The sequence below is a fragment of the Phaseolus vulgaris genome, chromosome 3, assembly GCF_000499845.2.
Source record: "Phaseolus vulgaris cultivar G19833 chromosome 3, P. vulgaris v2.0, whole genome shotgun sequence".
NCBI lineage: Eukaryota > Viridiplantae > Streptophyta > Magnoliopsida > Fabales > Fabaceae > Phaseolus > Phaseolus vulgaris.
In genome coordinates this window covers 43,092,086-43,225,537 of record NC_023757.2, presented here as the reverse complement: position 1 = coordinate 43,225,537, position 133,452 = coordinate 43,092,086, and the positions used below count along the sequence as shown (strand labels likewise).

The 133,452-nt window shown below is 30.7% G+C and overlaps 15 protein-coding genes across 24 annotated transcripts in view; 9 read left to right on the top strand and 6 right to left on the bottom strand.

Moving 5' to 3' along the window:
• Positions 1 to 8,769: 8,769 nt before the first annotated feature.
• LOC137807927 (cytochrome P450 71A9-like) lies at positions 8,770 to 13,208 on the bottom strand. Its single transcript, XM_068608786.1, has 4 exons — positions 12,769 to 13,208; positions 11,649 to 12,641; positions 10,020 to 10,674; positions 8,770 to 9,658 (listed from the first exon to the last, which is right to left on the bottom strand). Exons 2-3 carry the CDS (start codon positions 12,519 to 12,521, stop codon positions 10,060 to 10,062), a joined length of 1,488 nt encoding a protein of 495 aa, XP_068464887.1. The 5' UTR covers positions 12,522 to 12,641; positions 12,769 to 13,208; the 3' UTR covers positions 8,770 to 9,658; positions 10,020 to 10,059.
• Positions 13,209 to 18,024: 4,816 nt separating this feature from the next.
• On the top strand, positions 18,025 to 21,752 carry LOC137807926 (serine/threonine-protein kinase AFC2-like). Of its 4 annotated transcripts, XM_068608782.1 has the most exons (11): positions 18,025 to 18,277; positions 18,805 to 18,997; positions 19,346 to 19,526; positions 19,629 to 19,677; positions 19,767 to 19,881; positions 20,071 to 20,162; positions 20,400 to 20,550; positions 20,697 to 20,761; positions 20,850 to 20,947; positions 21,033 to 21,135; positions 21,234 to 21,752. In XM_068608782.1, exons 1-11 carry the CDS (start codon positions 18,179 to 18,181, stop codon positions 21,378 to 21,380), a joined length of 1,293 nt encoding a protein of 430 aa, XP_068464883.1. In that variant the 5' UTR covers positions 18,025 to 18,178; the 3' UTR covers positions 21,381 to 21,752. The 4 variants fall into 4 exon arrangements, with proteins under 4 accessions (XP_068464883.1, XP_068464884.1, XP_068464885.1 ...); XM_068608783.1 differs by lacking the exon at positions 18,805 to 18,997; XM_068608784.1 differs by lacking the exons at positions 19,629 to 19,677; positions 19,767 to 19,881.
• A 2,662-nt stretch (positions 21,753 to 24,414) lies between these two features.
• Positions 24,415 to 28,349, top strand: LOC137807924 (serine/threonine-protein kinase AFC2). Of its 5 annotated transcripts, XM_068608778.1 has the most exons (11): positions 24,423 to 24,673; positions 25,533 to 25,725; positions 26,040 to 26,220; positions 26,324 to 26,372; positions 26,462 to 26,576; positions 26,798 to 26,889; positions 27,194 to 27,344; positions 27,449 to 27,513; positions 27,598 to 27,695; positions 27,780 to 27,882; positions 27,984 to 28,349. In XM_068608778.1, exons 1-11 carry the CDS (start codon positions 24,575 to 24,577, stop codon positions 28,128 to 28,130), a joined length of 1,293 nt encoding a protein of 430 aa, XP_068464879.1. In that variant the 5' UTR covers positions 24,423 to 24,574; the 3' UTR covers positions 28,131 to 28,349. The 5 variants fall into 5 exon arrangements, with proteins under 5 accessions (XP_068464880.1, XP_068464881.1, XP_068464879.1 ...); XM_068608779.1 differs by lacking the exon at positions 25,533 to 25,725 and having other exon boundaries at positions 24,415 to 24,673; XM_068608777.1 differs by having other exon boundaries at positions 24,473 to 24,673; positions 27,449 to 27,695.
• Positions 28,350 to 34,866: 6,517 nt separating this feature from the next.
• LOC137807923 (cytochrome P450 71A1-like) lies at positions 34,867 to 37,626 on the top strand. Its single transcript, XM_068608776.1, has 2 exons — positions 34,867 to 35,886; positions 36,917 to 37,626. The coding sequence occupies exons 1-2, from the start codon at positions 35,188 to 35,190 to the stop codon at positions 37,133 to 37,135; spliced, it is 918 nt and encodes a 305-aa protein (XP_068464877.1). The 5' UTR covers positions 34,867 to 35,187; the 3' UTR covers positions 37,136 to 37,626.
• A 15,401-nt stretch (positions 37,627 to 53,027) lies between these two features.
• LOC137807928 (manganese-dependent ADP-ribose/CDP-alcohol diphosphatase-like) lies at positions 53,028 to 55,668 on the top strand. The gene is made up of 2 exons (XM_068608787.1): positions 53,028 to 53,247; positions 54,261 to 55,668. Exon 2 carries the CDS (start codon positions 54,292 to 54,294, stop codon positions 55,267 to 55,269), a length of 978 nt encoding a protein of 325 aa, XP_068464888.1. The 5' UTR covers positions 53,028 to 53,247; positions 54,261 to 54,291; the 3' UTR covers positions 55,270 to 55,668.
• Positions 55,669 to 55,729: 61 nt separating this feature from the next.
• On the bottom strand, positions 55,730 to 57,006 carry LOC137807929 (high-affinity nitrate transporter 3.1). Its single transcript, XM_068608788.1, has 2 exons — positions 56,666 to 57,006; positions 55,730 to 56,494 (listed from the first exon to the last, which is right to left on the bottom strand). The coding sequence occupies exons 1-2, from the start codon at positions 56,793 to 56,795 to the stop codon at positions 56,001 to 56,003; spliced, it is 624 nt and encodes a 207-aa protein (XP_068464889.1). The 5' UTR covers positions 56,796 to 57,006; the 3' UTR covers positions 55,730 to 56,000.
• Positions 57,007 to 63,037: 6,031 nt separating this feature from the next.
• Positions 63,038 to 68,192, top strand: LOC137807921 (uncharacterized). The gene is made up of 9 exons (XM_068608774.1): positions 63,038 to 64,198; positions 64,325 to 64,896; positions 64,980 to 65,170; positions 65,735 to 65,815; positions 65,933 to 66,019; positions 66,163 to 66,295; positions 66,393 to 66,464; positions 67,593 to 67,721; positions 67,896 to 68,192. Exons 1-9 carry the CDS (start codon positions 63,780 to 63,782, stop codon positions 68,021 to 68,023), a joined length of 1,812 nt encoding a protein of 603 aa, XP_068464875.1. The 5' UTR covers positions 63,038 to 63,779; the 3' UTR covers positions 68,024 to 68,192.
• An 885-nt stretch (positions 68,193 to 69,077) lies between these two features.
• Positions 69,078 to 71,112, bottom strand: LOC137807922 (uncharacterized). Its single transcript, XM_068608775.1, has one exon. The coding sequence runs from the start codon at positions 70,670 to 70,672 to the stop codon at positions 69,698 to 69,700; it is 975 nt and encodes a 324-aa protein (XP_068464876.1). The 5' UTR covers positions 70,673 to 71,112; the 3' UTR covers positions 69,078 to 69,697.
• Positions 71,113 to 78,991: 7,879 nt separating this feature from the next.
• LOC137807920 (elongation factor Tu, chloroplastic) lies at positions 78,992 to 80,868 on the top strand. The gene has a single exon (XM_068608773.1). The coding sequence runs from the start codon at positions 79,198 to 79,200 to the stop codon at positions 80,635 to 80,637; it is 1,440 nt and encodes a 479-aa protein (XP_068464874.1). The 5' UTR covers positions 78,992 to 79,197; the 3' UTR covers positions 80,638 to 80,868.
• Positions 80,869 to 83,993: 3,125 nt separating this feature from the next.
• Positions 83,994 to 89,542, bottom strand: LOC137807919 (protein DEHYDRATION-INDUCED 19 homolog 6-like). Its single transcript, XM_068608772.1, has 5 exons — positions 89,070 to 89,542; positions 86,875 to 87,017; positions 86,458 to 86,535; positions 85,570 to 85,781; positions 83,994 to 84,327 (listed from the first exon to the last, which is right to left on the bottom strand). The coding sequence occupies exons 1-5, from the start codon at positions 89,143 to 89,145 to the stop codon at positions 84,222 to 84,224; spliced, it is 615 nt and encodes a 204-aa protein (XP_068464873.1). The 5' UTR covers positions 89,146 to 89,542; the 3' UTR covers positions 83,994 to 84,221.
• A 6,258-nt stretch (positions 89,543 to 95,800) lies between these two features.
• LOC137807918 (pentatricopeptide repeat-containing protein At3g48250, chloroplastic-like) lies at positions 95,801 to 99,130 on the top strand. Of its 2 annotated transcripts, none has more exons than XM_068608771.1 (2): positions 95,801 to 97,880; positions 98,865 to 99,130. In XM_068608771.1, the coding sequence occupies exon 1, from the start codon at positions 95,868 to 95,870 to the stop codon at positions 97,776 to 97,778; it is 1,911 nt and encodes a 636-aa protein (XP_068464872.1). In that variant the 5' UTR covers positions 95,801 to 95,867; the 3' UTR covers positions 97,779 to 97,880; positions 98,865 to 99,130. The 2 variants fall into 2 exon arrangements, with proteins under 2 accessions (XP_068464872.1, XP_068464871.1); XM_068608770.1 differs by having other exon boundaries at positions 95,814 to 98,534.
• Positions 99,131 to 101,654: 2,524 nt separating this feature from the next.
• On the top strand, positions 101,655 to 104,379 carry LOC137807917 (pentatricopeptide repeat-containing protein At3g48250, chloroplastic-like). The gene has a single exon (XM_068608769.1). It carries the CDS (start codon positions 101,730 to 101,732, stop codon positions 103,623 to 103,625), a length of 1,896 nt encoding a protein of 631 aa, XP_068464870.1. The 5' UTR covers positions 101,655 to 101,729; the 3' UTR covers positions 103,626 to 104,379.
• Positions 104,380 to 105,773: 1,394 nt separating this feature from the next.
• Positions 105,774 to 106,976, top strand: LOC137807916 (uncharacterized). The gene has a single exon (XM_068608768.1). It carries the CDS (start codon positions 105,912 to 105,914, stop codon positions 106,338 to 106,340), a length of 429 nt encoding a protein of 142 aa, XP_068464869.1. The 5' UTR covers positions 105,774 to 105,911; the 3' UTR covers positions 106,341 to 106,976.
• Positions 106,977 to 110,793: 3,817 nt separating this feature from the next.
• On the bottom strand, positions 110,794 to 115,510 carry LOC137807915 (protein JOKA2). Of its 2 annotated transcripts, none has more exons than XM_068608766.1 (7): positions 115,211 to 115,510; positions 112,787 to 114,333; positions 112,578 to 112,704; positions 112,256 to 112,495; positions 111,976 to 112,122; positions 111,289 to 111,873; positions 110,794 to 111,141 (listed from the first exon to the last, which is right to left on the bottom strand). In XM_068608766.1, exons 1-7 carry the CDS (start codon positions 115,232 to 115,234, stop codon positions 111,049 to 111,051), a joined length of 2,763 nt encoding a protein of 920 aa, XP_068464867.1. In that variant the 5' UTR covers positions 115,235 to 115,510; the 3' UTR covers positions 110,794 to 111,048. The 2 variants fall into 2 exon arrangements, with proteins under 2 accessions (XP_068464867.1, XP_068464868.1); XM_068608767.1 differs by having other exon boundaries at positions 112,602 to 112,704; positions 115,211 to 115,448.
• A 16,883-nt stretch (positions 115,511 to 132,393) lies between these two features.
• The window catches only part of LOC137807914 (plant intracellular Ras-group-related LRR protein 9-like), a 2,663-nt gene continuing 1,604 nt past the window's right edge, over positions 132,394 to 133,452 (bottom strand). Inside the window, exon 3 of the mRNA XM_068608765.1 lies at positions 132,394 to 133,380. Within this exon, the coding sequence (XP_068464866.1) occupies positions 132,747 to 133,380 (634 nt within the window). The 3' untranslated portion in view covers positions 132,394 to 132,746. The remainder of the gene's footprint in view (positions 133,381 to 133,452) is intronic.

Below are 133,452 nucleotides of genomic sequence, written 5' to 3'. Positions count from 1 at the left end.
TGATTGATTTATTTATAAATTTTTAATTAAAATATTATTTAAATATTTATAATTATAAAATACTTGATAAAAACTTATTTTTATATTAAACAACATTATTATTTTTATCTCTTTTGTAATTAATATAATTATTATATAAATTTATTTATTTATTATTAAAAATATTTTATTATTATTTATATATATAATTTAGTATATATATAATATGATTAATTATGTTATTTTATAATAAAAATATATTTTTTAATTATATTTTTTATATTTAAATTATAATTATTTTTTAAATAAAAATAATAACAATTTGAGTTTAAAATAAATGGGTTAAAAAGTAAATTAATATTAATTAATTAAATATATATATATATATATATATAACTTTCTTCGTACATCTGCAAAAGAAAGTTTTGAATGGAAAAAATTGTTGATTTTTGTATTTTTTAAAATATTTTCTTTGATTTTTCAACTTTCCTAGAACACAGTAAATATGCATTTTTCATTCTTAGAAACAAACTGAACCTTAAAGTTATTTTCATTGACAGATTGGGTGTAAATTGAAATAGATATAGTGCAGGAGAATTGCCTAATAATTATTACATTTCATTCCTTTAATTTTGGTCCTCCTAGTATTAGCAGGACTATCTATACTAGATATTTCTTCTTGCACTCCAACAAATTTTTTCATACACCCATATTTTTTTAAAAGATTGTTTTCCCTTTTAAAATGGTTTTTGGACTATCTTTTAAAATATTTTTGGAACATATTTGTTGAAACACATTTTATGAATTCTAAATTTATTATTCTGAAAATAAAAATGTGTTTCATAAAAATTATTTTGAAATATTTTTTTCTTCTGAAATTCCTATTTCAAAAACATTTTTTACTTAAAAACATATTCTATTTTAAAATCACCTAAAATTGTCAAGATAATTTAAGTATTTCAATTAATGTAGGGGTGAGGATGAAAATCCTTCTATACTATCAATACTATAGCTCAAGCTTTTAGCTGAAGTCATTTCCTGGTAATTTCTGATTGTTGATTAAGTTCTGCTGGTTCCATATGTTTCTAATAAAGTATTTGTTTTTTTTTCATAATATCCTTTATATAACAGAATTCAAGTTTTTTTTCAAAACCAAACCTTTAATAACCTCTTTATCTATGTCTCTTTGTCATAATAATGAAATTCTTTAAGAATTAAGATGCATTTATCATGTTTTGAACTTGGAATAGGATTAATTAAAAATAATTCAAATATATATATATATATATATATATATATATATATATATATATACATATATTAATTCATTATTGAAGTGGGCGTCAGAGCTGACAAGACCGTGAAGGGACCAACCTAAGCCACTCACTCACCGAAACGTAATTCTCGATCCTTTTTATTGCACATGCTAAATATTTTATTTTATTTTATTCTTTTACATATATTAAATGGAGTATTTGTTTTATTTAATAGTAGCGGGAACACAAAGTTATACCCTTCGTCGTCACTTTGGGGAAAATTATTAGGTATCAATATGTTAGATATTGTAACTGTGTATCCGCATTTTTTATTTATTTTTCAAAAATAATTTCTCTTAATAACATTAAAATGAGAAGTTAAAGATTATACAGTTAAATAGTATTTAAAACTACAAACTCAATCGAAAAAATAATTAAATAGAATTTGAGTTTCATTTTTCTTTTAATAATTTTTAATATTTTATTAATTATAGGAATTAAACCAATATTTTTCATTAGGTCTATAAACAACCAATAATATATGACAATCATTACAATACATATGACATCATTAAACAATAAACCAAAAATTCATCCTCAATTGTTTGAAAAATATTATATACAAAAGAAGAAAATGCAATGAAATCTGTTTCTCGTTTCTTCACCTTGGACCCTTAGACCTGTATAGAGACTCGTTTAAATTGTTCTCATCTTTCGCACCTAAATCTAATGTTCCTTCGTGTTAGAACCTTACGATTGGGGGAGTGAGCGCGACAATCCTTCTCTGATTCCTCTATTTTGCTATGAATATTAACTCTCTACAATTAACAAATAGAAAACAAAACAAAATATTAGTATAACATGTAAAACATAGATTTAAGAATACGATGACATACATTCTCTACATAATGTTTTCTCTACATAATGCTCTCCAGTGAGAGAACCTATTTTGAAGGTGGTATCTAAAATCATAACTTTATGAAAAGTTAAGATGATTTCAAAAATCAAAACCTAAAAGAAGAAAATATAGAGGAAGAGCAAAGATAAAGAAATGGTGATGACAAAAAACTTAAAAATCAAATTGGAAGTAACTTTTCCGTAAGGAAATGAGAATATAGTTTAGTTAATGCTCTGTATGATTTCATTTAAATCCATAAAATTGTTACCAAAAAGGGTCTTATGATGACTTTCATCATGTACCTCTTTCTCCTCTTGTTGAGTCATTCTTATCCCTCTAGTCTCATGTTTCAATCACAATCTCAGAAGACAAATTAGTGTATTATAAATTGAAATGCGCGCAACTTTTGAGTCTTTTCGTTCCCTCTAGTCACAAACTTCAATTACAATTTCATGAAACAAATGTCAAATTGGGGTTTCAGAAAGATTAATCAAAGAAATGAAAGTATGATTTTACATGGTGAAAAGGAAAGAGAAAAGAAAGTGAGAAGTATGGTAAAAAAAGAATGTGTTATGTGTAGTGGAGAGAGAAAGTGAGAAGTAGGTACCTATATTGGAGAGAGAAAGTGGGAAGTAGGATAAGTGGGTTATGTGTAGTAGAGAATCATAAAATATCAGTTTAATTCAGAAAAGTAACGTACCAAATATCCACTCTCCTGCTAAATAATAACAAATAAAATAAATTTTAAAATTAAAAAATTATTTTATTAATTTTTGAAATTATAAAATGTCAAAATAACCAAAATAAATTAATACAATAAATTATTAAGTAAAAAAATGAAAAAAAAAATTAAGAGCAATTAAGAGGAAAATAATAAATGACACAATGATCATAATACAATAATAAAATTAAATATTAATATAAAAATAAAATAAATAAAAAAAAGTTAAAAAGGGAATCCTATATATAGATATATATAGATAAAATCCCTATATAGATAGATATAGAAGATACGGATTATCTCTAAGATTTTGAAAAACATTTAGAAGAGAAGTCGAATTTGATTTTGGATTTTGAATCGAGTGTGAAATTATTACTTTACACAAGACAAACACACTCCGCATAATGCATGCACCGTCAGTCGTGCATATTCTTTGGGTCACAATCAAATGATTCTGTAGCATGCCAATCACACTATTATTCACTCACTTTCTAACCACTAAAATAATCAATCATCATTCCTTTTTTTACAATATTAATAATATATATGAATACACTATCAATTTTAGGATGTGTCTCAAAATAATGGGATAAATTCAGTAATCAACTTAAAATAATTGCTATCATTGATTTTATTCTTAAATTAGCTTTATATCTTTTACTATTTTAAATATATATAATGACTTTTAGGCATCAATGTATACCTTTCTTATTTATTTTGATACTTTTCTCAATTATTTTACTTATAATTTAATGCTATGAGGCGTTTTCGGTTCGTTGAGTATCAAAATTCTTCATCGTTTGAATAAAGTCAACGATACATGTAATTATAACTATATAAAAAAAGTGTAGACTAAGTAAAAATGACGTAAAATTAATAACGAATAATGAAATTGATTACAACTTCACACAGGAATAGGAACCACTGTGCTTTGTTTTCTTTTAAATTTTGTTTTGTAGGTAAGATGTTATGGATTCTAATGTTGTAAGATGTAAATTATTATGTTTATATCAATTTTATTTTTATTTTTTTTTATGTTTATTTTTCATTCTTTGAATTTATCACTTTTTTTTACCCTTTTTTAAATATTGTTCTCTTGTAATGATATATACTATATATACTATGATTTTTAAATACACTAGTATCCATACAATTAAAATAATTATTAGGTTTCATATTTGTATTAATAAATTTATAAATATATATTTATATACGTTGTGTTATGTTAGAGAACATAAAAATGGATCGGAGTTGAATCAATTACAAACACATAACAAATGAATATGTGAATGGAATACAACATTTTTTTTGAATTTAGAAAGGTGAATGTTTCGAATAATAATGGAAGATTCTATTGTCCCCGGGTGTGAATTGTTTGAATGAGTGAAGACATTGATGATCTCTCGAGTAATTTGTGGTCTTGGATAATTTTTATTTTAATGATATTGTTTAACACATATGTTTTAGCCTAATTGTATTGTTTATTTTCTTTCAATTACATTATTCGGTTGTTAAGTAAAATGTATACGTTATGATCAATCATCCACCACTTGACAATTGCACATGATATGATAAAAGTGGTGGTTGTAAATATTTGAGATGTTGTTGCTCGAATCCCTCTACCCACTGAAGAGGTTGAGACAGTGGAATAGGCCCCTGAGAATTTTATTCTTTGGGCAGTTAGATTATTGTTTGTATTGAGAGTAATTTTCTTTACTTGTTTTAATTATGCACATGTCTTTTATAGGTATTATAATTAATTAAATTGATATTTACAAATGTTATTTAATTTTTTTATATATGCATGGAATAATACTAAAAAAGAAAAAGAAGTTGTAGGCAAAAACTAAAAGCATACATTTTTTTTTGTGTTAAAGGGATGTCTTTGATATTCTGACCGATACTGATATGATATGTGTATTAGTAATATTTTGTATTACAAGAAGTTTAAGGAGAGTGAACATCATTTATATTAAGAATTTATTGTAAATGATTATGTTAAAACTAGTTAACAGTATAAATTTCAACATATTAACTCTTAGTAAAATTAATAATTATTTATGTAATAGATTGTTAAGATTTTATTTTAAAAATATTATTTGTTATGAATAGTTTCCCTGTAAGTATTATAAAAAGTAATATATATTATGACAGTAAAACATTGTCTATCATAAAAATAATATTTTCTTAACTTTTTAATGGGTTTAGTATAACGATTGTTTTATATTTAACATACAAAATATTTTTTTATAATAGTTATAAAATCGTCATAAAAAAATATATTTTATGTCATTTATATCTAAGACATTTTTAAAATAATATAAAAATATATATTCTAACTGTCATAAAAAATATTTATTAGATTGATGTAGAATTAATGTACATATTATTTCATTAAAAAAAAATATTCTTACCCAACGCACCAAGTTTATTTATACAGATTTTTCCTATAGACACCTATCACCAATCTATTATAGTGTTACCTATGAAAAAATAAGTACATATCACAAACTTACGTATAAAAATAAATCCATATCTAATATTCATATATAAATCGCATTTTATCTATGTGTGGAATCCGTAAATAAAGTTCAGCAAGTAACAAATTTCTTGTAGTAACCATTTTAATAAATTTTGAATACAAAATTATTTTTCACATTTACTTAAGTTTCTATTCCAAAAAATAACATTATTATTTTACTTTAAATCCATATTAGATTACAAAAGCACATTTTTATTGGTCACAATTTTAGTAAATTGACACCGAATGGATTTAAAATGTAAAACTTCTACAATTTTAAAATTCAATTGGTAAAATTGGCAACATCGAAAACTCAATGGTAAAATTTGAAAAACTAAAAGTTCAGTAAAATTGAAATATTGAACTTGTGAAATTTGTAAAATTGGAAGTTCAATGGTGAAATTTGTAAGATTATAAAAGTTCAATGATAAATGTTTAATTTAAAATATAATGAATATTTAACTTTATTTGGATATCACCTTACATTAGAAATATTATAAAATCATTAGTAATTTTATAATCAATTCAAGAAAATGTCAAATATATATAATTTTATATGGTAAAACTAACAAAATAAAAAATGTAATACATTTTATAAAAATATAAACATTTAGCAATAAAATATGTAATTAAGATATTTAATCTCAGATAAATAAAGTTAGCCCAATAGTAGGTAGGCAATAGTAGGTAGGGTAGGTAATTTGCTCCTTTCAATGTGTACTTTATCAATAGGCAAACCACCCACTATTTTTATTTTTTTTATGTGAATATCATTATTAATTTTACTTTCTTAAAAAATATAGAAGCACAAAGTGTCTTTTTCAATGTTCCATAATCATATTCTTATTGTTTCTAGGTAAGAGGAGTTGGGGAGAAAGGTGCATTTTTTCAGTTTGTTTTAGTGGTTTTGAGATTGAGAGAGAATGTGAGACTGTTCTTTTAATATTTACACAAATGAGAAACTTGTGTTGATTTTAGGTAGGATTATTACATTTTACTCAAAATAACGTTTCTACATGTATTTTATTATAATATATAAAATTAAATATTACATAAATTTATTTGATAATTTTAAAAATATTTAATTATACTATTAATAAAAATATATAATTATAAATAATAAAAATAATGAAATAAAATTATAACATCAACAACACATATATAGTTACATAAAATAATAAATATATATAATAATAATTTTTTTTTTAATTTTTAATATATTTAATAAATTTATTTCAATTTAACACAAAAATATTTTTTTTTATTTTTTATTAAAAAATACAATAAATTATGGATATTATATATTAAAAAAATTTAATTAATTCAAATTTTAAAAAATATATCATAATTCATTATTCAAATATTTTTTAATAAGAAAGATAAATTTGTAAATATACATTTTACATCTTTAAAATAATTTAAAGATTATCTCTCAAGTATTACATCAATCACAAATTTCAATAAAATATCTTCATAAATTTACTCTATCCACCCTCAATCAAAACAATCTCACATATTCTCACATATGTTCTTTAATCCTCACAAATCCACTATTTCTCTTCCCTACAAATCGTCTCCTCAATAGTAAAAATATTTTGGAAGCTAGTTTGAACAATTTAAGAGTGTTTGATACATACTTCAAAGTAGTTTTAGCTAACTTTAATGTATTTATACTATCTCCTATATTTTACATATTTTCATTATTTGGTTTTACTTTTATTACAAATTTTTTAATTTTGTAAAAACAATTAATTACTACAATATTTTTCATTGTATTTTTTGGATTACTTTTTAAATTTCATGCAGTTAAAATTAAAAGATTAACATTTTAAAATAAATAAATAAACATTTCATTATATAAAGTTGTTATGTGAAAATTAGACATAATAAAAATTATACAAAAATATACAACTCACTTAAATAAAACAACTTGTTATAAAAAATAATACACAGCTTTTAAAAATTAAATAGAAGTCTTAAATTTTTTAATAAAAATATAATTATTTTAAAAAAATTATAATATAGTAAGTTGATTCATTAACTTAAAATTTATAAACTAAAAGTCTAATAATTATCTACTAATTAATTTATAAACTAGCTTAAGCATGAAATCTCTTTTTCTTTTCTACCATACTCCCATAAATAAGTAAAAATAAAGAAATAGTTTAATACATATGATTCTCACATAACAAGTTGTCGGTTCTAAAGTGATTTATTCTTAAGATGAATTGAAGTGAGTTATTCTTACTGTTGTGGTTCCATTTGTGGATGTTAAGGGAAAACAACAAAAGCAGATGGCATAAAACCCTCTACCCTAAGAGAAAACGATTTATAGAATTATTTTTACAGATGATGTGTTTGCAGAAATAGGCATAGAAAATAGTAGCAGACATGAAAACAAAAAATCTTAAAGGATGGTCCTGGGTGATGGTTGAAGGGCATGAGGCATGTAAGGTTTCTTACCGCAATCGAAAGGAGCACGATTTCCTTGCATTAACAAGAAATTTCCTCCAAAGAGATCATTCACGTGACTCTGTCCATTCTTCAATCTCTTCAAGGCCTTGCGCCACGGCACCCTGAAATTAGAGAGAAATTTGATTCTTTTTCTAAGAAATCTTCTCAATGCTGCAACACGAATTCTTGGCCTTCTTCTACCCGCTAGAGCCCTAAACTTAAGCCACGCCCTTGCTTTTTTCACTTGGTCCAATTCTTCTTCATTTTTCAGTCTTCTGTAAGATTTTTTGCCTAATGAAGCCATTGCGAGCTGCCATGGATGAGAATGGTTTTATTGTTTGTTAATAATCACGGGAATATAAATGTTTCTTGGATAATTTTGGAAACTAAAAGCAATTGCATGTGCAAATTAGTTGGGTGCAATTAATTGGACTAATGGTGCTGGAATTTATTGGTAAAATCCATTTAATGGAATCATTGCAAACCGATATACTTTTTCAACAGGTTTTTTTTTTTTTTCAATATTTTTCTAATGGTGTGTTTGGATTGAGAAGATGATTTGAGAAAGTAGATTTAAATAAGTGATTTGATAGGAAAATGTGAAGAAAGTGAGACCATTTGAATTTGAGTATATTAGACTAAATTTATGAAATTTTATAATAGTTTATTAAAATTTTTAAGTAATGTGATAGTTGTGACCTAATTTTTCCTAGCATGTGCTCAATCAGACTAGCACGACTTTGGTCAAATTTAACTTGATTTTTTTGAGTAAAGTATAAAAAAAATTAGGCATTTTTTTTATTTTTTTTTAAATAATTTTTTTTTCTTTAAAAATTATTTGATGAGTTAGACCTAACCTATGAGACTTTTAAGTGAGTTTTTTTTATCTCGACCCATGTAAGTTACATGTAAGTTAGTATGAGAAACCATAGCCACGAGATCCCAAGAATATCCTCATCTGTGATAAATAAAGCTCTACTTCAACTCTATTTACACCTGTATCGGTACGGGGGAGAGATCGGGACCCACCCCGGCTGCCCGATGCCGTGTCAGCCTGACCGAGACCATGAGAACCTGGTACGACCGTCCGGGGGGCCGAAACCTTTGAAGATTTGGCCAACCGGCCGGGGCCGAAACCTTTGAAGACTTGGCCGAACGGCCGGGGCCGAAACCTTTGAAGACTTTGCCGAACGGCCGGAGCAGAAACCTTTGAAGACTTGTGCCGAGAGGCCGAAGCCTTTGAAGACTTGTGCCGAGAGGCCGAAGCCTTTGAGGACTTATGCTGAGAGGCCGAGGCCTTAGAAGGCTTGGCCGAAACCGCCAAAGACCACAGGAATTTGGCCGATGGCCGAACCCCATTACAATTAACGCTCAGACCGAGATCAGTGAAGCTAATCCATCATCAAGAATTAGGTAATGCAACCCTAAGCAGTATCCACCTCGATAAACGGGCCCAACAAGGTAGGCCCACTAGAATAATATAAATAGCACGCATTTCAAGGAGTAAGGTATGTCATTATTACTGTTCACCTACCTGAGAGCTAACCGCCCGCTTTACTGACTTGAGCGTCGGAGTGCCTTCGCAGGTACCCCCACCATCCGGTGTACACCCGACGACCGAGTCCCGAGTGCTGAAAGATAAGCAGAAGGAAGAGAAGGATCCCAGTTCATCACTCAGCCACCTGCCCGACTGAAGGAAGGAGAAGAAGACTTCAACAGTTCTCTAGGTCCCATCTCCCTAGCAGGAACAACACCTTTAGGCATAATCTATTCACTTTCCCCCACATCAACAACAAGAGCATTCTTGTATTTCAAAAATCATAAACAACCTACAAAACACTTGTAGGAGTAAGAGAGTATAACCTATCAAACAGTCCAACCAAAACTTGGTCAGATCACCACTCTTAACAATCCTCCGAATATTTAAGAGACAAGAAGGATGAAAATCATAATCAACCTCAATTAACCATATATATCTTTACTTGACAAGCTGTTTCAACAAACATACATGTTTACACCCATATATGATCAAGAGAGTCACATCTAAATGTTAACTTTTCCACATTACACTGTCTTCCACCTAAACTCTTCCATCCACTTTTCAACAAACTTACGCTAAAAAGTTTATCATACTTCTTAACGATAAATTCAAATTTATTAATTTCCTAAATTGTAACATAAACATCACACCTTTTTTAAAGCTGAACATCGAACGAAAAGAAGAAAAGCGCTACTCGTGAAAGGGAGTGGCGTTCAGCCAAAGATGTTCTTTCTTGTGTATGGTTATGCCAATAGCTTCATCCATATTCAAGTCTTCTATTTCAATTCCATGAGGCAGTTTCCAGTCAAAACGAAACAGAAGATTTGCAAGTGCTAACTCAACAAGAGGCATGGCAAAGTTGACTCCAGGGCAACCCCTTCGCCCTACTCCAAATGGCAACATCTCAAAGTGTTGTCCTTTATTATAATCTATTGAGCTATCCAAGAACCTCTCTGGTAAGAATTCATTTGGATTCTCCCAACAAGTTGGATCCATTGCTATTGATTTTGCATTAACAAGCACCCTCGTTTTGGCAGGGATTTCAAACCCTTTGATCATGCAGGACTCTGTAGTCTCTCTTGGCACAAGCAATGGCGCAGGTGGATGGAGTCTCATTGCCTCCTTCACAGCTGACTTGAGGTACACGAGCTTTGAGAGGTCAATCTCTTTTACCATTTCCTTTCCCTTCATAATCTCTCTTACTTCTTCTTGTGCTCTTTTCATTGCTTTCGGGTTCCTAATCAACTCAGACATTATCCATATCATTGTTGCGGCAGAAGTGTCAGTTCCTGCTACAAAGATGTCCTACACACATTTCCAATCAGAAAAATCATCATTTATATCATATCAATGAGTAATGAGTAATCTTCTTTCTCAATTCTAATTAGAGAAATGATATTTTGACAAATATTTAAAATTAACTTAAGTCAACTTGATTTGATGGCTAGAATGTGAAAACCGACTCAATTATTGAAACTGTTTTACAAAAAACAGCGCCCACTCTAGGAAAGGACAGACAAAATCACAAAAAGAGTGGAGTCAAATCTTTCCACAGCATTCCTTTGAAAGAGAAGGAGGCATAAATATCAACGCCGACACTTTCGTATTTTTCTTTTAGATGAGAGAAAAGGTTAGATGAAAATAAATTAGTAAAATAAAAATTGAGGTCAGCTGATGAGGTAAAAAAAATGAATAATACAATGATGCTATTATTTTTTTTTAAGTTATTTGCCTCTTACCTCTCTTCTATTGATCATATATTATTGATTCTTTCTCCACTTGTACTTTCAAATGGAGAAAATAAAGTTGATTTTGTACAATGAAAATAAGTAATTATTTTTTTAATATTTTACAGATATATTATATTCCTTTTTTATTGCAAGGAAAATATTTTATTTTTCATTATTCAATAATCTAAAATTTCTTTTATGTTTTTTTTTAAATCATATATCCCTTAATATTCCTAGTTTTGTTGCACCTACCAACAAATATCTATTTAATAATAACTCTGATAATGACAGGTGAACATCATCATTTTCACATGTAAAAAATAAGTACTTAATTCCTCTTTTAGAATTCCATCCTCTATATTTTAAAAAAGTTTATTGTTAGTAAAAGAAAATTAAACGTTCAACTTGATTTCAATTTTAAAAACTAACTCTTTTAAAACAATTAAATATGGAGATATCAGCTTTTTTTATAAAAAACTATTCAAATATAGGGCAATGGATTGAGATTGTTTCTTCCATTAGTTCTATAATAATAATTAAAAAACGCACCACTAGTACACCCTTGATTTGGCGGTCAGTGATGGCAATGGGTTGACTCGAATCCTTCTGAAGTTGAAGTAGCACATCCACAACATCTTCATGATCTGCTCTTGCTCTGTCAGAAGACTCATCTATATGCTCCTTAATCACTTGGTCATAAAAGCTATCCATGTCTCTGAAATTCTTCTCTAGTCTGCTTTGAAAGCCAGTGAACTTGTTGAGCCACCCCAACCGTGGAAAGAAGTCATCCACAAAGAACCCTCCCAACATCTGCTGCGTTTCTTTAAGCGTTTTGTAAACCTTTTTTGTACCCCTGTCCCTTTTTCCGAGAGCAACCCGACATACAACGTTGTTGGTCAACAAAAGCGTCAGTTCAGTAAGATTGACAGGACCAGGAGACAGAGCAACAGCCTCAAGCATGAGTTTTACCTCGTCAGATCTCACACCTTCAAACGATTCAACCCTTTTCGGACTCAGCAACCGTGACACCATGATTTTCCTCATTTCCCTCCAGTACTCACCGTACGGTGAAAAACTCACGCCTGAACCGTATCCTAAGCGGTTCGCAGCGTGCAGTAGAGGCCTCCCGGAGAAAACTGAGTCATAGTTTGTGAAGATCTCTTTAGCCATGTCAGCAGAAGAGACTACCAAGGTGGGTATGGAACCCAACTGCAACAACATGAGAGGTCCATGCTCACGTGAAAGTCGTTGAAGGGATTGATGGGGCAACGTTCCGAGCTGGTGGAGGTTGCCAATGAAGGGTAGTTTCCTTGGTCCTGGAGGTAGCCGCCGTCGCTTTTCTGCAGACGGCTTTCTCAAATGTTTGACAAATGAGAAGGTGAAGAGAAGGGTGAGGAACACAAACACTATGAAAAACATCATTGTTTTTGCTACTGCAAGTTGCCACCAACGCTTATATATATATATAGCGAAGCCAAGACTCGCTATAGAAATAATATTTATTAAGACGGAAAACCAATTTTTTATATAATGAAGTTTCAACTCTCAACACTATTATTTTAATATTTTTTTATATCTATTATTTTAATATTTTTTTATATCATTTAATTATAAATTTATTTTTTATTATATATTTATTTCTAAATCTATTATATAAATAGTTGTTTACAACTTTTAAGAGTTGTAAAATTATTATTTTCCTATTTATTAAAACAGATGACTATATGTAAACTTGAAGCAAAAGATTATTTTTTAAAACACAGTTCATAAATTATTTCTATCTTACAACTATTTTCTAATAAGATATTATATTATAATAAAGAATATCTTCTATAGTAATCTTACAACTTTTTTCTAATAAAATAATATCTTCTATCGATCGTTATCTTACAAATGCTTTTTCTAATTAAATATTATATTGTAATAAAATAATATCTTCTATATAGTTGGAAAGTGAATGTAAATTAGAAAAGGAAATCTGAAGATCCAGTAACCCTGTAAGAAAATATCACAGCAGCATAAAAGTAGGACCCGTTTATCTATTGTTTTAAATTATCATATGTACTTGGTCAGTTCTTGACATATAAATGTATTATTGTAAAGAAAACAGTATCATAGCGCCACAAAAGTACGACCCGTTTATCTATTTTTTTTTAAATTATGTACTTGTTCAGTTCTTGACATTAAAAATAAAAATAAAAATAATTAAAATATTAATTTATTTGTTTGTTAAAGGATATATTTCTACTGTTTACAGTGTCAAGGTATCTTAGCCCTGAATCATATGTACTTGTTCAGTTCTTGACACTATCAATGTATTATTTTAAAGGAAAATTATCCTTTAACAGTATCACAGCAGTACAGACCAGTTTATCTAATTTTGTACAGTTCTATGATGGATTTAAATATATATATATATATAATAAAGATAATAGTTATAATTAAATAATATGAAAAATATTAAAAATGGTGCCTTTGGATTAGGGATGTAATGCCCACCACAAATGTGAGAGTGCATTTACATCAACTGAGTATGAGGAAGAAGGGTGCGGAAAAAAATATTAATTTTTTGTGCTTTACATTATTAAAGAGAGACATTGAAAGAAGAAAAAGTCAAATAAACACTTACAAACTTTCGTTTTCACTACAATATATAATAAAATTAATTTAAATTACTTAATTTTATTCTTAATAAACTGTACATGTCCAAAAGTTATTTAATATATTGAAGAAATTATTATTTTTTCTAAAATATAATTGATTCGGAACAGTTGTAAAAATAATTAGTTGAGAAAGTATAGAATATAATAACTTAGACAAGTGAATATTTAAAAGTTAATTATTTAGAAATACATATATTTAGAGGAATTATATATTAGAAAATATGTAAATAAAAGGTTTTATGGAAAAAGAAGAAAGAAAGAATTGTAAAAAGTTAATCGAAAGTTTTTTTTATTTATTTGAAATTATTGAGTTCTGAATAATGGATATTATAAATAATATATTCATAAATTAAAAATGTATATTTTAAATAATTATGCAAACGAAAAAAAATAATTTATAGAAATAAATTTTTGAATTAACATTATTCTTATTTTTTATCACTTATTTTTACTATCATCATTGTATGAATAAGTAAATAAAAAATTAATTTATGTCTAACTAAAAAAAATCAATATTTAGTGAAGCATAATTGAAATTTTATTTTATGTTTAGAAAGTAAATACACCACATTGGATAATATAAACATTGATGAAATTAAATGGATAAACACTTAGTCAAATGTGGATCTTGTGATGACATACAAAGTAGAGTATGATGTAAATAGAAATGTAAGAGTATGATATAAATAGAAATGTAGGCAAAGAACATGTCTTCTCATTGGAGAGGAATTTACTCCAATGAAGTCATATCACTTGTCACTCTCTCAATAGAGAGGATTTACACCAATAAGGTGGTGACACTTGTCACACTTTCATTTGAGAGATTTTGAGAGACTTTCTCCTACAAATATAAAATGTTGTCCAATTCTTGAGACATTTTTATTTGTTTAAAGTTCTCTTTAGAGTTATCTTCTTAATAGATAAATTTATAGACTCTTCCAAGTAGTATTGACTCAACCTCACTTTAGAAACTAAATGTTGATCTAACTTCACTTAGATTCACCATCATAATTTTTACCTCTTTCAAAATATTTACAATTCTTTAAGCTTCGGCTATCAATCATCTTCTGTTGAAGAAATTCAAATAAAAAAAAATGAAAAGGGATATCTACAAATGAATATGCAAGCTAGGATTACATCGTTTGATATCAAGAGTTTTGATTTAACATCTAAGTACCTTCTTCTTCGATTTTTTTTTCTAATTTCCGTGTTATTCATATTTTTTCTTAATTGTCTCAAATGTTTATTGGTTGATTTTGTGGTTTTCTTTTTATTTTTTTTATTTTTTGTTTGATTCAAATTCATTATGTTTTCAGGTATTATTATGTTTATGTTCGTATGTTCTTTTCAATTTTTTTTGAGTTTTCTTCAAATTTATTTTGTGAAATTTTCTTATAATTTAATCATTTTAATTTTATAATCATAAGTATTTTATGTTTAGTAAAAAATTGTCATAAACTTCATTAGTTAATTATTTTTTATTTTTTCTCAAATTTTTTCATAGATGTGTTTTTGTTTTTCATTTTTTAGTTCATAAATTAATAATAGATCATTAGATTTTTTTAAAATCTGGTTTCCATTATTAATCTTCTTTCTAAATTCTTTTTCGAAAATTCTTGAAAATTTTCCTAAAAATTTCCGTGGAGCAGAAAAAAATTTCAGTGTGTGAACAGTAATCCGTATTTGTTTTTGAAATTTCATGAAATTTTTGTTGCGCCTTCATGAAAGAATTCTATGACGAAATCAATAACAGTTTCGGTGAAATTGGTGAATGGTGAAATTTTCACGTTGAATTCTGTTGAGTTTGTTGTGCGTTTTCATCTGTGTTCTTCATACTGTTCTTCATTCTTTTTGGAGTGATATTGAAAACGTGTGACCTGAGTTTGGTGCGAAACTGAAAACTGAAGATGAAAAACGAGTTTGATCGAAAAAGGTGACTGTGCGAATCGTGTAGTTACTTCAGAAATTTCTTTGTAATTTCAGAAAATGATGTGTACTGCTGTTATGTAAATTTGTTTTAAATAGTTGAAACAGCTCTTGCTGATTTGTCGAAGCAGCTACAGATTCAGTTTGGAAAGCAATTACTAGAGAATTTTTTTTTTCTTTTGGTGCAGAATTTTATTGGTTGGCATTGATTTTTCTTCTCTTATTGCAAGTCTTGGTGCAGATTTTATTTGAAGTCAATTAAAGTTGGTGTTTTACATTCATTTATTAACTGTGTCTTTGAGGTACTCTTTGTTTGAATTAGAGAAGAAAGTTACATGTCCAAAGTATCACATATGTTTCTAATAGGGAACTTGATGTATAGTATGTACTAAATCCACATAGCACATGCAAAATGAGACTTGTGAGCATGTTTCTATGGAATTATGTAGACAAACATTGTGAATGTGTAAAATGAATATTAAGATATCTGAATGACACTTCAAGGATGTGTTTGTCTTTTAAAAGAAGCAACATCACTTGATAAGGGTTTTATAATGTATATTTGGGAATAGATGTGGATAGTACAATGAACACAACATGTTACACTTTTTCATTGAGTAATATTGTTGTGAGTTGGAACTATATAAACTCCAAGGTAGAGTTTCCTCTTAACCACTAAAGTTTAATATGTATCTATCTCAAAACCATACCACTAAATTATATAATTGAAAAACTGTTCCAAAGAGTTATAGGAAAGAAACATTAGTTAGTGATAATCACAATGTTATGTGTCTTACAAAAATTCTAATATTTTATTCTAAATCCAAGCACATTAAATTAAAGTATCATTTATTATAAATTTCATAAGTGATAGAGATTTATTCTTATTGAAAATCTAACTAGTATATTGACCAAAATGGTCACAAATAATAAGTTGAAGTTTTGCATTACTCAATTAATTGATAAGAGTGAAAATCACAATTTAATTGGTCATTTAATATCTTTTACAAACAATTTCTATAAATATGATATTTCTATTCCAGAATTTTTTATTTTTAATATTAAGATAAAATAATATATATATATATTCCAAATTTTAAAATTACATTATTTTAATTATAAACTTTATTATTAATACTAATATTAATAATTATGTAATTTGTATTATTTAAAATATAAATATAAATTGAAAATATTAATTTAACTAAAAAATATGCATTCAATATTTGTAGTTATTTATTTTAATCTGTTGAACCGAGTCTGTATGATACTATTAGGGTATGTTTGCTTATGTGGATGTACGGTTCACAAGTAAAGAAGTGAGATGATATATAGTAAATATTATCTTCGATGTAGAGAGAAAATCACGTCTCTATTATTTTCAAATTTACCATCATTTATTCTAGTGTTATAGTATTTTTTTTTATTTTCCATTATTGAAGGTTTTTTAATATTAAAAAATATTATTTTTATTTATTTATATAAGATGTGATTTATTTTTCGATTTTACAATATATGTTTAATATTTTAAGAAATTGAAGTTATATTTTTATTTAATTTGTTGTTGTGTTTATACTAATATATTTTTATGTATAATTATTATGTTTATGAGTTATAATTTGTTATAAAATTATTTTATATTATTCATTATGTTATATTTTTATTATTGTAATATTTTTTATTTTTTATTGGGTTTTTAATATTAAAAAGTAATATTTTATTTATTTATATAAGATCTAATTTCTTTTCCAATTTTATAGTATATGTTTAATATTTTAATATATTACTTGAAGTTTTGTTATTATTTAATTTATTAAATACATATATTTTTTTAAATTATACCTATTTATATTTAGTATATATGTATTTTTTAATTTTAATTTTTAGATCTACTATGTAAAAATTGTTTATTTCTAAACAAAAATAACTCAATTTTATTATTAAATTTTTTAATAGACAAAGACAAATTTGTAAAGTAACATTTTACAAACTCACATAACTCACAAACTTTCATAAACTTTATTCATACATTCACTTTAAAATACCTTAATCCAAACATTCTTACTTTCCTCTCACATTCTTGTCTTAAATCATCATACATTCTCTTCCCAAATTAAAACACACCCTTAAAATTTTCTTATAAAAATAATTATTAATTATACTTTATTTAAGTTTTCTGCTATTTTGAGATAAAGTATTGAAGTAGTGAATTATTGGAAAAAAGAATCCACCTATCCATACTAAACCATGGTTAAAAGTCTGTCTCATATTTAACTGTAGTGTATAGTTGGCAACAGAACCCCCCTTTACCCAAATGCGTTGGACACGTGGAAGGTGAGATTTCATCCCAACCTCCTCCATGGACGTTATTTTTAGGCTATCATCAAGATTAGGGTTGCTGAAGATGAGGCTCTCTGTCTTCACAAAAACATTTATTTCTCCTTCATCTTAATTTTCAGCTTCTTTGAACTTTTCATAGTTCTCTGAATTATGGAGATGGAACGCGTCTTCGAATTTCCTCACACTCACATGGATCGACGCCCGAGAAAGAGAGCACGATTGGGCTGGGACATCCCTGAGGCTCCTAAGGTACCTTCTTCTTCGTAAAATCTCGGATCTGATAACGCTCTTTCTTTTTATCGTGCTTCAATCTCTCTGCCTGTTGATCTAGTGGAATATGTGCAGATTAGGTATGTTTGGGTCGGTAACGTTTTCATTTGTCTCATAGGATTTCTGTGAGGATTTGTTTTGTTTTGCCCCCTTTATTGTTTCCATTTGTTCTTGTTCTGTGACTTTTGTTGACGTGAATCATTTTTCGTATTTACACATGTATCTATAATTTGTCATCAATTTACATTTTTTTTATTTATATCATTGGATCGTTCGTTTTCTTAATAATTCATTAACTTTTTGATGTTATTATTTATAAAGAGGGAATCCTTTATGTAAGATCCAATCTTGTGAATTGCTCGTCTTATTTTGTTTCGATACTAAACTGATTGTATTTTTTGTAATATTCTAAGGTGGTTGTGAGAGCTTAGTTGAATTGATAACAACGGAATGAAGTTTTGTTTTTTTAAGTATTAAGTGGTGCATGAATGGATGACTGTGTGTAGGCTCAGGTAGAATTGTTTTGTGGACAAGATGTTGAGACTATTTCCAGCTATGCTCCTTCAAGTGGTCCCTCAGAACATACCACTAGTTCTCTAATTGTTAAGGCAGTTGCTCAAAATGGTTCTCCCTCTTGGCGAGACGATGACAAAGATGGACATTACATGTTTGCGCTTGGAGAAAATTTAACTTCTCGCTGTAATTACACTTTTACCATCATTAAGAAATTTACATTCATATATACCATGGTCAAATGATAGTTTATGTATTTCGTAGCTGTAATAATTTGCTTGAAAAACTTAGCATTCTAATATTCACATCTTTAACTTTTAAATGTGGATTTAATTTATTTTATATCTAATACCTTAACTAATCAAGTTTCTGTAAGATTTTTATATCTTGGTGGTCCAAGGTGGGGGAAAATATTTTGAAATTATATGTTCAAATTGATGAAGGAACATTTTATTTCATGGACATTTTGGAAGAAAAAAAACTACTTTATGTCCTAAGGCTTTCACTATTGATACTACTTTATTATGTTTGCAGATAGGATCCATAGCAAAATGGGTGAAGGAACTTTTGGGAAGGTCTTAGAATGTTGGGACAGAGAAAGGAAGGAAATGGTTGCAATAAAAATAATCCGAGGGATAAAGAAGTATCGAGAAGCTGCCATGATAGAAATTGAGGTGTTGCAACAGCTTGGTAAACATGACAAAGGAGGCAATCGGTAAGTATATTTCATCTAATCTGTCTTCTATGCTAGTCCAAGCAAACCAAATGTAAAGTCCTTGAATACATTGAGATGGTTAAATGCGTTTATTCCTTGCAGTTGTGTGCAAATACGGAACTGGTTTGACTATCGTAATCATATCTGTATTGTAAGTATTTAATTTGTGATGGAATGATTTCCCCAATTTACAAATAATTTGGGGGTTAAGACAATGGTGAATTTAAATGGTTTTAACAGGTGTTTGAGAAACTTGGACCAAGCTTATACGATTTTCTTCGGAAAAACAATTATCGCTCATTTCCCATTGATCTTGTCCGTGAGATTGGCAGACAACTATTGGAATGTATAGCATGTGTGTAGTATTTACTTGAACTAGCTTCGTTTTGAGCTTTTTCTTCCACATCTTTCACTTTGTACATACTATTACGTTATATCTTTTAACTTGTAATGGCAATACATACTGTAGATTTAGTATACTCGTGGAATGTAATGTTTGTGTCGCTTGAATAACTTTCTAATAGAATCATTTTATGAATTGCAGTCATGCATGACTTGCGGATGATTCATACTGACCTGAAGCCGGAAAACATACTACTAGTGTCGCCAGAGTATGTTAAAGTTCCCGACTACAAGGTATTTTCCTTTTCCATACATGTGATTCTTTTTTGTTTTAGACTTCCTGCACCTTTTGTTCCTGGAACTGTTTGCACTATAAGGGTGCATTTCATGCATGTCTGTGTACCTTGGAAATTTTGATTTTTACAAGATCGAATCTTTAATTTCGGTCTGGAACGAGTTGGACCTTGAGAACATAGTTTTTCTTGTTTAGATTGGTTGGCGAATCATTGACATCCATTGTTCTATTAACAGAGCTCATCTAGATCTCCGGGTTCCTATTTCAAGAAGGTTCCCAAATCAAGTGCTATAAAGGTTATTGATTTTGGCAGCACCACTTATGAGCGAGAAGATCAGAATTACATTGTATCAACTCGTCATTATAGAGCTCCTGAAGTTATCCTTGGTATAACACACACACACACAAATGCATATACATAGTGTAACGTTGTGGAAATAATGCTTTCCTAAATTGCGTGTTTGTATGTTGACCACAACTGTGATTATGGCTTTGTATCTGCTAAATAGTTGATTTTTGTAATTTTGATTTAGGACTTGGCTGGAGCTACCCATGTGATATTTGGAGTGCGGGATGTATATTGGTTGAGTTATGCACGGTATGTTTGTCTCTTTCAAAACCTTTACACTTGTTGCACCTATCCATCTCTATAGTTTCTATTTTTAAATTGTGACTTTCTTTTACAGGGCGAAGCTTTATTTCAGACTCATGAAAATTTAGAACATCTTGCAATGATGGAAAGGGTACTTGGTCCATTACCACTGCACATGTTGAAGAGAGTCGAGTAAGTGACTTACCATGTGAACTTTCAATTGGTTGATACTTAAATTTTGATTATTGAGTTTGTATTTTGTTTTCCACATGATTAGCCGACATGCTGAGAAGTATGTTAGAAGGGGTAGATTACACTGGCCTGATGGTGCGACTTCAAGGGAGAGTATCAAAGCTGTAATGAAGCTACCAAGGCTACAGGTTTGTTTAATTTTTAAGTTTTTGATTTAACTGTATAAAGCAGTTTGAATTATTTATATTGACGTTAATCAGCAATTTTTCTCTGCAAATATATGCAGAACCTTATAATGCATCATGTAGATCATTCAGCCGGCGATCTCATACATCTCTTGCAGGGGTTACTTAGATTTGACCCTTCTGAAAGACTTACAGCCAAGGAAGCTCTTAGACACTCCTTCTTTATGAGAGATCACTTTAGGAGATAATTCACTTTCTAACAGCATCATTCACCTTCTCAAGGATGTGCACAAAGGAACTCACATCTGTGTGATGGCTGGTTTTTCTACAGCCTTCCTCACTCCAAGGCTATGCTGAAAAATCCTAATTTAGGGAATTTGGAAAGAATCTGAATTCAATGTACAGAAGAAAAATATGCATATTATGGGGGATGAAGTTATATTATTCCTGACCTCTGCGCGACTTAAAAGTTTTCATACGAGGGGAAATAACTTGTTTCTTTCTTCCCGCGTCACCCTGGTTGTGAAGGTTTGCGGACTTTGAAACACCGAAAGCAGGCTGTGATTTTCGATTCTAATTAAGCTTTAATGGCAAGATCAGGATAAGACTTGAGTTGATTATATCGTAAACTGAGTTCGTGATGGTGTTTGTAGATATCATTATTGCTAATTGGGAATAATCAAAATTAAAAATTCAATGCAGTAATAAAATTACTAGCTGAATGATTTAATTAAAAATAAAAGTTCAAATATGAGGAAACCTTCTGGACGTGTTCAAGGTTACGGAGTATAACGTCTTGCTATTAAATATGAATTTGTGACCGTGACATTAATCTATCTGCTATTTTTTCTGTTATACTTGTTTAAAAACTGAATACATAATAAAAGTAATTATGTCTACAAGAGTACATAATTATGATTTCAAAAATTATAAGTATTTTTAAGGATAGATTTTATATAATAATAATAATAAAAATAAAAACAGAACTGGTAAACCTTTTCCTTGAATTTAACAATGACAAAGGAAAAAGTTCAGAATATCGTCATCTGCCAAACTAATTTCTAGTTTCCTAAAATTAAAGGCGGGAATGTTGCCCCTTTTAATGAGTAATATTTTTTGAAGATAAGTTTTTCGTGAAAAAGCTTGCTTAGATAAAAGAATTTAACTTTCACGAGTTGAATTTTTAAATGCTGAAAGTACTGATTACTCTTATTATTTAATGAGACAAATAATCAATTTTATGATAAATATATCCTGTTACCATTTTATTTTGCAAATAATTTTATATAAATATTTTTATGAATACTTTTTGTCAATCAAATTTGAGTCAAGCTTTATATATCTCAAATTTGTGATTTTTTATTCACAATAATTACTTGATAGATATGAAATAGTTTATGTGTTTCTCCTAAATTTAGAATCACATAATCATATCTCTAACTTTTTTTACAGGTCAATTTTGGATCGTATACCTTAATTCATAATGTAATTTATTTAAAGTTGGTTATAGTGCTCATTAATATTAATGAGAGATTTAATAAAGTTATATAAAATTTTAAGAAAAACAAATAAATATTTATTAGTGGTATTTAAAATTGGTTGAAGAAGATTTAAACTCTAACATTAGACAAATTTGTTAAGATTTAGAAAATATTAGATAATCAACACAAAATCTAATAATTAAATAATATTATTTAAAATTTAAAGAATATTAGATAACACACAAATTTTAAGAATTATATAATATTAATTAAGATTTAGATAATACTAGACAACTAAGTAGGACATGTACAAATTTTAAAAATTAAATAATATTAATTAAAATTTAGAACATACCAAACAACTAAGATATGTAAAATATATCTCATTATAATAAAGATGACTCAAAAATCCTTTTTTTATTAAAAATATCTTCATTTGTAGGTAGAATTTAACTTTAGAAGAAAAAAAAGTAATTGGAAAAATGCAACACTACTTCCTAACTATGGTAGACAAATCCCTTCATTTTATTTTTGGCAGCTCAATAATAATAACTTATTTCACCGTTGTAATATATATATATATATATATATATATATATATTTTTATCAGTTTATAGATATAAACGATATAAAAAATTCTATTTTTTATATTGATTAAACAACTATTTTTAAAAAAAGTCAATTTTCTATGTGAGTTCTAGAGACTTATTATAGAAAAGCCTTAAAAAGATGTCAAGTACACATTTTTCAAGTTTCTATGTGCATTAGGCTATTGACATAGAAGTTGTTTTTTTTTAAGAAAAAATTGGTTGATTTAATCACTTCACTACTCTTCCTTGCATATGACAAATAAAAATTTGAATTAGATATTTTCAAATAAAATCTTAATATTGTATACATATAATTCTATACTTTACTAAAAAGTTACTGTGTTTAATTACATAAAAATTCCTATTTATATAAAATTAGTAATCCTAATATAATCATCATTGTAATAAACACTTAAAAAGAATAGCATTCATTTTTTAAACTTTTTGCAACAATTCATCATCGGAAGAGAATATTTATACAAAGAAATATTTACTTGACCAATACAAAATAAAATTAATATTTATACATTTAATTTAATTATATATTACCTTCTTACAAGAGTCACCAATATTTATAAATACTATTACTTATTTGTCTTATCTCAAAATTCCCAATACAATTTAAATAAAATAATATATATAATAAAATTAATATAAAAGTATTTTTAAATTTAATAATATTAATTTTACTGATTTTTATTAATTTTAATACAACATTAAAATTGTTATTAATATTTTACACTTATTAATTGTATACTAACATAAATTTACATCAATAACAAAATAATTTAAGTCTTATTTCAATTATAATAAAGGATTTTAGTGCTAGTAAAATTAACATAATAAAAAAATAATTAATATATTTTAAATATATTTTTCGTAAAAAAAGATAAATGTGGTCAAAATTTAGTCCTTGAAAGTTCGAATTTTAACTAATTTCTAAAGAGGGTGTGCAAAAACAAAGTTGGATTTAGAACTCAAAACAAAAATAGTAATACTTTTGTAAATATTTCATCTTAAGCCCTAAACAAATTTTTGAGTTTTGTAAATTTTTTTATACCTAAATGTTTGCAATTATTTACATTTATTCCATTCCACAGGTCCACCAATCCTGACCAAATCATGGTTAAAAGGCTGACCCTAGTTCAACCATAGTTTACTTTGATAGCCCGATCCAACCCTTTAATCAAGATGCTCAATTGGGTGGACACGTGGACGGTAAGATTTCGTCTGAACCGCCTCCACGGTCGTTATTATTGGGCTAACATCGAGATTAGGGTTTCACAAGCCGAGGCTCTATCTTCACACAAGCATATTTTCTCTTTCATCTTAGTTTTTCTCTTCTTTGAAGTTTTCGTACTGCTTCGAATCATGGAGATGGAACGCGTCTTCGAATTTCCTCACTCTCACATGGATCGGCGACCGAGAAAGAGAGCGAGGTTGGGCTGGGACATTCCTGAGGTCCCTAAGGTAGCTTGTTCATCCTAAAATTTCGGATCTGATAATTCCTTTTCTTTTCTTGTTCTTTTATCTTTTCTGCTTGTAGATCTGGTGGAATATGTGTAGATTAGGTATGTTTGGACCAGGTGATGTTTCCTTTTGTCTCACAGGGTTGTGTGACGATTTTTTCTGTTTTATTTAATGGATCTATGAGGTTTTGCCCTTATTCTCAATATTACGTGACTCTGTATCGGTAAACAAGTTGATCTTTGTTATTTTAATCCTTTGACTTTATTTCCGTTTGATTAAGTAATGTTATGTGGTCTCTGTGGCAAATCGGTTTTATTTATGATTTATATGCGCATAGATCTGGTATTGATAAATAGAGATGTTCATTATCGCTTTTAAGAACGGAGGTTGATATCCTTTTTATAGTTTCTGTTCTTGCTGTATGACTTTTATTGACGCAATTATCTGTTTGTGTTCACATATTTCTCTAGATTTGATATATGTTGTGATTTACATCATCAGATCATTCGTTTTCGGGTAATGTAAAATAGTTTTGGAAATTATCTTTTGTAAATAGGGTTTCTGTCATTTAAGATCTTATATTTGAAACCTTACACCAGGGGATTTTGTATAATTAATTACTTGTCTATTTTGTTCTATAGTGAGTTATAGAAATGTTTTTCAGTACTTGTCTCTTCTTTTTTAATTGCCCTGGATAATTAATTTTGCGTGTACTGGTTCTCCATTGCTTATTTGAATAATGTCATATTTTTTTTGGTTATATTCAGTTGGTGGTGAGAGTGTAGGTTGCGTTGATTGCAGTGGGATGAACTTTTTTTTTTAACTATTGAGTGGTGCATGAATGGATGGCTGTGTGTAGGCTCAGGTAGGATTGTTTTGTGGACAAGATGTTGGGGCTATTTCAAGCTATGCTCCTTCAAGGGGTCCCTCAGAACATACCACTTGTTCCCTATTTGTTAAGGCTGTTGCTCAAAATGGTTCTCCCCCTTGGCGAGATGATGACAAAGATGGACATTACATGTTTGCGCTTGGAGAAAATTTAACTTCTCGCTGTAATTACACTTACCACCATTAAGAAATTTACATTCATATATATATGGGTCAAGTCTTAGTTAATATTTTCAGAGATGTGTTAATTTGATTGCGAAATTCAGCATTGCATATTACCTTTTAATTGTGGACATCTTTTATGTTTTTTTTAATACATTAACCAATTATTCCTGTTTCAACTTTAACTTTTTATCTTGTTAAGTTTTTATTTCCTAGGGTGGATAAACATTTGGGCGGTATATGTTCAAATGGATGTTACAGGTCACTGCATTGGCTAGGCTTGCATTGTTTATATTTTTATGTAATATGTTTGCAGATAAGATCCATAGCAAAATGGGCGAAGGAACTTTTGGGCAGGTCTTAGAATGCTGGGACCGAGAAAGGAAGGAAATGGTTGCAATTAAAATTGTTCGTGGGATAAAGAAGTATCGAGAAGCAGCCATGATAGAAATTGAGGTGTTGCAGCAGCTTGGTAAACATGACAAAGGGGGCAATCGGTAAGTAGATTTAATTTAATTTGTCATCTATGCTAGTACAAGCAAAATACAGTGTAAAATCCTTGATTCCAATGCTTTGGTTAAATGAGCTTATTCCTTGCAGTTGTGTGCAAATACGGAACTGGTTTGACTATCGTAATCATATCTGTATTGTAAGTATTTAATTTGTGATGGAATGATTTCCCCAATTTACAAATAATTTGGGGGTTAAGACAACGATGAATTTAAATGGTTTTAACAGGTGTTTGAGAAACTTGGACCAAGCTTATACGATTTTCTTCGGAAAAACAATTATCGCTCATTTCCCATTGATCTTGTCCGCGAGATTGGCAGACAACTATTGGAATGTATAGCATGTGTGTAGTTTACTTGAACTAGCTTCCTTTTGAGCTATTTTTTTCCCATGTTTCGCATTGCTTTCTTATTATTATTATATTTTTAACTTCTAATGATCTTTATTTTTTTATATATAATTAACTGCTAATGACAATATATTTTGTAATTTTGAATATTCGTAGACTGTGTTGTTTTTGTTGCCCTGTTAACTTTCTAATCATATAATTTTATGACTTTGCAGTCATGCATGATTTGCGTATGATTCATACTGATCTGAAGCCTGAAAACATATTACTAGTTTCACCAGAGTATGTCAAAGTGCCTGACTACAAGGTACTTTTCTTTTTCACGCACGTGGTTCTTAATTGTTTTCACTTACACAAATCTTGGACACGTAACCTTGCAATTGTTAATTTATATTGGATATTGGACTTAATCTTAATAATGACCTTCAAAGTGCACTGCGTAACATTACTTTAAAAGAGAAGCATCTGGTTGAAATGGGATTTAGTAGAAGTATTCGTGATAGTTGGTAATTTGTAATAACGATTGTTTGTTTTATGGTTAAGATATTGTAGTGCCGTATTTCCTTGCTTATATCGGTTGATCAGTCAATGGAATTCCATTTTTTTTACAGAGTTCATCTAGATCACCAAGTACCTATTTCAAGAGGGTTCCCAAATCTAGTGCCATAAAGGTTATTGATTTTGGCAGCACCACTTACGAGCGAGAAGATCAGACTTACATTGTATCAACTCGTCATTATAGAGCTCCTGAAGTTATCCTCGGTATGTTATATTGAAAGCTGTGGAAAGAATGCCTGCCTTACCTGTGTGTTTGGTATAACACTATTATGTCTTAAAAATAGTTAATTTTTTCATTGGTGTTTTAGGACTTGGCTGGAGCTATCCATGTGATATATGGAGTGTAGGATGTATATTGGTTGAATTATGCACGGTATGTTTGGACCTTTCAAAACCATTTATACGTAGATTGATTATCCTTTTATTTTATACTATAACTTGTAAATTTCTTTTACAGGGCGAAGCTTTATTTCAGACTCATGAAAATTTAGAACATCTTGCTATGATGGAAAGGGTACTTGGCCCTTTACCACAGCACATGTTGAAGAGAGTCGAGTAAGTGACTTACCATTGTAACTTTCAATTGATCCCCAATCTTAATTTAATTATTTATGTGTATTTTGTTGCGCAAATGTTTAGCCGAAATGCCGACAAGTATGTTAGGAGGGGTAGATTAGACTGGCCCGAGGGTGCAACCTCGAGGGAGAGTATCAAAGCTGTAATGAAGCTTCCTAGGCTTCAGGTTTGTTTAATTGTTCATTATCTCGTTCTACTATATAAAAAGCATTTTGAACAATTTATACTGATACTAGTCAACACTTTTTTGTCCACAAATATTTGCAGAACCTTGTAATGCAACATGTAGATCATTCAGCAGGCGATCTCATACATCTGTTGCAGGGATTACTTAGATTTGATCCCTCTGAAAGACTTACAGCCAAGGAAGCCCTTAGATATCCCTTCTTTATGAGAGATCACTTTAGGAGATAATACTTCTCCTAAGATATTGTTTCATTGACCTTCCTAAGGAATGTACATTTGTGTGATGTTTGGTTATTCTGCAGCTGTGATCTCCTTATTAAGGGATTTTTGAATCAATTTGAATTCAATGTACAGAAGAAAAAAATGTTCTAATATTATGGTGAAAAGTTGGAGATGTATTGGTACCTTGACCTGTGTTCGTGAATTTAACTTGTCCTTACATTATTAGATGTTACTGTCAAACTTCATCGGTCACCGATTTGTATTATAGTCAGGATGGTGTTTTTGGACATGAAGTTACTTGGATCTCCTGAAACTTAGGAAAGGCAGGAAGTTTAGGTAATGACAGGTGATTGGAGGCGAGGTTTTTTTTATATCGTGAACTGAGCACTTGATTATTATGGCTATGTATAACAGAAACAAAATTTAGACTTAGGATATTATTATCATTAATTTTAAAGAATTAATTTAAATTCCATCTTTTTTAGTTTTTTATGAATTAAATGTTTAAACTATTTTATATTGTGTTGTTTTATTATTTCGTGATGAATTAGGTATCAGTTTGCGGAAAATTTAGACTTACTAGAATTTATAAGAGTACGGTAAAATAGTTTTAAACATAAAATAAAGTAGAAAGAATAGAAAGTATATTTGATAGTTTGTTTTAAATTGATGTTTTATATATTCAATGCAACGCACAATAATAGAAGTGATTGTTTACAATGTAACAATGATACCTGTCTTTAAATATGTATAATTTTTTGCCGTTACGGTTTTATATTTCCAATAAATATTTTTTGAAATTCAATAAATAGTTATTTTTTGAGTTTACATTTTAATAATTTGAATTCAACACACGAATGTGTGATATTTATCAGTTGTAAATTTTTTAATAATAAACAAGTTATAAAAATTTAAGAAAATTTAATGTGCTTGAGATATTATTAATGAAAATAAATTAAGCCAATAAGGTAGTCTAAATTTTTAAAATCTATTTTGACTTTGCTCTTAAAAAAATTTGGTTGGATTAGATCCATTATGGTAAGTTTAGGTTTGAATTTTCATAACTTAACCGTGTATCATGTTATTATGTTGTTGACTTGTTTAATTTTGTCATTTCAAATTTATCGTATTACCTCTTTCATGTTCTAGAGATTATTAAATGGATTCTTGCTGCTGATTAAAATAAAAAAATGGTTCGTGCACCATTTTTTAAAAATATACGAAGTATTATTTTAAGAAAGAAAATTTTATCAGAAGGATTAATTATCATATTTCATTCTTTAATCAGAAGTACTTGTTATTTCACGCGTGTTTTTTTTCTTTACTTTCATTTTATATCTAACGAATTTAGAAGAAATATTTTTTTACGTTTATGTGTGATAAACTCGTTGTTTTGTTTGTATTTTTTCTCTTTAGGTCTGCTTATTTTCTGTTTTTTTTTCTTTGCTTAATTTTACAGGGATCTTCTATATTTCAAGATATATCGTATTGAACAATTTTTTCGACCTTTTTCTTTTTCAGTGTGGCTATGTTTCTTTCAGATATATCGTAATGCGGGCTGCACGTCCCACATTAGCCTGACCCACATTGGTCTACAAAAGGACGATTGGATTGGTTTGCTCTCCTTAAATAATACGAATAATACGAACTTAATGTATTGGTCAATGCTTCAATAAGGAATGGTTCGTGGTTCAATGAATCAACATGCATAGAAATTAAACTATTAAAAATGACATAATATTAATTTATGTAATATATATATATATATATATATATATAGAAAATAAAAGTTAAATAATATATTTTATTTTTATTTTTTAATAGGATATTTCTTTCTGCACTCCTTAAATAATTTATTTTTGCAACTCACTAATTTCTATAACATAAAAGTCAATTTTAAAAATAAAAATTAAAAGAAAAAAAATCAAAATGATTTTGGAGTGAAAAAAAATCTTTTTATTTTATATGGGTTTGTTGGCTGATCCAATTTCTCCTGTGTGGGTTGTAAGTTATATTGGACGAGCCTAAACAGGTCATTATACCAAAGAACCAACTTTGTGTTTTTAATAAGTGGTTACGAGTCAATTCACATGGTTCATTCCACATTGTCACCATTTCTTCTACACTATTCTTTTAGAGTTTTTAATTATAGATTGTTCTTCTCTTGCTATGGTTGTCTCTTTTACAAGCTTTCATTGTGGTGTCATCTCGATCTTGTTTTTGTTTGTCTATTGTAGTAGAAGAGCATTGAAATCATTATAACAACGTAGTAGTCTTGTGGTTGGTCACTTGGTCTTTGTCTTGATCCGACAAAGTATAATATATGGACAATGCTTTGGATATCTAGAAAATCTTAATACAAGATACTCACGAGTCAACTCGTGACCTTCAGTGGACTCTTAAACTCGTAAGGATTTACGAGTTAACCCTAGGATTTGAAAACCTTGATTGTATCGAATAATGATTTCAATAATAACTTTTTTTGTCTAACTTATCTATTTTAACATGTGGAATATAAGTAAAACAAAGACAACTAAACACTTTATGAAAATACATTTAATGCTTCTATCTATGTCATGTTTAATATTTTATCACCTTTGTAGGAAGTCTATTTTGTAAGAGTACAATTGTATTTTCTAACTTTGCTTAAAACTCTTATGACAAATTCTTTTCATATAACACATATGATCATCTCTATAATATATATATTCCTTCTTTCACTGATTTATTTTGTTTTGGCATATAAGGTAAATTGATGTCCAATTCAAGCCTCAACAAAAAATGAATTAAAATGGTGTGAGGTATGCTTCTTGTCATCACTAGACCTTAAAGTCTAAATTTTACACTAATTTCCATTTTCCGCCCTTGCTTTAAACTTCTAGAAAATGCTTCAAACTTCTTATTTGAAGTTTAGAAATTAAATCCAATACATTCAGATCAAATAATTTATAAGTAATATAATAATGACTACCTTTAAGAGAAAATTTGAGGTCCTTTTACAACATGTGAATTAACTACAACATCTTTTTGGCTTTTCAAGTGGTTGTTGGGAGTGAAAGTACATTTTGATTTCTATATTGACAAATAGGAAAATATACATAAATTACATCAAAATTTGGTAAATCTCTGATGATTTTATATTTATTCATTTAGAGAAACACTTGATAGTGATAATTCTTTTGTAATAACAAAAAGAAATTTTTTGAAAAAATTACTTGCTCTTCCTCCTCATGAGTTGGATTGAATGAAAATCTTTTTGTCCGCCAATTTCACCTTGAAAAAAAAAATATTGACATATTGATTAAGGAACAACTATTCCAAAAAACATCTCAAAGCCTTTTTCTAATACTTGATTGACACTAAAAAACTTTTGGTCTAGGTTGGGTACATTAGAAATTGATTTAGTACTCGCATGTGTTGTTATGTCGATGATTCCTATTTCTTTTAGTAATGTATAATTGCCATGACCAACCTTGACTTTTGAAATTTTTGAAAGCTTAAATTTCTTTATTACGAGTCATGTGGTTGGTGCATGCCCTATTAATTAGCTTGGATTCACTTGAAACATTGCTTAAAAAATAAGTTGCAATAAAAAAGTTGGTATTTTTTTTTTCATTTGCAATTCTAGCATTTTATTTTCTTCTTGTTGGGTTGGGTTTTGTAATGAAAACTTGATGCCTAAGTTTATTGCATTTAGTACACTTAACATCAGGCCTTCTCCATTGGATGACTCATCTTATTTCAATGCTTGCAAAGAGGATACCTTCCCTTAAAACTTCCAACTTTGTTTTTTTGTTTTTGAAGTTTTTATTTCCTTGTTGCTTATTCATGTTCTTTTTTAATATCTTTCACATTCTTCATGTTTGGTTGACAATGCTTCCTTAACAAAGATTTATTCTCTTAAGCCTTTCGTCGTTTTTGTGGATGCAAAGAATTCAACACCTGTACAAAGGTCATCTCGGATAGGTCCTTGGTGTTCCCAACGTGGTTATGGCAGTCTAAAATCTTTCATGTATAATAATCATTTATTTTCAATAATAAGAGCATTTAGTACCAAACAATCTTACTTTGTTTGTTATGCTTAAAAGTCTTTTAGAATACTTTTTGATCCTTTATCTCTTGTAATTAAAATCTCTAATAAGATTCAACACTTGCATGCCTTTAATTTGATATTTTTATCATATTTCTTTTTGAGAAATTCCTAGATAGTTTTTCAAAGACATGAAGAAAAGATAACACATGTGAATTTATAAAGGAACCTTGTAATAGTCAGTATCGCTTGAGTCACAACTTTTATCATGACCTCCCTTCGTGATGAGATAGGAACCTGCAAGAGTTAACAACCCCTAATTTTAATACAACTACATTACAACTCCTAATACTATTATTTTAATATTTTTCATATCATTTAATTACAAATTTATCATTTATTATATATATTTATTTCTAGATCCATCACATCAAGAGTTGTATATAATTTCTAAATGGCTAGAACAAACCACTTTTTGTCACCTTAGGAAAATGGACATTAGTTAGAATAGACTTTAAATGGTTCTGATATCATATCAAGAAATGAATTTTAAATTTAACTCAATCTCATAAAATCGACTTATAAAGTATGAAATGTCCTAATATCTAGTTTGAGATCTCTAACAAATAATTTTTTAATTTAAAAAATAATATCTAATTTAATTAATATATTAACTAATTATTTTTAATCTATAAAATTATTTTTTATTTAATGATTAAATGAGTTTGTTAACGAGTATATGTCGGCACATGTGATGTTTATCTGTGATTAGTTATATTCTATTTTTCTTATATATTTTTATAATCTGCCTGGAACTGTTTCGTTTTTTTTTTGTTTTGTTTAAGTTGAACATCTTGGTAAGTGAATGTAATTTTGGTGAACAAGAAAATATTATGGGTGAAGAAAACTTAAAGTATCCGTTTTTTATTCTATGAAATGTTCTGACCCTGAGACTCAATGATTATTTATTTCTTCATTTAAATTTTTTATTATATATTTATTATTGAGAATTTGTAAATATTATTTGAATCCTTAAATTTTTTTATTTTTGAGAGTTTTATATAAAGAAGTGGTATATGTTTTTTCAAAAAAGAAAACAATAAAGTAAAATTACACCGATCGACAAATTAAAATAAAGAAGAAGGATGCAGATGCTTTACGTGATAGAACACATTTAAGTAAATTGGAAATTTAAACTCAAGACGTATTCGTTTGACTGTAGGAAGTTGAGTCACTCAGAATCGACAGTTTTACGCACAGAAATATATTTAAAAATAAGTATTAGAGCTAAAATGTTGAAATTGAAACCAAGATATAACCAAATAGTTGAGACTCTAGAATCTTAATGAATGACGGAATGTACGCAACCATGTGATGATAAGATTAAAACAATAAAGAAGCATCTTAAAAACACATAATAGTCAATATTGTTTTGTTAAATAGACCTAAAGTAATATTAAATATATATATGTATGTAGTTTGCGAATTGAAAAGATCATCAATTATTGAAATACAATTCAAACTAACTTTTGAGTTGCGTCTTGACTCATGCTTACAAGGATTTATTTCAATGCTCTTAACTATGAAGAGGGAAATGATGAAAAAACGTTTTTAAAATTTAGTAAAGTAGATGAATAAATCCAAAATATAATCTCTTAAAAATCAATTTTCTAAGTTTAATTTATGAAAATATTTAAAATCCAAGGCAATCAATTATCATGTGTGAAAAGGGAAGAGGATGGAATGGGAGGATTTACAGTACATATGTCACATGGTCTCAATCTCATGTAGGTGATGGTGATAAAGATTTTTGTGTCAAATAGTCATTATGTAGGTGATGCCACAATTATGTGATGAAGAAATGGTCTCTATCTCATGTAGGTGATGCCACATTTATGTGATGAAGATTTTTTATCTCAAATGGCCTCTATCTCTATCTCAGGTAGGTAATGCCACATTTATTATGTGATGAAGATTTTTATGTCAAATGCCATATTGATCTACAGTAAACTTAAAAATGATCCATTCCTATAATGTTTTAATCAAATTTATACTTTAACTAAAAACCTTCAATTATTTTTTAATAAAATTAAATTATTATTAATTCATGTAAAAGTAAGAAAGATATTTAAGAAACATCTTCAATAAATTTGTTGCACCAATTTTTTATAAGAAAATATTTTAATATAAATCTTGTGAACATAATTTTTCTTTAAATTATTTATACAAATAATTGAATTGATTTTACAAAATTTATATTAAAATATTATTTTAATTAATGAAAAAAGTCAAAGTATATGTCTGTAAGAATAGTTTTAAAATAAATTATCTTTCTAGCTAATGTTTGGTCTAGAATATCTAGTGATCACTAACAAAATTCAAACATTGCACGTCCACCGGACAAAAACTCTACCCTCCAACCTTATCACTGAGCCTTGATTTTTATCAGAATATTTATTTAAGCCACTTATATAAATTTGGTTTATAAATTTTACATCCATTTATATATTAGAAAATACTTTATCTTTTAATGATTTATAGAGTTAAAAAAAAAAGTAATGGTTCAATCACATTATTTCTAATATTATTATTTTAATATATTTTTTTATATTATTTAAATTTAAATTTATCCTTTATTATTATACGTATTTATTACAAACCTATCACATCAATAATAATCGTATATAATTGTATAGCAATTCATTTCTTAGTTTGTGAAAGTATCATATCCCAGTGAAAATATGTTCCATGTATGCTATAAATGTAGCCTGACAAGAGCAGATATTGTGAGAAAAAGAGATGGGTCTCAAACAATGGCCTTTGGACAAAATGGAAGGATCCTTCTATCTTTCTCTTTCCTTTTTCATGAGTGTTCTGTTACTGTTTAAGCTCGCAAGAAGGTCGAAACCCAAAACCAATCTGAATCTGCCTCCATCTCCCCCAAAGCTCCCATTCATAGGCAATCTGCATCAGTTTGGCACACTGCCACACCGATCTCTTTGAGACCTCTCTCTCAAATATGGTGATATATTGATGTTGCAGTTGGGACAGATGCCAACTCCAACCCTTGTGGTTTCATCTGTAGACGTGGTCAGGGAAATAATCAAAAGCCATGACCTAGCCTTTTCGGACCGACCCCAAAACACTGCTTCAAATATCTTACTCTATGGATGCACAGATGTTGGCTTTTCACTCTATGGAGAAAACTGGAGACTGAAAAGAAAAATATTTGTGCATGAACTTCTGAGCACCAAAAGGGTACAATCATTTGGAGTCATCAGGGAGGAAGAAGTTGCGGAGTTGGTGAAGAAGCTACGTGATGCAAGCGGGAATGATGCTAGCTACGTGAATCTAAGTGAGATGATTATGTCAACATCAAATAATATCGTGTGTAAATGTGCTCTTGGAAGGAAGTTTGGCGGAGATGGTTACAGTAGAGTGAAAGAGTTAGCAAGGGAAACCATGATTTATATCGGAGCTTTCACTGTGCGAGATTACTTCCCTTGGTTGGGTTGGGTTGACGTGGTCACTGGAAAAATTAAGAAATACAAGGAGACTGCTAGAGCAATGGATGCTTTATTTGAAGAGGCAATTGAAGAACGTTTGAGGGCGAGAAAGGAGGGTGAACACTCCAACATGAAAGACTTCTTGGATATTCTACTCAAAATTACTGAGGATAACAACATGCTGGGCTTTCAGTTTACCAGAAATGACATCAAAGCGCTTATAACGGTATCTTATTTCACTGCTAACAAATTTGGAATAACTTTTTTGAATTTATTTTCTTATACTCTCTGCACACAGTTACATTTAGATATGGCACCATAATATATATAAAATAATACCTTAAATCTAATTTAAAACAAGAGTTAAAGTATCTTTACATCATTACATCTAATTAACAAAGTTAATTATACATTAAAATAATTTTTTCTCAATTAAAGAACTTTTAGATATTTATAATAAAAAAATTGTTGGAATAAATTGTTAATTTTTTTTATTTCATTAGTATGGATTAAAATGTTAAAATATTTTTTTTACATCTCATTATCGTGTAATATTATAATACAATTTATACTGAAAATTCATTTAAAAATAAATATATATATAATAACTTATTTCAATAGTAAAAATATTGAAAAATTTTATAGTTTGAATCAATAACAAAAATTAATTTTGTTATATAAAAAAGACGAAGAATATATTTAGTTCTATAATAATATATTATATTTAAAAGAAAATTGTCTACTCTAACATATATGTCTATAATTTGATAGGTTTATTGTGATCCAACAATATTTAATTTTCGTGGACTCACTTCTAGCATTTAATAAATATATATAGTTACAAAGCCAGTTGAAACTATATCAGTCCATTTTCTCTGTCATTTTCATTGTCACTTTCATTGTCTTTATCATATAGGCCTTCAACTTTTATATTAATCATGACATATTTTAGATCTTTGTTCATCAAGTGAATACTTTTCATTTTTCTTTTAATGAAAAGTTAATTATAATTTTAGTCTTTAAAATTTAAGATAATATGATTTATATAATTAAAAGATAGATTTTATTAGGATTAAAAACGGTTAAGCATTATTTTAAATTTAGTCATTGTAAGTGTTAAAAGATAAAAGTTATGGTAATTTTCAAGTTGATAAATAAAAAGAGGCTTTTAGTTTACAATTGAAAATATTTATTTCTTCCTTGACAGATAAATGGGTTGTTAAAAGTTAGATGAAAATTTGATTTGTTATTTTTAGGACATGTTTCTGGGAGGCACTGACACAACTTCATCGGCGTTAGAATGGGCTATGTGTGAGCTTGTGAGAAATCCAATGATAATGAAAAAAGCACAAGAAGAAGTGAGAACAGTTGTAGGCCATAAATCAAAGGTTGAAGAAAGTGATGTTAATAAAATGCAGTACTTAAAGTGCGTGATGAAAGAAACTCTAAGAATACACCCTCCAACTCCTCTTTAGGCTCCTCGAGTAACAAGGTCTGGTGTAAAAGTAAATGGGTACGATATTCCTGAGAAAACAAATGTATATATCAATGCATGGGCAATGCAAATGGATCCTAAATTATGGGAACGTCCTCAAGAGTTTCTGCCAGAGAGATTTGAAAATATTGAAGTTGATTTTAAAATCCAAGAAAACTTCCTGTTTATTCCATTTGGTTTTGGAAGAAGAGGGTGTCCTGGAACGAACTTTGCAATTACTTCAATTGAGTATGTGCTTGCTAATCTTCTTTATTGGTTCGATTGGAAGTTGCCTGGAACTGCTACCGACATTGATATGACCGAGATATTTGGACTTGTTGTCTCAAAGAAACTACCACTGCTCCTTAAACCGACAACCTTTTCATCTTAAGTCAACTTCTACTATATATGATTTTGTTTTCTTCAACTCATTATTGTAACCCATGATTGTTATTCTAGCTACGTATATACGTGTATGTATAATTTGTTATACTCAAGTCTTCATTAGAAACATAATGAAAATCAGTATCAAACAAAAAATAGAATGTTTTAGGAGTTTATACAAATAGTATCAAACAAATAAGAGAAACTAGCCACTAAAAAATAAATGTTGACAAAAAAAATCTAGAACAACATCAATAAATAAAAAAGAATATTAAATGACATATAACGACCTATTTTGCTACTTTTAACCAAAATTCTGGTAAATTCTTCCTATACATTGTTCCCGCACATCTATATTTTTTTTAATTCTTTAAAATTAACAAAATCTCTAATGTACATTAACTTATTTTTAATAAACATACATATAAATAAAAAGATATTAAAAACTCAAGATGAATCAGATAAAATTTTCTATAAAACAAAGTTAGTAAAATGTTACGTTTAAATCACTAAAAAACAAATTCGTATTATCTACAAATTTTTATCCACGGATCTGAGTCCGTAGGTAAATTCAGCATTACCTACGAACAACATTACCTACAGACATTACCCACAGATTCTGAATCCGTAGGTAAATTCAACATTACCTACCAACTATTACCGATAGATCTTATTACCTATCAACTTTTACCTACGAACTCTATTACCTACCAACTTTTACCTACGGATCTCTATTACCTACCAACTATTACCCACGAATCTCTATTACCTACGAACTATCATCTACGAATCTCATTTATCAACCACCTATTATCATAATAATTATATACATAATATTAAAAATATTAATATAATATGAAGAATTATAAAATCATAATTCATAATATTTAATAAAATTAATAATATTTAATAATATTAATAATATTTAATAATATTAATAATATTTAATAATATTAATAATATTTAATAATATTAATAATATTTAATAATAATTAATAATACTAAGAATATATTATAATTTTAAGAATAATAATTAAAATTTTAAAAATAAAATATATTAACATGACCTACGGACTTGGAGTCAGTGGGTATTACCTATGGACCACAATAGGTGGGTAACTACTGTTTTTCGTAGGTAAATTACTGACGCCCACATTACATACATATTTTTTTCCGTAGGTAATTCGTAGATAATGTTAATTTACTTACGGATTTTGGCTGTTATCTACGGATTTCTTCCGTAGATAAATTGAATATTTCTTGTAGTGAATTGATTTTTATTTTATTTTAAAAGATCTCTTTGATGTTGTTTATTTTTAAATGTTAAAAAAATTTAAATAAGAGTATTAATTTTTTTGAACTAATTTGTGTCACAAATATAAGTTAACAATTATTAAATTATTCATCTTTAAATAATGAAAAAGTTGTATAAAATAAAATATAAATATATTTAAAAAATATATTTATTTTTATTATTAGTTTGAGTGAAAATAACGTTTTTTTTTTAAAAACATTTAATCATTCTGGAAACCATAAAATCAAGAAAAAAAATCAGCGTAGTACAAAATTAAAAAAAATATCATGTCAACCCTCATGCACACTAAAATGATGCAATTATTCTCTTAAACTGTTCGAAAAAATAAAAGTTTTGTGACTAAGAAAAAAAGTATGAGAGTGAGAATACAACTGAAATTATTAAAAAAAGTGAAATTACATTCTTTTCTAAAATTATTTAAATTTTTAAAAAAAGTTAAAATTGACTTTCCATTATTAATATGGAGGAGCATGATAAGAAGAACTTACTTAGTTTTTGCTACATTCATATAATTATATTTAATTAAACACTGAACAGGTCACGTTTATGTTAGGTAATCGATTAACTTGGATGCTTAATTAAAAAATGAATTTGAATCCTTCGAATATGAAACTCTATAATTTTATAAATAAAGGTCACGTAATTAGTAAACTACTCTTATGGTGACAGCTCATAAAATGGATCCAGTTCGGCAAATTAGTTTGTGTGACTTTATGATTTAGGTCTGATTAAGTTAAAAATAGTGATTAAAATAAAAATATGTTTTTAGTCTGATCCATTCTATCGAATTTTCATATACATTAAGAGGTTTCTTCTTCCTGCACCCTCGTTTTTCTTCTTGTATCCTAACAATTTTGTAAATTCCAAAACTGGTCTTGACCTTTTATTTAAAAAAGGAACTGTGGTGAAGTTTGTTTGACACTGTTCATCTTCTTCATTCATCTTAGATACTAATAGAGGGTCATTTTAGCTGTACGGAACAAGGTGGAGGAGTAGGTCGTTGGCGAAGTGTTGCTTGGTTTCTAGAGGAAAGAATTAATTTTTTTTATGAGCACTGGTGGTTGTGGAGTTTTTATGGTTACTGAAAATTGGGATCCAGGAATGTATTACAGATTCATCAATCGGGAAGTGAATCATTTTGTTTTTTGGATGAGGGGGGTGTTCCGAAAACAATTTTTTCATAAATTGTTGATTTCTAGATTGCTGAATCTAGAAGCCTAGTTTCTGTTACGTATTGGTGGATCCATAATGATTTTTTTGAATTATGGATTGTTGGATCCATAATGAATTGTTTGACTTATGGATTCATGGATTTGAAATTTTTGTGGATTTCATAATCTGGGATTTTTGCGGATTTCATAATCTAGAATGCGAAAAAATAAATATGGATTCTTTATTCCATAAAACTATCAGATTGCATTGTTTGGAATAATACATATGAATTGTGGAAACAAAAATCTGAAGAAAAAGCGGAACTAGAGATTTGAAATTAAAAAATATTACTTACCTTCTTATCCAGGGAACTATAAAGAGAAACCATCATTCTCCCACCAAGTTGTCAAGACACCACCCTAAATCACCAACAAAAACGCGAAATGGAACGACGCTAGGGATGGCAAAGCGGGCCAGCCCGCCCCGCATAAGAGCTGGCCCGCAGGTTTGCGGGCCAGCTCGCGTTCTTTTTTTTAAAAATTAAATATTTATTTTTTTTACATTTTGTTATTAAAAAATTGTCAAATTAAACCTATATATTTATTATTATCAAACCTAATTTTTTTTCCTTCCTTTTCAAATATAGTCAAACATCAAAACATTAAGATAAATATCAAATATCACTATTCTTCCACTTCCAAAACATTAAAAATACCTAATTCCAAAACATTAAACATAAACATTAATTCAAAAACATTAAACATAAACATTATTGACATTCTTCCATTTCAATACCATTGGATGCCACCTTAGTAGAACCTTCATCCACTTATTCATAATTATAATCTTCCCCGTCATTTGCATATATTAAAACAATGACAATTAATTAATTAATTTTTCATAAAAATAATACAATAAAAATAAGATAACTTTTGGCTCAATTGATGGTTTGGTCATGGGTAACTTCTAAAATACCCTCTGCTTACTTCTCCTTCTCTAACTGGTGTCTTGCTCATTTATCGTGTTTGAAATTGATTTAATTGGCATGACCCAGTTTAGGTTGCCCTGCTGCTACTAAGTGTCAATATTTTTTTTGCGGGTTTGTGGGCCAGCCCGCCCCGCCCCGCAACTGGCCCGAGCGGGTTGCGGGCTAATGCGGGGCGGGCTAATGCGGGTTAGCAGGTTGAAAAGATCATTCCGCCCCGCGTTTTTTACCTGCGGACCGCAGACCGACCCGCACGGCCGGCCCCGCTTTGCCATCCCTAAACGATGCTGCCAAGAGAGGAATGAAGTCCGTGAAGTGTGGCTGTGCAATCTATGCGCAAAGAAAGAATAAAGAAAGAATAAAAGAATAGTGTAGGGCTTAAGTGTATTTAGAGTTTTTAAAAAATAGTAGGGACCGTTTTGTCTTTACAAAACATGATGGGGGTGCAGGAAAAAACATAGGGTGCAGGAAGAACTGCAACATTAAGATTGGGTTGGCCAATAAAATATTGAATTGACCCATTTATCTAAATTAAGATGTATATTGTTATATCATGCATCTAGTTATCAGATAATAAACTTAACATTTTTTTTAATAATGATATACTATAATATTTTTATAAAAATGCTGTAACTCTTCTTTTAATTTTCAATTAGATTAAAGATGGTTGATAGGTCTAATATAGAATCAAATTATGACAAAAAAAATATGATATCATCGCGTTTTATTATTTAATGTGTTTGTTCATGATATCATCACATTGAATTTGATTTTTACAACTTATATAATTAAAAATAGAGTAGCACTTTACAACTTCAGAATCAACTTAAACTTCACAATCTGAATATAGAGACAGTTCTATTAGAAGCAGATTTAACAACAACAACCACAAAAAAAATAACATCATTCACTAGTGCAGAAATGTAAAACAAATGCGGTTATTTTAAATTTACAAATGCGGTCATAGAACTGCATTTGATCAGCACGCATTCGTAAATCTGGCATTTACAAATGCGGTCATAGGACCGCATTCATAAATCACATTTACAAATGCGGTTATTTTAAGTAACCGCATTTGTATATTATTCTGAATGAGGGATGTGGGCTTGGAGTTTAGGATTTATGAATGCGGTCTTGGTAAAACCGCACCGCATTTGTAAATAGTGTTTTTTTTTAAGTGCAGTTTGTTTTGTGCAGAAACCATATATTTTAATAACCTGCATAATGATCAAACCCAGCCAGACAAATACAGAAATATAGTAATCAATTGAAATCATCAAAATGTACATTTACAAGTGATCAAATTACATATAATAAAACCACTATTGTTTACCTATGCTAGAGTTATAAAAATTAATGAAATATGTGGACCAAGAATCTCTAACATATGAAATGCCTTCCTCATTCATTGGTGTTTCTTCTGTGAATAACTGCATTGCAAAGTTGACATAAATTAGTTTTTAGATATATATATGTTCAAGAATTATAAAAATGATTTAACATATATAGTACCTCTTTCCAACCAGTTTTAACACCTAGTCTTATAATGGTAATCATCCATTGCATAATGTAGTAGCCACACTCATAGCTTCCTGGTTGTTTATTACACTATAATTCAATAAAAAGTAACATGTTAGTATATTGATAAACAATGATAATAGAGAAAGAAAAAAAATTACAAACCTTTACTCTTATGTAGTTCAAATTATTTGAATTGGATTGACCTTTTAGGATGTTATATCCACGCCATGAACTGGTTAATACAAAAAACCTCGTTAGTAGATGGTTAATTAGTAACATACAAAGTTAAGTTTATACTATACTTACGTATCAATGATATCCTTAAATTTTGTGGGAATCTTCTTGTGTAGGGAACAGAACCACACAGCAGTCTTATCAACCATTGATAAGACAAGTAACTGCCAATGATGCCTATATGATCAATGAAAAGAGTTAGTAAATATTTAAAACATGAAATAATAATAATTGATGACATATAATTAAACTTACTCATTGATATAAGGGCATAAATAAATTTGTTTTCCCTCTTTTTCCAGGGTGTTAGTGATGTGATGTATGCTTGAGTCTCAGTTGAGTTTGGTCCAACGGGATTAGTATATGCAGGATCTAAGAATCCATACATATTTTCCTTCCCCTCAGTGATACAGACTCTATGCAAAAACCTACAAGTTTTTAGTTAAAGCATAATCAATAATAATTTAACATAAAGTAAATTGAATAATAGGTAAAGATACTTACATCATAAAAAATTGAATTATACTTATATTGACCTCCTATTTCCCATATATAAATTCTGATAAATCTGTGTTGTAAATCATCAGTGACAGTTCAGTGTTTATTTGAAAAAATGTATTATCCCACGGAACTGGAAAAGGATCATTGCCAATCTGACTAGCAATGAGACGTAGGGAAGCTATAGGATCGTCAACTGGAACCTCACGCTTCTTTTCCGGACTTGGTGGCTGAAAAGGTTTCTACAAGATAAATGATGACTTTTTACGGCAAGTGCACCGTGTTTGTCAAAAGTAATAATTGTCCCTAAGGACGGATATCGATCCCACAAGGAACAGTGAATTATCGAGTACAATAATCGCTAAATATAAAAACAGAACAATTAAAAGAGTTTTGAATTAATTGTGTTGGCACTGATCAATAAGAAAACAAACAAAGAATTAGTTGTTTCAATTGGAAAAATAAGGATTAGTTTCATCTCTCTCACTCTCAAGTATTTTGATTAGCATGTTAATATTAAGTTCTTTGATTGAAATTGATGCCCGTATAAAAATCATTTATATCGATTCCTCGCATATAAAATCCTTAAGAATGTCCCCTAACTATCGATCCCTCGCATAATTATAAGAACAACTTAGAACGAAGCTCAGACGTTTAATAGCAATTAACATTTCAAGTCTATTCCTAGCACTAAAATATGTTAAGTATTGTTGTTTAGGTCCGAACCCTAAAAATACCTCCCGGTCATATTTAAGATTCTCAATTTGTCACGGAAAATTAAAAGTAAAACAACAATACCAATAATCAATCAAGAACTGAATATTAATATATAAAATATCACCTCAATACATAAGAGTTTGAGTAGATTACTCTCAATCCCAAAGGGTAGAATTAGCCACGCATACTTCTATCACCTTCCATTCTCCCAATTGGGTTACAACTCACTCTATGGTGTTTTCCTCTCAATCTGGCACACTAAGGTTGAGCCTCTAGCCCTCTATTTATCCTAGTTTTCTAGGGTTAGGTTGTTTATTGTGTTGCGCTAATGGGCTAAATGATAAAACATAAAAAAAAGGCCCAATCTTCCTTTGCATCTTTTTCCATTCTGGGACCTTCTATCTTTATCTTTTTAGCTCAAATCATTCATCTTTAATCCAAATCTCCAATCTTCCTTAGAAATCTGCAATTAACACCAAATTTGGGAATAAAATACTCTTATTCAAATAAAGATCATAAAAAATGTAAAAATGTATAAATTCATAAATTAGGGATTATTTTATATGTAAATTAGCAATAAATCCTCATAAGTGCCTATATTTTAATATGAAATATTACTGAAATTAGACACTTATCAATAAACAACATTTGTATTAAATTATATGTAATATATAAATATAAATAAAAAATAATATAATGAAACGAAATTATTACATGAGGTTCGGGCATAGATCGAATGAGCTCTCTGGGCCAGGCAACGAATGTCTGAAATGCATCGGCCACAGTGGTTACCTCATCTGAAGGTAGTGGAACACGAGCATCAGGAAATCGTACTATTTCAACTGTTACCTTCGCCACATCAGGGGAGAGAGGAACGTTATGTAAGGTGGTGACGTTTTTATAGACTTTTCCAAGTGCCACCACCCAAGGAAGTTTGCCGCCCACTACCAGTAGCTCACAATCCTCTGTCTGCCCATTGATATCATCCCCTGATGTTGGAGGAGCCGCACAACTCCCCTTTGTGCTCTTGGGAGTGGGACTAACAAGGGGTTCAATCGGCTCAGCACAAACTTGTTGCGATAGAAACTCTTGTCGCATTCGATCATTCTCCTTTTTCATCTCCAGCCACATCAAATTAGTCTCCTTTCTCATCTCCTCCATTATTTCTTCACGTAACTTAGTCTTCAGTTGAGTTTCGTTCTTGGAGGAGGAGGATGGCTGTCGTTTAATTCCGACCCCTTGTCCCGCTGCACGAACACGAACAGAGTGTTCAGGTCGTCCAATTGCTTCAACCAAGATATCGTGACGACCTTCAGCAACAAATTTACCGTCGGATTCCAAAGAATCCTGCAAGAGTACACAAAAATCATATTTTCAATCATTAATATAATTAATGCTTTAAAAAAATGAAAATAACAAAAATAACTTACAATTTTTTCGATTATAACCCCGGATTGCTCAGAACTTGGTGCACTCGACTTTTTAATTCAGGCCCTCTTCCATTTTACATGGCGAAAAGGTGGTGATGGAGGAGAAGTAACCCCTGTTTCCACATTCTCAGCGTCCCCTGTTGAGATTTCTCCTTTTCCACCATCAGTGTTTGCTCAAGTTTTCGATACCCCGAACGAGACATAACGTGCGGGGTAAGATTCTTCAAAGCTATCTCTTGAGCTTTCTTCTGACTATCCTGTCATAATTGAAATAAACAAACTGAAGTAAATAAGATAAACTTATTAATGTTATATAAACAAAAAAGTTACTTCACTTACCATCCAAGCCTCATTTTCACGGCTTTCTCTAAAAAGACGCCATGTCTCTTCATCAATATGTTGGTACTTTAAACATGGATTTTTGTCTTTAAGGTCGCCAAAAATGTATCTCGAAGTCAGTCTTGACTTAAAGGTATGAAATTTGAGTCCGATATTGGATATAATCTTTGATCGAAGCGGTTCCACATCAGGAATTTCAAAGTTTGCCTGCAAAATAACATCAGCAAATTAAAATTAATCAATGAATATTAAAAAGCATTATATCAAAATGTAAAGCTTACCAGAACATCCTCCCAGATCATGTTCCGGTCGACCTCTGACACCTCATCCCATGAATTAATCAGAATGGAGAGCCTCTCACGAGAAACAACTCCAAGATAGCTCATAAACTCATATGCCTTAGGACCAAAAGCCACTCCAGTGTTGACGTCAATGTCAACACGTGTCTTCTCACCAGCAGCACGTCTCAAAGCGAGACGCTTCAATCTAGTAGGTCCTCTGCTGCCTCGTCCGGATCGAGGTTTGATTGGGGTCTGATCGTCATCCATGTCTCTGTTAAAAAAATTAGGTAACAAACATTAGTTAATCTGCATCGAATTAAAATCTTATAAAAATAATACATAAAAATGTAAATAAAAAATGCTTATTTACAGGTTGCATGGAGGTTGAAAGTTCATATGTAAATTCCTTCACTGTGGTCTTTACGGGTTGCATGTACATCATCAACTACATCGTCATCTTTATTAATTATCTTTGGTGTGAATGAACAAGGGTCACCATTTTCAATATCATCTATGGTTTCCCCTTGTTTTTTGCCGTGTAAAACGACATACCAATGTTCTGACGTAGGATCTTTCACGTAGAAAACTTGAGATGCTTGTTGAACCATTATAAATGGCTCATCTCGATACCCTATCTTTCGAAAGTCCACTAGTGTGAATCCTGAATCATCAATTTTAACCCCACTTTTATTGTCAACCCATTTACACTTGAAAACTGGAACGAAAAACTTAGTGTAGTCAATCTCCCATATCTCTTCTATAAACCCATAGTATGCCATTGATCCAAGTACTGGATTTGTATCTTTCGAAGTCGAAAACTGCATTGACTCGACTTCAAGAGTAACACCATAATTTTGAACTGTACTCTTTTCATCCATGGACTTCGTGTAAAATATACAATTATTCACTTCGTACGCTGTACATGAGATGACATCAAACTTCAATCCAGCAGCCAACCAGGTCAAGGTCTTTGATGCCGTTGAATCCTTGAACACCTCGTCTTTAAACCAAGGCATGAAAGTTCTATTATGTTCCATCAAGACCCATTTATCTGCTTGTCTTGGGTTATTTGCCTTCACAATGGCTTTATGAGCTTCTATGTATGGTACAACTTTATCTGTGTTATTCAATATGTACAAATGTGCTTGCAAGACTTCTGATCGAGATTTGCTTACAATATTCACACCATGTAAACATTTACTTGTAGAACGCCTGTGGTGCCATGAATTAGCTGGAACACCTATTGGATTTGCTTTTGTCATGTACTCTGAACAAAATTCAATACTTTCTTCAGCTATGTACCTTTCAATCATTGAAGCCTCTGGACGATAATGATTTTTCACATAACCTTTCAAAATTTTCATATACCGCTCAACAGGATACATCCATCTTAAGTACACTGGTCCACGCAATCTAACCTCTCTTACTAGATGCACAACTAGATGAACCATGATGTCAAAAAAAGACGGAGGAAAAAACATCTCCAATTCACACAAGATAACAACAATTTCATTTTGAAGTTCATCTAGTTTTGAGGGATCAATGACTTTACAATAGATGGAAGAGAAGAATGAGCACAAACGGGTTATGGTATGTCTAACATTTTTTGGTAAGATCCCACGGATAGCTACCGGCAACAACTGTTGCATCAAGATGTGACAATCATGAGACTTCAACCCAATTAACTTCAAATCTTGCATTGGCACTAGGCTCTTCACATTTGAGGAATGTCCTTGTGGCACTTTCACACCTTTTAGACATTGACAAAAACTAATTTTTTCATCTTTTGACATTGTGTAACAGGCTGGGAGCAAATATGTACGCTTACCCATTTCTATGAGTGCCAACTCGTCGCGTATGTTCATCTCAATCAAATCTAAACGAGCATTTAGACCATCCTTCGTCTTCCCGTTAATGTTAAGAAGTGTACCAATTAAGCTATCACACACATTCTTCTCAACATGCATTACATCTATACAATGTCTGACTTCTAACCTCGACCAGTACGGAAGATCAAAGAAGATTGATTTCTTCTTCCAAATATTTGTCACAGATGACTTTTTTTTTTACTTACCGAAGGTGTGGTCTATGTTATTTACCTTTTCGTAAACCTAAACACCGGTTAATGGAGTTGGTGGACCACTACCCTATTGGTGTCCATTAAAGGCTTTTTTCAACATCCGGTAAGGATGATGACTTCTAAGAAACCTTCGATGCCGAAGATATATTGTTTTCCTTCCATGTTTCAATTGTTGAGAAGCAGTGTCTTCTTCGCATATTGGACACGCTTTGTGACCCTTAACACTATAACCTGATAAGTTACCATATGCCAGAAAGTCATTGATGGTGCAAAATAACATGGCATGAAGCTTGAAAGTTTCATTAGCAAATCCGTCTAATACTTCGACACCCTGGTCCCACATTAACTTCAAATCTTCAATTAGGGGACTTAGATAAACATCAATATCATTCCCTGGTTGTTTCGGACCGGATATCATCATAGACAACATCATGTATTTTCGCTTCAAGCACAATCCAGGAGGTAAGTTGTAAATAACTAGTAATACAGGCCATGAACTGTGATTTGTACTCATATTACCAAACGGATCCATTCCGTCGGTAGCTAAACCAAGTCGGATATTTCTTGATTCTTTACCAAATTCTGGAAAGTCATCATCAAATTTCTTCCATTGAATAGAATCAGCTGGATGTCGGTACATGCCATCGCATTTCCTCTCATCTGCATGCCATCTAAGATTCTTAGCATCGTTTGGGTTTGCAAACAAACGCTTCATCCTTGGAATGATGAGAAGATACCACATAACCTTCATTGGGGGTCCATGCTTTTCCATGTCATCAATAGAATCATCATCTTTTTGTTTCAACTTATAACGTGATAACCCACACCTCGGACAACTTTTCAACAATTCAAAATCTTTCCGGTATAATATACAATCATTAGGACATGCATGTATCTTTTTGTACTCCATACCCATTGGACAAAGAATCTTTTTGGCCTCCTAATTACGATTAGGTAGACTATTTCCCTCTGGAAGCATATCCTTCAACAACTGGAGCATTTCCGTGAAGTTTTTATCAATCCATCCGTTTATTGCCTTCAAATTCATCAATCTTAACACCGTCAACAACCGTGTGAAGTTAGTTGATCCAGGATACAAAGGAGTCTCTGCATCTTTTGACATACTTTCATATCCATGCGCTTTTGCAAAACACTCAGCTCCCACATCATGAATCATGTCCTCCAATCGATCATCATCTCCATCATCGTGTACTGCTTCATCCATGGTAGAACCCACATATTCTTCAGTTACGGAAACACGTGGTAAATTTAATAATTCACCATGCCATGTCCAAGTTGTATAAGATCGAAGAAACCCATCACATAGCAGGTGTTCCCTCATGATATTCACATCCAGTATCCTTCCATTCAAACAGTTAACGCACGGACACCTGATCTTTGCTCCATCATGACCACTAATAATCGCGTTACGCTGCGCAAATTGTATAAATTCCTCTACTCCCCTTTCGTACTCATCACTTATACGAACAACATTAATCCAACCTCGATCCATTATATATTCTGGAATAGTTAGGATTTTCTAATAATTAGTATTCTATTCTATCTCACACATTTGCCGAGGGTCGAACACCCCCGGACTCAATCCAAACACGATAATTCTATTCTAAAAGTAACAATAACTAACATAACATAAAAATTTTATTAAAATGTAATTAACAACTAACTAAATATATATAATATAAATTTAAGAAAATACAAATTATATAATACAAATTATATAATACAAATTATATAATACAAATTATATAATACAAATTTATATATAATAATATATAAATTAATTGTTTCCGTAACTAATTTATTAAATTATATATAAATTATAATAAACAAAAATTCAAAATACACAGAAATATATAAACTATTAGTTATTAGCTATAAATTCCAAGTTGTATTAGTTATTAATTAAATATATATTATAATACAAAAAATTCAAAATTCAAAATACTAAATAAAAATTCAAAATATTAAATATAAATTCAAAATATTAAATACAAAACCAACCTTTCCGTCGTCAAGAAGATTGATGGTGATCGGAGTGGAAGACAATGGCGAAGGCGGCGGCGGAAGCTGTGGCGGTGGCGGAGCAGGAAAACAGCACCGAAAACAGTAACTTAAGTGCCACAAACAAAGTAAGGAAACGAAAATGACAATGGCAACGAAGTGAATAATGAATGATGCGAAAACGAAAACGAATGAGTGATGAAACTTACAAAACGCAGAGAGAAGAAACTGAACTGAGCGGAAAACGTTGAAACGAAGAGCGGAGAAGAGGAAAGTGAAAGTGAAAGTGAAACTAGTGGCGCGCTTCAAATTTTTAGGGTAAAATTGTTTTACAAATGCGGTTGTAGGGTAAGACCGCATTTGTAAATCATTTGAATTGATTTACAAATGCGGTCTTACCCTACAACCGCATTTGTAAAACAATTTAATTTCAAAAATGTCACCGCGTTTTTTATAAATGCGTTTAAACACTAAGCCGCACTAAATAAAGGATCATTGTTTTACATTTCTGTACTAGTGACTTTAAATAAATTTTCACATAAATTTCACTCTAAATTCACATTGGATTTCATGCGTCTCCACTAAATTATTGTTGTTTTGCTTGCACTATTTTACACAACTGAATATTGTCATTATATGTCACTACACCATCATGCACTTTTCACAACACACACCATTCACCATTATTTTAAGGCTAATGTCTTATTTCTTAAAGCGATAATTTAGCATGTAAAATGTTGCATATCTCTTTAATATGTAATTATATATCTTTATGAGGTGACACTTTATTTGTCAGGTTATCATTTAACAATGAAATCTCAATACAAAAAATTAAATAGTAAATTTTACATTATAATAATAAAAAATTAGAAACTAAAATAATAAAATAAATATATTATAGTAATCGATAATGTAGTGCGTGTTTAGAAGTTGGAAGCACGTTGCAACGCAGGTTCCCTTTCTTTTAAGAGGTGTCTGTATTTGTCAGTATCTACAAACCAATATCTGCCAACAATCATGCTCTGCATGCACTACACTATTTACCATTGCAATTAATTAAAATTTCATCTCAATTAATTTAGATCAAGTCATAAATTTAAATTCAAATTAAGTTCTAATTTCATCCGGTGTAATCCCACAATATTGGATACATGTGGTCTGTAACATTTTTCTTGTTTACATTAACATCTTTGCCAGAGTTGAAAGATAAATTAATCTAATATTACTTGTTGTTTACCTGATGTTTGATTAGAGAGCAAATAAACCTAAAATTCTGTTATGAGTTAAAATTATATTAAAAAAAATCAATATAGAAAATTATTCTACCTTTTATATCCAAAACCTAAAAACTATAAAGCTTCATTTAATATGGTTTAAAGTGTAAGTTTTAAAAGATTGTAGTGCCTATAAATACTTTTAGTTTTCAAAAATATATTAAATACTAAAAAAAAATTATGAAATAGAAATCAATTTTTACTGATCAAAATAATTAGTTATAATAGAAATTAAAATAGAGACCATTTTAAAAAAAAAATTGATTTCTAAATTAATTTATATTATTTTGTATTATTATTAAATAGTTTCTAAATTGGTATCTAATTAGTAACTAAGGTTTAACTACCAATTATTTAGTTTCTAAATTTGGTAGCAAAAATCTTGGTTGTTAATTAGATACCAACTTAGAAACTATTTAATAATAATAGAAAATAACATAAACTAATTTAGAAACTAATTTTTTTTTTAGTTTCTAAAATGGTCTCTAATTTAGTTACTATTGCAACTAATTATTTTGGTTTCTACAAATTGATTTCTATTTCATGATTTTCTTGTAGTGAAAACATATTTTTGGGTAATTTTTAATTTTGAAAACTACATTTTTCTAATTTTTAGTTTTAAAATAAACCAATTTAAAATATTTATATCTTGTTAAGATTAGTTTAAGAGAATGTTTATGTGGTGACAATAATAGTAATAATAATATTAAGCTGTTGATAATAATAGAAGTGAAAACAATAGAGTGTAACAATGAGGAAAGAGGAAATATGAAATAGTAGTAGTACTAAAACTAATAATAAATCTGATAACAGGGATAACTATACAAATAATAGTGTTATGACTATGACAGTGTTTGTACAAATTAGATTAATAATAATAATAATAATAATAATAATAATAATAATAAGAAGAAGAAGAAGAAGAAGAAGAAGAAGAAGAAGAAGAAGAAGAAGAAGAAGAAGAAGAAGAATATAAATAATTACAACAATGGTAGTGTTGATATTATGGTAATGATAATGATATAAACAAAAATTGTGATGATAATGGTAGAAACATCCTTATCAAAGATAATGAAATTATAATTTTTAATTCAAAATGAAATTCAAAAATTTTCCTTTATTTTTAAAATAAATATAATTTAAAAAATAATTTATTTTCATTTTTATTGGATGTATCCTATTTTGAAAATTTTATTTGAAAAAATGATGGTGAAAAATTGGCAACTACCTTTTCAAGACACTCTAAGTAAATATAGGTAATTAATTAGAGGGATATACAGTATTATTTATTTACATGAATAAAATAAATAAACTAGGAAAATAGGTTGTTGTGAAATCCTGACGAGAAATTGTTTTATTAACACAACTATTATGTTTTTATTTAAAAAAATATAAATATGTCGAAGTTATAATTTATAAATGAAACACATTTTGTAGTTTTATAATTAAAAAAGAAATATTTAAAAATTGAGTTTTGAATGTGATAAACGTGATAATATATAATATGTGAGTTGAAGAATAGGTAACAATAGGTTTTAGGAACTATAATTAGAAATAAAATAATGTAAGTATTTGGTAATATTAGATTTTATAGTTAGGAGGAGAGGTGGCATGAATGGGTTGGGAGAGAAGAAGAGAGAGAGAGGTGGAAACGGTGGCAGTCCCGTGTTTGTGACAACTGCAAACGACAATTGTAGCCCTTATATTGCATTAACTTTCCGATTTCCAATAACGCGAGTTCTTGACTCTGTCTCTCTCTTTTCACACCCCAGAGAGTTAGGACTTCCGATCTTCTTCCTTCATTTCACTTCCAAACAATCTCTCCAACCTCCACATTCCATCCTACTACCTCTCTTTCACTTTTTCCCCTTCCTATCTCAAGTACGCTCCCTCTCTTCTCTTCTCTTCATTTCAAACCATTTCTTTCGCTCTTATTTTCTTCTTCTAATGCATATTTCTCATCTTCTTCACGTATCTTACCTGCAAAATGGGCTATTTATACAAAGTTAACATCAAAATATTTCGGGGGCTCCATTCCATTTTGGTCATTTCTTCTGTTACATTGCCTGTTGTATTCATATACATACAATTACAATTCTTTAGGTGACTATATGGAATCTGTAATGTGAGATCATAAAAACCGAGTGTGTTATCGGGTTAAACCAATTTCTCTGTTTGTTTTTTTTTTTTAGCTTCTACACTATGATCTGTTTAGACCATATCTCTTCTTCTTTTTCTATGGTTCTGAAACTTGTTGCCAGAGGGTGCATCTGTACTTATTATGCCTGAATTTGAGATTGCATTTGCTCTTGTCTCAAACCGGTGGGCTTGTATAGAGGGAATGATGAAAAATGATATTTTTTTCAGGCTCTTTAGACTGTATACACCTTGTGACAAAACAGAGAGAGAGAGAGAGAGAAAATAGGATGAAGGGTGATAGATTTTAAAATTCGAGTGTGAACATATAGAGTTGAGGAATCTTGTTTTTTCCTTTTAGGAAATTCCAGACCCTTTTAAGGCAGGTCATGTTAGCAAATCAAGATTTATGGTTGATTGTGTTTCTTTCTATAGTTTCACTCCATCATTGCGAATTTTCTGACACTGATATAATATCTAATACCAAGAAAATTTGAAACTTAAAGGGCTAATCATAGACCAGTTTACTAACAGGTTGAGATGATTGGTTTCTGTATCCCCTTTGACACTTGATTTGCAAATCCTATCAAAAGTAGTATCTTGTAAATGATTAAAGTTGTTAAATTAATATCATTTCAAAAAGGTTTTGCATATGAAATGAATTTTCTATTTGAGATTATGCATACTCATTACTTCATCGTATACTGTGGATCGAAAATCCTATTTTGATGAAATTATTTATGCTGTATCTTCGATAGGAGCCTGTGGTGGAGAGTATAAACATACACTATGGGTTCTACTAACGGACTGGTTGCCGCAAAGGGGAAACAGCCTCTATTTTCTTTTGGATTGATATCTGACGTGCAGTATGCTGACATTCCTGATGGTAGGTCATTTCTTGGTGTTCCACGTTACTATAGGCACAGCATTCTTGTGTTACAGAGAGCAGTAAAAGAATGGAATGCTAATAAGAAACACAAGTTTGTGATAAATTTGGGAGATATTGTTGATGGATACTGTCCAAAAGATCAATCTCTTAGCACTGTAAAGAAAATTGTGGATGAATTTGAGATGTTCAATGGACCGGTGTATCATTTGATTGGCAATCACTGCCTTTACAATCTGCCTCGGAGTAAGTTGCTTCCATTATTGAAGATCCAGAGTTTTGGAAGCCATGCTTACTATGACTTCTCGCCAGTTCCAGAATATAGATTTGTAGTCCTTGATGGCTATGACATAAGTGCAATTGGCTGGCCTCAAGATCATCCAAAAACGTTGGAGGCCTTGAAATTCCTGCGGCAAAAGAATCCGAACGATGACAAGAACAGTCCAACAGGTTTGGTGGGCCTTGAAAGAAGGTTTCTTATGTTCAATGGGGCTGTTGGAAAGGAACAAATGGAATGGTTGAGTAGTGTTCTTCAGGAAGCAACAAAATTGGAACAGAAGGTAGTGATATGTTGCCATATGCCTCTAGATCCTGTTGCATCATCCAATGAGGCATTGTTATGGAATTATGATGAAGTGATGAATTTGATACACAGATACACTTGTGTGAAGTTGTGTCTATCTGGACATGATCACAAAGGAGGATATTCCATCGATTCCCATGGAATTCACCATAGAGTTATTGAAGCTGCCCTGGAATGTCCAGCTGGAACGGACGCGTTTGGATATGCTGAAGTTTTTGACGACAGAATATCACTTTATGGTACGGGCAGAATGCTAAGTACAGACATTTATTTTCACTCTTCAGCAGATTTGAGATGACAAGATGTTGATGTTTGTGAGACACCTAATCATTTATTGATAGTGGAGAATACTGTGGTCCTCGCGCAAATCCAATTCAATCCACGTGGAATTAACTTTCTAAGTAACGGAAGTGGAATTACTTGGCTGAGTTAGCTAACCTCATAGAAAGTTCACCCATCAACCACGTTCTACTTGAGTGTTTCCCTCCCTTCTGGAACAGACAAAGATTCTAAAAGCATGAACAAACGCTGGAGCTTTCCTCATAAATGATTTATCTATGAAATTTTTTATTGCTTTTGTATAACTATTAGGATGTTTTTCTCGATGAAGTAAAGTGAAAATCCCTTTAACTTACTGTAATAGTTATACTTTTTTAGTACTTTTGTACAATGAAACTGCAAATTTGACTGCTTCCTATGTAACTTCTCACCCTACTTACTTCACATAATACTTAAAAAAAAAGAGTAAAGTCTAACTCTGGGGCCATGTAATTTGACTTTCATTATTTTTTTTACTTTGGTAGTATGCTACTAAAATGACCATATCCTAATCACATACATAAAATGATCATGCCCTCTTCTTCATATTACAAGCTTAGGGGGAATCACGCTCCTCATTGTGGTGAAACTTAGTTGCACTAAAGATAACTGACTATTGAGAGGGAAAAACAGGTCCCTCACGATTTATTAATGACCACGATGAAATATGTAAACCTGACACGTTTTTCTCGTGTGTGTGTGTTGACTCAATCACTTCCGGGAAGAAGCCTTTCCCTGTCGCTTCTCAATATAGAAGAACACAAAGAGAGACACGACGGAGAAAGCACTGAAGCAAATGGAGCAGATATCAAGGGACGCGTGGCGCCCGCTGATTGAGTTGATATCAAACAAGTTGCTGCTCTTCTTCGCGTCCGTCGTCTGCCCAAAAGCCACTTCCTCGTCGTTAGAGTTAAACGCGTAGGCGCGTACGAAGTACGTGGCTTTGGGTATGTCCTTCTCGATCACCCACTCGAACCTCTGCACGGTTTTGTTGGAAGCGTCGTAGGGTTTGGCCACGATCTTGTGCTGGCATGTCTTGTCCCTGGAGAGCTCCTCCTCGGTCTTTCTCCACGCGCGGTCCTTTTGGCTAATGGGCGCGTAGCACAGCTTCACCTTAATGGTTTTGTAGGCAGAGTCTGCTCCAGTTGATACGGTCTTGTTCAGAGCCCATGTCACGGTGATTTTGTCTGTTCCAGCCTCCAGAACTGTATAATGATTAACACCGTCAGATTGAGTTTAACATAAAGGAGAGTGAATTTCACAACCCAATTCGTAAAATCCATAAAGGAATGAAATTTAACAATTTGAAAGTTTTTCTTGATAAAAACATATAGTTTGATGGTGGGGGGTATCTGAGAAGGGATGATTTTACTGACCTTGTCCCTGCTTGGGGGAAGCTGTGACATCAAGGGTGTTTTTGAGGGAAGAAAAGTGAACCTTTCCATAGCAACTTCCAGCCAAACAGAAAATTAGAAGTGATGCTACCACAAGCCCATGTGCTGCCATTTTTTTCTGAGTTTCCACAAACAAGCTTTTCTGATAGTGTAGAGAGTTGGGACTTGAGAGAAGAGCTAAGAAATATTGGAGAGATATTCTTAGAATGTGTGGGGATGAACTGACTTGAAAGCCTTTATATAAAACCCAATTCCATAAAATAATGGGAAATCAAAACAAGTTGAATTTTGATAAATGGTGAGGACAAGTCAAACTATAGCATAAAAACAATAGGGGAAACAAGCAAGTGGTGAAGATATCATTTGAATTTTCAAAAAAAATAATATCCTTTGAACAGTTTGAAAGGCCATTGAGATGCTGCAGCAGGTGATCGTACTGATATAGTTGGTTAAGACGAGTGTATTTGGCCATTAGCAAAATTTAGTATGCCTTTTATTAGTTGACTTTGTCATTTATCTTTTATTTTTTCTTCTACTACCCAACTACTTGGAGTTTATGATGAACACACGGAAGTACATAATATAATGCATTTACATCTCAAAACTAGGAATATATTGTATAAAAGTTTTGCCCTATATTCCCAGCATGTTCAGTTCCAACTTCTTACAAAAACCAAATATCAGTGCCCACCACATTATCTGATATCACTTTTTCTTCTTGAAAAATCCTCTGTGAACTTCGAACTGCTCTTTATATTTAAATTTTTAAAAATATAAAAAATACCTAAATCTAGTATTATTTAAGAAAGAAAAACAACTAATTTGACTTATTATAATTCATGTTAGCGATGAATGAATATAAAATATTTTAATCTACATTAAAAATTTGTTTTAACACGTAAAAATTCTCACAAAGTCCATTTCAACCATTTTATTTATTACAAATATTAGAAAATCTAAAATTTAAATTAAAAATAAAAACAAATTTTACATTTAAATAAGACGAAAAATATATTTAAGAAGAAAAACTATTGCTCCTTTAGAATGAGAATAATGTTTAATATTTGTGTTTGTCCCCTAACGTGTGAGAAGGGGCATGCAAAAATAAGAAGTTGGTATTGAATATTGGGATTGCGAACTTAACGTAAGCAAAGTGAGAGCTATTCACCTATGGAAAAGCCAATAGAATACCCAGAATTAACAATTTGTACAATTATTTCTCCAACTCTCTCTCTTTTACTTATATCTGAGAAGGTTGACATTTCACTTTGATTCATAGCTTTACATGAATTGAGCGAATTGAAAAAATCCCAATCAGGCTACGTCCTATTCCCATCCTTTTAAATTCAAAATACATTCTTTTTTACTCAAATCTTTATATCTTTACAATAATACTTTAGTTTTTCAAATATAAATTAATACAATTTTTATTTTTTTTATATCTTATGTACCACATACATATATTGAGATACATAATTCTAAAAAGAAAAAAATTAAACAAGATATAAAAAAGAAAACTCATAAATTCATTAGGTTGAAATTAAAGTTTTCGATAGAAAGTGGTATTATGATATTTATATAAGTTGTAAATTGGAGAAGGGCGAGGAATGAGTTACATGGGTTGTTTTTTTATGGAAGGTGGTGCGAGGATAAGGTTGTAATCAAGGACAAAGTCAGGGATTACTTCGAAGACAGGTTCGTCAGGAACGAAGCTTGTACGGTTAGATTGGACAATGTAATGTTTAATTCTATTTCTGAAGCTGATAACGAGTTGTTGGTTGGTGACTTCACTGAAGAAGAAATAAGAGTTGCGGTGTGGAATTGTGACAGTTCAAAGAGTCCTGGTCCTGACGGATTCAATTTTGGTTTCTTAAAGTTCTGCTGGGAAATTTTAAAGTTGGATGTGGTGTCAGCAGTGAAGGATTTCGCCTCCAAAAGTCATTGGCCTAGGGGTTCAAACGCTTCTTTTCTCTGTCTTGTCCCGAAAGTAGAAAACCCTCAGCAACTCGGCGAATTCAGACCTATCTCGTTAGTGGGTTGTCTGTATAAAATTATCTCAAAAGCATTGTCTCTACGCTTGAAAAAGGTAATTAGTAAAGTTATCGATATGAGACAGTCGGCTTTCCTTGAAGGTAGGGGTTTGTTGGACAGTGTGTTAGTAGCTAATGAGGTGCTGGAGAAATATAAAAGAAAGAGGAAGAGTTGTGTGTTCTTCAAAGTCGACTATGAGAAGGCGTATGACTCGGTTAGTTGGGATTTTATTTATTATATGCTTGATTGGTTGGGTTTCTGTGCTAAATGGATTCGGTGGATAAAATGTTGCTTAGAATCTGCTTCAGTTTCTGTGTTGGTGAATGGTAGCCCAACTAGGGAATTTACTCCTAGGAAGGGACTTCGCCAGGGTGATCCGCTAGCTCCGTTTCTCTTCCTTTTAGTAGCAGAAGGGTTGGCTGGAGTCTCTAGGATGGCAGAGGAGAAGAGTTTGATTGATAGTTTGGAGGTCGGAAGAGCTAGAGTGAAGGTGAATATGTTGCAATATGCTGATGATACTTTATTCTTTTGTGAAGCTAACACCAAAAGTATCTTCAACATTAAGGCGATTTTGCTCTGTTTTGAGCTTGCTTCTGGGCTTAAGGTGAATTTCTTGAAAAGCAGATTGGGCTGATTGGGGTTGGATTCGAGCTCGCTACAACGTTTCGCGGCTATTCTTAATTGTAATGTGATGGTAACTCCCTTTGTTTACTTGGGTTTACTAGTAGGAGGGTGTCATAAGCGCGGCGCTTGTTGGAACGGGGTGGTTGAGAAAGTCCAGAGTAAACTAGCTAGGTGGTAAGGCAGGTGCTTGTCGATTGCAGGGAGAATTTGTTTGATCAAATTCTTTGGTGGTTGACAAGTTAGTTCAGATCCAAAGGAATTTCCTTTGGGGGTGGGGCTCTGATGGAAGGAAGATTGCTTGGGCTTCTTGGGATAAGGAGTGCGAGCCTCGGGATTTTGGAGGTCTTTGGAATCATTGCTCTTAGGATTTTTAACTTGGCGTTGTTAGGAAAGTGGATTTGGAGACTGGGGACGGATAATGGAGGTTTGTGGAAAGAGATCCTCGTTTCTAAGTACGGAGGTTGGAGAAGTCTGAGAGAAGATAGTAGGTCTAATAGGGGTTCTCTCTGGTGGAAAGATCTGAAGGAGGTGTGGAATTCAGAGGGTTGGGGCGGAAGTTTTGAAGATGGGGTTAAGTGGAAAGTGGGGGACGGTAAGGAGATATCTTTCTGGGAGGAAAATTGGTTGGGTTGCGGTAATTTGAAGGGAGTTTTTCCAAGACTTTTCTCTATAAGTTCAGCCAAAGACGCAAAAGTGGCTGAGCTTGGTTATTGGTATAATAGTGTTTGGGTGTGGAATCTGGAATGGTGCAGATCCTTTTTCGACCGGGAGAAGTCTTTGGTGGAACAACTAGTTCAGTTATTGCAAGAGGTGAAGTTGACTCTGGGGGAGGCAGACTGTTGGGTTAGGAAGGTTGGGGAAAGTCAAATTTTCTCAGTCAACTGTGCCTATGTTCAGGTAAGGCGGGGTAGAGGAGGGGAATTTTCTCCTAAGCACAGTAAGTTGTGGAGGTGTAAAGTCTTGTCTTCTGCTTTGTTCACTGCTTGGAGGGTGGTGGAGAATAAGATTACCTCAAGGGTTAATTTGGTAAGGCGTGGAGTGACGGTGGAAAATTCCTTGTGTTGTTTGTGCGGGGAGGAGGAGGAGTCGTCGTGTCACTTGTTCTTTGTTTGCAGGTTTGCTTGGCGTATCTGGTGTTTGTGCTTTGAGTGGCTTGGAGTGTCGTTTGTTTTTCACAAGGACCCTAAGTCAAATTTGGCACAATTCAGGATGAGTCAGACTTCTGTTTCGGTTAACGACGTTTGGGGTTCAATTTGGGTTGGCATTGTGAGCGAAATTTAGAATATTAGGAACTCGGTCATCTTTAAAAGTGGAGTGGCAGATGTGTCTGAGGTGTTCACTTCAGTGCAAGTTAAGGTATGGTCTTGGATTCATGCGAAATCTCGTTTTTCTTATTTCCCATATTCTAGTTGGGTTTTAAATCCTTTGGATTGTATGAGGTTGATTATGTAATGTTGGGTAGTGTTGGTCTGGTAGTCCATTTGACAAACTGGTAGACAGGCGTTCTAATAGGAGTTATTGTCAGGTATTTATGTATAAGGGTTGGACCACCCCTGAAGTGGTCCCTATTTATTTATTTATTTATTTTATTGCTGATAAAAAAAAAGTTTCTGAATATAATTTTATTATGTAAGGAGAGACAAATATTTAAATTCATCTCTTTTTTATTATTCTTTTTATTTTAGAAGTCCTTGTAGAAAAAACTTGTTCAAAAAATTTGATAAACATAATTAAAATATATATATATATCTATTCATTCTATTGCATACTTTAATGAAATGCTTTTTATTTACGTAATGAAAACGTATTTCCATTGCACATTCTGTGAAGATACATAACAGGGTGCTTCTTCCTGCACGTCCATACCTTCTTGTGTCACCCCCATAAGTTTTTCATATTCCAAAAATATCCTTCTCAATATTCTGGATTACATAATCTGGAAGTCTCCAAAATTAGCTTCCAGATTATGTAATCCGGAAGTCTTTTTGTGATTAGCTTCCAGATTACATAATCCGGAAGTCTTTTCTATACATAAGATTAGCTTCCGGATTATGTAATCCGAAAGCTTTTTTTTCAGATGTGTTATTAGCTTCTGGATTACATAATCCGGAAGTCTTTTCTAAATATGAAATTGACTTCCGGATTATGTAATCTAGAATATATCCGGATTACATAATCGATAGGCTTATTATTTCAAATCCAAGGGGTGGAAAAAAAAGGATAGAATGGTATTTTCACATTTAGTATGGGGGTGGCAGAAAAAGGTATGGAGGTGTAGGAAGAAAGAGTCTACATGGTAATATGTTTTTGTTGGGCTTGTGTCGATGCTATATTTTTCTGGTCCATTGGGTTCTTTTCATATAAGTATTGAAGGCCTCAAACATGTTTTTTTTCTGACAAATTAAAGGCTAATTCTTCCTGCACCCAACCCATCCACTTCTAAATTTTCAAAATTGTCTTGTGGAATTGAAAATCTTAAACACAAAAAGATACATTTTGGAAAAGAAAATTTGAAATAGATTTTTATATTTTGAAAATAAAATTCTAAAATAGAATTGGAAAAAAAAAATTCATTTTGAAAAAGCAATTATTGAATAAAAAATACATTTCGGAAAACAAAATGTGATATATTTGGAAAACGGATTCAAAAATTTAGAAAATTATTCCATAAATTCAAATCAAGGAACATATTATGAAAAAAAATATCATATAAGGGTATTTTTGTCAATTCATATAAGAATTGGGTGCATATTACAATTTATTGGGTGTAGAGAGTAATTGTCCAAATTAAATTAAGAAAAAATCCACTGAAAATATTCGGGCAAATGTTCCCTGTAACCAACCTTTTATTGAAAATGATAAAAATACCCTTAAAAAATAACATTAAAAAAAAGTGTAAATAAAAATTACTTTCAAAACCTTTTATTTAGATATCTAGAATACATTTTTGAATTCCAGAAATTTTTAACCAGAATGTATTTCAATTTTATATTTTGGATTTTTTTATCCATAATGTATTTTTTTTATTTTTTAATATCTGAAATTTTAAATCCGGAATAAGGATAATTTTGGAAATTTAGAAAAATGATAGGGTGTAGGTAAGAATTGATATGTTACAGTAAGAAATTGCCAAATATTTGCTTGGAGTTTGTAAGTGGGTTTTAAGAAAATAGGCCTATACTTAAACATGTAACATGTTTTTTAGCCAAGGTACCTCTTTCTTATCGAAAAATAAAAGGAATGACACCCATAGAAAAATACATAATTTTTATTTAGAGATCATTCCTCTCTGATTTCAATGCATAATTTTTAGAAGCATGACTTACAAATAAGTAAAAATTGGTCCTAACATCAGAAAAGAAAAGAAAAAACTAATGTCCTTTAATAATTAAATTCATACCGAAAATTCTTATTTTATTTGTTTTTCAATATTGATTTTAAACTGGGCAATATATACACAATTTTGTATACTTATACAACAAGTTAGAACTATAACTTTGCTAACCTATGACCTATACGGTTGGATAATGAATGAATTAATATAAAAAAAAAGGGAGTTATAATAAAAAAAATTGACAAATGCTTTTCATCATGATTATTTTATCAAACACTACTGAAGAACATATGTTAATGTTGCTCAAATAAAAAATTTAATCATATTTTGCTCATAAGATCGAGGTTATTGTATTTAACTTTTTTGTAGACAGTTTTCAAGCAATATTCTTTGTATGGTTTTGCTAAAAAAAACAAGGTGAAGGAAGCCTGTCAATAATGGACAAAACTAGGCAACAATGATCGGTTTACAGATGCGAAGAGCTGACTATTTCATAATCAAGAAGATGGATCTCTTCAATGTAACGATTGGCTTGAAGTCTAGGATTTGATGGAGAAACAAGAAAAGAAGGTGGGTGAGTGATGCACCTGGACTCACCATGAACAATAAATTTTACTCCAATCTCTTGATTCCTTTGACCTACTGATTAGCACTGTCTTTTCCTGAACTCTAATTTTCTAAAACTTCTGCTTTTTACTACATTAATTGTTCATGCAAATTCAGTTATCACTTATCCAATATAATTAACAATAATGATGCCGTCTACCTAGTTAAGCCGGTATCTGAGAGCTACACCATGAAACTTTACTCAAGCTTGGGTTGGACAAAATAGAAGCTGAAGTTGGAATTGAGCTCTTCTCCTTCTACTCTCTTTCTATCTCTTATCCATAAAATAAAATATAAATATATACAAGACAGCCCCAGCGCCGGCCAATTCTTTGCATCCACAGTCAAAACTGATGTTTTCTATGTTACCACTATGTTTCTGTCCATCTTTAAAACTCAACACCCCAAAATCCCCAAATCTGACAGAAAATTATAAGCAATTTTTTAGTCTTCTCATAGTTAATCTTAAGGCAGCACGTACTAGTGGGTGGCTCAGAATTAATGGATCGAAGGTTGGGCAGAGAAACCAAAGGGTCTCTAAGCCTACAAAAAAAGATGGCGGAGGCACGGCGTAGGGAGAACACGGCGCCGGACCTCAGCGACTTCATGAACGACATGTTTTTCGGGACAGTGGATCACGTGGACGACAAAGCCTACGACCTCACAGGTAATAAAGGAGTGAGCGTGGAGGAGGATGAGGAGGAGGACGAAGGGTTCGACGACAGCACTAGAAGCAACAGTGCAAGGTTGACGCAAGAGTGGCTACAAGAGGCACGACTAGTCATGGGTTCCTCTCCTAACCGCTGTGGCTCTCCGGGTCGTCTTTCAGGGTCCCCAAGGTTTGCAGCAGCACAACCACCCTCACCCCTTTCCTCGTTGGACCACAGAGACTCTCTCTCTAGAACTAGGTCTGCACGAAGGTAATCAGAATATTTAAGCAAAATCGTAAGACTCAGTTATAAATGTTTCACTGAAGAATAATATTTTAGATCAATGGCGCAAAATAATAATGGTAATAATGATAGATGATAATGTGAATGAAGCAGATACAGAACAGGGGTAGGGATCAGTGATGAGATACTGTCGAAAACAGCAAGACACACTCGTAACAAATCCGACACTTTCGCTCAACCTTCATCGGATGGATCCCCTGCAACGGCCGTCCACAACTGGTTCTCCAACATCCTCAAACCGACCAACAACAATAACACACAACCACCTCCTTCTCCTCCAGATTCTACCCTTTTAACATCTCTCCCTCCACGTCAGCATCATTCTCGAAAGTCACGCTTCCAAACCGAGCCCTCTGCTGCTCCTCACTCGCAGGGGATCCAACCTCCCAACTCCAGGCGAACCTTCAAGACTTCTGCGCCGGAGAATCCGAGGGAGGATTCCATTCCTCTTTCGCCGCCCAGGAACCTCGTCGAGTCCGCTCACCGGAGGACCATATTGTCTTCGACGTGCTCGCGGGAGAGGATGGCGTCGAGGCATGTTGTCACCAAGGGAGAGGAAGCATGCCTCAACGGCTTTCTCAAAGACCAGAGGACCTTGCTGCAGAAAATCTCCACGGGAGAGTGCCATGCAAACGCGCAAATCGTGCTTTCTGGGCCTTCCAACGGTTGGTGATGAGCGTGTTTTTTTTTTTTGTGACGTGGGAGCTTTGCTTTGGAGAGTGATTGACTTTGTCTTGGGGCGGTGCAGGCACGGCGTCGATGGTGGCTGCCATTTGCCACGCCTGGGTCTTGGATTACCGGCAGAGAGAGAAGGAAGGTGGCGTGGTGGTAGCGCCTGTCATGAATGTGAAGCGTGGCTCCATGTGGAAGCTGAAGCAGGCTGCGTGGCTATTTCACCATGCTGGTCTTGATGCCACCTCGTTGCTTTTCACTGATGAGGTTCCGTTCAAAATTGATTCAGATTTTATCCGTCTTTTCGTTAGTTTTGGCATGAAAAAGTTTATTCGACTTAAAATATATATGGTACAGAATATGCATAAAAGTAAAGGTTATTTTCCTTATCCTTATCTTAAGTTTGGGCTCTTACATGAAAAGATGTAAGTTTTAGTCCCATGTAGGCCTAAGTTTTCTGGGCTATGAAAATAGAGAGTAAAATTTCAAATAATATGAAAATATATCAAAGTTGTTTTTGCATGGACAAGACTTTGACAGTGTGTGATGAATTCATACATATGTTCCATACTTTTTAGCTTTTATTTGTCAGATGCATGTACGATTTATATTCCTCCACACAAAGTAACTGCAGCTCTTCTCTTTGTTTATTTGATATATTATTTGATAATTATTTAGATTAGACATCACTACTGAAATTATCTCAAACTTGATATATTATTTGATAATTAAAGATGTTTGGACTCTGGAGGACATTGTACGTATGATTAGTAGGTTCAAGCTTGATGTGTTTTTCTTAGTTTGGTGAACTGACACTGAATTTGTTTGCAGGTGGACATGGAAAGCCTTTTGATGACTGGCCAACTGAGCGTCCTCGTGGTTGGACAAGATGTCTTGAGCACTACTGGCGAGGTTGGATTATCAATTATTGATGAATCTAAAAATCAATTTTAAAATCAAGTTTGATCCCAAGGCAATGTGCCCAGATGAATTTTAGAATTAATTTTATCTGTTATTTTGATTTTCAAGGTTGGATCCCAATGCACGGTTGTTACTGATAATTACTGTGAGGATGCCTATGATTTACTTGAAAACCCTGTGCTGAAGAAACTATTGGTAAATTTATGGTGATCTTAGTTTCCAGCCAAATTTGTGGCACCACTGATTTACTTTATCAAAAGATGCTTCTGAAAATTATTAAAGACTGGTTTAGTTTGAAGTGGCTTTGGTGTTGAACATTGCTTGTATTTATTTTGCAGCTTGCCGGTATTCTGCTGGACACACAGAATCTAAAATCATCTGCGGCAATATCGATGACAAGAGATGCAGAGGCAGTCCAGTTGTTATTGGCTGGCTCAGCCCCAAATTACAGATATGCATTATTTGATCAATGTCAGTTCATGTTTCTCTTCTCTGTATTAAAATTGAGTTATTGTGATTTTATTGATTATTAAGTTCAATGAATAAAGTTGTTTTTGGTTCCTTGAAGTGATGCAAGACCAGAAAACGGCTTCTTTTGTCGAAGCTTTGAACCATAACTACGGCAAGTCTCCTGATGAAAGTAAGTATCTATTCTAACATTTTCATACACAGTATTGGCTGCTTTTCTAAATTCCAAAATGTATAAGCATGACCTTTTGGTCTTCCTGTTTTTGAAATTGCAAAATTCAAGAAACTGTGAAACTTCTTTATGACCTGAAATCTTCAGTAGTAAGTGCAATTGATGGACTACGCTATATTTTTTTGGTACAAGAATTATCTTGTCAAGTTGTTGGATAGAGACTGAGTATGATTTTGACAAGCCAATGGAATTAAGAATGTGACAATGTGATTTCAATTCTCAATAATGTCAATTCCACTCACAATGCTGCATAGATCTACATTAGGACTAAACGGGATTTTTATACTGATATATTTTTTTTAAATTGGTGATCGAAAGTGAAGAAGTAAAAAAAAATTATGAAGGTGATTTTAAAATAGAAAATAACGTTATTTGTACTAGTTGAAAAAAAGTAAAAAATAGTAAAAAAAAGTGATGATTTTTATCTATTATTAGTAGTTGTATTTATTATTTTTAATGTCATTTATTTATAATAGAAAAAATAAACACGTATAATCAGAGTTACATAATTAATTATTGACAAACCCAATAAAACACTTATTATCTTGTGCAATATAATCTATTATGTTTATTTTGTAAGCAAATTTTTACTCAACAATGTCGGAAAAAAACTTATCTGTGATACCTTCCCTTTTCTTTTCTTTACAAATTAGCTAATCTAAATCACAAAAATCCTATCTGATCTGTTCCTGGAACCTGAAGCTAAAAAAACATAAAAGATTTATGTGGAATGTCACAAGGAGGAAACCAGTGTTGTCCAGTTCTTTTGAGATGTTCATGCTAATTAATACTTTTCCATCTCCTACTTTTCGACTACAAAAGGATTAATTTGGACAAGGCTTTTAATACCATGGATATGGAACCTTGATTATTTTATAAACAGGGCTACAATATTATATATACACTAGTAATTACCCTGTTAATGAAGATAATAACAGCGGTTTTTCATAGTTTGAGCATTATAATATGTAGCTACAGAGCGATATATCTGGTTGAAATGCTACTGATATTTTGCAATCGATTCTCTCAACAGTTAAGAGTAGTTTTTTTATCCTTCGTAAATTATAGGTGAAGAAAACAGTGAAGGAAACATGAAGAATAAAGTTGGCGAGAGAAAGTCAAGCTCTATATCAAGTTCAAAAACAAATTCCTTCGACACAAGAAGTTCTAAAGCTTGCAAGGTTTCCCCAAATCCAGGTTACATTTCATTCTCTTTCCTTATATTCCCTTTATTCCCATTATGGCTTTTTAGTTATGTTTACATATTTTGAACTCCTGATTTCATCAATGAAGTTCCGCTACTTAATGAACACATACTCAGTAATTGGCCTTTTCCATCTATGAATATGATGACATAAACTATTCTTGCAGTCAAACTCGTTACGCCACCTTTGCTATCTCCTTCTCTGCCACCAACACCACAACATGCGGAAAAGGAGGTCCCACGTGGGAAAAACAAGTTCTTCTTGGCAAGGTGGTTTGGTTTTGGTTCAAAATGAATACATCTCATCATCCATGTATGCCATTGCCAACTTAATTTTTGCAAATTCTTCAAATACACAGTGCTTCTACTATGTCCTATTATCTTTTCAATTTTTATTAATCATTTTTTACTCTAATGGGCAATTGTGAAAGAACTTTAAATGACTACTATATCTTTTTCATCAACATACTTCACTTCATCCTAATTTGGCTTGGCATGAAAATAAATAAAGTTTGGTCAAAAATTAATTTCGACCATTTCCAAATAATACAACTTTGGATTCAGTGCTTTATCTACATGTGCTTCATCTCACGAATATATATTTTAATCATAAGAACCAAACTTTTACAGAAAAAATGGTTGAGTTACAGCAGAAGCCATATTAACATCTTTCAAAGTGGTTGAATTAGAACTTAGGAATCTCTCAATAACTGCCATAAATTTTTGCTTTATGTTTAATTATGGCGTTGTGGTCACTTTGCGGGTTAAACTATTACCTGTGTTAAACAGTAACATCTGGGCCTACCAATATTTTTCTTCTATAAATCAGCCTAGTCACTGGCCGCATACTTTTGAATCTTTCAGTGTGACCTCGTTATCATTGTTTGCGACGTTGACGTGAATTAATAATCTCCTTGGTCAAAAAAAACTTCAACTGCTTCCCAAAAAGGACGAACTTTGTAGTTCACTTCTCGTTTCTTTTGACCCCCAAAGAACAAATCTACTATTTTTTTTATCTTGCAACAAATGCTGCAATCATTTTAATACACTGTTTTTGCTACATGCATCGTTTTGTAAATTTCTAATAATATCCCTTCTCGTGGGTGTATAAGTATAATAAGCCCTGTGAGGTAGAAGAAATAAAATGAACATAAAAAGTCCTACCCTTGGACCAAAATCAGAATCATATATTTTAGGCCTTAACAAACGTTTTCTAAGGGTCGTTATTCATTTTCTGCAATGCTTCACCTACCTGGCTATTTGTACTATAATTTTTATACAGAGTTTCCGAATGAATAAGGAATTAATAGAGTAACGAACTTAGGCAGTAATGATGAGGATGATACTGATAATCGAACAACTGGAAAGAGAAGCATGTGTATTAATGTGCGTGAGGTGCACATAATCGGATTATTGTACTCTTGTTTCTACATCATCAGCAAACACCCATCCTCTCTTTGCGGGTTACCATTTTCCGTCACATGCATGAACATTATAATATATGGGCCAATACAAACATTCAGTTCATTAATCTTCTGTCTACATATATTTTTTTGTGATACAAAATTTAGGTAAGATGTACCTTTGGTTGATAGATTTTGGAGGAAACATACACATACCAAGATCGGATCAAGAAAGAGCATTTTCCAGTGTGGTAAAATGTAGGTGGAGACGTAGATGCCTCTGGATGGAGAATTATTGGGCATGTGTGTGATTGTGAATGTGATACAATCTGTCTTGTCCACAATTATGCGCATTTGCTCAACCCCAGCTGTAACTAACTCCCAAGCCACTGTTTGGCCCCACTTCCTTTCTCCATCTGAACCAAACCCATCTCCATCTTTCTCTCTCAACCCAATCTACACCTGCATCTTCACCTTTCCATTATGACTAGGAGACCAAGTCCATTTTCAGCCTTATTTTGCCGGTGTTGATGGGTCATATATGCCATTAAGTTGGCATGGCTCCTTCATTCAACCTTCCAAGCATAAAGAAACAAGCAAAACTCTGATGACCCACTCACACTAAATCCCTCTACTGATCCAGAACTCCTTGTCTGATCAGTAGATAACGGAGGTGAGGAGGAGGTTAATGAAGGTGAGGAAGATGACATAGAAGAAGCAGTAGTACTAGATGATAAAATTGGCTTAAAAATGAATAAAGCATGCTTTAAACCAGGACTAAATAGCCAATCATGAACATCCCAATATACCTCTACTCTCATTTTGCTGAGATGAATTGACTCGTTGCCCCTAAACTTCCACTGCAAGTGCTTCACATGAATCACCAAGTGCCCATCAATCCTTATCTCCATCTCTGGCTGAACCCCACTCAGAGAGTCCCCATTATTTCCCTTGTTCTTACACTCAATTGAAATCTCGTGCCACCTACCCTTCTCATGAAACTTGGCTCTAGTGGAGAACTTTTTCTTCCCAAAAATATGTTCTTTTTTTGAAACCAAAATGGGGTCAATAAGTGCTGGCCTGCACCCCGTCCTTCTGTATGCCTCTTTCTTTAGATCACCGAGGAGCAGAACAACCTCTTCATCACAAACCACTGCCACATAGTACTCCGAGGTTGGTTCCGTTTCACCGTTAAATTTCGCAGCCTTAAGGTCCCAGAAAATATCAACGGCTTTACCATCCACTATGAAGCGTTTGGAGCCTTGCTTCCTCCAAAAGTACCATGGCTTCACCTCCACCTTGCAGGTGTACTGTTCTTCTCCTTCAGGGCCTTCCACTGACACCGAAAGCCCATGAAGCAAGAGGTTTTTGCACCATGTGATGGTGATCAAACGGCAGTGGTCAGCAACCTTTGTTCTGTACACAGACATGTAGACGCTCTGGCCTGAACGGGTCACAGCTCCATGATCATCACCATGCTGCTTCTCTGCTGAAGAAGAAAAGCAAGCAGGAATATTGATCCCAATTGAGTCCTGCATCATTTTTTGACTGTGAGGTTTCAAGAGCAAAATCTGGTGGGGGTAGCAAGACCAGAAGAAACAAGAGGAAAATGGAAGGGAGGGGTTTTAATAAGAAATTTGAAAGGAGTGAAAGGCCTAATTAAAGAAGTTAGTGTCAGAAGCTCAATGAATGCTAGACGCTGCCAGAGGTGTTAATGGCAGCATTAAATGGATATGGGAAGAATATTTCCAAACTGGCATATGGACTGGCTGTGAGTGAGAGTGAGTGAGGAACAACCCTTTTTATATTCTGCACCTCTCTCACTTACTTGTCACCTCCTTTATAATTATTGTTGTTATTATTATTTTATTTCGGTTTGTGTTTACCTTTTAAAGCACAAAGTTGAGCCTACACAAACTTTTTCGAATCCAAAGTTGTTAAAATTTTACTATATTCAAAAGTGCTTACTTCCAGGCACAGTTAGATGCAGAGGACCCAGCTTGTATTTTTCATCAGATTTGGTGTATAGATTTTTACTAACTTGGGACTCATCTATATTCATAACACCACATGACATGGGACTATGATAGGTCAAAAGAACAACTGTAGTGGTGAGGGTTAGCTTTCCGATGTAAGACTCATCATATTTCTTCCTTGTTTGAAAGGATCTTCGTATGACTCTTGCATGTGACCTTTTAATTATAAGCTAGCAATTTTCCTTATTAAGCACGAATTTTTTTTTCATTAAAACGAAATGAAGATGTTTTTAATCAAATCGTGCTTACTTTTAATTTATCTAACATCACATTAAACCATTAAAACTAAAAGGTTCTTCCATTGCAAGGCTTGTGAACTGAGTTTCTAAAAAGTTTTTATCAGAACTTTTTACTTGAAAGAAGGGTTTGAGAGGGAATCTAAGGTCAGCAGGTAGGTGCAGAAAAAATCTGAGGAATCTACATTGAAGTTGCATATCTGGTCTTATGGGCAGAGATCAGCATATTTTTGCTTGTGGGTGGTTTTTGTAGTAAGGAAGCGTCTGAAAAATTGCAGGCTAAATTGATTTAGCTTTGTAATGCAGGGGTAAAAGTGAAAGATGAAATAGACAATAAGAGGTAGATTCTAGTAATTTCATTTTACCTGTGTAATGGTTTTAGGTAATTTAGCAAACTGAACTGTCCACATGCAATTGGATAAGGTCCCAACTGTCCTTATATTTTTTTTATTTTATTGTTTTTTCTTTTTGCGAGGGTCCAACACTTTCCAACTGCTTCAGACCTAACACCTTACACTCAAAAGAAAAAGATAGCTAGCTCCCCCAAAACAAAAACACAGCAACTACCTACACATAATAAATAATCTCCATCTAATCTTAATTTACATTATTGTGCACTATAATTAAGTTTTCCTAAATAACTTTACGCCTTTGTTTCTATTTCACATAATTAACATCCATTAGTTGATGGTTTTATAACTGTCAGGTAATGGATCAACTTTTGTTTAAGTACCTCATATTCCTTTTGTTGCATTTTATGTTTCCAGAAATGTGAGGTACTTAAATTAAAAAAATATATATATAACATAAAAATATGTTATGAAATGTAATATATATTTTTTGTTTTGCTCTGATGTAAAATTTTGAGCTTAAAAAAATTGATGGATCTAATAATTTGTTTTTTAAGAAATTAGATGTAAATAATTGAAAACGTGGTCCCTAAAGCAAGTTAGTATATAGATATGAGTAGTCTATGATTATGCTAAAAAATAGATTGGATTAGCAATGAAAAAAATGATGATCTATGGCCCTCATTTTATTAAGTATGCTTTAATAGTTTTACCATTATAACATTAACCACTGTTAACTTTTACAATCAAATTTAATTCACCATTATCAAAAAAGAGATCGTAACATCATTATACTCTGGTAAAGTTTTTTACTCTCGATGATATCATCTTTCTGATCATCATGTGAAGCTTTATTTATTATTTTTATTATCATGTCCGTCAATATTATGCTAAAACTTTATTTCTTCTTTCTCTTATCTGACCTTTTTTTTTTATCTCTTTTACATATAGTTTTAGTTCTGAGCAAACTTTTGAGGGTATTTTCATTTATGAAACATGCATATAAAAATAGGTAATTTTCTTACTGGGAGTTGCTATTTTTTTAGAGTGATACACTTAAAAAGAGAACGTATTTATTTTGTTCTACTAAACTAAAAGAATATTTGGTTATAAAAAACCTAGTCTTCAACTATAACCATTCTTGCACTCCTTTTCAAAAGATAAGGTACATCAAAAGTAGAAACTACATTTCATCACAAACACAAAGTAGTGAAACACTCGTAAACAAATGGATTAGACTAAACAGGATTTAAAGTTAATTTGTCGCTTTATGTTAGAAATATGAAACAACTTTTAGTAACTTTATATATATAACAAAAAGATATATTTCTAGTACAATAAATGTACATTTGATTTGGTATTTGAAGCTTGAAAATAAAAACTATTTAAAGCAGTTTCAATTTAGGTGTGGCATTTCAGTGCACTAGTTAGTTGATGAAAATAAATATACTTTCCATATGTGGATATGAAACTCAAGAACTTCAAACAAAATATATACTCGATCAAATGTGAAGCCAAAATATGCATTAAAATTGAATATGATTGGCCAAGTAGAAAAAGACAACATCTAAATGCTTGATAAATGACATGTTTAAATATTACCTTATCTTTTATGATGAATGTAAGGATTCATGTAGATGTGAGATGAGGGTTTTTTTCAACCTTACATCTCCATCCATAAAAATTAAAAATAAAAGAACAAAACAAATCATGCATGATTTGCTGTAGACAATGTAGTCACCCAAAATTTAAGAATGATAGTGATATTATCTATATAATATATATTTAAAACTACTTAGAAGAGTTAATATAAGTAGAGATACAATATAAATAAATATTAATTCAAAATTTAAATAATTTACTACATTTGAAAAAGATATTCAGTAATTAAAACAAAAATATATATTTAAATATTGTTTTTATTATTTTTATGAACGTTTCTAGTAGTAGTTTTTTAATAAGTTCGTTTATTTGAAGAAATAAAATCTTAAAAAAAATTGTCATGAAAGAGATATTGTGTTCAATATCTGGTTTTTCAACATAAACACCTTTTTTTTTTACAACAAATAGTTCCTTTAGAGAAAAAAATATATACAGTTTTTGAAGTAAAGTTAAATCACTTATTTAATGAAATGTTATTAAATAAAAATAAATACATATAAAAGTATGAAGTTCTTGAGTTTCTTAAAATGTTTTAGAACAAAATTGAGTATATATTTTTTTATAAATTATGTGACGTTATATGCTAAAAAAAAGGTAACACGGGAATCCTAAAATATTATTCAAAAAAAAGTCTTATAATTTTTTCATCTCAATTACTCAAAAGTATGCTTTTAAGTTGTATCACAAAATTGGAAACAATCACCATTTTAAACAACATTGATCCATATTTAAGGAAACGTTTGGAACATTAAAAGTTTATCAACATTTTGAAGCTGACAATATTATGTTTTCTATGTTTAATAAACTGGGAATGTTGAAAAACATTTTTCGTCAATATCTTTATTCACTACAAAAAAAAATAATTGAATATCAAATATAAAAATAATTATACATTATGTTAGATATTGTTTTACGAATTAAAAAATTATTAACATCTATTTTTTTTATTATTAGTAAAAACTTGTAAAATAATTTATAAACTGATATATAACATTAATTATAAAATTTTTAGTTATTGACTATTTTAAATTTTAAATTAATCACTAATTTAAATAAAGACTAATTAATTTAAAATTTAGATAATTAATTATTAAAACTTGATAGTTAATATTAAATGTCAGTTTATAAAATACTTTATAATTTTTTATTAATAATAAAAATTATTTTAAATATCAATAATTTTTTAATTTATAAAATAATATATAATTTAATTATTATAATTTTTTTTATATAAATTAATTGATATTTAATAATTGTCTTACAGTGATTATCTAAGTTTTTTACTTCCATATTTAACTTTGCCGACAAAAAATGCTCTATTACATATCATTCTTATTAAATTATTTAATGTATTAAATAAATAATTAAATTTTATTAATAAATTCCATTAATATAATAATTTAACTGCTTTCTTAAGTAATTATGAAAATTAAACTTTTATTTATCTAGCCCTGTGTATATTTGTTTTAAAAAAATTTAAAAACAAGAAAAAGACATACATTTTCTTGTACTTTAATAAAAAAAATATAGATAAATAAGAAAAATATAAATAATTATTTTATGTACATATTTTACTATAATCTTACCTTTCACATTTTAATAATTATTTTTTATTATAATAGTAGTCATATTAAAGTAATAATTGTATTCGCAAATACTCTACTGACATGTTGCTAACTTTGCAACTAGACTCTAGTTTTTCTATAAAAGTGAAAAGGAGTTAATTTATAAGATCATAAATATTATGTACATTATCAAGATTTTTTTAAAATGACTTTATATATATTTTCTTTAATACATACATATATAAATATATATATTCAAACATAATAATGTGTTTTATTTTTTATTAAATAAAAAAGGACTTAATAATAAGCTAAAAATATTATTGGACAATAATATAAAAAAATATACATTTTGTTTTTAATTAATCTCTCTAGTTTTCTTTGTAAATTCTTAGAAAACCGTAACCATTTGTTATCTGGGTTTTCCTTTTTCTTTTGGTGCAGTATTTATTACAATGTCTTAGTTTACTAAGTCTAGGTGTTCAATTATTTCTTTCGATTTCTGGGATTTACTTTAATGGCCCAATTGGAACAATTGGACAGTTCTTAGAAGGTCCCACCCAATGCCAAGGCCTGTGGACAAGGAAACCTAGAAAAAATTTGCCGAAACACAAATTAAGACAAATTTTAAACGTGGATAATTGTTTTCTGTACGCCCACTTTTTTCTAATTTGCACCTCCTTGTTTAGAAATGTCTCTCACTTATAGTTGTCAAAATAATTTTATAAACAGGTTGCTTCGTCTAACTCACTTAAAATGTAACTCGAAAGAAAGAAAGTATTAGTTCAGTTAACTATGTGTTGTTTGGTTAAAAGGGATTAGACCACTTCAATTTTTAAATAATTATTTTAAAAAAATCTACTTCTTTAGTTTTTACTTATATTAAACAACACATAATTTATGAAAAATAAAAGTCTATAATTGAGAATTATATATTTCATATTATTAATAGATAATAAATTATAGAATTAAAAATATCATGCAACCATACTCTTCAAGTCTCTTGAACTTCAAGTTTTACAAGTTTTTGCATTATTTTTTGTCCATCAATTTCAGTTTTAGAGTTAATTAAAAGAATAAATGTTAATTCAACGTTATCATACAATCACGTGATTTATTTATTTATTTGCATTTTAATTAGTTGATGGGTCAATCAAATCCAACACAAATTCAATACAGATAGATTCGATCTAATTTATTAACTTATTATAAAAATATTTTCATTTCTAACTCGTTAGCCAATTTGACCAATAAGTATGGATATGTTTCGATTGTTCTATTGTCACTTTTGTTTCTACATACATTATGAAACATTGCAATTTGACACGGGTTTAAAAAATATCCCTTTTCATAATATGGTTATATACTTCAATCACAATTTTTTTTCACAATATCCGCACCAATTTTACAAATATTATTTGCATGCACAATTTACATATACCTTTTTGTCCTTATTATTGCAAAAGAAATCAATTGTCTTGTCTTAGGTTACAAAATTCCAATTTAAATTTATTGCTTGAGTTAAAAATTAAAAAAGAAAAACTTAACATCATGTGAGATGATTTTCGTTTTTCACCAAAATCACCACCAAGCCACAAAATCAAGCCAAAACACCAAAATCATGGAACTTGGCTATGCACCAACCATGTCAAGATCAATTCCTTTTGATTCCAAACTTCTCCCACATCACTTTGGAAACATTTGTGAGGATTGAGTCCGGCCAGTTTTGGAAAACCAAGATTTTCGTTTTTCACCAAAATCACCACCAAGCCACAAAATCAAGCCAAAACACCCTCTCAAGTGAAAATGAAAATTCTTGTCATGATTAAAAATGTTGAGAAAATGTTGTTGAAAGAATACTTTAATGGTTTGATGGTGATTTAGATATTAATAACGATAGACACAATTTTATTCTAAATATCATTCACATACATCAAATGTTGTATGTTTTTAAGATTAAGATGATTATATATTAATGTGATTATGGATAGAAAAGGAGTGAAAGTTATAAAAATATTTCAATGTCGTTATGTAATGTGTCTACTTTGTTTTCTTATACATGTTTTACGTAACATTTAACTTTGTTTATCATAAAAAAAAATTATTTTAAAGTACAATTGGCATTAGATGGTTCATGCAAGAGACATGAAATATATTATTGTCAACCTTAAACATTTGACAAATATTTTCATATTCCACAATGAACAACACAAAATATAATAATAATTATATAGTGTTAAAAATATTTCACATGTTTCTTAAATCGACTCTCCTTTCAATTTCAATTGAAGTGTTATCCATAATTGTTTTACTTAATATAAGGGAAGTTGATTTTTTAAAAGTTTGATAGCTATAATACTCTTACTGCCTTATTTTCATTATAAACAATATTTATTGTATTATTTCATTTTCAATATGCAGAAAATCATCATGGTGCCTTTTTAAGAGTTGTCCATGTCTAACTTTTACATGATGAGGTCTATTAAATTGCTATTTACGTTGCCTTTTTAATTATTGGTGAAGAACAATTTGATTGTCCCAAGCTCCAATTGTTCAAATGGTGTAGCATATTATTACACTCATTTATGATCCTTCCTCATAAGATTGAAGGGTTATTGAAAACACTCTTACTTTATTATTTTGTTAATCGACTTGATGATTTCATTTATTATCATATCATTTTGTAACCACATTTGTTTCTTAGACGATATCCTACAACAACAAAAAAAAAAGTTAAGTGTTGTTTCCAAATACTTCTCAATCTACTTCATTCTCATTAAAAATATTATTCAATCTTAGTCTTAACACATAGACTAAACATTTGGCATTCCTATTACATACATTATTTTTCATTAAACACATTTCTCATTTTAAAATGTAATTCTGTGGAGAAAGAAATTCTTTGTCATGATCTATTAAATTTTATAAATTAGACGTGGATATTCACAACTATATTTATAAATAAAAATACATTCAAAATGAGATTTATTTAAAAATTGCAGTAAAAAAGAAATAAAAAATGTATTGATTAAATTATGCATGAAAATAAATGAAATTAATAAAATGTCCAAAATAAAATACTGTAATAAATCAATTATAAAAATTAGAAGAAAAAAAGAGAATACTTAAATATAATTAATTAAAATGTAGTATTTACGATAATTTACATATTTCAACTTATAAAATATAAATATAATATCTATAGAACACTAACCATAACTATCCACTATGTCTTAATAATTTTTTTAATCTTCATTTTTAATATATTCCCCTTTAATCTTCACACTCCATAATTTTAACATTTAATCTACACCGTATATTTATTATTTTAAAAATTACATTAAACATCTTAATTTCATTAATATAGTTAGGATTATCGTGTAAGAGATATTAATCACTTCATTGCTAAATGACTTTGTTTCAATTATTTAAAAACTGCCTTGGTTCCAATTTTTTATTTTTATAAATTACTCTTGATATTAATTCTAAAACAATGTGAAACTTTCTTGGTATTGAAATATGTTTATTAATTATGATTAAGGGAAAAGAGTAAATTAGGTCTCATTCTTAAATCCAAATGTTTTTTTTGTTATATAATACATATAAAGTAGTTTAATATGGTAATCTAATGTTCCCAAATAATTTTAAAAATTATATAAAAAATGTGACAGTTCGAGACTTAAATGAGGTGACAAATTAATAAACTGTTAATATCAACATTATATATAATTTGTTAATGAATAAATAAAAATTAAAAAAAATCTCACATAACAAAATTTGTAAAAAGTTTAGAAAACAAGAGAGCAATAAGCAAAATAGTTTATCAACGGGACTCCCTTAAAATTTCAACAAATTAACTTTTTAAAATAGAATTAATTGAATTGTGTGAAAATCATACATCAAAGAAAATATATGTTGTTATTAATTAGAAATAATTATATATTATAGAAATGAATTATTTTTGAAATTATAGCAATAATAATAGGTGAGAGAGTAAAAATGGTCCTGGAAAATAAGATGCAGAAAAGAAGAAAGAAGGGATAAAACTTAACATGAGGTCCTCTTTCGTCCATAGCAGATAGCATAACAATTTGCCAAACCCTTTCCCTATCCTCTTCTTCTTTCTTCTTCGTAATCACACTCACACTCACACTCTCACTCTCACTATTCTTCCTCAGACCCAAAACCTCATTCTCCACCTTCCACCACCACTCCCAATGGCAATTTCTTCGGCGGCGGCAGGAGCAACCTCAAAGCTCGCATACCCTCATGTCTACCCCTCTTCTTCACCCTCCTCCAATTCCCTCTTTCTCAAAACCCACGCACCCTCCACCACCCACCTTTCCTCCTCCTTCATCCACCCCTCCACGGTCCTCCACCTCGCCCCCACCCCCGCCGCCCTTCGCCGCCGCTCCTTCACCGTTCGCGCTGCCCGCGGCAAGTTCGAGCGCAAGAAGCCCCACGTCAACATCGGCACCATCGGTCACGTCGACCACGGCAAGACCACCCTCACCGCTGCCCTCACCATGGCCCTCGCCTCCCTCGGCAACAGCGCCCCCAAGAAATACGACGAAATCGATGCTGCCCCCGAGGAGCGTGCCCGAGGCATCACCATCAACACTGCCACCGTCGAGTACGAGACCGAGAACCGTCACTACGCTCACGTCGACTGCCCCGGCCACGCTGACTACGTCAAGAACATGATCACCGGCGCCGCCCAGATGGACGGAGCCATCCTCGTCGTGTCCGGCGCCGACGGCCCAATGCCGCAGACCAAAGAACACATCCTTTTGGCCAAACAAGTCGGTGTCCCCAACATTGTGGTCTTCCTCAACAAGCAGGACCAGGTTGATGACGAGGAGCTTCTGCAGTTGGTAGAATTGGAGGTTCGCGAGCTTCTTTCTTCGTACGAGTTCCCTGGTGACGATGTTCCCATTGTTTCTGGTTCTGCATTGTTGGCTTTGGAAGCTTTGATGGCCAACCCTTCCATCAAGCGCGGCGAAAACCAATGGGTTGATAAGATTTACGAGCTCATGGAAGCTGTGGATAACTACATTCCCATCCCTCAGCGCCAAACTGAACTTCCCTTTTTGTTGGCCATTGAGGATGTGTTTACTATCACTGGACGTGGAACCGTGGCTACTGGCCGTGTTGAGCGAGGTACCATTAAGGTTGGAGAGACGGTTGACATTGTTGGTGTGAGGGAAACTAGGAACACCACTGTGACTGGGGTGGAAATGTTTCAGAAGATTCTGGACGAGGCTTTGGCTGGGGACAATGTGGGGTTGTTGCTTAGGGGTATTCAGAAGATGGATATTCAGAGAGGGATGGTTTTGTCTAAGCCTGGAAGCATTACCCCTCACACCAAGTTTTCTGCAATTGTGTATGTCTTGAAGAAGGAAGAGGGTGGCAGGCACTCTCCCTTCTTCGCTGGTTACAGGCCTCAGTTCTACATGAGGACCACTGATGTTACTGGCAAAGTAACTTCCATTATGAATGACAAGGATGAGGAGTCCAAGATGGTGATGCCCGGTGACCGTGTTAAGATGATTGTTGAACTTATTGTTCCTGTGGCCTGTGAACAAGGAATGAGGTTTGCTATCAGAGAAGGAGGCAAAACTGTTGGAGCTGGTGTTATCCAATCTATCATTGAGTAAATTGTGAGATTGGCATCCCAACCACTTGACTCTTACATTTGTAGGCCAAGAAAGTATCTGTCGTCGACCATGGGCTTGTGCAATTGAGTTTTGTCATTTTACACAACTGCTGTTATATCCATTTTGTTATATTTTGTAGGTATCTAGATGATGTTTAGTCAAGTTGGACAATGAATTACCAATGGCTTGTTTGACTTCCATCTTTTTTTATTGTTATAATTCATATTTTAAGTGCTTGAGCAAGATTCCACAAATTTCTGCTTGCCTGAAATCATTAGATTTGTCTTACAAAAGTTTATCAGTGTTTCTCTTTAATACAGTCATGTTATGTATGGGTGGAGGGTGAATCCACTTCACTTGTTTGGATGTAAGAGGGGAACCCCTTAGCCCTTGAATAGGAGCTGCAGTTAAAGGGAATAAGAAGGTATTTTCTCTTATTTAGTTTAAACTATAATACACCCCTTCTCCCTTTTAGCCCCAATACAATGGGTAAGGGTTTTTTTTAAGGGGTTGAGGAGGCATCCCGCACTTAAATTCTTCCATAACAGTTATAGTAATCTACTGTAATGCAACAATTACAGTAATGTGGTTACCCATTTTTTTATCATTAGATATGTAGAAATAAAATAATTGGTCTTGCAATATTCCGAGATACTTGATACTCATGCGTGTTCATTTTGTGTGGTAGAAGTCTTACTGAAATTTTATTTTGGATGCATAGGTCTTTATTGAAAATAAATATGCAAAGCAAAGGACAAGTTAACTACTTATCTTGGCTTGGCTATATCAGATTATGCCATGTTTATGTTCAGAGTAGTTACCAATGTAATCTTAATCTTGATCACATTCATATCCAGAGTCAATAGAAGATGTTTCCTTGTCATATTTATGTAAGATATTGCATGACAAATTGTAAGAGATAAACTGTAAACGATCTCAGTTCTCTTGCACTTGTATGTGTGGATTTTAATATGTATTACGTTAATAGGTTCAGTTGACAAATCTCCCCCTTCCTCCCAACACACACAACAGGGGGGAATGAGGATTCGATTTTGTTTTTAAGAGAATACGTACTTGTACTGATATGATACAGGGGGATAGGAGGAGTTGGTTACAGTCAATTAGAAGTGAATTGAAACGGAGAGAACTGGGTGTCTTGAATACCAAGGTCAAGGAGAGGGAGAGAATTGAGGGAGAAATGTTCCAAATGAGATGGTGACTATAGAGGGGAAGGCTCTTGGTTGGTTTTGATGGTGGGAATGTCATTTGACTGACAGAGTCCTTCGTTGGAGGGTTCTGAATAACAGTGATGAGGCAATTTCAGCCTTACATGATCAGAAACACATTTGGAATTCCTTTTCAGTTTGAAGAAAACTATCACATGGAGTATTTCAGGGAGTAATGTAAGTTGTACGCTGACCTGCTGAAGTGCACTTAACAAAAAATGCCTAAAAGGAGTTTCTTGAATGGCTTTGACGAGTAGTTTTCAGCAGAACTCAAACTGTGCTTAGCAAAATACTTGTTGAATGATAGATGGATGAGAAGGGACAAACTTGTGGAATATAAGATTGGATAGTGATCAATCATGTGGTAACTGCCTATTAGTTTCCTTTTATGGCATGACGCCTCTGTCCTTTTTTTGTCGATTGGTTACTGAAACGATCTAATTAAAAATATGTCTCATACAATGAAACAGGGCCAGACAATTGATCCTATTGGCCTTCTGCACTTAGGAGACCTATTGTATTCTGCTCTTCAGCATCGAAGAGACTTAATAGTTGTTTTTTTTAGCAAAATCAGACAGGAAAAATAAGACAATGGGGACTACTATGATAGTGAAATTGAAAGGAAGAGAACTAGGTCTCAGAAATATTTGGATGATGCCGAGAGAATTCTTCTGTTGTACAAGTACAACTTCTGTTATTGATCTCCGATTATAAAATAGGTTCCTTCCTCCTCTTTTCATGCCAATTCAATTTCCCTGGGAATTAAATACAGAAGTGAAATGACACAGTTAGATTCTAAAAGGACACAATTATATTTTTTACATGTGAATCTCGCATCATGATTGATCTTTAATATCAGCACACACCTCTTTTTATTTTTGTTGCATGGAATGATTAAAAGTTTAAAGTGCTAACTAAATTTACATGTTATTTAAACCCTGTCATTGTTTCTGGCATATGATTTGTAACTTTTTTTAATGCCTGGAATGAACCAATGTAAAATAAAAAAATGAATTGGAGATGTATTTATTTATTTTAATTAGTAGAAATTGAACGTATTGTATGTTGTTTTAACCAACCTATGGTGAAAATAAAAAAAATAAAAATTATTGGCAATACATTATTTGTAACTTTTTTTATTCTTGAACAAAATCTTATAGTAACCTCACAAAATGATGAAACCTAATGAATGGGATGAAAGAGTGATCTTTAACATAGTGACATCTCACCAACAATTCATTAAATTCAGTTGGTTTAGGGATTGAATCAATTAGCTCAACTTCTTGTAAAGTCATAATCAAAACATGAATTTTCTCTGTTCATTGTTCACGAGATTTACTCATGTTTAAGCTTGAGTCATAGATTCAAGAATACATAAACATAAGTATGACAAAAACTGAAAGGCAAAGTAAAAGAGGGAATAAGATGAGAAATGAAGAACATGTTACTTGAGATTGATTCAAGGCAAGTGAGAAAGATAATCATCACTTGAATTCTTAAGATTTTACATTTTACATAAAACTCAATGAGTGAGAGAGTATCACACCTTCGCGAATAATGAGCTCAGAATTTCACAAAGAAATTTCATTCAATCAAAAGTATGAAACAATGATACAAGAAGAACTCTTATTCTCTACCTATTAAAACTAATATTAATCTTTAAAAGATGTTTCGGCACTAATCACAAAATAACTGGTTTACTCTCTGCTATCGGTGTTCATAAAAAGATGTTACTTAATACTACTATTTAAAAAGAATATGATGAGTGTTTTTTTTAAGTAAAAGGATTTTCAAAATGGATAAAGCGCAAGTACACTTCAATATTTTACTTTCAACATCGGTTTTATTTATTTGTTTTTTCAGTATCCATCTAAGATGTGAAAGATAAAAAAAAAAACAGATCATACGGATTTGTAATAGTACATCTGTTACTTGAAGCTTGCTTATTTCCTAAACTGTCGATAGGTTGGACAGAATCAACATAATCTTATACAGTGATAGTTATTTGATTTAGATCTATCAGGGTTTAACCTTTTTTCCCATTCCATATAAACGCCTAACTAGTAACTAGGAGATGACTAAAATAAGAAACTAATCTCAGACTAATATCAGTTGGCACCAACAATAAGGTAAAGTTAAAGCAGATTGACGAATTTTTATATAGTATACCAAACGGCAAACTTCAATTGAAAGATATGAAATATAGTTAAATACATATAACTGTGGCTTAGACTACTTCACATCCCCTAAACCCATACAGCACAATAAAACTCAGTGCCTGTTGAATCAGCATGAGGCAATCTGAAAGGAGCTGCTACCAATCCATGCTGCGTGTGACCGTAAATTCTGGTAACACATTTACTCCAATATAGTTGAGAATAACAACTGCTGAACAAAAGCTGCCCTCAGCCTTTTCTCTTGCTGATCCTGCTCATCACCTATATCTGCTTCATCTTTGCCAGACCTGCAAAAACAGAACCATAAACAATAGTTCAGCATTGGATTTAAGGGGACACTTTTCAGAAGACTTCTCTCTTCCTCTTTTTATAACCAGGATAGAAGATTGCTTCTTATTACAAAGCTCGAAGGCATAATATGGTAAAACGAGAACATTTTCATTTATGGTTTTCAATAAATTTGCTACGTAAGTTTTTTGCTAAGGATTGAACGAATGCATGGAAAAATCTGAAAATTTTCAGTCATGAGCATATGTCAGGACTGGAGTCAGACTCAATTTTCTTCTTCATGCTGGCTCTGACACTTAAAACCATTTATAATCAGTGAAGTGTACTAGAAATATTTAATGCAAAATATTGGACTCTATTGAAGAAATTGGTATTAACCACCCATGATATATTAATCTTTTCTACACGTCACAAATATTTAATTAATCAAAGTATGATTGCTGAGGAGCACATGCTCGGGAAATGTGAAAAACATACAGATATTTCAGCAGGTGTCTCGTATAGTCAATGACTCAGCGTATGACACAACTTAACAAAATTAAACATTGATTTTTTGTTACAGAAACAACAAATTCTTCTAAATTTTCCTCAAAACCGAGAATGTAAAATGATCGTCAAAGTAGCATGCTAATACAAAATTACAGGCAAACCTTGAGAGAAAACATCTCAATCATCCTTCGTAACAAAATACAAGCTATTTAAGTGTGAATAATCTGATTGTGCAATGGTATATCTTGATTAATGATTTCATTGCTATGTAAAATTCAAGTTCTGCAACCACTGAGTTACTGAGTTATACATAATTAGTAACAGTATCATTAACCAGCATTCTATTAATCTATAACTCATCAACTTCATTAATTTCCGTCCAGACCAAACAAACAGAATCAGTTAACATTAGCTTGATACCGTAACAGAATACATTGTCTGTGAGTAGCTTAATCAAGTTTAATTTTTATTTTCTGCATTGAAATTTAGTATTGGGGCAAATCATATCTGTTCTAACTAAATACTAGAAAACACACAAAAAATCTTGAGGCGATAAGGACCATCATGTCCTGAGAAAAGAGTGTAAACTGAGCTGCTCCTGGTAATAATGCATTATTATTCATTACAACTATCAAAGTTTATTTTGGAGGAAATCATTTTATATGTCATGCACTCTGCACTAAATTTCTCAAGTTTTCTCATGCTTTGCAAAATTGACACCGCTACAAACTTTGATGGAAAAAGAAGCATACCTTTTTGCATCAGGAGTGTTTATATCTTTGCTGCTGGAGCTGGAGTTTTCATCTGGATGGAAATTGCTTAAGTTTGGAATAGAGTTGCAGATGAATGGTGTCAAGAGTGGATCCGTTATTGATTCTTGTTTGTTCCCCCTGGTAGCCAGCTTCTTGCCAAGCATTGCTGCGTTACCAGACCAGATGCTAGATTTCTCAGGCTTCCACGCCCACTTTAGATAAGAAAACCAATATATTCAATTGAGTTAGACAAAAACCAAATGCTCGTTATAACATCCACCAAAATAAATAAATAAATAAAAATATTAAAGTGATTAGAATACGAGATAATACACCCCCCTCACCTCTAGTATTATTGGGTTTGGTACATGTATAACATAACGAGTGACTCTTTTAGGGGATCTAAGACTCTTATATCATCTTACAAAGTGGTTTATGCTTAACTTAATTCTACAAAACTTGATGAGGATTACCCTCACTTAGATACTATATTTTGGCACCTACCTCTAATTGTTTATGCATGAAATGTACGTTCCTTGAGATCTTTTATCTCAATAGTTTAAATTAAAATGTTTCATATCATGCAGGACGTAAAGAAAAAAAGACAAGTATCCCTATCAAAGCTTAACTATTTCACAATGATATTTACTTTTTTTAAAGATTTTAGAGTCTTTTAAGATTTTACTTCTTGGATTTTAAGGACTATAATGCATCATTGTGCTCAATATTGAGAAGTTATGGTCTTATATTATATTGAATTTTTATTTTAACTCCGCATTTCATATATATAAGGACGGTAATACCTGTCAAGAGTGTTACACTCATAAAAACAAGCGCTAGATTATATTTTAGAACACAAAACATTTGAGACAAGTAAAGCATATGTACCTTTCGAGAGTTTGAATTTGAATGTGTAAATTGCATGATTGCATCCTTCCCTAAATTTTCTTCACACACGGGACAAACCTGATAAAAGAAAATTGAAGCAGAGTTTTCAATCATGATTTACTTACCCAAATAGAAATGTCCCTATTTCATTTTTCCCAGTTGTTAAATATAATGGTTGCTGGATCCCTGGATCCTTTATCTACTTGATCCAGATCAGGACAGTGTTGTACCGTATTAAGCATACATGAAAATTTCTGTTTAGATGTATATAACTACATTTATAATCTATAATGAAGTGGTTGGACAGATACTAAGTAATCAAGGAAAAAGAAAACGAATTTAACTGTAACCATGTTATGTTAGCACTTAGAGGTCATTTCTGCCAAACACAAATTTTAAGAAACATAAAAGGCATACCACATTTTTTAGGGCATAGCAATGATCCTCCTCCAAATTAGAGCAGAGTAGAGGAACTTCAATTTCAAAATCACAAGAAGGACATCGGAAATCGCACCGGCCATCATTTTCCACATCTGTGTAGTGGATCACTGAATAATTATCTGTAGTTTAAAAGGGGTCAGTGAGTTATTTCTAGGACAAGTACAAGAACTTCACAGGGCATGTTATAGAAGGAGCATCTCAATGTCTCGAGATAAAAAAGCAATAGGAAAATGAATGAACAGCACATAATCACAAGCTCCCAAAATACCAAACAAGAAAGATAAGCACAAGCAGAACTTACTTATAATCTTTTCTAACTTCCAGGCACATGTCAATACTTGGTATAGCTCTGAGCGTAAATGAAAACTTTGCCATATGATCAAATATACCGACCCAAATTACCTACCATCAAATCATTAAGCGTAAACCTATATTGTACATACACTTCAGTCATTTACATGACAATTGATAGATGCAGTTTCCCATAAATCTGGGATCAAACTAAATTGAAGTAAAGGTGGAGTTTGACAATTGATGATAGTCTATCATTGATAGGTCAATTATAAGTCTCACCATAACAATATATTTCCTTACTACTTGCTAAGAGGCTTTTTGTATGCTTAACCTAGAAAAAAAGTCACATTCTGGTTTCTCTCTTTCCCTCTACTTAAACACTAACAAATTTGATTCATGTTGGAAAATCCAAGAGGGAGAAATACGGAGAGATCTTCACCAATAGGTCCTTCCTGAGTCAACTACATAAAAGAACATAACATTACACTTAACCTAAAACCTTAAAGACAATAGGTTTGCAGGTTTTCTTATATGTTACTCAACTTATCTATTTCTACATAATGTGGAACTCTCACTCATATTGGAACTCTAACAATTCTGAATTCATACAATTGAAATCCTTCATAGTTGGAGGCCAATTCCAGATTGAGCCTATGCAGAACATGCAGAAAAGCAATCAGCTTCAGACAGTCTATCTATTATGTTAATGGCTCATTATTTCAGTGTAATTTTTCATCCTTATGACTTACATCGACCAGCCTCCAATTCATTCAACTTTTTCCATCATCATAATAAGAAAAGAATCCTGTTAGGTTGTAAGATTAAAGAGGATAGACTAATAGTTATATACAAAGGGGTCTTACAGCAAGTCAAGTTTAACGACGTTTTATGGTACCATAAGCACATGGAAGCTTTGTTGTGTTTTTTAATCTTTTAATTAAATTGCACTTCTGATAAACAGATCGTAGAGTTCATACATCTAAAGCACGAAAATAAAATTGACACTTTTATCACCAGTTAATCATTTCTACGCATAAAAGACATGGCTGATGTCCCTTTCATCGGCATCGAAATTAACATTGGAAAAAAAATTACATGCCACAGTAGAGCAAAACACTGACTTTCGTGCAATTGCAACTTACTACTATTTTAGAGTTTGTTAAGATTCTTCATATGCACCTAGAAGAAAAAAAATTAATGAGGTAATGAATTAAAATAAACTTTTCCATACGCATTCTTATCTAACTTCTTCATAAGCACCTGTGAAGTTATCCTTCCTGCCTCAGAGAAGTCTTAACACTAGGGGTTTTACAATTTAAAGGCTCTCATAAGAAACAAGAAGTTAATGCACACTAGGGCTTAGAGCGTGGTGAATCACTTCAAATTCAGTCACATAATGAAGATATGCTTCTGAAAAATTATGACAGTAGCCTAAGCAAAACCTAAAACACTTATTCTAATAATCACACTTGCACGTGCTTGCGACAAGGAAAGCCTGACAGAATATTGAAATCAAATGTAATGAAATAAACGCGTTTACACGGTTACCCAAAAATCACTCACACCAAGAAATGGGACTTTATGTCCAATTCATCAAAAAGTGGCACAAAAGAAAAAATCAGACTACACAATTCCAACCCAAATGGTTTCCCCCAGTTCAACCCACTAAAGAAAAAATCTTAGGATTTCACATCAAGAGGCAAGATGAAAAGCAAGTAGTGGGGTTCATGAATACTAAGAACTTTAAAAAACAAAAAATAGCTCAAACAGGACAGGAAAATAAAAGGGAAAAAAGAAAAGAAAAAAACAGAAAATGGATAGCTCAGACAAAACAAGGAAACAAGAAAGGGAAATAGAGAGAGTGAGAAATGAAGTACCAGAGTGAAGTCTAGCAGCTTGCACAGCAGAGAGGTGTTTGACAGAATGAAAACTAGCCCTGAAGTCGAAGTCCATGATGTCAGCAGCTTGTTGAACCAAACAAAAACTGTGATGTTTCAGTAGAAGTTGTGAAGTAGCTGATGGTTGAGGAGATGGTGGCGGTGGTGGTGATGAAGGAGATGAGAGAGAGGAAAATGTTTTGGGGTGTGAAGTCTAAGGAGATAAATAAAGGCTTTGCTTTCCCATCAGTTATTTATCACCACCGGCTTTGTGAAGTTGCGAAGTCTTGCTGAGTCATGTTTGGCTTCTGACAATGGATGCTTTTCCGACACACAAAAAGATCAACATGATGGCTTACACTTGGCATTTTTAATGATTATTTTTCTTTTATTTTTTCCATTTTCTAATAATTGAATAACTGCAGCATTTGTAACCAGAAGACAAGAAAGCCCAACACACGAGACCCATCTTCAGTAACTTTTCATGAAATGATTATTTTGAAGTTGTAGAGAGTAATATCATAGATCCCAGAAAAAACAACATATGCTTTATCAATTTTATATTATTAATTAATTAATGGTACAATATATTCGTCCACTACTTTACAGCTGCCACTTCTGTTCATTCTTGATATTTTTAATTGTAGCCTACCATAATTTTGTCCTTTTATTGGCTAATTATTTCGCTACCCAAATTCTCCACATTTTCCGTAATGCAAGAAAGTCCTAAAACATGGGACTTCTTTCAAATACATGCCATCAAATTTAGTACTTAAATCACTAATTAAAAGATACAAAATAGAAAAGGTCAACTTTAAGAAAAATTAAATATCACTTTAGTGTCTTAACTTTAAAATAAATATCTTTATTTATGGGTCAAATCAACATTTAAAAAATATTTTAAATAATGTAATGTCTATTGTGAATATTGAGAAACTATATTATAAATCAGAATCTGATGTTGTAAGAATCAAGTGTATCTTTAGACAGAGACGGAAGTACCTTGATTTTGTTAAAATTTTATAAATTTAACATATTTAAAATTTTAATGTTAGAAAATTATTTGTATTTTGAAATCAAATAATTATAATTAAATTTTATTTATCTTTTATAGAATATTTTATTCTTGTTATTATGAAATAATAATAGTGTGTTTATCCTTTTACAAAAATATTCAATTTAATTTTGTAGTTTTATTATAAAATAAAACTATATTAATTTATATTTAAAAAATAAATATCTTTTATTTTTTTTAATGATTATTGCATGTTAATTTAAGAATTATAAAAAAAATACATTTACAATGTTTTATTAGTGTTTGTACATTCTATAATTTTATTATTATGATTTATTTGAAAATTGAAAAATATTTATTTTCATTTTTGTCTATGCTAAGTTTAGTTACAAACGTTATATAGATGTTAGATAATTTAAAGTTTGATATATATTAACAAATATTTTCTCTCTTTTTTTTTGTCACGCTTCTTTGTATAATTTTGCTTTCCTATTTATATCTTCGGTTTTTAAGATACGGTTATGAATTGTGATGCTGTGTTTATGGGGTTCAAATTTGTGGAATCAAGCACTCATTATATAATTAATAAGATATTTCTTAAGAAAATAGAGTTAACCTAATTGTTATTTTTTATTATAAAATTATTGAAAAATACTAAATTACTGGCTGAACAAAGTAACTAAGATACGAGAGTCATACAAAGTTTTTGTATGTTAATATATTCCAGCTAAAATAAATTACGGGAGTATTTCAAAACATTTCTTAACAAAAAAATCATGAAATAAATTTGTGTATTTTCTGGCTTATTAACATGATTACTGTAAATTAATCTTTTAATATATATTTTTTAATGAAAGAAAGAAAAGTTAAACCCTATGTCCTTAAACTTACCCGTGAGTATAATTTTTTAGCTAATGTTGTATCACGTATAACTTGGAGCAGTTAATTTACCCACTCCAATTTTTGTCCACTTTTAACGCCATTTTTAACCTAATGACTTTTCAGACATTGATTTTGTCTAAAACTGAGAAAACTTTGCTTCTAAGTCATTAGGTGCATAAAAAACAAAGGTGAATCCAAATGTACACAGATTTGAGCTTCGAGGCTGTAATGTGTTTCGTTATTTTTTACAAAAACTGTAAAGACAAATTCAACGTGTCTAATCATATTTTTTAATCTTCCCCAGTAACGTTTTCCGGCATTTCCTTTCACTGTCTGTGTAACTTTAAAAAATTCGATACTTCTTAGTCAGTGAAAGTGGTCCAGAAAGTAATCGAATGCTTAATTTAAGATACCATTCTCTAGAGGAATGCAGACTAAGATAAAAAAAAATGCATACCTTAAATAATTTGAAATTCTTTTGTATTTTTTAATAACACTATGTATGTTAAGCATAGGAGGATTAAGATAGTAAATACATTTAATATTTCATCCACTACTTTAGGTATTTAAGTGAAAAGAGAAACAGCAGAATATACTTGAAAATTATGTGTACGGATAAAGCCGTGTGAAGTGGATCTAAGAAAAAGAGGCAATGGGATGAGAGAAGTAAAAGTAGGAGAAAGAATATAAGAACTTGTGAGTTAAGGAGTTGGAGAAAAAAGGTACTTTAGTATGGAGGAAACTAGGTAATGCGTGGCAGTGACAATTTATCACATAGGGACTATGCATCAAGTGGCCAAAATACCCAACCTTAAAAAGCTTTCTCAACTTTAAGGTGGTCTTTTGCTAGAAACATACCAAAAGCTAGTTTGATAGGTTTTGTTATGTGCAATGGAAAACACGGCAAAGCCTAAATTTATGATAGTTTTTCAGCCTTTTTTACACTGCGTTTTTCATGACATGTTATGTCAACCCTTTTAGAGGAAGAGACCACAATGTTTAGGTTTATCTGAGAGCAATTTAAACATTTTTAATTTAAATCTTATGAATAGAAAACACAATTAAATAAGGAAATTCTATTTAAGACAAATTTAATAAAAAAATAATTATTAAAAAATTTAATTAATAATGAGACAAACTAACCTTTTAGAAAATGGTGGAAATTAGAAATATGGGAAAATAATGCAGTGAGCCATCACCATCTTTGAATAGGAATAAGAATGAGTGGGTATGGATGTGTCGCGCAGGTGTCCCCAGACTAAAATCCAGGCATTATAATATTTTTATAGCCCAAGAAGAGTACATCAGTACACGTTAAGCCTAAACGGCCCACTTTTTATTTTGCCTTTAGATTTTTCTTTCTTTCTTTTAGGTTAAAGTCAGATGTTCTTGGTATACTTTTTATTGTTCTAATTTTGATTCAAGTTCTTAATTATTTCAATAAACATGTAAGAAGAAGATTATTAAATGCTTTTGTTTTAACTATCAAAAGCTAACAATCTCCATCTTGAAAGGGAAGTTACAAGATGGACTACCTAGGTATGCATTTTGGAATTTTTTAATTCGTCATAAATTATGTAGTGGTATAAAATCACAATTATCACATTACAAAATTATGTAGTCCTATAAAATCACAATTATTATATTACAAAATTTCATTTCATCATGAGAGAGAATGACTTGATGTTGTTGTTGATGTTAAACCTGAGTCAGAATACCAATTTTATATTTTATGGTTCCAAATAATTACTGAATTGGGATTTGTATGCGTAGTTGTGGAAGACAACTTATATTTCTAAGAACGGAGAGAAAACAATATTTTGTGGCATAAATGATGCATGGAGACAATACAAATGTTATATCAAGAGACAATATTTTTTTAAATATCTCACCATGAAGGAACAACTGAAACATCGACCACCATTCGTTCCTGAACATCATTTCAAGAATTTGATTGCATATCGGGAAAATGTTGTTATCCAGGTGTTATAATGTTGTTATTATTCGTTTTCTTTTACGTTTCTGTTTTGTTTGTTTTTGTCGTTGTTTTTGTTTCTGTTGCTATTGTTGTTTTTGTTTTTGTTTCTGTTTAGAACTCTTGTTTAGTATACTGATAATTTTTCTTGTCCCAAAATATAGAACATTAGTGAAAAAAAACGCAATGAATAGACAAACACAAAAGAATATGCACCGAATAGGACCAATAAACTTTGCTAGAGTTCGAGCTCAATCGGTATTGTTTTAATTGTTTCTCTCTCATCGTATAAATCTAGTTATATCATTATTTTTTGCAGCTTAAAATGGCAAATGCCTACTATTAATTTTCAATTCTTATAGAGTGCTGCAAAAAAGGACGGTGAAGAAGTCACTAGAGCTAAAATGTTTATAAAAACACGTCAAAGTCGTCCTACTACGAAAGGAAAAGCAGTGGATGAAGAAACACTAGATATCACTGTAAGTTTATTTTAATTTATAAAACGTGTCTATGTGCTTCTTTTTTTAATCATTAACTTCGATATATGTACATATATTTCAGTCTATGCTTGAAGGTTCCATGCAAAACGCATAAAGTGAAATATGAAAAAAAAAACATTTGAATCAATGTTTGGAAAAGAAAGGATTGATCAAGTTCGTTGCTATGGAAGGACTGTGACACCACCAATATTAAAAAGGAATTAAGAAATTGTCGTTATCCATAAAAGGTATGCTATTGAAGTGAACTCTCTGACTCAAAAGGTTGAGGGTTTAGAAGAAGTTGTGAAATTTGTGCTTAAGCAACAAAACCTAAATTTGAAAGAGGGGATATAGAACATATGATGTCACGGGTTTTAAGGAAAGAAAACAGTGTAGTTGTTCCAGGTTCATCTACTTCCACTCATGATCCTTATTTGGATCAGGTATTGACATATAATTTGCATTCAATTTGTATTTATCTTATTTTATTTATAAGCTTAATAATATTTTAAAAAGTTTGTACATTTTGTTTAATTGTTCAAGGATGGACGTTAAGATAATACTAACATTGCACATGAGAAAAATTTATGATCGATTGAAGAAATGTAGAAATTTTGAGAGATTCCCTAACTCTAATTAGTTGTAATGATTACAACTTATACTATTTTGGTATACAATGGAAAATGCAACTTGCACATTTAAAGTAGTTTGAAAATGTTGCATATTGTGTAATTTTATAAATCAAGTTGTATTTCATAATTTTTCACGTTAAAAAAGTGTTGTCCAAAATTGTCCAAAAATACTTACGACATGTACAAAAATATTATTTAAAAAGACAGACAACGAGTAAATAAGTGTTGCTTAAACATTATGAAAAAAAAATCCGTAAATATGTTGTATAAAAGACAACATGTAAATAAGTGTTGCCTAAAAAGATAGACGACATGTAAATAAGTGTTGCCTTTACCAATGACAACATTTAAAAAAATGTTGCCTAAACAATAGGTAACATTAAAAATGCGTTGTCTAAATTTTTTTCTCAAAAACGTTGTCTATTTTACCAGTATAAGGCTATGACTGCAAAAAAAATTGTCTAAACCTAAACTCATGGTTGCATATTCCACACCTGACAAAACATTGTCTAAAGTTAAGATAACGTTTTCTAGGTGTTATCTAAGGTAAAAAATGGTGTAGTGACTCAACCTAACATAAGAAACATGTTTTGTACTCAACCTAGAATGAGAAATAGGTTGAGAAACTTGTCATTAATACCTATTAAATGTTAAACTATAAAAAAAAATATCACCATGGGAAAAAATGGTTAAAAATTAAAAATATAATCAATATAAATTTTGAATATCAATCTTATGAAATTCAATTATATCTAGAATCTATTCTTTTAAAAATAATTAAAATAATTCAGTTATATCTAGAATCTATTCTTTTAAAAATAATTAAAATAATTCAATGACTTTTTAACTAAAAGTCAAAATTAAGCACAACATTCGTCTTATTTATATATCGACATATCATGTCATTGTCGATAAACTTCAAAGCAAACAGATAAATTATACAATAAAAAAATGTAGGCTGTCTTTGATTCTGTTTTTGTTTTATAAGCTTTAAACTATTCAAAAAATTTGGAAGGGAAGATGAAGAGAGAAAGATATTACAAAGCATGGAATAACGAGTAATAAAAAAAATGGAAGTAACAAAAACAAACTTAAAGATGTTGTGGTTTTTTGGGTTTAAAAGCTAAAAAACTATTTATGCGTTTTTTTCCTATACGACTTCCAAGATTTTTATGTAGAAACTAAATATTTTTTCTCAATCTTTATAAAATAGCAATGCAGTTTTTTTTTGTATCCTCTTTATGAGTTTAAATTAACTAAAGAAAGAAAATAAAGATATAGTTAATAAAAATGTAATTAATATAATCTTAATTTTTGTTTAAAGTTAGACAATTAAAAATAAAAATATTCTTAAAATATGATAATAAAGAAACATATTATAAATTACTCTGAAAATAGTTTTAAACATTACTATTGCAAAACAAGTTTATAATGATTTGGGATAAAAGGAAGTACTAAATTTATTTATCTTTAAACTAAAATTAATTTTTCAAAATTGATTAAGACTTTTTTTTTTCTGTTTCCGGAACCCCTTTAGTGGATTATTCTTTTAATATATTTTTCTATGAACTCTTTCCCCTTTTATTATGATAATAATAAATAATAAATTGTTATAAAAATGGACCCGGAATAAATAAGATTAGCAAAATCCGGTTATGGCAACCCGTGGATGGACCCGGACCCGGACCCGGACCCGTTCCCGAAAAAAGTGGCTAATGTTAAACCCTACATAACCCATTTTGAATTTCGCCTAAGCTGCCCGTAATGCAATGCTCCAAAGTCCGCGCTGTCCCTCTGAACTGAATCTGATATACTATGAACCGTTTGAAGGCAATTGTTGCTAACCTCAGATCCGTCGACTCGCCACTCGCCAGGGGACTCATTGCAACTCGGTCTATCCAACTCACTCAGAATCAGGTGACTCATTTCTCTCTTTACACTCCATCTCCCCTTTTGGATCATTCTCACAATTTTCCCTTTCCCAACATTCATCGGAAGCTCTACTTTTCTTCGAAACCAAATCCCATTCCCGAGCTTATTTTTACCAGCCATTGGTCCAAGGGGTTAGAGCATGAGCTAGAAAAATGCTACCCATCCCTGACCCATGAAACTGTTGTTTACATTTTGAAGCGGTTGGAAGCAAACCCAGAAAAAGCATGGTGCTTTTTCGATTGGGTCAGTACGAAAAAATGGTTTAGAGCAAGTTCTACACTATATGGTTTAATTCTTAGGGTCTTGGCCACTGAGGAGACGATAAAACAGTTTTGGATTACTCTATGGACTATGAAGAGAAAGGGGTTTTATTTTTACGAAGAAATGTATTTTCCAATTTTAGCCGGTTTTAAAAGGAAAAAGATGGACAAGGATCGGTCGTCTCTTATCCACTTCTATAATCGAAGTATCCGGGAAGATGCAATGCAAAGTGTTGTTGCCAATGTGGTTGACATCATTTCAGTGTCTAAATGGGGTGATGGTGTTAAGGGTGAACTTGCAAAGGTTAATATTCAGCTCTCGGATAATTTTATAATAAGGGTTTTGAGAGAGCTTCGAAACACTCCTTTAAAGGCTTACGAGTTCTTTCGTTGGGTTGGGAGACAATCTGGTTATGAGCATAATACAATAACTTATAATGCATTTGCAAGAGTTCTGGCGAGGACAGATTCAATTGAGAAGTTTTGGAGTGTCATCGAGGAGATGAAGAGTGTGGATCATGAATTGGATATTGATACTTACCTAAAGATATCAAGAATACTTCAAAGGAATAGGATGATGGAAGATGCTGTCAAGCTTTATGAGCTTATGATGGATAGTTCATATAAGCCTTCAGTTGAGGATTGCTGCTTTCTTTTGAATAGTATCTCTGAAAGTGATAAGCCAAATTTGGATTTAGTTTTCAGGGTTTCTAAGAAATACGAGTCAACAGGGCACACTCTCTCCAAGGCAATCTATGATGGGATCCACAGGTCTTTGGCAAGTTCTGGGAAACTTGACGAAGCTGAGGATATTGTTAATCGTATGAGAAATGCTGGTCATGAACCTGATAACATCACATATGGTCAAGTGATTGTTGGATTTTGTAAGATGAGGAGGCTTGAAGAAGCATGTAAAGTACTGGAGGACATGGAATCTTGTGGTTGCATCCCTGATACCAAGACTTGGACCCTGTTGGTCCAAGGGTATTGTGTTGCGAGTGAAGTTGACAAGGCATTACTATGTTTACATAAGATGATTGAAAAGGGATGCAATCTGGATGCTACTGTTTTAAGTGTTCTAACAGACAGTTTTCTTGGTCAGAAGCGAATAGATGATGCATACAAGTTGCTTGTAAAGGTTGTTACTAAACACGGTGCATCTCCGTCTCACGGTACATATAAGAAACTGATTGTAAATCTATTGGAAATTGAGAAATTTGAGGAGGCTCTTAACCTTCTTTGTTTGACTAGGAAACACAAATGCACACCAATTCTTGAACCCTTTGTGCAGTATATTTCTAATTTTGGGTCTGTTGAAGATGCTGTGAAATTCCTGAAGAGTAAGGGAAGTTCCCGGTCGTATTTGATCTACCTTCGTGTTTTTAAATCTTTACTTGGAAAAGGTAGACTCTCAGACGCTGAAGATCTGTTGAGCAAGATACCCTCCTATATAAGTAAACGCAAAGAAATCCTTGAATTCTTCAATTCAATGGAGAATTGCACGGTGCACAGCCTCGGCAATAGCAGTCAGTAATGTCATTATTTAAGAAGGGTTCTACTTGCTATTTTCCTTTCTCTGTTCATTTAACAGAGATGGATATATACATGCTTGGCAATTTATAGAATGAAAACTGAGGTAGAATTACTGTTTTGGCTTCCAATATTTGTTCATTTTCTTATGTTCCATTGATATCTTTTTTAGCACGTAATGTTTTAACTTTATAGTCATATTCAAATGTGTTTCGACAAGGGCCTGAGTTGACTACACAATTTGGAAAAAGAATGTTGTTATTATTTCCAATGATGATCTTCTAATGTATATTAATGCACGGTGCACAGCCTCGGCAATAGCAGTCAGTAATGTCATTATTTAAGAAGGGTTCTACTTGCTATTTTCCTTTCTCTGTTCATTTAACAGAGATGGATATATACATGCTTGGCAATTTATAGAATGAAAACTGAGGTAGAATTACTGTTTTGGCTTCCAATATTTGTTCATTTTCTTATGTTCCATTGATATCTTTTTTAGCACGTAATGTTTTAACTTTATAGTCATATTCAAATGTGTTTCGACAAGGGCCTGAGTTGACTACACAATTTGGAAAAAGAATGTTGTTATTATTTCCAATGATGATCTTCTAATGTATATTAATGCACGGTGCACAGCCTCGGCAATAGCAGTCAGTAATGTCATTATTTAAGAAGGGTTCTACTTGCTATTTTCCTTTCTCTGTTCATTTAACAGAGATGGATATATACATGCTTGGCAATTTATAGAATGAAAACTGAGGTAGAATTACTGTTTTGGCTTCCAATATTTGTTCATTTTCTTATGTTCCATTGATATCTTTTTTAGCACGTAATGTTTTAACTTTATAGTCATATTCAAATGTGTTTCGACAAGGGCCTGAGTTGACTACACAATTTGGAAAAAGAATGTTGTTATTATTTCCAATGATGATCTTCTAATGTATATTAAGCTCTTCATTGTTATTGTTTTTGTTTTGTTTAGAAGATTTCCATCTTTGCTAATGCTAACTTTAGCTCATTGTTTTTGCAAATGCTAATGTTTAGACGAGTTTGTTAGGGGATTAATTTTTTTTTTTCTAACTTTGTACAGTACATGATTTGATGTTCTGGAATTTACTGCTGCAATTACAAGATATCTAGTTGCATAGGAGGTCTTGAAGTTAATTTGAAGAGGGAAAATAAAAGCTCATGTTGAGAGGAAGGACACTCTGATGAGCTTTGAGCTACAGTAATATAAAGGAACCAAATTGGCTGAAGAAATTCTACTCTGGACTGTAATTACGTGATGTTTATGAATAATACTTTGTCCAGTTCTTAATTTTTAATCTTTAAAATAATTTTGAATGTTTTCCACAATATTAACTGTTATTTTTTGTGATGAATAATTAATTCATGTCAATATCATGATAAAAAATTATTAAATTTTGTGCCAACAATAATTGCTTTAGTAAGGTTTTGGAGATTAGAAATTTGGATCAGTAAATAAAGTGCATTCAAGGTCTTGTAGGTCGGGTAATCTATTTCTTTTACTACCACATTAAAATTTAAACCAATTCAAGTTTAAATTTGTTAAGAAAATACCTTATATGCAAAAGTTTTAAAAAATGATAAAAATATCGAATGGACAAAATGTAGATAAGTTATTTTTATTTAGTAAATAATCCAAAGAATTAAAATACTTTCTAGTATATTTTTATGAAGAGTTTTTGTATTTCAAAATATAATTTAAATATAAACAATACACATTCACGAATATTTACAAAAAGAAAGTAAAAAGTAAATCTCTAATATCTTTCATGTAGTGCTCATGCACCTATACTCTCCTTGTATAAGTACTAATAGCATATTATCATGAACAATTATAAGGATAAATTATTGAAATAATTTTTCATGAGAAAAATATATATAAAATGAAACATTTTAATTAATAATACACAAACAATTATTTTCGTAAGAACACAAACATACAAAATCATATACTTTATATATATATATATATTAATATGTAAAAATTATAAGAAACAAATTCTACTTATCTAAAACATATTCAGAATTCGGTTTAAAAAACTTTATATCTTAACATGTATAAATCTAACCACTATATTAATATATCAACAAGAAAATCAAAATTAAAACATTTTAAATCCTCTATTAACCAAAAACACAAATAACATTCTCACTCAACTTTATACTTTCAAATTGTGTTCAAACAAAACATAATCCTTATACAAAATTAAGATACTGTGATCAAATCACTTTCAAATCCAGATTATTTATCCTAATATTCTATAAAAAAACATAAATTAACTTTCCTTATTTGTAATTATTTACTCTAAGGTTGTAACATCTTTAATTTTAAATAATTATATTATTTATTTTATCCTTACTTTAAAAATAAGTGTTAAAAAATCTTAGAACTTAACTCCTATGATTAAATTCATATTCTAAAACTATTATCTATAACCAGATAAAGTCCAATATTGAAAACAAAACAAGTTGTTTTAAGAAGTAATATAATAAAATAAAATGAAAATAAAATAAAAAATAATGATAATAAGAAGAAGAAATAATAATAAATTTTTAAAAAATTATTTAAGTTGTAAGTTACGGATAAATTTGAGTATTTTCAACTAAGTTCTTATTAAATTATATATTTTTTAATCAAGACCCTACCTTTTAGTTTTTAGTTTTTTTATTAATTGGGTGACACTTGTCCATGACCTTCTTACATTTTTATTGTTAATTCTTTATATTTTTATTATCTAATTTATCTCTAATTATATATTGATCTTATTTATTTATTTATTTATATACATGTCATTTAATTTATCTTTAGTTATACACTAATTTTGTTTATTAAGTTATATTATGTAATTATTTTTTAAAAATTAATATTATTTAGAAAAAATTCAAAACTTATAAATTAATAATAAAAGGATTTTATTTTAGTCAATATATATATTTTTGTTTTGTTGTATTATATTATATTAATTAATATATTTTTATAATTTATAAATACATTTTAAAGTAATTATACATATTTTTAATAATCATAAAAAGATAATTTATTAAATAAGTTTAATTTTCAAAATATTTATTTCAAAATTATCAAAATACTTGTATAAATATTTAAAAAATACCTACAACTTACAACTTCAATAACTATTATTTTTTTATAATATTTTATTTATATTTATTTCTATTATTATAATATAATATTTTATTATAAATAATAATGATTTCAAATGGACGTAGATAAAAAAAAGTAGTGTGAAATAAATTTTTTCTCATACAAAATTACTGAACTAGCTCTTGGGAACTGGTGTGCCTAGAAAGTGTTTTTCTTCCCAAAAAAGACACAAATTTAGTTTGGTGAATAGAATGAGAAGGGATCCCACTAAGCCATTTTTTTTTTGTTTCCAGTTGATTAAGAAAAAATCCTAATTCAGACTGATTAAGAATTCAACTTCTTCAAAAATTCTGGTTTGTTATATTAAATGTATAGACTTCTATAAAAAATGTGGCAAAGAGTTTAGTCTGGAGACATTTATTTTGGGCAAAAAATTTCAATTGATCAGTTTTTAATATATTAAGTTCTAATTTGAAATTTAATATTTTTAAAAGAAATTGTAAATAATTAATAATAAAATTTATTTGAATATTATATATATATATATATGAATTAAATTCAATAATATTTATTTATTATGATTTTAATTACATAAAATAAATATGTATTATGTATAATATACAGTAAAAAATGCGAATTAATTTCAAAGAAGCAATTTGTTTATTTCTATAAATTTTATTTTACAAATCAACTTAAAAAATAAAATGACTATTATTTTTTGTGAATTCAGTAATTAACTACCTTGGAATACAAAGTGGCAGTGGACAGTGGTTACCTTAAACCCTCTCTAACCCTTAGAGCAACACTACCCATTTCGGCGTTACGATGAACCGCGTGAAAGCAGTTGCCGCTTCTCTCAGAGTGCTCGAGTCTTCACTCGCTACCCGAGTTCTGGTGACTCGGAATCAGGTGACTCGCTTCTCTCTCCATAATCCATTACCCCGTTTGGATTCGTCTCATTTTTTACAATTTCCCATCACTCACCGTAGCCTCCACTTTTCTACCAATCCGAGTTCTATTGTGGAGCTTGTTTCGACCAACGATTGGTCCCAAGCGTTAGAGCTCAATTTAGAAAATAGCTGCCCATCAATGTCCCATGAAACCGTTATTTACGTCATAAAGCGGTTGGATAAAAACCCAGAAAAAGCTTCGTGCTTTTTCAATTGGGTCATTAAGAAAGACTGGTTTAGGCCAAGCTCTTCAGTGTTTAGCTTAATTATTAGGATCTTGGCCACCAAGGATACTATGAAGCAATTTTGGATTACTTTAAGGATGATGAAGGATCAGGGGTTTTACCTCAACGAAGAAACATATCTCACAATTTATGTTCGCTTTAAAAGGGAAAAGATGAACAGTGACTCCGTTGCTTTGACCCACTTCTATAATCGGATGCTAGAGGAGAATGCAATGCAAAGTGTTGTCACCAAGGTGGTTGGTATCATTTCAGTGTCTGAATGGGGTGAGGAGGTTATGGGTGAACTTGCAAAGCTTAAAATTCAGCTGTCGGATAATTTTGTAATAAGGGTTTTGAAAGATCTTCGAAATACTCCTCTAAAGTCTTACAAGTTCTTTCATTGGGTTGGGACACAACCTGGTTATGAGCATAATACTGTCACTTACAATGCAGTTGCAAGTGTTCTCGCGAGGAATGACTCAATTCAGGAGTTTTGGAGTGTTATTGAGGAGTTGAAGAGTGTGGGTCATGAATTGGATATTGATACTTACATAAAGATATCGAGGCAGCTTCAAAAGAATAGGATGATGGAGGATGCTGTCAAGCTTTATGAGCATATGATGGATGGTTCATATAAGCCATTGGTTCAGGATTGCAGTCTCCTTTTGAAGAGTATCTCCGCAAGTGATAAGCCAAATTTGGATTTAGTTTTCAGGGTTGCTAGGAAATATGAGTCGACAGGGCACACTCTCTCCAAGGCTATCTATGATGGAATCCACAGGTCTTTGACGGGTGCTGGGAAATTTGATGAAGCTGAAAATATTGTTAGGACTATGAGAAATGCTGGTCATAAGCCTGATAACATCACCTACAGTCAAGTGGTTTATGGACTTTGCAAGATGAGAAGGTTTGAAGAAGCATGTAAAGTGCTGGAGGAGATGGAATCTTGTGGATGCATCCCTGATATTAAGACGTGGACCATCTTGATCCAAGGGCATTGCGATGCCAATGAATTAGAAAAAGCGTTACTTTGTTTTTCTAAGATGATTGAAAAGGACTGCAATCCGGATGCTGATTTATTGGATGTTCTGGTTGACGGGTTTTTTAGTCAAAAGAGAATACAAGGTGCGTACGAGGTTTTTATAGAGATTAGTAGGAAGTGTCGTATATCTCCATGGCAAGCTACATATAAAAAACTTATTGAAAAGCTTTTGGAAGTCACGAAGTTTGAGGAAGCACTTGAACTTCTTCGTTTGATGAAGACCCACAACTACCCTCCATATCATCTACCCTTTGTGCCTTATATTTCAAAGTTTGGGTCTGTGGAAGATGCTGAGGCGTTCCTGAAGGCACTGAGTGCAAAGAGTTACCCATCCCATGTTGTTTACGTTCAGGTTTTTGAATCCTTATTCCAAGAGGGTAGACTCTCTGAGGCCAAAGATCTATTGTACAAGACTCCTCACCATATCCGTACACATAGTAAAATCTCTAAACTTTTTGGTTCATCTGAAAGGGTCAATCAGACTCAGCTGCTGCCTGATCCCTAGAACGTTTTTCTCTCAGTAGGTATCTCCTCTTTCTCCTAAATTCAAAAGATTGATACTATCAAGTTTGATCATTAGCCGGTGGAAACACTGGACACAAGACGTGATGTCAGGTTATTTTTAAATTATAACAAATTTTCATCTATGAACCGTAAAGTTATTATCAATGGCTATTTTTCAGAAGATTCTTATTGTAGCTTCTAGTTTGTTTTTTTTTTTCTAACGGAGATGGATGTACATGCTTGACAATTCATAACATGGAAAATATTTGAGGGGAAGGTTGTGTTGGCTGCTAAGTTAGTTCATTGTTTATTATGTCGACTCCAGGTTTGTAATTTCAATTTTGAATTTCAACCGTGTTGAGACAAATGCTTGACTATGCACCTTGGAACAAGAATGTTATTATCGAATCATTTTTAATGAACCATGGCCTTTCATAACTTTCTATTGCATCTTTTCTCATTGCCGTCTTAAATTACTTATGCCGGTAAGCGGCAATGTTATTAAAGATGTCAGAATTATTGACTGAAGTTGATAGTGTAAGAAATTCAGCTACTTTTAGTCTGCATTCCATCAAAGAGCCCAATGAGGAGTCCCAAGAAGAGTTCAGTGAGGAGCTGAAGCATGTTTGTGTAAAGAAAAATCTAGAACAGTCTGCAAGCATCCCTTGTAATTTAGCATATTTTACCCATGTATGTTGAAGTGTGATGTGTCCAATTTTTGAAGATTTATTACTGATTGTAGGAGTTTATTATTAGTTGCCGATGGTGCAGAGTGCTGAATATTGGTGGTTGTGGTTTCGTTATATATCTCTTTCGAGTGATTAATGAACTAATCAAGAAGTTGTTCCCTTCTTCCCCATTACCTTTTCTTACGACGTTCCTTGACCTCGAATCAAGGTAATTTTACTCTAACAATTTGGTGTTTTGTTGAATGTTGTGTCACAGAGAGGGTTATTTATAGATTGAATTAAGGTACAAATCAAATAGTTATAGATGAGTGAAGTTGTCTAGGACTTCGGCTCTTGAAAAAGATGATAATATTAGGAGTGATCTTTTGAGCTTAAAAAGTTTCTTTATGAGTTGATGAAAATTTCATGGATTTAGCTTTGTTCTTGTGATATTATTTTAGGTAAAATATGATTTTGGTCCCTTTAAAATTTTTTGTTCATCTTTTTTGCTTTTATAAAAATAAAATGTGCTAAATTTAGTTTTTGTCAATAACTTTGTTAAATCATGTTACACTCCTTAAATAAGGATCTGTGACAAACATAGTTATATATGTAAACTATGAGTAAATTACTTTTAATTCTATAATATAAGAGGTTAATTTTTAGCCTCTCAAAACTGAAGGGAAAATCACTAATAAAATTGAAGGATTTCAAATATCAAATATTGAAAATAGAATATTTTTTCTTTATTAAAAAATAGAATTTCTAAAATTACTTGAGAATAATGTTCTTCTGCTACCAAACCCTAGAGCTTTTGGAAGATAAACATGCGAACAATTTCAAACTTGTTTATGAGAAGAAATAAGATGTCTAAATTAGGTTTCCTACTCAATCCTATTTATAAAGTAATGTTAAACAGAAAGTAAATAAAGCAATGTTAAAAAAAAAAAAAAAAAACATTATATCTCAACCTATCTCATTAACTAATCAATAATATAGACCAAAATAGTAAGTAATTAAATACATATTTTGGACAGATTGTCATGCATACAATTATTATTGCAAAGAGTTGTTAATCCAAACCGAATTTGACACATTTTAATTTTACAAGAATAAAAATAAATAAAATATAGTTGAGAGATCAAACCTACATAGGGATAAAAACATATTTTATTTTAAATAATTTTTACACATTTGATTTTTTTTAATAAAGTTATAAAAAATTAATTTAATAAATACAAAAAAATGAACAAAAAAATTAAAAATCTGAAAATGAATTAATGATATTTAAGAGTACCAAAATCATACTCCACTCATTTTTATTATAAATTCAAGACTCAGAAGAATTCTTTATCATACATACTCGATAAATTCGTCACGAATTAACGTTCATTCATTGAGACGGAAATAAACTATTGTTCACAGAAATTAGGATAAAGAGACGAAATGCATTCTCAGTAACCAGAAAAAAAAATAAAAAAAAATAAAAAAAAATTGCATCAGCATCAGCATCAGCTTATCCCTTTTCATATGGCATATGTGAGGCCGTGGTTTCCACGAAAGTGAGCATGAGCAAGAGCAGGAAGATGGCCTCTTGAAGAAAATGTTGTCTCAGTGCCATGAAGAAGAGGGCAGAGCTGGAGCAACAGGAACCCCAAGACTTGGAAGTTTTGAAAGCCGTTGCACAGGCCTGGTACAGCCACTCCGCCACTTCCAAGCCCATGAACGAATTTGACGCTCATCCAAGAAATTTCAGAGGCAGGCCTTCAAGATTTAAGCTCGAAGCTTTGAACAAGCCTCCAACTTCTTCTCAAGACAGTTATTGGGACTTTCAGCAATCTCTCTGGGACTCCTATGAGCTTGTCACAGTCTCCAGAAGGATAGAGACAGGGTTAACGTTAGATAACCCTTTTCATGACTTATGTGGTTCCATTCCAATCCAACCCAACCCCAAGCCTGAGAGTAAGAATAGCCTCAGGAATCTGTTCAATCTTATGTCTTCTAGGCGCTTTAATGCCCCCAATATTCCACACCAAAATCATACTTGACTTTTATCTTCTTTTCTCTTTTAATATAACCCCCTCTTTCATTTACTCACTCATTTACTTCTGTTTAATATATGTATTACTCATAAGTCGGAAGAAGTCAAGTTGGAATAAACAAATCATAAACCATATCATGCTATAATTCAAATATGCTTCATTAATAGTTCATTCATACATGGTGTTGTTCAATACTGATATAAAACACAATAGCCTGCTAAGCAGACATTTATTTCACAATCATACATACTGCTGATTTTGATGTATTAGGTAGTTTTTGTAGCAAACTAGGTTCTTGCTCATGATCTTCTTAAGGCCTGTAGGTCTTCCACTTGTGCAATTCAAAATGAGCCTTGTTCTTCCCGGGGTTGCGCTGAGCCCTGTTAACATCCACTCTTTCTTGGAAAATGGCTTCATCATCCTCAGTCTGATCATGCTCTACCATCTCCACCCTCTCATTAGAATGTGGGTTGTTATGGGCGTTGTTGAAGGCCAGGTGAGCATTGGGGTAGTGAGGGACATCGGTGAGAACACTCTCTGACCTGTGAACTTTTGTTATGTGGGCGTGGTAGTCCTCCGATCGCAGCATTGTTTTCTGATGTTTTTTTCTCACAAGGACAGCTATATAATAAGCACAATTACACGATTCATCTGTTATCACACCACTGCAATTTATAGACAGAATGGCAGGTATAACAACCTCTGTTTATTCTTAAATTGATTGCTTTGAATCGAATTCCTTTTACATTTATCATCTCCAAAAGCAGGAAGCAGATTCTACCTCTAATCTCGATTCCATTCCTCCAGGGAATCTAATTCCATGGCAAGCAAGCAAGCCACATTAGGGGGAAGTACTCTCCGACCCACTTTTTAAATACACTCACTTTTATTAGTTAAAGTTCATTAAAAATAACAAAATTATGAACAAGGATTCATAACCTAACAGTGCATTAATAAAGATTTTCATTTGGGAGAAAGAGTAGAAAGATGCAGACTATAGAAAGTTGGAGTTAAAGTTACACGACCAAATGGTTAATAATATACCTCTGGTACTGTAATGAAAAAGAAAATAGATAATGGTTCTGATATACGGCCAGAATGACATGAGAAAAATTGAAAGTAGCTGCACGTTGGAGAGACATATTTTGGGCCAAACAAGTAGAAAGTTATTTAGAGTTGGAGAAATTCCTTTCCGATAACTTTTTAATTTGGATGTCAGTTCACACTAATCTTTTAAAATTCCTGTAAGCACTAACATGATTCCATCACATAAGAACACTGTTTAGCCACAATTGGCGTCTTACTGTCATAAAAGAACGGCTATTTTGGGAAGTGAGAACACAACACAACACACACCATTAAGAACTGATATGATCTAAGAATCTTTGAGTCCTTAGTCCATTAGTATTCTGTCCTCTAGAATGACTCTCTTATCCTTTTTAACTATTAATCTTCTTATTAAGGATGTATTTGTTCACAGTTGTGGTTTGGATACAATTTTTTTTATTGTTTATTATTGCATCATTAAATTTGATTGTCAAATAATTTATAAATTATTTATCGATATCAAAAGAATTATTGATTCATTTATATTAAGAAAATAAACCATTGGATTATAAAAGTTAATACAAAATTTTTATATTAATACATAAGAAGATCGAAGATATTTACAATTATGATATTTTAGGACTCTCGCGAACACGTTCCTCGACTATAATCTTTGCATCACTTGATGATTAGTACATCACAAACCAGATAATTTACAACTCTCAATCTTAAAGTGTTTAGCGCGATAAGACTTATCAAAGTTCAAAAGACTAAAATGATTAGCTCGACCACCAACTCGAATTATTCAAGAACAATATATAATAATCAATTTTTTTTTATTGTCTTATTTATGAATAGAGATGACAATGAAACTCATTTTTATATGTTTTAAAAATAAAAATTCATACACATAATTTTTTTATATGAAATTTGTGTTTCATTTTCATTTCAATTGAGTACTAAGAATATCATAGTACTATCCTAAATATCAAATAATTTTTTTAAAAATAATGAAGATCATAATATATATATATATATATAATATGATTCAATGTAAGAAGACATGCAATTTCTTTTTTAATAACAATTACAATTATATAAATATGGTAGTTATAAAAAAAAATATACATAATTAAAATTCTATGACAACTAGACATTATTGTACTCTTGCAAAACTAGACATTATTGTACTCTTGCAAATCTCGAGAGTAAAAATGCCATGATAATCAAGTGAAATTCGTGATATTCAACTAGTCAAACTATTAAGAGATAATAAAATAATATATAAAAAAATATTACTTAAATAAAATGAAACTATAAAACAAAGAGAAAAGACAAAATGTTATCTTATAAACTAAAGATTTCGACAAATGAATATTCAGAAATTGAGAATTAAATACTCTCATACTTCACAAATAACAATAAAAATATTAAAAATAAATATAAATGATTAAATATATATTTTATAGAGATTTAATTAAATAAAATTGTGATTTATGTTTTCATACATCATTTAAATGAAACCATACAATAAAAAAAAAACAAAAATATAATCAAGGCTGTGACAAGAAAAAATATTTTAAAAATATAAAATAAAATGAAACCAACAATTAAATATAATAGATAAAAAATAAAAATAAATTTTTAAATTAACTAACAAACTAAAGGTATTTTAATAATATAAAACTTTGAGAGTGCATATCCTTCACATAGCTGATTTTAAAATTTAAGTACTCTTCCATTCTCGTGCCTGTGATTTTAAAATTTAAGAACTCTTCCATTCTCGTGCCCATATATATATATATATATGAATTTATTTAGAATACTCATATATCAATTTTTAGTCACATGTAAGATTGAGTATTCTTATTATTATTACATAAAGTATCAAAAAGCATAGAAAAAAATGAATTTATGTTATATTGTAGTTATTATTATTGTTTGAATATATTATATTATATTTTGATTTAAATTATTATATTATTATAACTTTTTATTTTACTCTCAAAACATTAATATTGATAAATAAAATTTATTTTAAATATTTTTATATTACTGTATTTTAAATACGATATATATTATATTGTTTGAACATAAAACTTTTAGAGATTTCAACCATTAAGTGTCACGTTTATTTAAAAGTATGATATTTTTTATTTTATTTTAAATTTTTTGATAAAAAAATAAGCATATTCTAATATATATATATATATATATATATATATATATATATATCAATTGAAAATAAAAAAATATAATTAAAATAATTGATCAATAAAAGAATTTAAAACTATAGACAACTTCAAAATAATCTTTTATCGATAAAAGAAAATTTATATCGTATAAACACTTATAATTTAACAAACTAGCATAATTTGACATTTTTAATTTTTAACTAGTTTTTAAACTAAAATTAAAATTAAAACAAATGCTTTTGTTGAAATAGTTTTTCAAATTAACGAACTCTTACATTATTTGTTTAATCAATTAGAATTATTCATTCGTTATGAGATTGAAAATGAAATATTATCTTAAAAATAAAAATGAAATTTATATGTAAGTGAATTAAATTGCATTGCAGTTGAAAAAGATAATTTGTTAAAACATTTAATTAACCTTTTTTTACCTTAGCAAATTATGAATTATTTCGAAATCAATTGTTTTTTTAATGATAGTTTTGCCTAAGCTAAGTGAGAACGAAAAATATGGTGAACTGACTGAAGTGAGAAAACAATCTATACATAAAAATAATTAGTTTTCAAATATTTTTATATTTTAATCAATTAAAAAATCTATTAATTTTATTATTAAGTTGGTCAACCGTAAATATAACGACAGCCATTTTTAGATTAAAAAATTAAACAAAATTTTGAACAACTAAAAAAATAAAGATGAAAATCATATAAAAAATTAAGCACTAAAATAACGAAGTTTTCAAAAATATAAGAATGAAAAGTATAATTGAGCCTACTTGTTTTATTAGGCATATTATAATAAAAATAAGGGCTAGTTTGATTCTTAAAATGCTTAGTATCGGGAATGTTATTGTGTTAGGTTTGTATAAGAAAAATAAATACGATAAAAGTGCAGTATGCAATGTTGATGTTATTTAATAAATCGCAAGACAATATAACAATGTTATGTCCACATATTATGCAGATTTTCCATATATAACGAAGAAACCACGTTCGAACTCATTGGCAGAAAACAAAATTAGTCATAGCACAATTTTTTATAGTTGGACTGGAACTACCCATATAAAGCAATTATCTTACCATCCATTTAACATTTTTGGCTATAATTTTATAAATATCCCATTAAATATTTTAGTATTACGTAGTCAAATGTAGGAAAATTTATTTCTTAATGAAAATTGTTACTAAAATTTGTTTCAGAGAAAAAACAACAAGGATTAAAAAGTGCAGGATGGCGATTTGGCAATAGAATTAATTACATACACAAGCATAGTAGTTGATACATGCTTAAATCCGACACTGGATTGTTAAAGTTGTTGAATTATGATGGCAATATCACCAAAAAAACACAAAGATCGGGATAGATAGGAATTTAGATAATTATGTCTACCTGGTAGATAATTATGTGAAGCACCCAGAGAAGCACAAGTCGCCAACTTTACACTAACCATTAACCGACATTTCAACAAATTCTACTCTCCTTGGATTAAATCCATAACAACACGCTTTATGCTTCCATTGTTTTTCCTAAGCAACTTCTTATTCATCTCTTTGTCAAGGAAACCCTGCATAAACCCCATAACTAATCAAAACAGTATCCAGTTGAACAACATATTGCTTGGTCAGAGGACCGAATGGGAGCAGGGGGATTAGAAGAGAAAGGACTTCAAATTGCAGGCATTTAATGATAAAAGATGAACCGAACAACTTACCATCTCTTGTAACTCTAGAAGGATAGGGCCCCACTCAGAAATACCATAGACATCAACACTACATAGATCGTCTATGGATTGATCCAGATCGTACTCATTAATCCTCAAGATCTCTTTGTTCAAATCAACCTGCTTGAAACCCATCTCCTCAAGTTCTCTAAGTAGGCTCTCCTCCACAGAGTTAATTCCACCAGTCCCTACAACAGATGATGATGGCAAATCTACAGTGGATGACTGCTGATTAGAGGGAACAGCTTCGGTTGTTTCAGATAAATCAATAATAGGATAAGAAACCGATGAAGGTGCCACGGAGGTTGCAGCAGGGGCTGAGGCGGCAGGGCCAACAAATGTAGCTTCATTTATAGGGAACTCCTTTTCCAGTTCCAACTTTGGTTCCTTGTCAACCTGTGTTGCAGGTTCAATCGGAGCATTAGGAATGCGGGTTTGAAGAAAAGTATCATCCTCGGTAGGCCGAACATTGATATCTATAAGCAGAGGTCCTTCAGAGCCACTGACATCAAGGGGAATATTCAAGTTCAATCCTTGAGAGTTATCATAAAATGAGTCCTTGAGAGAGGCATCAACCTGTGTGTACGATAATGCGGGCAAATTTATTATTACACCATTAAGACTAAAATCTAGTGTCCCTCCCAGGGGAAAGATATTCCTTCAACACAATCATTTTACCTGTATAAGGACCCAAACACGTTGGCCAAATTTATGTCCAGATAATGTTGCCAACCTCCAGTATGATATGTATCGACCAGGTATCTGAGGTGCTGTAAAGTCAACTGCAATGTCCAGTTCCTTCTCCGTAGGGACACCATTCTGAACCTGGAACGTTTAATAAGAGAGAGCACTGAAGAAACTAGCATGCCACAGATTCTACGATGAGCAAGACAAACCTAGAGAAAGGATAATAGACCTTAAGGAAATAATTAAACTACAATACGAATATTTATCAAACCTCCAAGTCAACTGAATGAGAGTCACTAAACTTGTCTCCTCCAATCCAAACAAGTTCAGTTCCCTTGGGCCATACTACAGTGCCATTATTGCGCATTCGCCAGATCTTTGTAAATGCAGTAGATGGAGCCATCATTGTACCGTCTATCACATTGACATCCAAAATGAACCGACTATCTAACTTTGGTCTTGCATGCTTCAAAATGGAACTTTTCTTAAAAGTATGTGGTGGTAATGTTGGCTGCACCATAAAAAAAACAGGTGAAAATGCAATGACTTGCATAGGGAGAAAAGAAAAGACAGCAGTAGTCAAAAGTGATTACAAAGTTTTTGGATTGTTCATATACACATCGAGGGAAACGAGCAGATGCGGGGCGGTCCATTCTGATATAGTCTGTCCCATTACCCATTTCGTTGTAACAAATGTGGCAGAGATCATAATTTTCCTTTCTGCATGAAGAACAAAATATCATGGAAACGCCCCTGAAAACAATTTAACAATAAACAAGTCTAAACAAATCAAAGTACTTACACTTTGGATTTGAAACGAGGTCCAGTTATTGGATAGACACCACAACCATCACAGCGCACACCTTTGTGGAACATACCAGTCATTGCCTCAGTGTGACGATGGCTCCTTTTAAACGGGGGCATTTGAGAGTTTCCAACATGTGGTGTCCAAGAATTGATATATGTCCCAGAAAACGAACAGTCAAAGACAGCACCAGCACCAGCACTTAATGAAGCTGTCTCGGTTGAACCATTATTAGGACCAGCAAGAATTGAGGATGTGCCACTGCTGTCAACCCTACCAGCGGAAGTATAGACATTCGACATTTTACCCTTCCTGCCACCATCGTCAGGGACTTCTGATGAAAGTGAATCCTTATTCACATTTGTGGACTGAGATGAATAGGGATCACAAGGAGGGACATTGAGATCAACAGTGGGAAATTCTGCAGCTGTTGTTGCACTGATTACATTCCCAGCTTCCAAATGTTGACTGGCACTGGAAGCAGAGGCTACATCTCTAATTAGGTTTTCAGCCTCCACCTGTTGAGTGGCATTGGAAGCCAAGTCTACAGATGGCATCTGTACACCTCTTGCTTCACAATGTGGATTGGCATTGGAAGAAGAGGCTGCATCTCTAATTAGGTTTTCAGTCTCCACCTGTTGAGTGGCATTGGAAGCCAAGTCTACAGATGGCATTTGTAGACCTCTTGCTTCACCGGTGATAGGTTCTTCAGGAACACCATTTTTAGAGAATGGACCAGTTGCAACATGAGGCTGGCAATAAGAATTTAGAACAGAATGTCCCACTAGGGAAATTAAATCAGCAAGATTAACGGGAAGCTGACTAGAAGATGCAGCATTTGGATACAATAAATTGGAAATAAGCTCATGTACTGGCTCGTGCAAAGAAGATAAAATGTCAACTTTATCTGCATTTCCGCTCAAAGATGGGTTTGGAACAGGAGATCTTAAGGGAGAGGCACTCTCACTATGGACAGCAGAATTGGAGGCTGAGTCCACATATGAAGATCGAGAACCTTTTGCTTTAGAAGTGACACGATCTTCAGGAATACCAGTTTTTGAACTTCTACCAGCTGCATCACGAGGCTGGAAATGAGAATTTAGAACAGTTTGTCCCATTTTCAAAATTGAATTGGCAAGATTATCAACCACAGGTGTTGAAGATGCTGCTTTTGAAAGCGACAATTTAGAAAGAGCCGCATGTAATATAGGATTTCTACCCAGAGGTGGGTTTGTGACAGGAGACTTTGAGGGGGTGGCACTTCCACTAGACCAAGCATTTGATTTAGCACCGTCGTCATTGTTCATAAGTACCTCAATTCTCAAGAATTTCAATTGTTGCCTCATCACATCACGCAAATCATCATCATCAACTAGAGTCACCAAGTCACCATCTTCATCAACATATCTCAGAATTAAATTTGCATCAGCACCGAAACCGAAGATAGAACATATCTTCTGTCTCAACCCAACCATGTCGAGATCCAGTCGATTAATCTCGTCCACACGGGCAGTGAAGCGCCTGAGGGTATCCCCATATTTCACCTGTCCAAAAAAAAGGGATGTATTGATGCAATAAGCAAAGATTTGCATGATTACAGAACCGAACATTAAGACTTTACCAAAATAAAGTTGGGTTATAATATGTCAAAAAGCCACAAAAAATATCAGCAGATTCTTGCACCAAAATTTAATGTAGGGTATAATCAAAATTACAGTTAGTATCGTCTAAATCAAAATGTAAAATCATATATTGTTCGGCAGGATCCTTGATATATTAAACCAAAATGTAAAATACCATCAATACTAGAACAAAAACAGAGCCACAGTAAAATGAAACTTCCACTATGCACAACAGTTTTAATTCCAATACAAACTCATAAAAGAGAATCGTTCTAATTACATACAATACTCCTAGCCAAAAGAATAAAACTAATTCAACCCACATCTAGCGGATGCTAGGAATCAATTGATTTTCGTGAAACTCACGCTAAATTGTTTTCTAGGAAAAAAACAATTTGTTTATACCGAAACCCAGCAAGAAATGGTTGGGGTTTCAGCCACATCGTTGTTCCAAAAGTTACTACATATAATAAAACCATAATTCCGTGCTCCGATTACTCAAATAATAAAATTAAAGGCGAAACTAGAAGGGGTGTATGTAATTTTAATTTAACACGGTTGTAAAAAAATCAACAACAACATGAAAGCACCATAATGACTATCAGACTCAAGACTTTATCAACTGGCAAAATCGTCACAAAAAAAAAAAAAACGATTCGTCTTCCTTTTCTCCAAGAAATATCTAGATGACTAAACACGCATCATTACACCACAAAAGTGATGATTAAGAGAAGGAAAACAATTCAGGACCAAAAATTGAAACGAAAACATGAGGGAAAAGGAAAATTAAGATAAAAACCTTGATCACTAGAGCAGACTCCATAGCTCTCGGAGCAAAAGAGAGAAACGACAAAGGGAGGAGTGGCAGTTATACAGAAAAGAAAACACTGAAACCCTAACCCTAATGGGTAACGAAGCTTCTTCTTCGGAACAGAAAATGGAGAGAGTTGCACGGCTAGCGTTAGCCACTTTAAAAGCTTTGCGAGCCGGAGAGTGACATATATATACACTATTGTGACTTTGGTAACAAGAAATTTTTTTATTTTTGACTTTTCTTTTCTCCTAAATGCATACATAACTTCGTGGCAAAGGTAACGGTACGATCCTCCCACGTATCTTATCTCTTTTATTAGCGTTGTTAAACATCAAATCAAATAATATTGAAAAATATATTTACAAAACTAAAAATTAAATAAAATTTAGAATTCAATAATCAATAATCGAAAACCATTTTATTAAATTACTCAAATTTCACTTTGAAAATAAAAAAAAAAATTAACTAATCTGTAATTATATTATATATAAATAACTAGAGGAGTTAAATTACTGCTAGAGTAATCCTAGTAAAGACAAATAATTAAATTACTTGTGGAGCAACCTATAGAGAGCGCTTGGTGAGGAGTTTTAGTTTTCTAGTAATTTGAAGTTGGGAATATTTCTGCCAAAAATGTTTTTAAGTTTTTTCTGAAGTTATTTTTTTATAGATGTAAGAATATAATGTGATGCAGATAAATATAACTTTCTCTAGTTGAATTATTTATACTGTGATGCAGATATAATGTTTTTTATTAAACAATTTAATGTGATAAATAATCAAAATTATGATAAAAAATATTATATTATTCTTTAATTTCTAGAAAAACTATTTAAATATTCTAGATAATATTTCTAACAAATCAAATTATATTTTAGTCATTTCTAGCTATAATTATTAAATAATAAGTTAGATGGTAACAACAATTCACGATTCTTCTAATTCTTATGGTTTACAAATTCATTTTCTTAATATTCACTATTGTGATAACAACTTTTCATCGTAATTATTTTGATTTTTTTTATAAGTTGGTTATATATCTATACCTATATATAAAAAGGATTTTTCACTTTAAATGCTCTAAATTGTTTTTCTATTTTATTCTTGTTTAATATTTTGTTTTATTAATTTATTTTGGTTATTTCAACATTTTATAATTTTAAAAATTAATGAAACAGTTTTTTAATTTTAAAATTTTATTTTATTTGTTCTCACTTAATTGATAAGAGAGTGGAGAGATTGATACTTAATTTTATTTTGTTGTCACCTAACTCTGACCAGTGGAGAGATTTGTTACTTTTCTGTTTTAAATTGATATTTTTCTTTATTAAATAAGCAGTTTTTTAATTTTAAAATTTTATTATATTTGTTCTCACTTAACTGGCAGGAAAGTGGAGAGATTGTTACGTTAATTTTATTTTGTTGTCACCTAACTCTGGCAAGTGAGATTTGTTACTTTTCTGTTTTAAACTGATTCTTTATTAAATAAATTTTAAAATTTTATTATATTTGTTCTCACTTAACTGACAGAAAAGTGGAGAGATTGTTACGTTAATTTTATTTTATATGTGGTCACCTAACTAGCAGGAAAGTGTGGAGAGATTCATTCTCCTATTTAAAACAGTTATCATAAACAGTTTTGAATGTAGTTTTTTTCTCTCTCTTTTTTTATCTCTCTCCTTCCTCAAATATCCTGAAACTCAATAAATATCTCTCATATATACAATTACACATGAATTTATATTTAAATATATATATATATATAATAATAGTAAAAATAAACTAAAAAATATGGATGCATAGACGCGCCTGTATGAATAATAATGGCAAGAAGAGTGGAGAGATTGATTACTTTTCTCTTTTAAACTGATATTCTCCTTTATTAAATAAGCAGTTTTTTAATTTTGAAATTTTATTTTATTTGTTCTCACTTAACTGGCTGGAAAGTGAGAGATTAGTATGTTAATTTTATTTGATTTGTGGTAACTTAACTCACAAGAGAGTGAAGATATTGATTCTCCTCTTTAAAATAGAGGTGACATAGTGGGGCGGGTCGTGTGGGTCGGCCCGCGGTCCGTTGAAAAAAACGCGTGGCGAGTTGCTTATTTTAGCCCGTTGACCCGCTTAGACCCGCCCTGCATAATCCGCAGTCCGCGGACCAAGTGCGGGGCGGGCAGGTTGACCCGCATAACCCACATAACTTTAAAATGTATTTTTTTTTTATGCACCTCCATTTTCTTCATGTAGCCTCATATTTCATATTCCAAAATTTTTAATAACATCTTACTACGCATGTCTCATGAAAATAATATTATAAGACCATTTACTTAATGCATCTAAATAATAAAAATTCAAAGTTTTTATTTAAATTTTTTTTTTTTAAAAAAAAATATTTCTTATGCAGGTCAACCCTTATGCGGAATGGTCTACAAAAATCAGCCCGCAAATTCTATGCGGGATGAGCCAACTCGGCCCACTTTTTGCAGGCCAAGTGGGGGGCAGACCTATGCGGGGCGGGCAAGCCCGCATTGCCATCCCTACTTTATAAAAATTATCATGAGCAGTTTTGAATGTAGAGTAGTTTCTTAATTTTTTTCTCTCTTATTTTATCTTTCTCCTTCCTCAAATCTCTTAAAATCTAATAACATATCTCTTAGACATACAAATACACATGAATTTATATTTATATATATTATAATAATAGTAAAAATAAAAACTAAAAAATGTGGATATAACGCATGTGTTTGCGCTAGTATATATATAAAAAATCTTCCCTTTTTTACAAGTTTATCATCACTTTCAATTATTAAGATGGATATATTAAAATCATTTTAGTAATATTAAAAAATATATTTTATCTTATGCTTTTATTTTATTTATTTAAAAGAAAAAATGTTGACTAGTATATTACTTTGTGAAGATGGACCTATGTCTAACAAGTTGTTAACTTGTTTATTATTCAATATTTGATTTAAGCATTTGTAGTCGGACTCCACGTCTAAAGTATTTGTAACTTGACTCCATGCTTAGAGCACATGTATCTCACCTCATGCCTTGAACATTGATAGTTCAGCTCCACCTTAAGCAATTGTAGCCTGACTTGTGCTTTAAGCATCTCTAGCTTCGTTTATCTTTAAATATATCTAGTTCAACTTCATGCCTTGAACAATACTTTATTAACAAATATGAAAATATGTTTAGTTCAGTTTTATGTCGAACATTTCTAACATAATTTTTTAAAGTTAAGAATTTTTAGCTCTAACTTACACATTGAGTATCTTTAGCTCAACCTTTTTATTCTATATGAAAACATGAACCATTGTTGTTTTATTAAAATCATAAGTGAATTTTCTTGATTAAACATTAAATAAATTAGACAATTTAATTCATACATCCAAAACAATTCACACACTTTTCCTTGATTTAACACTAAAGTGCATCATCCAATTGGGATGATAATAAATAGTTTGTAGTGATTTTTTTTTTTAGTTTATCATTAAATAATGTGTATTACCCAATTAGTTAAGCAATAACAAGTTTTCACTCATCTCTTCTAAGTTAAACACTAAAAATTGTGCATTATCTAATTAATTAGACGATAAAAGTTTACACCCATATATTCATGGTTACTAATCTTTGTGTACAAATCCTTATGCATCAATCTATACACTAATTATTGTGCATTAAGCTTTATAAGGCACTAACCAACAATCTTTATATAATGTTTAAAAGTTCCATGAGCATTAAAAAATACACTTCAATATTTATAAACAAACATTAAATAATGTGTTTCAATCTTTATAAACAAGCACTTAAAATCATATTCTTTTAAGAAAACAACATAAGATTATTATAATTTAAATGTCTAAGTCTCTTGTGTCATAAATAATAATAATTTTTTTCTATAGTCATCAGGTTGAATTTTCTCTCATAATTAAGAGAAACTGAAAAAAAAAATGTTATTTTTTTATATTCATCACAACACCAATTATTCTTTTTGAATAAAAAAAATTGCACTTTAAATTCTTAAAATCAAATAGAATAATGCTCCACAAGTTGTCGAATTCTTAAAAAAAATTCGTCTAATTGGCACGTAAAAAAATATCATGAGTTATCTTACATTATTGTCTTTTGTAACTTCAATGTTAGATTTTTCCTTTTATTTCAACATACTCTTTATTTTATTGTCTAATTTAACTTTGTCATCAAAATTTTCTCTATTTCTAATCATATGGCTATTATAGTTTTATAAAGGAAGACAATTTAGTCTTTAATTGCAATGTGCAAAGCATAGATTTTGGAGTTATATGCTAATTAGATTAGGAAAGGGTTGTCTTTTTTTTTTTTTTTACATTAGTATGCATAATGTTATGCATCATCTTACATATTTTTTCTAGATTTTTTTTTGTTAATTTCAAAAATTTGTGTTAGTCTTTGTGTGTTCAATGCAGTCAATTGTGGGACTACCTAACAATGTTTTTACCGAAGAGGTGCAATTTCACTTATTAAATATCAAATGGATAAAATTTTAAAAAATTACCAAAATGGGTAGGTCGTATCAAGGTGGTACGACTTATCCATTTGGTAAATTTTCAAATTTTTATCCATTTTGATAATTACCTTATGAAATTGCATCTAAATGGTAAAAATCTCCTACTTGACAGAATTAAGGATGCAAATTGACCAGTCATGGATGTTTATTGGTAGTTTTAAGATATCTTATCTATGTCAGACCAAAGATGATGAGTTTTTATTTCATTCTTAGATTAACAAGTTCATCTCACCCCACAATTATGTGATCATGGATATGAATTCAAACAATGTAGACACAAGAGGTTGATGTGTCTAGCATAATTAAATATTAAGTTCGAGCTTTTAGATTAAATAAAGTATTTTTTTTTAATTACATGTGAAGATAGTTTCCAAAATTTAATTATTATCATGTCTTTCGTATGGACAAATTAAATTAATATTAAAAGACATTATCTATTAATAAATAATTAAGTTTTATAATTTTTTAGTCAACAAAATCGATATGTTCCAATAATTAATGAATATTTTAAGATATAGTGTTTATCTTAGCATGAGTTTAGTCGATGCTTGTTATTAAAAGTTGAGACAAAGATCACCGTATCCATGAAGATTAAGTTTTTTGACCGACGCAAGATGGACGTTTTTCAAGTTATTCAGGTGTCAACTATGCTATTTATGTAATTTTTTTCCCATCACATTTACTAAATTAGTTTTCAAAGACTTCAAAGTTTTATAATGAATACTAAAATAGTTATTTACTAAAAAAATTATAAATATAGCAAAATTTCATATTTTCTTTTATCTACACTTGGCTTACTTGAGGTGAACCAGTGAAAAACAGGTAAGAAGGAAGGAAAATAATGAATTAGTATGGAAAAAGAAGAGGAAACAAAATTGTGTATGGGGCACTTCTTTGGATTTCTTTGTAAAAACATAGAAAAAAGAAGAAAGGGACACTTGATCATATTGTAATGTTCAACTACGAAGATAATTAATTGATTGTGTTGTTTCATAGTTCTTTTAGTTAAAAATATTATCATAATTAATTAATAAAAGTTTCATTTTAAATTATTTATAATAAATAAAAAATACTAATGAAATAATATATATTATCATGTCACTCTTATTAGATTATTTAATACGTTAAATAATTAAAATATCATATAACTTAATTTCCATGTTATATAAATATTTTGAAAAATATTCACGATTAACAAGAATTCTTTGTTGTCAAGAATCATGATGTATTCAGGTAAGAGAATACCGTCTCAAATGCTTCTTTAACCATTCTTTAACAAACGGACCAGGATGTTCTGTGTCTATTAATACTGCATCTAATTTTATTTTTTTTAAATCCTTTATAAAACGAAGATTGATCCATAATTCCGTATTGAGATGTTGGAATAGGTCTCACTCTTTGATCCTACAATTACTGTATTGCTGATATATTTGACAGCAATGGCATTTGATTTGTGTGCTTCACACTTCACAAAGCAGTCTATTCAGATTACAATTCACAAACAAAATGCGCTAATAATCCACGCTATGGGTCTTTTTAAAGGCTTATATAAATAAACTCTGTTCCAATCAAGGAACAATTTGCAGAACCAACAACAAAAATAAAGAAACAAGGAAAATGATGCAAAAATTTGTCAATTGCATGCTACTACATGTTTTCTTTTTATCGTGAGTACTGAGTAAATATTGTTTGTTAATTACTATAGCTTGTTTTCTAAATTATTACAATAAGATTTTATCCCCAATCACTACTTCATTCGTTCATCGATAGGTGGCAAACAAGCTGAGAAGGGTAGCACAAACCAGAGCGAAGAGTCCCTTCTGTGATCTGAAGATAGCGCTGCACAAAGACCACGCCACGTCAAGCGTAATTAGCCCTCCTCGTTGAATCAAAAGCTTGCGACGGTAACCTGCAAACCTCAGCAGCACCAACACTGTGATAAATGTCACCATTGTAACTCGGAAAGCTAACAACATCACTGATGCAATGGTCAGAAGCGCCACTATCAAATAGAACCTTTCCATTTTTGGATCACGTAACGCACCGACAAAGCATGAGACCGTGACAGCGACCACCAACGTTGAGATTACGGAAGCCTTGGTCATGGTTCCGCAAGCTCTCAGAAAACACAGAAGCCTGGGTGTTTACATGAAATATGTATACGAGGAAGCGCTGGTGCTTTAAGTATTGTATGATTGATGAAGTGTGTTAATCATATAATGAGAGGCATGTGGTGCACATGGAGGTGGTTGCCAGTGGTAGGTAAGTGAGGTTTTATAACAATAATGGTGTAAAAGGGGATGTGAAAAAAAGTTTTTAGACCTAAAGCCTAAAGAACCTCCAATCATTGTCGAATCCATCTGTCATAATTGATCCTTCTTGTGGCCAATATCAGGATTTAAACCGCATTATATGACATTGGAAATCAGGAATTCATGAATCATGATGTCAAACCACAAAAAGAAGGAATTAATATATTAAGAGTTTCATTTTTAATGTTATATTTATAACTAAATAAAAATATTATATTTATTTTTATCTTTATATATATATATATATGAAAGAATATAATTGGTGAAATATATTTTTCCATACAAAGTAATTATATAAGTCATTTTAAATTGTTTATATTTAATAGAGTTATATTGATCAATACGAGTTTTAATTTTTTTTATTCAAATTTTAATTTTACAAACAACTATTAATATGATTCAATTATATTTATTATTAGTATAAAATTAAATACTCGCATCTTACGACTTAATTTGTTACATAACACTATTTACATATATATTTCCCCATCACCATTTTGTTTTTATTTCTCTATTTAGCATCTTTTTATTTTTATTTTTCTATCTAACACCATTTCAAAAGTAAAAAAAAAATTAATAAATTAAAAAAATTAATAATTTTAATTTTGAATGCATTAAAAAAATAAATATTTTTAATGTTTAAAATAGTTACTAATGAAGAAAGAAATGAGTTTTTACAAAATAAAAGTAATAAATTAAAAATGTTTAGTTTAATTTTTTTTAAATGAAGAAAATAAAAATTAAATCTTACAACAACTTTAAAGTTGAATCTATAAACAAAAATTATTATTTATTTATTATTATTGATATTATGTTAGTAAAAAATACACGACACAATTATAAAAAAATCAAAGTCAATTAATATTAATTAGTAGTGACATACATATAATATTGAAGTGTCTACTTATTTTTAAGCCTTAAGTATAACATTTGCATTAGTTCTTTAATATTATTTGTGTGTCCACTACTAATTAATACTAATTGACTTTGTTTTTTTTTGTAATTATGTCATATATTTTTTACTTCAAATTAACATGATTATATCATCAATAATAATAAAAATAAATACTAATTTATGTTTATAGATTCAACTTTTATGTTGTTGTAGGGTTTAACTTTTTATTTTCTTCATTTAAAAAAATAAAATAACATTTTTAATTTATTACTTTTTTATTTTTATTTTGTAAAAAATTATTTTTATATTCATTAATTATATTTATAACTATTTTAAACATTAAAAATATTTATTTTAATGTATTCAAAATTAAAATTATTAATTTTTTTAATTTATTAATTTTATTTTTTTACTTTTGAAATAATGTTAGAGAAATAAAAACAAAAGTGTGAAATAATGTTAGAGAAATAAAAACAAAAGTGTGAAATAATGTTAGAGAAATAAAAACAAAAGTGTGATTAATAGGAAAATAAAAACAAAATGGTGGTGGATGAGAAAATAAGAGTATAAATAGTTCTATATGAAAAATTGAGTCACATCTTACACATATTTAAAATGGTTTTAAATATTTCAAGAAATTTAACACTAATATATATAATTTAACATAAACTTAAAATATGTTTATATCTATATATATAAATATTTTTTTTATATAAAAATAATAGTAAAATATAAACAACATGATAATACAAGATATTGACGCCGATAAAAGAAATAGATATTAACTTCATAAATTTCAATAAATTATTCTTCTAACTCTAATTTTAATATATTTTTTAATCAACAAATAATAAAATAAATAAATTGAAACATTTCAGAAATATTTCAACCATAAAAAATTCAATATATTTCTATCTCATTTGAACATTATAAAATGAATTATATACCATCAAGTATAATAAAAAAATTTAATAGTGGGATTTATAAAACAATGATAAAACTATAAATTAGTTAGTCAAATTTTAATAAATAAGTTTTATCATTATGATCCTTTATATGTTTAACCATACATATAAAATATGGTCGTAAAACAAAGTGTGAGCATGACTGCAAAAATGTAAGGAAAACACTTTTTATGTATATAAGCTTAATACATATATTTCGTTTTATAATTATCATTTTTATATTACAAACAATTTATCATATATTTTAGTATAATAATCTGTCATAGTTTATTTTTAAAATTATAAAAAATAGTATTTTTATTATAAATTATTATATAATGTGTCATTTGTATCACATATATATTATCATTTAAATTACTAAAGATGATAATTTATAATAATCTGTCATTATTATAAGTGTCATAATTTGTAAAATATTATCATCTTTTAAAATAATATATCTTTTAGTATATTGAAAATAATAATCCTTTGCAACTATTATATTAACATTTAGATTTTTTTTATAGATATAGCATTTAGTATAATGAAAATAATAATATTTTAACTAATTTAAAATCTAAAATAGTTAATAATTAAAATATTTGATGATTAATGTATAAATTAATTTATAAATTTTATTAATAATATAAATTAATTTTTTACTTTATAAAATAATATTTAATTTAGTCAATATAGTAATTAAAAAAATTTATTTTTAAAATTAGTTGTTATTGAGTGATTTTATTGTGATAGATGAATAAATCTTTTAAAAATTAAAAAAAAAACAGAAAAAAGTGTTTTAAAATAAAATTTGAATAATTAATTTTTATATTTATAAATTTTGTACTTAAATATTCATATTTCATAAAGAGAAGAGAAGCACTCCACCACATTTAACACCTTCCTAGGTTTAGGAACAATATAGAAAAGGCCCTTCATGTTTCTTTTAGTTTCTGCCTTCTTCTTATGATTTATTAAATCATAATATGTTACCTCATACCAACATATCTTTCACATAATACTATCTCTTCATTTTTCAAACCTAGTACCTTTAAAGCACATATATCACTTAAAATTTCATAGAAACATTTAGTCTCTTAATACTAATATATTAACAGTAGGAATTGCATACTTAACATAATAATTAGTAATATATGAAGACAAGTAAAGAAAAATTAGTTATGTTATAATCGAAATTATACCATAATTACTCTAAAAAAAATTTATACCAATATATTTATGACGTGATAATGATAGGCTATAATGGACATAATAGATAACATTTAAAACATATTGGAGTGAGATAGTTGTTTAACAGATTTAGAAATTAACTCGTCATAGAGTTAATATATACATTGTAAAAATTAAATGTATAAATAAATATAATATATTATTTAAAATTGAATATATAAAACGATTATAATATTTAAATACAATCAGTTTAATATATGTAATCAACTTCTATAATCAGCTACATGGTAATCAAGAGAGTATTAATTTTTGGATTTTTTCGTGTATATTTTTTATTTTTATTTTATCGTGGATTTTCGTGTATGATTTACACACTGTATAATAAATATAATAAAAAGTTCAGTTTATATACCATTAATTTTTATAATCAATTACAAAGATAATTAGTATAGTCGGTTATAGAAACGAAATTTTAATAAACTGTTGAAACATTTTTAACAACAGTAAACTGAAGTATTTGAAATTAATGTACTAAATCAATTAAAAATACTATTTATTGATATATTTATTTGTGTGATAAATTTCACAGTAATTTATTAGAAGAATTAAATAATAAAATATTACTCATTAAATATATTATTGACTATTTTTAATCAGGGATTTCATATTAAAATTATCACTAAAAAATATATTTTTAATAGTTATATTTGGTGTTATTGGTTTTAACTATCATTAAGTGTGTTACTTGCGATTTATTTTTTCATGGAAGATCCAACGTCGTTAACTGATTATTGGCATTACCGGTTGTTTGATAACACATGTTATTTTCGTCGGTTTGAAAATTCCCGCTATTTTTTGTGGTTTGAAACCCTCGCTATTCCCGACAGTTTGAAAACTTCAAATATTTTTGGCAATTTGAAAACCTCCGTTACTTTTAGGAAGTTCATATATAAAAAAAGTAGGTGAAAATCTAACTACATAGACACAAAAGAAGGTTACTAATGTGCAAGCTATTGAAATTATTATCTCTATCTTTCTCCACATGAAATTAGCTCTGGAAATGAGAAATGGAGAAGATGAAAATCAAATTTGAAAAATCAAATAGGGAAAAACGAAAATGAATACCAAATATAATAAAATCATAGTGAGAAATGAAACTTCAATTTAGAGGGAAGAACGGAGAAGTTGAAGATGATTTTCTAGGACAAAAACATAGTGAGAAATGAAGCTTCAAAGGGAAGAACGAAGAGGTTGAAGATGATTTTCTAAGATTGAGGAATGTGTAAAAACGTGAGAGAGCTGAACGTTCGAAGACTTATTCACCTATTCAAAGACTGATTCACCTTGTCTTCGTAGAGCTGAACGTTCGAAGACTGATTCACCTTTTTGTCGGCTACACGCACTCTTCCCCAGCCCAGTAGTGAAGTTTGACCCTCGCCCTACGCCGATTGAGATCTTTCCTTGTGCGGTATAGGTCAATTTTGCTCTTGAAGGAATGTCCAGCTCATAGAAACTTCAACCAGAAACATGAAAAGTGTGTCACAAACTAACAAAATGAGGAATATGACTAAATAAAAAATTAGATAAATAAATTATAAAATTACATGTGCTTGGTCTTATTACATTCAATTCTAACAATGAATTTTTAAAAATTAGCTATTCAACTAACATAGATAATCAATTAAGTTAATATGTGGCATAAAGTGAAATTTGTTTAGGTTCCAAGTCCAAATTTTAAATTTAAGGGTATTTGTAGTAAGAAAACTTTTGGAATAAGTCTTAGTCCACATTAAAAATTCGTTACCATGTAAAAAAAACTGACAATGACTTAATTCAATAGTTTATTTACTACAAGTACCTAGAAAGTCTAAAGTTTTTACTAAAGACAAAAAATAATTTTGTTAAGAATACAAAAACTATAAATATATTTAACCTATATGATAAAAACTCGAAGACATGTTTTCTTATCGTCACTTTAAAAATTTTGAATTTTTTGTGCATGACAAAAGTAACATTTCTTTTGAAATTATTTATAGCAAAAACTCGACTAGACCTAAATAATAAAAAAAGTGATTAGTTTTTTTTCAAATCTCATTTAAACTTGACAATTAAATAATTCCAACCTTATATTCTACATCTTCAAATTGCATCTCACTCAAGTATAAATAGAGTTTTCTTTAATGAAAACCTTTAACTATTTTTGCCTTTCTAAGTTGAAACATTCACAAAACATATTAGAATGCTCTATTGGTTCAAATTTGTAATTAACCACATAATAGTATGTTAATAAATCAACTTTTAGAAAATTAAAAATAATCATGGTTTATAACATGATTATCACGTAACATGTTGTGTATGACTTATTTAATAAGCCTATTTGATACCTGATGGATACAATGCAAAATCACACTCATAAAATTTTAATGGATTATCAGGAAAAGTTATTTGAGTCAATTTTTTTATCAGAACGTTATGCTTAATAAATAATTGTCTCATCAAGTCAATCATCTAAATATATTCAACAAGAAAACTGGTTTTCTCGGTCAAAGAGTCATTAATAAATCATGTGAACCTAAATTAATTAATTATTATTAAAAAAATATATATTAAATTATATATTATTCAAACTACAAATATAAACAAAGAAGAATGAGCAATCATATTCTGCCATTACATTTTCTTCTTATAAAATGGCCTAAGGTCCAAGCCTGAACACAAATCACTTTGTTGGTGGTAAAATTTGTTGTCATTCACTCACTCATTTTCTCCTTGCATTACCTGTAGTCAAACCTTGTTCTTTCAGGCTTTTAAGGTATATAGATACTCATCTTTTTTTAATGGGTACTTTTTTATGTACTTTTTTTATATATAAAAATTGAGTCAAAACAGATAACATAGTTTGGAAAAATATCTGAGACAGAAGCATGAGTGGAAAAATTGGAAGCCCTTTGAAACTTGACTTTGATTTGAACTTATCTCCACCAAGGGATGGTGACCTTAGATTTGAGTCCCTAACTCAATTAACAATGGTGTCACCAACCTCACCACCAGAACCATGTGTTTCCATTGAGCTGAAGCAAGATGACAATAATAAGAAGCACCACCTTGAAGCCACTTCTATGATGGTAGTAGGGTGCCCTAATTGCCTTATGTATGTGATGATCTATAAGGGTGGCCTCAAGTGCCCAATATGCAAAAACAATGAATTGGTTTATTTTCTCACTGATAACAACCCCACCACAAGGAAATGATAAAGTATTAGGCCATCTATTTTGGTTTATGTACTCTCTTGCAAGTAGATTATGTTAATTAGCATTTAAATTACCCTTCTAAGATATTTATCTTGTATTATCTTTTTAAAACTCTTTCTATGAGGAATGCTACTACACTCCACTTTTTACCTTCATCTCTTTTACCTGCTAAGCAAATCATAAAAATTGAGCGTAAATAAATGGTTACTCATTACGTCGACCATCTTAAATATTAGTTTAATTAGTTTCGTCTATTGATGTGGATCATCAATAAATAATGGAGACTAAAGAATGAAGCATGAGGGATTTCAATTATCTATAACTGTATTTCTTATTTTATTCATAAATGATTAAGATTGCTTTTTACTTTCACATGCTATATTATGAATATGATCTTTTTTATATTATCAATAACTAGAATTTGATAAACTTTTATATATTTTTCATGTCTCTGATTCAACCTCTAATTAAATACTGAAAGTTCAATAAAACAGTATTAACAACTAATTACTAATAAAAAGAAGGGACAACAAGAAAGAGGAGGGAAAAAATATTATAAAAATATATGTTAATATTATTTTTTAATTTTCAAATATTATTTGCTCTTACTAAATAGAATATTCTAAATCTTTTGAATGTAAATAACTATTTAAATGAATGTGATGTATTTGAGACTTATTTAATCGATTTATTTGATAGCACATGTGATATATTAAAATATTACAATCATAAAAAATGTATTGATAAGTGATTAAGTCCATTTTTAGAGAGTTTATAATAAATTGTTTCCTTTATAGGTAAAACATATTAAATATTCAATATAAAAGTAAGTTGGGATATTATTCTTGACTATGCACAATTCATCACAAAGAATGATAAATTTTGTGAAAAAATGTTAAAATTTGTAACAACATAAATGAGTAAATATGTGTGAAGAATTTTTTTTATGAAAGTGTGTCATTCCTAAAAACTTCATCACAAAAGTAAATAGTGAAAAATGTTTGTGACACCATTACTCTTTCACTAAATTATGCATAAAAGCAATCACTTTGTGATGACAATCACGTATGTCACAAAAAAACTTCACAAAAATGATTTATCGTTTAAGTGAGTCAATTTTCACTTTGAACAACCTAAAATGTAGTGTCACTTACTATTGTAGTGTATTGCTAATGCCATGTTTGTTTTCGGGCGTGGAAAGTTTAGAAGCGGATAAAGGCATGAAAAGTGATAATATCAAGAAATAAAATATTAATAAATTCTAGAAACCTAGGTAAAGGAGGTTGATTCATCTTTCTTTGCAAATATGCAAAGATTTGTGAAGAAACTAAGGTTAAATATATTATATTAAATATATATTTTATAATTAATTTACATAATATTATTAAAAAGTCAAAATTACCCTTAATTTTATTTGTATCAAATATTTAATAATATTATTAATAAAAATAAAAATAATTATTTATTATATAATAATATTATTATTAATTATAAAAAATAAATATATAAATTAATTTATTATTTTTTTATTATTCAAATATTTTAAAAGTAAGGATAAATTTGTAAATTTACATTTTACATATTTTAAAAAAATTAAAAAAATTTACACCATCATTCTATCACTCACCAACTTCAATAAACTTTTCTCACAAATCTACTCTAACATACCCTAATCCAAACAACCTCACTTTCCTCCACTCCTTCAAATCTCCTCCCCAATCCAAGCACACCCTAAAAGTGAAATATATGACATTCTACGTATGTTTAAGCTTAAGTGTCATATCTCCTATTTTAAGCATTGTTGCTTAAAAGGTGTGGAGCACACTTTAAATGACAGAAGAATAAACTTAAATTTTTCTAAGTCTTTCAATTCAAGTATTCACACTTAGACAACAATATGTGTGCGCTTAAGTGTATTACATGTAATGTTTATCACTAGGCCAAAAGTTATGATTATAATAATCTTGGTGTAATTTTTTCAACTTAACATCGTAGCAGCTCAAGCTTCAATATTTGATTATGACTTAGCAATAATTCATGTCACATGCAACAAGTTATAGTTAATAGTGATGATACAATTCTATCTACTTAAAGCATAATAGTCTAAGCACCACGATTCGATTGTGACTTGACCCACCTGATCTACGTCAAGATATAATTGATGTCATTTGCAACAAAGCAAACACATGTAAATTGATGAATTTCCTATTTTAAAATAACCATTTAAATTGACATTTTGTATACACTCAAGTGATACCACTACAACACTTGAAATTGTCTAAGTGTCTCACTTTGAACGTTCACGCTTAAGCAGATACTTGTGAACGCTTAAGCGAACAAATGAAAGCTGATTAAATTCACATTGAAAAATAATTGCTTAAAGTGATCCTTAGTAGACACTTCAACAATGACACACAATATATAAACTTAATTTTTTCAAAGTGCTTCACTTTGAGCATTCACTCTTAAGAGGATTTTAATATGTGCTTCATTTGTTTTATATAATCTAATGAGGATTAATGGATTTTAATATTGTTAAGTATTTACTTAAGCGAAACCATGTAAGCCTTTAAGAAAAATTTATGTCATTTTAGTATAATCTGCTTAAAATTATACTAGAATAGTTAATATAGTTATTTTGACGAGTTCATTTTATCTAAAGTAAAAGTTGAGATATTGTATTGAAAATATTAATTAAAGTATTTTTTTAAATTGTGTAATAAAAAATTTTAGGAAGTGATGTTGGTTTGTTGTTGATTTGAATATGTTACACACATATGTTGGAAGGTGTTATATAATATTTATAAACCATGAATAAAATTACTTGTCTGTTTTTTTTTCTTTATTACCATATTGTCTTTAGAGTCGGAGGTAGAGTTGGTGTGTTTAGAGCCTGATGATTCAAATGCATGTTGCTCCCCACAACTTATTGACCAACTATTATGTAGGACATAGAAATGGCCTAATAATACCAACGGCCATGAGGAAATAAAATCCATGCAGTATGTCCATAACCATGTTGATGCCCTTATGGTCTCTTACAACTACAATTGCCACTTGTTGCATGTCTTGTACTACTTCTAGTTCTACCTCCTTAGCAAGTACGCAATAAGTCATATGAAAGAGCATGTGATCAATAGATGTAGCATAGGTGTTGTCGTGTGGTGGATCCACCAGGACCATATAAAATTTTCACAAACCAATGATGAGGGTTGGAAATCCTAAAATTCCACGTGGGATCAACATAAACTCTTTTATTCGACAAGAGATGAAGTTTTATAGATGTTTATAGTAAAAGTGTCCTGAGCTGCAAAGATGAACTTTTCAATGTTAGTGACAATGTCGAAAATATGGAGGGTAAGAGCAATGTTGGCGAGGAAAGCTCTTGAAAGTGTGTTCAAATTTGATATTTAAATATGCAATGTATGACACTCTTCTTCCCCCCCCCCCCCCCCCCCCCCCCAAAGTTTTGTATTTTGGATTGAGTTTGTCCAGAAAATAAAAACTATGAATGAGATAAGGGTGTAAGACACATAGTCACACAAATAAAAGGGTTTCTTAGGTGCTCTAGATGATCTTCGAATGCAGACTTCAAGTTCATCAATACTAGACATTGATGTTTCATATGTATAATAAGACTCATTAGAGTGATGGATAACAAAAATATCAATAGACAAATTATCAATAATAAGCAAAGGAATGATCATATCATCACTAAACAAGGAAAATGTCTAGACAAAATCATTTCCTTTAAAAAAAAACTATTTCACGAAAAAAAAAATCCATTAAAATACAATTTTATTTGGTATAAAATAATTTAGTTAGTCAAATATATTGTTTACATATAAAAAGAGAGAGGCTATATATAATAACAAACATTCTGATAAACTCAATAAAAAAATAAAATAACTAATTATATTTAATTTTAATTATTTTCTTTTCTTTTTCCTTGATTTAAAACACTATACTTTCCCACAATTACATGGATATTGGAAGTATAATATCTGAATCAACACCTTTTTTGACATACTATTCTATTATTATTAAATGGAATTTATATGGCTTTGGGTTTAGACGGGTAGATGACACGTAGAGAATGTTTTTCAAATTTTGAGTTTATTCGGATTAAACTGTATAAAACAACTGGAGGATTGGAGGAAAAAAAGTAATAGAAAATAGTAAATTCTATTGAATTTACCAATTGCCTGCAAACAAAACTATGGTTTATAGCGAAAAAAGGAAATGATGTTAACTTCCAGCCTCCATAAGATGCTATGCAGCAACCAAAGAAGACTGATGAGCTGGGAATAGTACGTGTCTGCGTGTTATGATCTTCTTCTCACAATAAGCATCAAAGAAAGTCCCCAGCCATAGGCTCATAGCTGCTGATTAAGATACGCTTCCTTGGGAGTTTTTGGGGACATAATCATATCAGATACATTATCAGAAACATTCTTCAGCCAAGAGGTGCTTCGCGTTAACCACCCATTATCTCCCTGTTCTTGCATTTCCTGGGTGGTTTTTCTTTCTTCCTCCGCCAATATATCAATCCATCTCCGAGACATGAAGCTCTTTACTGCTTGGACCCCTTGATCCACAAGATCCACAGGTGGCACTTCAAGAGGATTCTGATCCAAGTTTAGCTTGGTCAAGTTATGAAGGCGACCAAAAGAATCAGGAAGTGCATGAATTTGGTTGTTGCTGAGATCCAACTCCCTGAGGTTGATCAAATCACCAAATGTCTCTGGAAGTTCTCTGAGGTCACTGAAGTTACTGCTCAGGTTTAGAACTTGAAGACTAGTCAATTTCCCAACCGCAACAGGAAGCCCGCGCAGCTCGTTAAAGTGAGCATCCAGATAGCGCAAGGATTTCATCTCACAGATTGATGAGGGAAAAGATCGAATCTTGTTCAACTGAATCAGAAGCTTCTGTAAATTACGCAACTCATATCCAATGTTTGTTGGCAAATACGACAGGCTGTTAAAGCTTGCATCTAGCTCCACCAATGAACTGATCATTAAATATAAAGCATTCTTAGTTTCGAGAATGCGCATAAATAAAAAATATTATATTCTCCAAAAT

Coding starts and splice junctions, on each gene's coding strand:
- LOC137807927 (XM_068608786.1), bottom strand. CDS start 12,521: ATGATGTTTTTCATAGTGTTTGTGTTCCTCACCCTTCTCTTCACCTTC. Junction 10,675..11,648: donor AAATCAAGGGTGTACTAGTG/GTGCGTTTTTTA, acceptor AAATGTGTGTAG/GACATCTTTGTAGCAGGAAC.
- LOC137807926 (XM_068608782.1), top strand. CDS start 18,179: ATGGAGATGGAACGCGTCTTCGAATTTCCTCACACTCACATGGATCGA. Junction 20,163..20,399: donor TTAAAGTTCCCGACTACAAG/GTATTTTCCTTT, acceptor TTCTATTAACAG/AGCTCATCTAGATCTCCGGG. Junction 20,948..21,032: donor CACATGTTGAAGAGAGTCGA/GTAAGTGACTTA, acceptor CCACATGATTAG/CCGACATGCTGAGAAGTATG.
- LOC137807924 (XM_068608777.1), top strand. CDS start 24,575: ATGGAGATGGAACGCGTCTTCGAATTTCCTCACTCTCACATGGATCGG. Junction 24,674..25,532: donor ACATTCCTGAGGTCCCTAAG/GTAGCTTGTTCA, acceptor GGCTGTGTGTAG/GCTCAGGTAGGATTGTTTTG. Junction 26,577..26,797: donor ACTATTGGAATGTATAGCAT/GTGTGTAGTTTA, acceptor ATGACTTTGCAG/TCATGCATGATTTGCGTATG.
- LOC137807923 (XM_068608776.1), top strand. CDS start 35,188: ATGTTGCAGTTGGGACAGATGCCAACTCCAACCCTTGTGGTTTCATCT. Junction 35,887..36,916: donor ACATCAAAGCGCTTATAACG/GTATCTTATTTC, acceptor TGTTATTTTTAG/GACATGTTTCTGGGAGGCAC.
- LOC137807928 (XM_068608787.1), top strand. CDS start 54,292: ATGGGTTCTACTAACGGACTGGTTGCCGCAAAGGGGAAACAGCCTCTA.
- LOC137807929 (XM_068608788.1), bottom strand. CDS start 56,795: ATGGCAGCACATGGGCTTGTGGTAGCATCACTTCTAATTTTCTGTTTG. Junction 56,495..56,665: donor TTCCCCCAAGCAGGGACAAG/GTCAGTAAAATC, acceptor ATCATTATACAG/TTCTGGAGGCTGGAACAGAC.
- LOC137807921 (XM_068608774.1), top strand. CDS start 63,780: ATGGATCGAAGGTTGGGCAGAGAAACCAAAGGGTCTCTAAGCCTACAA. Junction 66,296..66,392: donor ATATGCATTATTTGATCAAT/GTCAGTTCATGT, acceptor GGTTCCTTGAAG/TGATGCAAGACCAGAAAACG. Junction 67,722..67,895: donor CAAGGTTTCCCCAAATCCAG/GTTACATTTCAT, acceptor CTATTCTTGCAG/TCAAACTCGTTACGCCACCT.
- LOC137807922 (XM_068608775.1), bottom strand. CDS start 70,672: ATGATGCAGGACTCAATTGGGATCAATATTCCTGCTTGCTTTTCTTCT.
- LOC137807920 (XM_068608773.1), top strand. CDS start 79,198: ATGGCAATTTCTTCGGCGGCGGCAGGAGCAACCTCAAAGCTCGCATAC.
- LOC137807919 (XM_068608772.1), bottom strand. CDS start 89,145: ATGGACTTCGACTTCAGGGCTAGTTTTCATTCTGTCAAACACCTCTCT. Junction 87,018..89,069: donor AGCTGCTAGACTTCACTCTG/GTACTTCATTTC, acceptor TTTAAACTACAG/ATAATTATTCAGTGATCCAC. Junction 85,782..86,457: donor CAAATTCAAACTCTCGAAAG/GTACATATGCTT, acceptor TCTTATCTAAAG/TGGGCGTGGAAGCCTGAGAA.
- LOC137807918 (XM_068608771.1), top strand. CDS start 95,868: ATGAACCGTTTGAAGGCAATTGTTGCTAACCTCAGATCCGTCGACTCG.
- LOC137807917 (XM_068608769.1), top strand. CDS start 101,730: ATGAACCGCGTGAAAGCAGTTGCCGCTTCTCTCAGAGTGCTCGAGTCT.
- LOC137807916 (XM_068608768.1), top strand. CDS start 105,912: ATGAAGAAGAGGGCAGAGCTGGAGCAACAGGAACCCCAAGACTTGGAA.
- LOC137807915 (XM_068608766.1), bottom strand. CDS start 115,234: ATGGAGTCTGCTCTAGTGATCAAG. Junction 114,334..115,210: donor AGTCTGCTCTAGTGATCAAG/GTTTTTATCTTA, acceptor TTTTTTGGACAG/GTGAAATATGGGGATACCCT. Junction 112,123..112,255: donor CTCATTCAGTTGACTTGGAG/GTTTGATAAATA, acceptor TAAACGTTCCAG/GTTCAGAATGGTGTCCCTAC.